General features: G+C 33.8%; 1 protein-coding gene and 2 long non-coding RNA genes across 4 annotated transcripts; 2 read left to right on the top strand and 1 right to left on the bottom strand.

Moving 5' to 3' along the window:
* Positions 1 to 657: 657 nt before the first annotated feature.
* LOC140758027 (peroxidase-like) lies at positions 658 to 105,748 on the top strand. 2 transcript variants are annotated; one of them, XM_073093973.1, is made up of 14 exons: positions 658 to 820; positions 85,305 to 85,517; positions 87,768 to 87,854; positions 89,303 to 89,493; positions 91,412 to 91,588; positions 93,616 to 93,812; positions 95,151 to 95,349; positions 96,564 to 96,761; positions 97,192 to 97,342; positions 98,124 to 98,300; positions 100,512 to 100,662; positions 104,094 to 104,292; positions 104,924 to 105,032; positions 105,654 to 105,748. In XM_073093973.1, the coding sequence occupies exons 2-14, from the start codon at positions 85,309 to 85,311 to the stop codon at positions 105,733 to 105,735; spliced, it is 2,127 nt and encodes a 708-aa protein (XP_072950074.1). In that variant the 5' UTR covers positions 658 to 820; positions 85,305 to 85,308; the 3' UTR covers positions 105,736 to 105,748. The 2 variants fall into 2 exon arrangements, with proteins under 2 accessions (XP_072950074.1, XP_072950075.1); XM_073093974.1 differs by lacking the exon at positions 87,768 to 87,854.
* Positions 46,987 to 48,144, top strand: LOC140758026 (uncharacterized). The gene is made up of 2 exons (XR_012104043.1): positions 46,987 to 47,197; positions 47,464 to 48,144. It is a non-coding gene; the product is annotated as an uncharacterized LOC140758026 (long non-coding RNA).
* On the bottom strand, positions 68,191 to 69,341 carry LOC140757756 (uncharacterized). Its single transcript, XR_012104021.1, has 2 exons — positions 69,133 to 69,341; positions 68,191 to 68,866 (listed from the first exon to the last, which is right to left on the bottom strand). It is a non-coding gene; the product is annotated as an uncharacterized LOC140757756 (long non-coding RNA).
* Positions 105,749 to 121,896: the final 16,148 nt, after the last annotated feature.

Genomic DNA, 121,896 nt, shown 5'->3' with positions numbered 1-121,896 from the left:
TAAATACAGAAGTGACGTTAGAATTAAGATGGTGTTAAATATATGTATTAGTGGAATCTGATGTGAACATTGAATAAATATGTACTACATAGAAGATGTTTCATTACACTATAATCCTTATTTTATAGAAATAGTAATATTAAATTTATTAAACTATAGGGCGTGTGAAAGATTGCGACATAGGTACATAATTAGATATATATGCTGAAAAAAAACTTCGGAGTCTCATAAAATATATGAACTCTTTGAGGTTAATGGCTATGATATACAGACAGATGGATAGGATGAAATTATAGGGACTTCGGCTTTTGTTAATAATTTTGTGTGTTCCATGATTAACAAAATAAGTAGGTATTCGTAATATCAATTCTCATCCGTTCTATTTTCATTCAATTCAATTATGATTTTATTACCTATTTCATTATTGCATGCATAATGTAGTATATAAAATATTACTTCTAAAGTATGTACCTACGTCATACCTACAGTACATACGGTATAAGCGGAAACTTTTATTTTTATTTAATTTAAAGATTAAGTCATTTAGATAATATGGTATATCTTAGCAATGCAATGCCATTATTTATTAGGGAAGGTGAAAAGTAGAGGACGGATCCATCCCCGCTATAGGCTATATAAAATGTTTTCCCGCCACAAGGCTCAGTTTTCGGTCGGTGCGTTTTCGAAGCTGGCAGCGCCTGCGCACAGTTGTATGCGCGGGAATATTGAAAGTATTGAGTGATAGAATTACTTGAGACATAGACTGCCAATTAAAACTGTGTTGTGGCTTGTGTTCTGGAGTTGTGGAGCCGACTCATTTGTAAGTAACACTTTTTAATTTGAAAAAGGAATTTTAATTATCGAACTTTTTTTTTTAAATTTTGTAGAGATGATTTTCACCGGTATTTTTGTTTTATGTGTATTATGACATATTTTAGCCGTTACTTTCGTTTTGTAACATAAGAAGTGTCCAAAAATATTTTAAAGATCGAAATTAGTTGTTAAACCGGATTCGGTTATTACGATATTTTTTATGTTTTTTATTATTAAATAAAATTCTAAGTTATGTTATTGGTATGTAAAGTACCGGTATTAAATTAAAAACAAAAAAAAACTGATGGCTTAGTGACTTGAAACTTGGGCTCTGAATTGGGGCACAGTACTAATATATAGATCTTTATACTGTGATTGGGGTATCCGAGGTTCGAATTTCAGGCACGCACGCACCTCCGATTTTCGGATTTCTGTGCGTATTAGAAATTATCACTTGTTTTTAAAATTAAGAAAATTATTTGAAGTTCTCAAGGGAGTCTTGTTAGTAGTAATTAAAGTCTAATAATTCGCACTTGACCAGTGCGGTGAACTATTGCTTGTCTATGCTTCCTTCATTCTAAGAGGCGACTTGTGCCCAGAAGCGGCGATAAAAAATATAAGGTTGAAAACATTTAATATGACAGAAGATAAACTATTGCTATAAAATATATAATAATAGTTTATCTTCTGCCATATTAATGTATGAAAATAATCTCTGTACTTCATAAATAGGTAAAGAAACTCCTTTTACCTAACTATTTCCCCTTTTTGCGCATAGTCGGTTGCAGATTGCAGGCATTGAGCGTATTAATTGTCGTTTCAGTAACAGGAAACTAAAATTTATAGTACATGGTATATTCTTTATAGAAAGCCTCATTAATTATGAATAACTCATTATCTTTAAAATACTCATATGAATTATTTCGAACAAAATGCTGTCTCTAATGAAAAATATCTAAGTCACGGTTCATTTCGTCGTCTATATGCATATTGGCAGATTTTAAGACCTTTTAAATTATAAACAGAAACCTTAGGCATGTATATTTCTTCACGTTTTCCTTTAGGGTTGAGCAAGTGTTTATTAATCACACATAACTTCGAAAAAATAGAGACCGGTTTATAATCTAAATTATGCTTCATGAGTGATTCTACGTTTAAAGAAATAGATTTATAGTGGTAATATAATTTATATCGTAATTCTTTTATCCGGTTCCCAAAAAGGTGTCCTCCGGTATGAGTTTCTCTAATAACCGACTGCAGTATAATATTCCATATTTATCACGCTGCCTTTGTGATTTATTCACTGAGAGATTTCTAGAGGACAGGACGCGTTATGCTCGAAATGTATCAAATTCTAAGATAAAGGTATATAAGATGTCAAAGGATCTTGTCTGCTGGCAAACAAGATTTTCCTTATACGATGACTTTAATAGGTATCTATTTTAATAAATTGACATCTAATAACCACAAATATAAAATCTGGAAAGTCCAAACGCCATATTATTTTTGCAATAAGTAAGTTTTATCTCGGTTTGAAGAAATCCGTATTTTAATTTAAACATAATATAAATTAGTAAATTAGTAATCTTGTTTAATCACAACAGTCATACTTTTATAATAGCTATTCCACCTTAGTCTTCAGTGGTAGCAACGAATCTGTAGCCCATATCAGGTAGAACTCTGATCCTATCTGGGATTGGTATATATAGATGTCCACAGGCGGCAGCATACCGCAACTTATTATAAGGTGAATTGCATGTTTGTTTTCTACTTCTTCAATATAAAAAAACTCCATATTTTTTTCGGAACACTACAGCATACATATATGTACAAGCTTATGTGCCGTGCGTTTATCGTTTATAGATTTCCATGCATAATTTGCATGCACTCATGGCTATCATAGACTTCAGTAATATGCAAAAAGCATTTTTTAGCAGGTTCAGAGTTTTGAATTTGCAGTTTATAGCATTTCGGTTTACTTATTATAATTATGAAACACTATTTTTCAAGTGTTAGTTCTGATTGTACGGATTGGGAAACCTCGTTATTATACCTCATTGTATAATAACTGATGATAGTGTTGTAGCTTTTTTTATGATTGAAGGAGCAAACGAAGGTGGTAGAACCCTTTGAGGTTCAACCATGGCGGCACCACCGCCACACCTATTTCTACCTAATAATAGCAGTGTTAGGCGCTGCTATATTCCGTTTTAAAGGGTGTGGTAAGGGAAACATATTTTTCCGAGGCGGTCCAGCTTAGTCCTCAGGGGTAGCGGCGCATCTGTGGCCGACCTCAGGTAGGAATATCTAATTCTATCTGGGGGTGATTACAGATGTCCATGGGCGGCAGTAGCCACTTACCATCAGGTAGACTGCATGCTCGTCTACTACTCTTATATTATACAAAAAACGAGCATACTTTGCTCCTGGGGGTAAGTGGTCATTGCCGTCCAAGAACATCTATAACCAATTCTAAATAGAAAGGTGTTCTATCTCAAATCGATCTCTGTTGTCTTGCCGCTCCTGATGACTAATATGCTCGCCTTATACGTAAATCTCTCTTGGTCAGCTGTAGTGTTATATAACAAAGAATATTAAGAAGTAGAATTACAACTTTTCTTGCTTTTCCGTGGGATCGTTCCTTTTAGTGCTATAGCAGAAGTGTGATACTGTCAGGTCCTCGTTTAAAGACAGGCGTAGTATAAGATAGACGGCTCACACACCTGCTGCAGGGGCAACCTAGTGTGTAAAAGTGTTGATGACCATAGGGTCATAATAGTATGACGTATGAATAAGGCTTAATCATGTCTATCATAATTTTATTACCTACTCTTTTTGAGCTCCTATTATTTCAAATTGTTTAATTCTATGAGCAGCATAATATCGTGTAAATTACAAGCCCATTTGCCGCTTCATTTACTTGAGAAATATACTTTAGTTAGTGACTTTGAGATAAATTAATCCATGGAGGTCATCGACTGCACGCTAGTTATCGCTCATTCACTAGAAACATAATAAATATTAGGTAATGTTTTTTTTATAATATAAGAAGTATCAAACGAGAATACAGACCATTTATGGTAAGTGGCTTCAGCCGCCAAGGGATATCTGTAATCAACCCCAGGTAATATTAGATTCCTATCTGAGATTGACCACAGATGCGTTAGTACTTCTGTAGACTAAGTAGGAAAACCTCGTATAAGTAGGTATGTCTCTTATAAGTAGGTATGTTTTTTTTTATAATATGAGAAGTATCAAACGAGCATACAGTCCATTTACGGTTAGTGGCTTCAGCCGCCAAGGAATATCTGTAATCAACCCCAGATAATATTAGATTCCTATCTGAGGTTGACCACAGATGCGTTAGTACTTCTGTAGACTAAGTAGGAAAACCTCGTATAAGTAGGTATGTCTCAATTCCAAATGGAACAGTTTTGCTTAGCACTGCTTAATAGGCAGAAATACGTATGGTGAACCTGCCACCGGAGTCGAACTACAAAGAGTTTTACCATCTACAAAAAGTGATATAATTATTGAACATTTTCTTAAATATCCTAACATATTAATTAAAATATTGCAAGAATGCTATTGATATAGTTACAATTGAAGTAAATTAATTTACAATCGGGTTCGTTTGGCATATTTTAAGTAAACAATTATCAATGTCTTTTACAGTAAAACTGCTGTGTCTATATTTGCAAGTAAACAAAATTTAAGGGTTTATCTGCCAATGTTAACTCTTATATACGTATTTATAACTCTTAAAATAAAATGGTATTATGGTATAACTATGCCGTAATAGTGTCACGAATCAAAGTCACCTTATAGCCCGGTTAAGTTAGACATAAAAATAGTGGTCAAATAGCTAAAATTCCGGGAAAGCCAATTTTTGATATCATGTAAAACGTAATTCTTACAAGCGCAATATCTGATTAATGATTGGTTTTAGAGAAAAAAACTATAAGCACCATTTTATAGAGAATTTTAAGAGCTACAACTTTGGCCTGAGGTATTATTCGATAAAACTTACCGTTTTTGAGAAAAATCCAAAAAACCTAAAATTTTGACGTTTGACCCCGAATAATTGCCGACGCACACGTCGGATCGATGGGGACTTGTGACACTTAACTTGTAATGGTAAACCCAAGGTCTCTACGAAAATTCAGCTTTCCCGGAATTTTAGCTATTTCAATTGTCTAACTTGACCGGACTATTATGTCTCCTATATATACAAATAATTATATAGTCCACTGAAATGTTAAATTTGGGTTGCAATTGTAAGAGAACGCAATTTTATTTATTGCTGCAAGAAGAGGTTAGTGTGTACCTACATCCTCGTTAACTATAACTATTAGTCGTACAAAAAAATGTAAAAACAATTATGGTTTCAAATTGAATTATTTACAACTTTATACTTTATTTGCTTCTTTAACTTTTTGTCATAAAACCAAAAATAACTGACTAAGATAATACATTAATTTAGAGATATTTTTTTCTACTTATTTTATAGAAAAAAATACATCCAAGGATTTTGATAGAGAATGTATGATACATACAGCTTAAGGAAGAATGTTCTTAATGGTTTGAATTTTTTGAATTTTCTGCTTTTTTTTAACCGTCCGCTGACCTCAACCGAGTACAGTGGCAAGTTTGAGAAACTTTACACCTAATTGCCTACAATGAAAATTTAAAAACTACAACAAAGTAAATTTTAAGAATATAATTAACAAATTATCCCTGCTGATTAATTCTTAAATTACCCGGACTCATAAATATACCCTTAATACCTATTCGTATAGGAATCGATATAAACAGATATCAATCAATAAATGATGCATTGCGCGCGTTTCTAGCGCCACCTACATTTAAGACCCGTGGGGGTGACTTTTTAACATTATTACATTTCTCACCAGGCGAATAACATGCCTAGAATCCAGAAGGGTATAAAACCGATCCTTACGTAATCCAAGTGTAACTAAATTTATGTAGCGGTATTGTATAGTATTTTAACACCGATACCGTTCATAATAAGTTGTTTGGTTAAGTAAAAACCACTAATTTCAATAACCCACTGATATAAATCTATATATTTACCACATTGAAATTGCGAGCATGAACATAAAAGGTTTACCTACTTTGTGGTAAAGGTTGTTTACTCTCTTTGCTATTTCCACGGCCATATTATTTTTTAGCCAGACTTCAGCGTTCAATTGTCGCTTTATTTTATGTTATTTATTTTTTTAGATACAGTTGTTGCAACGAAGGTTTTCTAATTATATTTTTTTCGCTAAACCTATTACCTATCACTGTATAGCCTGATGTTTTCTGTAGCTAATTTGGGATTAAATATAATAGGTATAGACACTTTCATATATACAAATACAACGGTTTACAAAATCTCAAGCCTATCGACTCTTTTTCGGGAAAGCCAACATGTACATGTAAAACCAGGAAGATACAATAACATTGTAATGTTTTTCAAAACTAATTCAACAAAACAATTTCGTAAAATCGGAGCATAGGGCAAAGGAAATGGTGCTCTGATTATAAAGTACGGCGGGATGTTGATTACAAGTACAGAGTTGCAGACCTGAATCTTGTTACGTCGACCGCAAGATTATTACTTCGAGTGTATGCGAAGCTTTCTCCCATACAACCTGTACTTAATAACTTATCCACTGTATTAAGTACATATTGTATACGCCCGGTACGGTAATGTAGAGCTTTGTAATCAAAATGTGTGTGGGTTACGTATGTATTTGTGTCTAAGCAATAATTGATTTTCACGTGGGAATTCTATATGTAATCTGTGCTTTCCTTCATGAAACCTGTAGAATAGGCTTAACGCTTCCCCATTGTGAGGCTCTTTACAGTACTGGTCATAGATTTTTACTTATCAGTGGGACATAAAGAGGGTTCCAGCTATTTCTTGTACACTCGAAATTACCATTTCAATATTTCAAAAAAGCTGTTAAAATGATATTTTCAAAATTTATGTTCACTGCTAAATTTGAAAAGCTTGGTACTAGAATACTTGGATCAGTTTCATCTTCAGGAAAAGGTTTTAATTTTGCTTGCAACGTTTTGAAAACCTTAGTGAGGTAATACTTGTTGCTACAAACATTATAGACTCTAAAGACTACACGCTTTTGAGATTAAAGACCAGGTTCTCATCATACTAAAGAAAATTACAAGGAATACTTTATTGAAATATTGAAAAATAGTGCGACTGTATACCTTTAACAAACTTTGATTTTTAAACGAATCAGTACATAATTTTAACTCATATACATAAATAACAAGAATTATATAAAATGAAAACATATTTGTTAATAAAACCATAAATCATTAATAGAAATAAGTCAGAAAAAGGCAGTGCATATATTTTACCTATTTTTATTTTTACCAATTAACTTTTATGGTTTCTATATCGATTAAGTAAGACGTATTACCAATTGCATAAATTAGGTTTTTTAACATCTAGGTATTTTACGGTTTTTCATATCATTTGATATTTAAAACTGGTACCATAATATATTCTACAACAGGTAAACTTTAAGCTAATTCGTGGAAATACCACAAAGCAAAAACTCTTACCTATAAAATTAAAAGCAACCAATTTGTATGTAATAATTACATGCATCGATCGTAACAATTACTTCATTCGGTTCGTTGGCTAGCATGCTTTAGATATAATTTATAATTGCCTTTGAGCCAAAGTCTAATTACGCTTACATAAAAATAGAGAGCAAATACTTACCCATTAGTCAATCGAGCGTGAATGAGTGTTCAATTGCATATTACAACTCTTAACAATAAATAAACATTACATAAAGTATTAACTTTTTGTAGCTTCGTTTTTTAGGGTTCCGTACCCAAAGGGTAAAAACGGAACCCTATTACTAAAACTTCGCTGTCTGTCCGTCTGTCCATCTGTCACTGGGCTCTACCGCTTAAACCGTAATAGATAGACACATGAAATTTTGACAGAGGAGGCATAACGGTGGCAGCTATAACAACAAATACTAAAAATAAAATAAAGTTGAATATTAAAGGGGGTCTCCATACAACAAACCGGATTTTTTCGGCATTTTTCGATCTAACTGTTAAACTGTACTAGGAAGAATGAATTAAAATAATGAACATTTAGTAGTACGGAAGCCTCCATGTGCGAGTTCGACTCGTACTTGCCGAATTATTATTGTAACATCGAGTCTTCAATCCATAATGCGTAAGAAGAATGAAAATTTAAGATATTTACAATCACGACTATTTTTTACATTTTCGTATTTATATGTTTGCTTTTCACTCACGGAATTTATATGAAAACATTTCCATAATAACATTGATCTTTACTACTATTATTATTTGTGTCAAGGATTGCATAGGGTTCATACAGAGCCTACGTTACCAAATGCAATTACGAAAAATGTAGCAATTTTGTAGGCTGTTTTTTGTGGTAACTTTCGACGTTGTGGCGGCGTAAGTGATGAAAGTCTTTTATTTCTTTCCTTATATTTTGTGTGTATTTGTCTATATATGTGCCATGGGCACATACATAGACAAATACACAAACACCCAGACCCAGAAACAGAAAGCTAAATTCATCATTTAGATATCTGTCTGGCCGGGGATCGAACCCGGGACCCTTTGCGCGTCAGACCGGTATGGTGACCGCTCCGCCACTCGGGTCGCCAATTATTGCCTAAAGAAATTTAATTATTGCCTAAAAGAATTTCATTAAATACGGTTTTCTCACATACCAAATATTGTTTGTTCAAGCTAATTTTTCTTTGCGTCGTATTACTACTATTCGTAAATACTTAGCGTGTTTAATGAGTAGGAAGATCAATTATAGATTATTCTCAGCGTTAATCTGAGCTGAGTGGTCTATTACCAAGCACGTGAACAGTTGCGACAACTTGTGTAACTGTTGCTGTGCAATTCGACAACTTTTACTGTGCACAATATGCAACTCGAAACCCCGCGACGGTTCCAAGTTCAGACAGTCGATTTCGTTTATAATTTGTATTACGCGAATGCGTGTTGTGGAGGAATTTCCATGTTATAAACTACGTTATAATCTGTTATATAAGATATTAACATTACTAATAGGAAAACCGAAAAGTAGTCAGAACACGCTGATGAAGAATTATTATATATCAAAAGAATCTAAAATGTTTGTCAACAAAATAATTTACATTATTTTCTTACACTTTTGTCATTATTACAAAATTATGATACTTTACGGTTTTCTAATACACAGTATAATTATACGAATCTCGAAATTTGAATCGCAGAATTTCACAGATAGCGGTGAAAATGAGATGTTACGTCAATTCCGTAAGAGAGTATAGTTTCATAAGTACATACATAGTTGCGTTCCCACTATCTTCCTGCCATCTAATCATGCATTACGCGTGCATCACAGCCTTACATTTGTGTAGGAAAATTAGAGTTATTGTGAGTTATTTTCTTATTTTATTTGTGCCTCATAAGATGACAATAACGAGAGATAGTGAATCGTTGTGGTACACTAAGTTTTACATTACTTCTTCAAGTATTCAGTTTTTTTTTAAAGATTACACTGAATTATATCTAAAAAGAAGGTGAATATATTACTAATGACTAAATAGTTTCTTCAATATCACAATTATGTAATAAAAAGACTGAACACGGCTCCACTGATATTCACTTTCGCTAAATATAAAATTTATAACAACTTCATTATGAAAAGTTACGTTAACTTCATTATGTTTATCAATAGTACAGTATGTATTAAAGGAAGTAAGCGTATACCTAATAATACATGCATATATTGTCTGCAGTCTTAATGTATACATCCGTTGTTATTACTAACATTATATTATGATCTATCAAGATATGCAACTCTTACTTTCACATACTATGAAGTCGCGGGTGAACCAGTTCGGCATTTGTCTATCTCCGGCTCATATGCTTTTCTTTGAAACGAGAAATGTTAGAATTGTTGAATAACAGTGCATTTGGTTCAGTCATTATTATTTTGTCAATTTAAAAACCAAAGCGATTAAAGAAAAACGCTACACTTTACTTAAATCTTCATAATGACGATAACCAATATGCTAAGGAGCCATTTAAAGATAAAAAAAATCAATAACTATACTAAAAGCAAAAACATAGCGTTTCCAGAAAACTGACGATATGAGATATTTTTTTGGAAAAACAAAGACGCTTAATAGCGTCAATGTCTGCGTCACTTCATCATTTGCACCTGACATAATTATGGAAAAATAAATAATTAATTCTGAAAGAATGATAAATCGAATCAGGGGTGAAGCAATGAGCGTCTGAATGATGTCTTATGCTCTCCCGACGCGAAGGAGGAAAACAAACCGACCTCGAATCAATTGACCGCAAAACAAGAAACTAATGACTGTTCTTCCAATTCTAATGAAATTAGAGTGCCGATACGATTAGAATCTATTAAAACGTAGCTTTTCCTGATGTATTTTGTTTATTATGATCATAACAGAATTTCTCTGAGATCCTGACCCTATATGTCTATCATAAATCCAATCAAAATCAAAGATCCTCTTAGATTAAAACTATTTTTACTAAATCCTTCATTATAATGCCTCTAGAAGATTAAAATTAAGACTGTAATACAGTAGTAACATATCTAACTTTAATATTATGCAATATGAATCAATAGTGGTTTTGCGTGCGAGTAATTGAATTAACTCTTAATTTTTTTAACCAATTTTACGGTAGCTTAATGTAGCGAATTTCCTCTTTGTACATCAACGAGCCATTAGCGCGTTCATAATAGGTAAGGTGGATACAGTTTACACATTAAGGAATTCCAAAAAAATATATTCCAATTCCAGTATGTTTCACGATATTGGAGATGGAAAAATGTTTTAAAACAGTGTGTTGTTCCGGAGCAATTGATATTTATGAAAATTAAAAAAAAAATGTCACACCTATTCTAAGATACTTAATAATAATAAATATATTTTTACAATGTTAAGTATGACATAAAGATCACACGAAGACCAGATCTTCAAGCTTTACCTGCTAGTCCACCCTAAAATTCTAATAAAATCAATAAGGGTTGAATATGGGTAACTATTGGATATTGGATTTAAGATCAATCATAACAGCTGTGCTGTAACTGTGATCTATTCAGACAAAATCTCATAATTAATTAGCGCACTCTTTGACAATGCCAAACATCCACCTGAAAGACAATGTCTCATTATTATTTTTCTCGCACGTTTTTCCTTCACACCGTAACCGCTGGTAGGAATGGAACAATTGTTGTGAAAGAAGTTGAACATAGGTTGTAGGCAATGGTAGTTGCTGACGAGAGGATCGAGATGAAAAACGAGAGAGAGAGAAAACACGAGTGAGCTTGGATCGTGTAACATCTACGAGAAGTAGTTTGCGGCCAATCAAAATCACAAAGGTTGAAACTAATTTACCGCATCAGTACTCTAAATTTCATCACACGCATAGTGCGTGGCGTACTCGTAATAAGCAATTAATAGGAGAATTTACAATCTTGAATCACTAAGGCAGTTAATTTCTGCGGTTTCATTGCGTCGGCACCACCGCCACATTTGCTTCCGTACTAGTAATAGTATTGTTTGCACTACATACATGCATCATTAAGATTAGGCACATACGCGACATTCGAATTAGTTTCCGGGGGTAGGAATTTATGAGATCCGATTTTGGTGATTCCGTCGTATTCAAGTTTGATTATAATTGTGCAGGGTCTGTTTGACCATCTGACGTCAGCAGCTTGTCCATTACCAACTTTTGTTACACAAAGGAAGAAAAAACTGACCCAATGAGATGAGATGTTATTGCTCTGACCCTAATGTGAAGTTGATGAATTGACTGCTGACCGTCCAAACTCTATATTTAGCAATTTGTGACTGTTTGCGTATTTCATATCATACCCATGTTATTGGCATTTTAATGTGCAAATACATTAAATCATTGTAAAAATATAATATTGGTTTAGCAATATAAACAGTTCTAGAGAATTTGCTTATACATAACCATGGTTTCATCAAGGTTAAGGCAACTCTAACTGAACCACGAGAGTAGGTTAAGGTTATGGAGATTTAAGGCGTTCATTGTCTTTAATTACGGAGATTTAGATACATATGTAACGCGTATTTACGGCTGTATACACTTGGATTATAATTTATTTCTTACGACATTTAATCAGACCTTTTTAACTTTGTTTTGTTTTAGCGTATAATATAATATTCCACCACAACGTACGCTCGTATTCCTACTTAAATATCATATTGAGATCATTCATTTGGTTGTAATTGGTATTGTATTGACATCATTCGTTGGTTGTTTGGATGGTCGGTTGGTTGTGGTGAAGCTGTATGGTAACCACTGTGGTTTTGATCAACAAACAAATAAACATCTTTACATTATATTGAAACGTAACTTTACGATTAACAAAGTTATTGATACGGCTTTTAATATAGTAAGACGATGAAAACATTTTCTACTTAAGTGTTAGGAAGTGAGAATTGCACAGCCGAAAATTTGTTTTGTAATTGGCTATTTATGAACGGAAGAAGTAGTCATATAAACATATTGCAAACGAAATTTAATTCAGCATCATAAATCTAAAATTATAGTAGATTTTTTTGTGACATTGCCGGTGTAAAATGTTTTGCGTTTGTTCTATAAACTCAACTATCAGTGATTTATGAGTTGTTTATTATCAATTATGCCAATAAATAAACAACAACAATAAATTAGAAATCGTGCCCGTTTACCTACGCAAGGCAGTTTAGTGTATACAGTTATCGTTGTTATAAATATATTTCCTTCCTTCCCTATTATATTTTTGTGATGGTTTTTATATTTATGTGGTGAAATGTGATTGTCGATAAGATACTAAAGATATACTCGTACACAGTAAAATTTGAGGTTTTAAGTACCTAAAGATAAATTAATATCATCCAAAAGGTATCACTGAAAATTAGTTATTCATGATAAATTGTCAGTATTACAAATTGCAATGTCCTTGTAGGGTTCCGTACCTCGAAAGGAAAAAAAAGGAAACCTTACAGGACCATTTTGTTGCGTGGAGCTAAGAAACTGAAATGTATACCAAATAATCAGGTTTACTGTGCCTTCAACATGTGAAAAAATTAAACTTTTTAGCCAAAGCAATCAAAAGATACAGCCGTTTATGCCGCAAATTTCCGCAAAATTTCGATACTCGCAAGGGAATCAAAACCTACAGTAGGACTACCATGAGTTTACAAAAGTATTACTCGCTAGCGACTGCGTAAAATAAATGTATGAAAAATTGTACAGCGCCTCTGGTGGTTACTCGTAGAACTAAAATCCGTAGTGACGTAACTCGATACGTAAAAAACCTATCGAAATCAAATCGCTAGCGAATGTCATTATGATCTATTGCCATACAAATTCGGTCCCATGAGTCATTAATTTGACAGACGTTGTCAAGAAATACCGTAACGATAGTAGTTATGTTATTCACTAGCAAAATGACAATAGTTTTCTATTTACCATTTCTATAGTGGCGTTTCTATGCCAACTCGTGGTAATGCTACAGGTTATTTTCCGTGAACTCAGATTTTGAAATTTGGTACTGGAAAATTGCGGACACCGTAAAATTTTAGTAAGATCGTGTAATATATATTTTTTTAATAATTTTAATCGTGAACGCATAGAGCTATTGAAATTGAAATTTATATATTCATACCTTTAAGCTGTAACAGAATTCTACAGGTTTGTACAGAACCCTCGCTGTGCGAGTCCGACTTATACTTGGCCGGTTTTTTATTTTAATGTTTAGAAATTACATAAGGTTAACCTCGGCACTGCTGAGGACAGCAATTCCATGAGAATTATCCGGGTAACTGAAACATCGAGGGTATTTCCTATTTAGTAGCGTAGAACCGTAGCATTAGTGTCTAACCTAGTGTCTGCTAAGCAAACTATCTAATTCCATAGTATTATCAATTCGAATAATCTTTTGCACTACATTAGCACGCTGTTCCTAGCACACGATATCGAGTTACAATATACTTTATCGTCATTCAGTATTTCTGTTGGCATAGTTCTCCACTCAACAATATATATTTGAGTCTATAGGTTTCATGATTATCGTGATAAAGTTTTAGTTAGACTACAATTGAAACACGAACCGAACATTTAATTTAAATAGTTTATTGGCAATGTTTATTTAGTGTAGTATATTTTTACGTTATTGTGATATTAATGGCTGAAGAATTTTTGGTAGTGGAATGTAGTATGTCCCTAAACAAAGAAGCAAATATCTTATAAGAATCGTAATACCTGCTATGTGAACAAATTACTCGTTCTAAGTATTTCAATAAAAACAGTTGACATTCGAATCAAAAGCTATAACGGAAAAATATTATATAAATTAAGGTCACACAGGCTTGTTTCATTCATAACCTTACATATTACGCGAACACACTACAAAATTACTTTGCGTGATTTGTGGATATAAATTTTATTTCCACTAGCTAATTACATAAAGTCAAGAATGTTTCCAGATTTAAGCGATTGCAACATAGTATATCTTTTCTATCAATCATTCCAATGACCTTAAATGTGTGTGAGTTAACTGACATGTCAAATACCATAGTACGAGAGAAATATCTGAACTTATATGGCAGTGTATTTAATTAGCTATTACTAAGCTTTATGTATCCTAATCATTTTGGTAAGAATTTTGATTAATATAAGTATCATAGGTTTAGATGTATAGTGAAGTTATAAGTATTTTTTGAAGTATTTGGGAAAAAAGATGAAAGTGTATTTTTAACGCAGTAGCTGCGTGTGCCGATGTAACATATAACTAATTTGTCATAGATTGTAATCAGCGCCATCTAGTTTAATAATTAGATGATAACATGCGGCAGTATCTATATGCGATTACTCATTTTAATTTTATTTATTACACTACATAAGGTGTTATATTATTATGACTCGTTACTCCTAAGGAAACATAATTTAATGACATAATTAATTTAATGAATTTAATGATTTATTATTAAATTTTTATTCGCAAAAAATGCAATTTACAGTAGATAATATTTAATGAAAATATGTACAATTTTATCATTGTAAATTACTGTTTTTTATCGATTTAGAATGAATTAGTTTTAGATAAATCTAAGTCTTTAAAGTAGGTACGATATTGATATCGACAACTCGAAAGTTTTATCATTTTCAAAGTAAAGTTCTTTCGAAACGATAACATTGCAAAGATAAAACTTTACAAAAATATAATAGTAACTTTATAGTAATGCAACTTTAATTAACATTGAATTACAGCCTTACAATCATATTGCTATCAACGATAATAGTATTATACATAAGCTATTATTTAACTTTTATGAACAGAAGGTCAGTGTAACGCACTTTGTTATAATAGCCTTTTCTTTTACTGAATGATGTAAACATTGTAGTAGCCGCTTGCAACATAATGAGAGTAAAAAAGTTGATCATAAGTACTGTAATATTGCAATTTGCTTTGTGAAATCAACTGATTTACCTCGTTCGAGGCCAAGGTTCTTTACCGGACAAATGATTAAATAACGAGCTTGCTCTCGACCGCCTGTGTCCGCCTTCGTATACTGTTTTTCGAATTTCACATAGGTAGGATAGCCTCGTGGTTAAGAACCTCGGCCTCTTGATCGAGTAGTCTGAAATCCTAGGCACACCTGACTTTTCAAAGTTATGTGGGTATTACAAACTACTTATCACTTGCTTAAACGATGAAGGTAAACATCGTGAGGAAACCTGCATATATGAAGTCTTAAAATGTTTTCAAAGGTACGTGAAGTCGTACCAATACGCACTTGGCCACCGCGGTGAACTATAACCTAATATATAATAATTCTTTATGCTATGCTAACCTAATCGTTCTCATTCTGAGATCCCAGCGGAGGGACAGTAATGGGGTTGAGGATGATACATAGGAACCCAAAAAAATAGAGTGAAAAGGTAGTTTATAACAGTGGCTGTACTGTATCTTGTCTTTCAGTAAAAGTTGTAAAAAAATGCCGGCAGGTATCCTTATGATAGAAAAGTGATTTTATGCTCAGGTATCATGCATCATTATTTATTAATTATGAGTTTATTTGAAACCAAAATTGTATATTTCGATTTTATTTTTATATTAATTAATACTCAAAATGCAATCTTTTATTAAAGTGACAGATTAAATTTAAATTTGCATGAAAGCAAAACATTTTGAAAGTAACTGTTGATTGATTTGTTTTTCAAAGTAGAGGTCATAAATTAGCAATGAGAAATAATATTAATCAGGAACAAACAAAGTGAAATGTTTTTGCAATTTAAGGTACAATATATCTAATCTAAATTTTAATTTCGGTATTTAAAGCATTTCGGCTGTATCTTGACAGGTAACACGACACTGTAATATGTTTTATTATTTTTTTTACAAAAAATGCTTATTAACAGAAAAAATATTATTGTGATAGAATCATGAACATCTATAACCAATTTTGTAGAGAATATAGGCACGCATGAACATTCTTCACCTTAGATATAGGGGTGGCGGTGGTCACCTCAAGATGGTGGTACCCTTTGTGGTTCGACTCCGGCGGCACCACCGCCACACCTATTTCTGTCTTATAACAGCAGTGTTAAGCGCTGCTGTGTTCTGATTTGATGAGTGTGGTAAGGGAGACATACTTTTCCGAGGCGTTCCACCTTAGACCTTAGGGGTAGCGGCGGGTAATCTGTGGTCGACCTCCGGTACGAATATCTAATCCTATCTGGAGTCGATTACAGATGTTCATGGGCGGCAGTAGCCACTTACCGTCAGGTGGACTGTATGCTCGTCTGTTACTCCATATTATAAAAAAGTTTCACAGGCACAGATTAAATACTTTTACCTAAAAAAAACTATAGGAACTAAATTAAAAGGAGTTTTAGGGATGCGACGGACACTTATGTACCACAGGTCTATAAATTTATTTTTGGTCTATATTTTGTTGGATTTCGAAATAGTACATATTTTTATATGTAAAATATATAAGTGCTATTATTTAACAAATAAATAATTAAATAGTATGATAATGCCGGTCTGACCGCAAACTTATCCTACATAAAACATACTATTACATAAGACTTTGAATGACTATCTCTTACACAGCGAAGGCACGTGATCAATGGAGGTCGGTGTTTCACTAAACCTAAGAAAGTATCACGTGCGTACCAACTCGTTTTACGATCGATAAATTATTGTGTAAGTCGTAGTCATGACTTGACCTTAATGTAGGTAGTTAGTATATGTTTAAATATTAAGTACTATTGAGTATATATAGAGCAGTGATAGCCTAGTGGGTAAGAAACTCGGCCTCTCGATCGAGGGGTCCGAGGTTCGAATCTAGGCATGCACCTCTGATTTTTCAAATTTATGTGCGTATTAGAAATTAATTATCACGTGCCTAAAGGGTGAAGGAAAACATCGTGAGGAAACCTGCATACCTGAGAGATTTATAGGAAAAAAATCTCAAAGGTATGTGAAGTTTACCAATTCGCACTTGGCCAGCGCGGTGGATTATGGCCTAATCCTTCTCATTCTGAGAGGAGACCCGTGCCCAGCAGTGGGACAGTAATGGGTTGATGATGATGATGACTATTGAGTATATAAATAGGATCGATAAATAAACTAAGAGTCTACCCACCCATCACGACTTGCTGTGGTGTTTACTATTTAATATGAAAGTCCTCGATAATTAAGGAGTGAATTGAGCCTACGCTAATTCCTGTAAAGATATTAGATAGGAGCCCATCAAAATTTTTCAACAGTTATGAAGATTAATTCATTGTTTAGTATTGTTAATGTGTGTGACCATATTGAAGCACGGTTTATGCTTCAATACGCATTAGCGAAGAAAGTACCTGCCGGTTAGTGGCCATCACATATCGGATTTTTGAGTGACACATGTACTTAAAACGTTTTTATGTTTTAGTATTATGCAAATGAGCATACCTTTGGTTAGGTATAATTTGAAATCCGTAATTTCAAGTATTTATATACATAGGTCCCGCGAATGTGTCTCTAAATATACTACCACATATCATCATAGTCGTAGAACAAACATACAGTCGGATTTAACAAATAGCAAACTTTACAGGGCAGCCATTTCAAGTTATTCACAAACGTCATTTACTATGAGCGCATTTCAAATCCGTCGTTATAGCGACAGATTATTTTGAAATCTAAAATATATAGATTTTTCTGTAATGCAGTATTAATAATATTTAGACAATATGTTATCAAAATATGAGAAAGAGTTCGCATTTTCATCAAATCCGTCTTTATTCTATGACTATGACGATATAGTGGTGTACTCCACACGGCATTATTGTTATGTCAATATTTTTCGTGCGGGGTGAACTGCCAGGTCATTATGCCATAAAATTGACAATAAAAACATTTCGCGACGACAACGTATAATTAGTGGACACGGGAGTCGTATTATTCAGCTTTATGGCCAACAATAACATTTCCGCAAAGTTCAAGCTAATTCCATTAAAAATCAGCGGGACTCGTAGTAATACTCAAAATACGAGTATTTTTATTACAGATAATATACGAGTACATGACATCCGTATAACTACTCGTATAATGGCAAAAAATATTATATTATGAATACACGGAGATTATTACAGAATTATAGAGACCATAGGGGCTGCTGGAAGAAATTTCAGTTTGGAATAAGTAGTTCTCTGTACTATATTATTTATATATATATAATCCTGTAAGGAATGGCATGCGTTCTCCATGTTGCCGTCTAGGAGCGACTTTGTTGTCTATGGCGGGTTTTCTCCTCTCCCCCCCGAGGCAAAGGGAAAAATTATTTATATATATATAATCCTGTAAGGAATGGCATGCGTTCTCCATGTTGCCGTCTAGGAGCGACTTTGTTGTCTATGGCGGGTTTTCTCCTCTCCCCCCCGAGGCAAAGGGAAAAATATGAGATGCCATAGATTCAAGATGGCGGCCGATTTAAAATTTTTAACTTTTTCATTTATTGACTTTATGCTGATGTTTGTTTCTTTTTCGAATAATATTCGGGTGGGTATTACGATGAAATTGGAAAAAATTGAAAAACCAAGATGGCCGCCGAGATATTTGAGTTTGAAATTTTTCAATTTTCGAGATGTTTTTGGGAGGTCGTATCTCTTGGGATTTTTAATATTTTGTTGCCATTTTTTAAAATTTTCTCGGATATATCCTCAATTTTGCCAAATCGGATTTATTTATTTTTTCAACAAGATGGCGGGTCGTCTGTTAGGCGATTTGTAAAATGTATGAAAAAACGGATTTTTTTGAAGTGAAATATTCGGAGGTTGGCAACGTTTGAGCGATTTGCTTTGTTCGGGGCGGTCATGGGGCTCGGTCCGAGGTGTTGCCAGGTTTGAGTTTTTTTCTCCCCACTCTTACATTTTTTCAAACTTTTCATTCAAAAATGTGAAAAGTAGAAGGAGAAATATTTTTGATGAACTTTTTTCACAGGAATATTTTTTTTGGGTGTCGTAATGACATTTGACCATTTTCGTCGATGTCGACTGGCAACACTGGCCGCAGGAATTTTTTTTCAGTTTTACGAAAAATCGACTTCCTCGACCTGAAGGAGTGGTGGGGGGTGGGTTTGATGTATGAGTGGAATTTTTTATTTGCCTCCGTGTCTATGGGAAAAATCTGAAACTTTCAAAATTCAAGATGGCGGCCGAGCTGGATTGGGCAACTTTTTTTTTTTATTTTGCACCTACCCAAGATCGGTATCGTTTCCGGCTAATTTGAGGTAGAATGTTTTGATGAAATTCGAAAAAATTGAAAAAACAAGATGGCCGCCGAGATATTTGAATTTGAAATTTTTCATTTTTCGAGGTATGTTTGCGGGGTGCCACTGATGTGTTTTTTTAAATATTTTTTTTATTTTTTTCGTTTTTTTTCTCGAATATATGCTCAATTTTGCCAAATCGGATTTATTTATTTTTTTAACCAGATGGCGGATCGTTCGTCAGGCAATTTGTAAAATGTATGAAAAATCGCATTTTTTGAAGTGAAATATTTTGAGGTTGGCAACATTTCAGCGAATCGCCTTGTATGGGGCGGTTGTGGAACGTGACTTCAAGTGTTGCCAGGTTTAGGATTTTTTTCTTCGTTCATACTTTTTTTGGAACTTTCCATTCAAAAATGTAAAAAGTAGAAGGAGAAACATTTTTAATGAAAATATTTTACATGGGTATTTGTCAGGGGGGTCGTAATGACATTTGACCATTTTCATCCAAATTAACTGGCAACACTGGGAGCTAGATTTTTTTTTTCACTTTTTTGACATTTCGAGTAGCCTAGCCTAAAGTATTGGTGGGGGGTAGTAATAATGTATGAAATATTTTTTCGGTATATTATGGTGGTTATAGGAAAAATGGGAAACATACAAAATTCAAGATGGCGGCCCTCCTGCGATTTTCAACTTTTTTTTTATTCTGCGCGCCTACCTGAGATTGGTGTCATTTTCGGCTAATTGTGGGACGACTGTTACGATAAAATTAGAAAAAATTGGAAAAACAAGATGGCCGCCGAGATATTTGAGTTTGAAATCTTTCATTTTTCGAGGTGTGTTTGTGGGGTCGTAGCGCGGTGGTTTTATTAATATTTTTTCGATATTTTTGATTTATTGGCCGGATTGTATCCTCAATTTTATCATATGGCAATATTATTTTTTTTAAATTAGATGGCGCACCTTGTGTCAGCCATTTTATAAAATGTACGAAAAAATGCATTTTTCGAAGTGAAATATTTTGAGGTTGGCAACATTTGAGCGAGTCGCTTTGTATCGGGCGGTCATGGAGCTCGGCTCGAAGTGTTGCCAGGTAAAGTTTTTTTTTTCATCGTTCATACATTTTTTGGAACTTTTCATTCAAAAATGTAAAAAGTAGAAGGAGAAATATTTTTAATGAAATTTCTTCACAGGACAATTTTTTTTGGGCGCCGTAATGACATTTGACCATTTTCATCTTAATTAACTGGCAACACTGGGATACAGAATTTTTTTTCGCGATTTTCACTTTTTGAGTACTTGGGCGGAAACCGTAGACAGAGCATATAAGTAATGTATGGGAGATATTTTTTATTTCAAATGGACCCTATGTAAAAAATCGAACATACAATGTTGCCATATACAAAAAAAATGTTTTCATACAAATGCATTTTCTACAGGATTATCGAAGATTTCAGGCTGTTGCCACCATTTGAGGTCTTTTTTTTGTATGAGGCGCTTAATGGCACTTATAGACTGTACCAATGTGTAACGAAATATTTCAGTGTTGCCATACAAAAAATAATAATTTTCAAACATGTGCATTTTTGTATGTCACATTTCAAGCTGTTGTAAATTTTTGACAACGTTATAATGTATGACGCGTTTGTATGTACTAATAGACTGCACATTTTGGTGAAAAAATATTTTAGTGTTGCCATACAAAAAATATTAATTTTCATACATATGTATTTTTGTATGTAATATTTCAAGCTGTTGTCTTGTATTGGTAACATTAGAATGTATGAGGCGTTTGTACGTACTAATATTGTGCACATTTTGATTAAAAAATATTTTAGTGTTGCCATACAAAAAATAATAATTTTCATACATTTGTATTTTTGTATGTGGTGTTTCGGGCTGTTGTCTCCCTTTAAAGACCACCACCACCATGCCCAGCATCACTAAACGTCAGTTTTCTGTATGAGGCGTTTAATGGTACTTATAGACTGTATAAATTGGTGAGAAAATATTTCAGTGTTGCCATATAAAAAAAAAAAATTCATACATGTTCATTTTTGTATGTCACATTACAAGCTGTTGTTTCCTTTTGATGTCATTCCAATGTATGAGACGTTTGTCGACACTAGCAGTTTTAACATTTGGGTAAAAGAATATTTCAGTGTTCCCATACAAAAAATAATAATTTTCATACATATACATTTTTGTATGTAATATTTCACGCTTTTTTGTATTTTTGACAACCTTATAATGTATGACGCGATTGTAGGTACTAATAGACTTCACATTTAGGTAACAAAATATTTAAGTGTTGCCATACAAAAAATCATAATCTTCATACATATGTATTTTTGTATGTAATATTTGAAGCTGTTGTCTTGTATTGATGCCATTAAAATGTATGAGGCATTGGTAGATACTAATAATTTGCACATTTTGGTAAAAAAATATTTTAGTGTTGCCATACAAAAAATAATAATTTTCATACATATGCACTTTTGTATGTAATATTTGAAGCGGTTGTTTCCTTCTGGTGTCATTCCAATGTATGAGGCGTTTGTAGATACTAACAGTTTTAATATTTGGGTAAAAGAACATTTCAGTGTTCCCATACAAAAAATAATAATTTTCATACATATGCATTTTTGTATGTAATATTTCAAACTGTTGTATATTTTTGACTGGCTTATAATGTATGACGCGATTGTAGGTACTAATAGACTTCACATTTTCTTGAAAAAATATTTTAGTGTTGCCATACAAAAAGTAATAATGTTCATACATATGCATTTTTGTATGTAATATTTCAAGCTGTTGTATATTTTTGACTGCCTTATAATGTATGACGCGATTGTAGGTACTAATAGACATCACATTTTCTTGAAAAAATATTTTAGTGTTGCCATACAAAAAATAATAATTTTCATACATTTGTATTTTTGGATGTAAACTTTGAGGCTGTTGTTTCCCTTTAATGACCGGCACCATTTGATGTATTTTTTTCTGTATGAGGCGTTTAATGGTACATATATACTGTACAAATTTGTGGAAAAATATTTCAATGTGGCAACATTGAAATATTTTTCCACAAATTTACAAAAAATAAAAAAAAATACACGTGCATTTTTGTATGTAATATTTCAAGCTGCTGTCTCCTTCTGGCGTCATTCCAATTAATGAGGTCTTTGTCGATTTTAACAGTATCAATATTATGGTGAAAAATTATATCAGTGTTGTCATACAAAAGTTTATATGCATGTATTTTAGTATGTAATATTTCAAACTTGTATTCTTTTGATATCATTACAAAGTATGAGATGTTTGTAGGTATTAATAGTCTTAACATTTTGTTGAAAAAATATATCAAAATTGTCAAACAAAAAAATATTTTTTCATACATATGCATTTTTGTATGCAATGTTTCAGGCTCTTCTCTCACTTTAATGACCGCCACCACGATGGCCGGCACCATTTTATATTTTTTCTTAGTATTTATTGTAAGGTCACATTTATTATTATACCTTACTGCGTTAGTTCGACATTATAAAAATAAATTAAATTAAAATTAGTTTAAAACCTTTCACTCGAAAAATAATGCTGGCCACATATTTAATTGGCTGTAACGCTGTACTCGTGATTTAAAAAAAAAACAAAAGGGTATTATGGCGGGAAACGGCAGATGTCAAGGACGATGTTTGTAGAGGTCTTGGAATTAAATAAAAAAAACTAAAAAAAAGCTTGATTCAAGCCTTTCATTGGAGACACCCCCAACAATTTAGGCAGTGGGATCGCCTGCGTAAAACTGCGTAAGTTAATTTATCGGATATATTTAAATACAACAAATTAAGAATCGATACAAATGTTGGTTGGTACAGATTGTCTTAAGTTTTCTATCTGAGTTTATTAAATAGGCAAAGGCCTAGCCGGCCGTTTTACAGGAATTTGCATGGGGCAAATAATTATGTTTTCATTTTTCCTTATTTTGATATAAATCATAAGATTACTATATTAGAAGTTCTTACTTACACAGTCGAGATATAAAATGGCAGTACCGTTGTTATGAGCAAATGTTATATTTGTTTAGAAGAGCTTTAATGTTATAATGCAACTTTTGCAGGCTTCAAATTATTAATATTTTGTCATACATTTAACACTTAACGTTTCAGAGTATGTGTTAAATATTTAAACGTATATTACGAATAATTATAACAGTCATATATTAGTACTACGGCTTATTGTGCTGATAATATTCGAAAGTAATTATTGATTTTTAAAGTTATCGATGTTATATTGTTTAACATTATATTATCCGTATAATAATAATAAAGGGATTAGGTTATTGAAATTTTGTTCTATTTGCGTTATTCCTAAGTGTCCATTACGTTACTAACAATTGGAAAAGTATAGTTACAGCTTGTACTTACTTAATTACATTTTTAAATAAAATTAACTGCAAGTTTTATTTTTGTTTTCATGTTTATATTGGATGGTGAATACCTATGAACACCAAACAATGGTGAATACCTGTCGTCTTTGGAATGTAATGATAAATAATGGACCGGGCATTCAACACTAAAGTATTTAAATCACTTGTTACCATTTCGGAGGAGAAGAATTCATAGTCAGAGTTCATAAAAGAGTCATAAGATATGAAAGAAGAAAAGCAAGACAAATTGTTTAAATTATTTGGAGAGAAGTAATGGTTATCAATTACAGTATATTTCGAAATTTATTTATGAGTCGTTTAAAAAGGTACATATATGATCCAATCTTAATTAGCTAACTTATTGGTATGTTAAGAAAGCAATAACTCATCATCAACCCATTACTGTCCCACTGCTGGGCACGGGTCTTCTCTCATAATGAGAAGGATTAGGCCATAGTCCACCGCGCTGGCCAAGTGCGTATTGGTAGACTTCACATACCTTTGAGATGTTTTTTTTTAATTATAAATCTCTCAGGTATGTTGGTTGCCTCACGATGTTTTCCTTCACCGTTTTCATCATCATCATCATCAACCCATTACTGTCCCACTGCTGGGCACGGGTCTCCTCTCAGAATGAGAAGGTTTAAGCAAGTTTTAGCAAGTGATAATTAATTTCTAATACGCACATAATTTCGAAAAATCAGAGGTGCGTGCCTGGGATTTGAACCTCGGACCCCTCGATCGAGAGGCCGAGTTTCTTAACCATTAGGCTATCACTGCCTATAAGGCTAAATAACTGGTTTGAAATTATTTATGACTTGAGTTTTTGAGTATTTTGTTTATTTGAGTTAAATTGTTTGTATGTGTTAAATTGTTTGTGGCTTACGTTACCTATATGAATTTTAGTCGTGATTATTCTTTTTGGAGTGTAGCCCTACCATGCACATAGTGGGAAAGGACGTAAGATGTTAGATTCTCTTCTTACGTAATAATTTATAATTATTTATTAACAGACACAGAGAAACATATTTTGTGGATGTTGTATGTACTCGAGTAAAGGATATAAAATGTAATAATCTTTTACATTTTTGTGAGTTATTAAAGAGGGTTAAAATATAAGATTTACTAAAGAAGGGCCATAATCTATGATGTATATTTGGACATTTTCATGATGCCGTAATGACATTTGACCATTTTCGTATTAATCAACTGGCAACATTGGCACACAGATTTTTTTTCATGATTTTCACTTTTTGAATAGTTGAGGGAGAACCGTTGACAGAGGAGAAACTTTTTACTTAAAATGATCGTTACGTAAAAAATACAATATCCAATGTCGCCATAATCAAAAGAAATGTTTTCATACAAATGCATTTTCAACAGGATTATCGAATGTTTCAGACTGTTTCCACCATTTGACATCAATTTTTTTGTATGAGGCGCTTAATGGTACTTAGGTATATACTGTACCAATGTGTGAAAAAATATTTCAGTGTTGCCATACGAAAAAAATATGCACTATACGTATGTAATCTCTTTTTTGGAAAGCGTATATGCTGTAAACATCATATTTTTAACTCATTGTTACTTTAAAAAGCTATAATCCGATGAGTTTATTTTTTTTACGCGAAAAAAATGCTGTAAGTTGTGGCATAAACAAAATTAATATTAAAATAAAAAGACGTATTTAGGGATCTGGTCTAAAACTAAAACATTTTAAAATCTTACTTTATTTTTTATTGCAGGTAATGAAAATGTAATTCTTTAACGTTTTAAATATAATTGAAATGACTTAAGAAAAAAATCGTACATTATAACGGGATCTTAAAAAACTGAGATCGTAATTTTAAATAATTTTCACTTAAACGTTATAATTAAACTTTTCTGGTTTTTTCAACGCCTCAACTCAGCTCACAAAACCTTTCATCTCATTATTGATTAATTTGTCTGTTTCGTTATCACTCTTCTTTTACATCAACATCTTCCTCGTCCGTTACTTCTAAACAATATTTTTAATTTAGTACAAGGCTTTATCAGTCCTTCTGATGGTAAGTGGCTACTGTCTGGACTGCTTGTTCGTCTGCTACTCCTATATTACATAAAAAGGTACCTATTATGCTTCCCTCAAGATACACCTTTTTTTGTTCACAAGATGAGAAACCTTCAAAAGGTACCCTATGCCGTGGGAAGGACTTCGGGATTTCCAAAGGAACACAACCGTCCTCTTAGCGCATTGCCCCGTCGGGCTCCGCCGAAGTGAGCATGACGCTCACCAGTCTATCTGGTGCATCTACCATCTGCACGATGGTATGCGACCACACATACCTGTCGTTACCCGGGCGGTTCGAGCTCTCACTTTTCCCACCCGCAACCCGAAAGCCCCTTTTAGTCGCCTCTTAAGTCAGGCAGAGGATACCGTAACCCTATTCTGGTCCCGGAACTACAGGGACAGATGGGCGTTATGTACACCCGCGGCGAATCCTCCTCCGAGCTGAGCGCTCCCTAGCTCGCTCGGCCTCATCATCATGCTATATCTTGGAGCTATCAAACAATGGGGCTGGAGACAGGTCCGGTCCCACTTTTAACACGAGGATCCGCCGCTGAGACTCCCACGGTGGGCAGTACTGCAGCGTGTGCTATGCGGAATCCTCGTAGTGCCCGCAATGATGGCACTGGGCCGTCATCTCCCTCTATCCTGTTTAGATACTCACCGAAACGGCCACATCCGGTGAGTATCCGGGTCAACCGGTATATTGCATGACCTTTCGCGAAGAGCCAAGCCCGAAAGTTCAGTACGATAGCATTGACCAACCGTTTGCGTATGTTACGTGGTCCCAATAGCCGATCATGCTAGCAATCTCCAGATACACCTATACAGGATGAATTTTTCAAATAGGCCTTCAGGGCCAAATCCGAAACTATAAGGAATAGCGAAAAATGCTGAAAGGAGTTACGAGGCCGATTTTGATAAAAACTAAAACTGCATCATTAGTTTCTTAAAATATTTTCTTCCTTAGCCGAGAATCGAACGAGTTCATTTTGAAAAATAATACATCCTGTATATTATTTCACTATCTGATAGTGTCTCTTATAAGGATCAAATTCTGAGAAGTAATGTTATGTCACAAATTAAAGGAAAAGGAAAATTTTGAAGAGAATATATATTTTTTTCATATATTGGCATACTGATCCTTAAAGATTATACATCACGTATGACTTATGTTTAATTCTTAGGAGTATACGTAAGTTATAACATTGAAGAATTTGTTGGTTAATCAACTAATTCTTCGATGTTATGACCGTAACATACGGCTTAGTATAACTAACTAATAGGTTGGCAACTAAGTTCCCGCCGTTTTTAGGATTTATATTTTAAATAAAAATAGATAATTTATTAATTAGTATTTTTTTCTTTTTCATTGTTTACTACTTCGGTTTAACGTTACATATGATTTTCTATATCTCTTTGTTAAGTAATCACTAGGATTTTACTTGAAAAAGTCATACTCCCAAATTGTCACTTTTACATTTGCATTAAGCGAAACTCCACGCTGAGCAAGTTGAAAATCTATTATAATGGTCCTAAAGATTAGTTACGGTAACTAAGTCAAACATAAAAATATAAATTCTAGAAGAACAAAACGTCCGCTTCTGAATGATTTGAAATATTAGACCAAAAACATTGTTAATACGCGAGATGTTTAAGTTAATGAATGGCGGGAACTTAACTACCAAATTAATTAGAAAAACTATGTATATTCTTAAAATTTACGCTTTTCCTTTAGTTTGTCATTTATCATTTCTTCCCAGAATTTGGTATTCCAGAATTCTCAGAATTGAATTTGACGTGAAGTTCAAAAACCAGTCTAGATTTTTCAGGTTATAAATATTCGATGGTCCGATATAATAACGAAAGTCGAATAGGTAAAGTAAATCCTTTAGTTCGTATAAGAAAAACAGTGGTTGTGGATATCCAATAACATTAAAACTTTTAATTTTTAAAACAATAATTTTTGAGGTTTTCACCAGACTTATATATTAGCATCTGGAACCAGCAGCTGAACGCAAATTCAAAATAACGAAAACGTTTGAGGAGACAAATAAAATTACGTGGCAGTCACCCATCCATGTACTGACCACAAATTTAACCTACTCACCCCTGTTAATATACAATTATTTTCAACTTAATAAAAGTAAGTTATTTGTGCTTGTGATATTCAATATCAAATTCCTTAATCCTGATGATACAGGGATACGACCTGTCTATTCGGCCATTTAGTGATCACTTTTTTACACTTCACAATATGGAAGTAACGGGCGAGCATGCAGTCCACCTGATGGTAAGTGGCTACTGCCGCCTATGGACGTCTGTAATCAACCTCAGATAGGATTATATATTCCTACCTGGAGTCGGCCACACGTGCGCCGCTACCCCTGAGGACTAAGCTGGAACGTCTCGGAAACGTATGTCTCCCTTGCCTACACCCCTCAAACCAGAACACAGCAGCGCTTAACACTGCTGTAATGAGGCAGAAATAGGTGTGGCGGTGGTGCCGCCGGAGTCTTACCACAAAATGTTCTGTCACTATATTTGAATCATGATAAAAAAATAATCTTTTACTTTTGTAACATTAGTACAGAAAAAAATAGTAGGTATGTAGAATTTGCTAGGTTAGGTTAGGTTAGAACATAAAAAAATATATAAAACAAGTAATTTAATTAAAAAATCAAAAACCCGACTGCACTAAAAAGGCAATTTTATCCTCGTAGTGCTCATTTACGCTATAGGTATAAAGAACCTTTGAGTAAAATTCCAGCACTCTAAAGTTCAGTGGTTTCCTTTGCGTAGAACTCTGGCACAGCAACACTACTCATTTAGTCAGACTGTACTGTCATAATGTACGTGTTATCTCCTTTTGATTTCCTTTATTTTGATACACTACTCGATAGGTTTGGTTAACTTTTTTTAACACGTGTTACTATTTCGCGAAAAAAAAATCACCATTTATAAAATATATAACTTCAGTAATTCAAAGTTCCAGACATTATTTTACCTCTTTATGGGTAGAATTTCATTATTTTTATCCAGCAAGCCAGATACAAAATTTGATAGTGTTCGCTTCAAAATTGACGGTTGTTCAAATGAACTTTCAACCCCTATTTTACCCTCTACGGGGTTGATTTTTAGGGAGGGGATAAATGGGTATGTCCTTGTTCCTATCCAGGAAGTCAAATACTAAATTTTATAGTAGTTGCTTCAAAATTAAAGGATTTCAAAAAAACGGACATCGCCTATTTTACCCTCTTAGGGGTAGAATTTTCAAAAGGCCTTTCTTAGTACTTATTTACGCTACGTAGAGAACCTATATAGGTGGCGATACCTAAGTAGGTGAAGTCCCTGGCGAAGAATACAGTTACCCGGGGTGAGGACATGTTGGCGGTATCACTTGATATGGCCAACATGTTCCCCTCAGAGAAGATTGTCGGGGACTATTTATTTAGGCGTATGGTCGAATACCCTGGCCAAGACCGATGGTGTCGGCGGGAAATATCGTGCGGAGTTCCACAGAGTTTGATGCTGGGTCCTCTCTTGTGGAATATCGGCTGAAACTTAGTGCTACAAAGAGCTCCCCTTCCCTAATGATTGCCTGTAGCGGAAACCTTGGGGATGCTTTCCTGCGCGTCACCGCCAGCATGGTATTCATAGCGGGCCGCATACGGCAGTTGTGTTTAAAAATCTTGAAAAATCTGAGGCTGTGCTTCATGGTGATCATGGCGATGCTTCATGGCCCTCGAAAGGCGCCGCTCCAGGATGCTCCTATCGTCGTCTCCGGAGTTCGTATCGACGTGAGGCAATTGCGGACGTATCTGAGATTCATTCTGAATAGCCGGTGAAATGTTGGACCCCGCTTTGGATGGATCCCTCAGCGCCTAAGATCGGCGGCGACCTTGGGTAGATTTTCATGTGAAGCAGCCTACGTGATGGCGGGAAGTTTGCCCTGGGATTTGGGAGCGAAGACTTTTGCGTCGCTACGTTAGTGGTGCGAGGAAGCACACCGATACTGCCCGCCTGCCCATGCGACAGGAATTGGAGAGACACAGAGCTTAGCTGCGCCAATGGGTTACCGAGACGTGGAACTCAAGGTTGGTGCGTCCTAGCGCCGTCCTGAGGACTATTGAGGCAATTCGTCCGTTATTGAAGTAGTGCTTAGGTAAGCGCGAGGGCGTCCTGTCTTTCCGTCGGACACACATACTCTAGGTATATGGTTGTTTCTGGAATTATCTGTGCCGGATCGGGCGGGTGTCAATGGCCAGGTGCCATCACTGTAACAAGTGTCTGGTTGCCAGGTCGTGAACGTAATGCTAACGTTTTCTCGTGACCCGCCTCTGAACGTCCAGAGGAACGCCGCGGAGATTTAGTTGATAAGAGTCTGACATACCCCTTCTCCCTCTCTTCCCCCGATCCCCCGATCTTCTGATCTGATATAAAATAATCCTCATGGATGCCCTCATGGAAGCCTCCACGTTAAAAAAATGGGTAGAAGCAATAATTTTAAGTATATCTACTTAGCCCTTTTTCCCTTTAATCGCGTATTTTTTTACATTTTTTTTATATTCTAAACAAAGACTGTAATTATAATATTTAATTTATACCTAAAATACTACTACTGTCACAGAGCAGGGACTTAAATTCTCGGAGCGCGACAACGCTGTAACCCGTGCTGTGTTTAAATGTTCTGATAGTGAAATTAGTGTAATAGGCGCAGTACAATAAAACGAACGATCTTTACAGGGTTACTGCATTTTAAGGTCGAAAAAAACATTTCATTGATTTTTTCTACGCTGTAAATGAATTTAAAATGCTCTTAGAGCTACGAGTGTTAGGTCATTCAACACAAAAAAAAAATCTGATTCCAAATATGTATATAACGTATTTCCAGATTTTTTGGCGTAACAGCAATAACGCATTCCTGGGTCGATATGCACTATTTTATGTAATATTTCAAGTTGCTGTATATTTTTGAACGCCTTATAATATATGACGCGTATGTACTAATAGACTACACATTTTGGTAAAAAAATATTTTAGTATTGCCATACAAAAAATAACAAGTTTTATAAATAGGTATTTTTGTATGTAATATTTCAAGTTATTGTCTCCTTATGTTTTTTTAAACGTATGGCTTATAGACAAAAAAATCAGGTCCCAAATTCTTGGTATTTTGCAAATATTAACTCATATCCTTTACAAACGGCCCCAAAAATTAACAAATTTTCAATAAATATATAAAAACAAGAATTGTAAAAAATCTTGCACGCAAAACTAAACAAGACATTTCCCCGCGAGCTGCTTGCAGCTCGCGCACCCACGCGATACCTAGTTTCTTTATAATGCTCTTTCTTATTATGTTTCTGTGTAGGTACACAAATAGATAAATAAAAATATATAAAATAAATGATATTAATAAAATATTAATAAATTAATAGCCCTTCCTCAGTTTTTTATTTAAAACGATCAACCACCAGCATAAAAATTCTATGTCATAAATAAAAATCTATAAAAAATATATATTTCGTCATGATATTAATAAAGAAATAACGCAAGCGTCACTTACTGTCAAGGAATCTTATGAAATACATAAAACATTAAAATGATTAATGACTATGTTCAATAATTATTTCTCACGGAAATGAAATGGCATTAATTGTCTATATACAGTAAAATCGCAAATCATTTTACTATACATAACTATACTAAACGAAGGTAGTACAAAAACAAATATAAAACCATTTAGTAATAGGTATAAACATACTTTGAACATTACATAAGAATATAACAAGACTATTATATAATACTTATAGTAGATATAATACGAGATCACTTAATTTGTCTCTGTTCACTTGTATATGACAGATAATTAAGACGATGACATTCCACGGTTGAGAAGCATTGTACTTATGAAACGAGCACAATGGAAGTGCACAGTACCGTTACAAGTAAAGCATTGTTTAAATATAGTACAAGACAGGATCAATAAAGTATGGCGTAACTCTTGCAAACGAAGTCAATTATGGGAAAAAAGAGCGCGAATTTCCGATTCGATTGTTTCAAACTATTGTTATATCCGGTCATTCAATGATACAATCTTACTTACAACTTATTTCAACACCAGGGCGCATTACAAAATTTATAAAACAGTAATATATAAACAATTTAATTTATATAAAAACATATTTACAATACCTATATTATAACTATAATTATGTACATATATACAAAAAAGGGGAATAAAAACAATAATGGCTATAAATAAAACAAACCATCCAAAATAGCCGTGTGAGGCATGGCGATATATTAGATTTCTGAAAAATATTTAGTATGTAGAGCGTCGCGGGGTTCACCTATTTCTGTTCCTTTGTATCTTATATTTTTCGGGTTTTTCTTTTCTGTTATAGTTGGTGGATTTTTTATCATTAGGTGGTTGCTACGAGCATTAAGTAAAGACGCGATTACATCATATACAGAATGCGATCTCTCGATCGCCTTTCGAACCTTTTCGAGGACATTAGGGAGACAAGGTCACGTTGACTTAATTACAAAATGACATGATTCATTCGAGAGGAAAATACTCGCGATTTTATTTATATTGAAGACGATTTTGCTTTGTCTATTTATGTTGATGAATAGTCGGTATTTCCAAACTAAAACCTCATAACTCTTTTACCTGAATGATAAATTATTTTGACAGTCGCTAAATTGTTAAGGAAAATAATTAAAAAATATCAGATTGAGTGTATTGGTAAAAATAATGTTTTATTGAGAAAATATGTTGCATGATGAACTCACATAACATATCGTCACTATTAAAAAAGTGTTGCAAGCTCTGTGGGAAAAATGTAATAAAAATCGCATGCGCAGGTCACATTTTAGTACTATGGGGTTGTGAGAAACTGCTACTTTCAAACTATTATATTATTAACATAGATTAGTAAAGATTACTCACTCCTAACTAGAAAATGTACCCAGTTTTGAGAATTGAAATAGTTGCGTAAAAAAGTTTTGCCACGTCTCCGTGGTAAAATATACCTAAAATATTTGAAATTAAAATAAATTGAATTATTTATTTATTATGTAAATTCATGTAAATTACGCAGTATTAGTTATTTATTCGTAAATTTTCTCTAAAAATGTTTTTATTTGTCAAGAATTCAAAAAAAGAACTTACGATAGTAAGCCATTTGTGGCATCATTCAATTTCAAGGCGGCGAAGTATCTTTATTAATCTATGATTATTAATGAAATTTTATTATGGTTTATAAATCTTGTAGTTGTGTAAAAGGTGTTTGAACTATTCCAGAAATGTAAAGTTGTAGGCACGTCACTTTTTAAATGTTAATCTTTGCAAATTATTATTTTTATCTGACATCAACTATTTAGAGGTCATTGAACCCAATAATTATAAAAAAAATCAGTCTAACGACTGCAATTAGTTTCACTTAAGACGGTAAATTAAAACAAGAAATAATTTGACCTCTTTATAATAGGTACTATCATTCAATAAAAAGTCTATTGTCTTTCCTATTACTACTACAATACTACAATCACTAATACATAATATAAAAAAATCAGTCTAACGAATGCAATTAGTTACATTTAAGTCGGTAAATTAACACGAGAAATAATTTGACCCCTATATAATAGAAACTACCATTCAATAGAATCATTCATATTGGAGGTGGTAGAACCCTTTGTGTGTCGACTCCGGCGGGACCACCGCCACACCTATTTCTACGTAATAACAGCAGTGTTGCGCGCTGCTGTGTTTCGATTGAAGGGTGTGGTAAGGGAGACATACTTTTCCGAGGCGTTTCAGCTTAGTCCTCAGGGGTAGCGGCGCATCTGTGGCCGACCTCAGGTAGGAAATTCTAATCCTATCTGGAGTTGATTACAGATGTCCATGGGCGGCAGTAGCCACTTACCATCAGGACTGCATGCTCGTCTGCTATTCCTATATTATAAAAAAGGTCCCGTATTACCGTAGTAGTATATCGTAGTAGTATTAATAGTACTACTACGATCACTAATACGTAATAGTATTTCACGTGCGTGGTTGCTTTGGTTATTATCAAACTTCTGATTTAACTTAGTCACGCACGATTGATTATTTATTGACTTGTTGATATGTATGTAGCTACTGCTTCACTTACTATCTCATTAATTGGATCGAGATTCTGCAACGGAGCAAGACAGTTCTCGTAACTATACTGTTGTTGCCGGAAGAATATGTTCTGAGGTGCAACTGGGTGTATCAAATTTCCACAGTTTTTTTATAAATCTTTCAATAATTCCATTCACGGGTACTAAGGCAAATATAGTGCTATTACTTATCTGCAGCGGGTAATCTTTTTCAAGTGTAGTCTCATTCTTTGGCATGCTGTTGTTTAAAATGTGAGAATGACATAGGCTAAATTAATTTCCTTTTCCGATAATGATTTTAAGCAGTAGTTATTTTTTCACCAGGTGTTCAATTTTATCTTTCAGCTCACGGGATTCCACACTAAGATTTTCTGTATCGTGATTGCCATTTTAAATAAAGATAAGTGCACAAGTACTCATAATACAACTTAAATTTATCATTGACATGTCCACTTAGCTGATCGCACCCAATGATTGTACCCATAACAGCTCCCTGCTTACAAAAGTATTATGGTAATCGCTTTCTCAGATAGTTTCATAGTTTAGTTAACATTACAGTTTTAACTAGTTTTAATCCAAATACTATTTCACATTTGAATCAATAACTAAAAGATTACTCCGGGCAACTAAAAGTTCGAAAGTACTGACAACGCCATGACATTTGAATTCAGGTTATAAATGACCATGCTTTGATGAGTTTTGTTTAAGCTGAAACCAATTCACCGACCTTGCATCAATCATTCAACCGTCATAACAATACAGTTTACAATTCAGTGATTAACAAGTCATCGCGTGCATTGTAATGTTTTTCTTGAAAGGCTGAATAAGCCATAAGGTTTAATTCAATCAGCGGAACACATTTTTCCTGCGTAAAAATTATTATTTAAAACCACTCTAACAAAGTCAAGGTAACGTTTTAATAGGCTTTTTATACATAGTCGTAATGATTTATCATTGTTTGGCATTTTTTGTATGAGTTCATATTATTATTGCCTATTTGTATTTATTGTCGTATAAGTAGTTTGTTTTTATTTAAAAGAATTAAGTGGCAACTGCAGCACATTTAAAATCAGTATCTAACTTATTAGGTAGGTACTACCTTATTAGTAGGTAGATCGATTCTATAGCATAAGCATTTAAACCCAAAATGGATCTATCACTTTTTAAACTTCAACATAATACTACGTCTGTATCTGTTATCAATTTCAAATTGAACTGTTATTTCTTCTACCTCAGTCATATCCCATACTTACATATATACCCCTCAGGACTAAAGGGAATTTCATATTTAAGTCTACTTCATCATATAAAAATATTGTGTGACAACGTTATAAAACAAAAATGGGTATAAGTATCCAGTCCTGCGCCACACCGGTTATCTATAGTGCATTAATTATAACATTTACAACCTAGTTTTTTAGGATTTAGAGCCTTGAACTCAGCGTATACTCAGCGTATATATTATAACTGCATGAATAGTTTATTTTCAGCGCTCTAAATTGTAATTAACTTGCAATGACATAGATTAGAGAATGTTGTCGCTGAAATGCAATGTTAAGAATATAAATAGTAGGTACATATTTTTGTCTTTATCATTTCAATGTTGGTCTAATTTGTATGCTCAAGGCGAGTAAAAAATTATAATTTATCCTGAGGATATACTTTTACTTCAAAATATTTATACGTTGAAAAAACAGAATGCAAATCAGTTAGTATGTAATTATGTATTTCAATCGCAATATCTTACTCGTTTAATAGATTGTATTGATTAATGATTGTATAAGTGCTTTAAAAAAGAAAAGTAAATATTATTTTGGTAGAACTACTTTCATTATTATTACACTAGAACCACGTAACCTTATGAAAGTTGTTCTTAATACAATATAAGCTAGTAATATCTCAATTAAAATGTGTTTTATATAGATTGCAATGTGCGCACCATAATATTAATTCATAACTTAGGGTGCTAATACATGAGCGACAGTTTATGTCGAAGACTGTTGTTAGCGACTGGCGACCGACTACGGTCGATGGCGTTCGTATGTTACCTCCCTAAGTTTAAATAAATGCTAATATAAAATATAAATAAATGATAATATTAGCTAAAATATAATACCTAAAGAACATTATATGATTAAAGCGTGGAAAGTGTTTGGAGATAAATGATCGCTCAGTCCGTGATTTTTTTTTAATTCTGCACATTTTCTAATGAAATCATTAACTTACATATACAGACTTACGGAAGTTTTTTATTTGAACTTAAATATATTTTTAAAAAGCTTTAAGTAATTAGAACTGAAGCATTAACCAATTAAATGTTTATTACAGCTTAAAGAATACTGTTTACGAACTTTCAGGATCGTAGGGGGCCAGTTTATTACACGTTCAGTGATTGCATTGAAGAATGATCTTGCTTGGTCATAAAACATGGGTGGTAATAAAATCAGCCGTGTGGGATTTTCAGATTAACACTCGTTGCAATATTTACGAAGGCTTCTTACAATGTTTTATATGTATTAAGTAAGAAAGAGTAAACGGTCTTGCTAGTTAATTTGATGTAACATGAGATAGAAATAATTATGCAGATTACACTGAGTGAAAATTGTGGCATATAAAAGAAAATTATGAGTACCAAAAAATTGGGAGGGTAACGGACGACACAAATTTTCGGAATACAAATATGTATAAAATATGTCCGCACTATTGATAAAAAGTAAATTTATTCGGGATAAGCGATGTTTATGTAATTGGCACATTACATGATTTTTTTTTATAATATAGGAGTAGCAGACGAGCATGCAGTCCCAGGTGGACTGCATGGTAAGTGGCTACTGCCACCCATGGACATCTGTAATCAAACACAGATAGGATTAGACCCACCTTAGGTCGGCCACAGATGCGCCGCTACCCCTGAGGACTAAGCTGGAACGCCTCGAAAAAGTCTGTCTCCCTTACCACACCCTTCAAACCGGAACAGTGCAGTGCCTAACACTGCTGTTATTAGGTAGAAATAGGTGTGTTATTGATTGTGTCTTAACAGAAAGTAAATGTTGTTAGGTGTGATATTACGCAAATTTAGTGACAGTTGCAAGGATCCATTTTAATTTCTAGTGGTAAAAATAAAACAGCAAACCGGTCATAATACAGGTATGAATGCATGTTGCATCGAGCGACGAAATTATTCCCTCGTTCGGTAATGAAAGGCTTTGCGAATAATGATCCCACTGTAAACAGAATGCCGCCATAAGCCACGCTGAAATGAAAAGCTCTCCGAATTCAAAGCTCTGAATTATATTGAATCATGGTCAACTATTGGAAAATAGGTATTTGGCTAATAGCTTAATGTACAAATTAGTACTCAATGTTATTATCCGTTCAATGAAATACACATATTAAATAAAATCTGTATTTATCGGTATCGGCTAACCAATTTTAAAGGATTATTATGAATGATCAGAAATTCGAAGATTTTGATTATAAATTGCATTGCAAATGTATTATTACTGCAAAAGGCAGATTGCTTAAAAGTATGCCAAAACATATAAAAAGAGTCAGGCTATTTAAAATATACGAAAACATATATGTATATAAATTTTACATAAACTGTTATTGTAAGATAGTCTTAAGTGATTCGGAAACTGAGCGAGTGCGATAGTTATGTTGGCTCACCAACAATTCTGTTTCGCTGACAGCAAGAAGTGTAAATAGATGTTTGTAAATATATTTAATAATGGTTCCGTATGAGTTTAATAGCAAAATTTCTACCACGCATAACTCATCTATCAACTCGTCAGTTGGCGGTATTTGACTGCCAATGACTTCAGTTACAGACCAAATGCAGTTTGCATTTCACATACTGTCGTCCACTAAGACAATTTGGTTAACGAATTCGGCTAAAGGAATATGGCCAACGCATTTGGCGATTCACCTAATGTAAACGGACCTAAGCCTTTACATCTTTTATACTAGTTACTTGATACATAAAAATCTTTTGCAATTCTAGTCACGAAACAGAAATCAAACGACAAATTCTATGAGGAATGAAGCGGAGCGATGGGGAGAGATATAAATCTTAATTTAAATAATTTGGACGTTGTGTATAAAAGTTCAGTTTTATCTCCGTTTTTTCAATTCGTTGATTTGGACCTTTTTATGTAAAACGTGTCATTTACATAATAGCAATCCGGAGATAAGTCTTGTCTAATATAAGGAAACATTTCCATCTTCGACAGTATTAGAGTATTTGTCGTGTCGGTTGGGTCATTAATCTTTAGTTTAATGTTGATGTAGATGAAGTCGTCAACCTGGTAATGTCCTTTTATTGGGCACGGGTTTTCTCTTAGGGTGAGTTAGGTAAAGGTCGTAGTTCAAGACGCTGATCACGTGCGTAATGGTAGGTTTCGTACACTTTTAAGATTTTTAAAAATTCTCAGGCGTCTATGATATTTTGCTTTACCTTTAAAGTCGGTAATATAATAATTATTTTCTTACACTCGCATAACTTAGATAAAGTTTGCCTTGGGTTCGTATCTCGGACGTCTAGATTAAGAAACTGAACTTCAGACCACTTCTTTGTGCCTGTTAGTTGATATTTATCTTAGTTAAAATATAAACTGTTAGTACTGTATACAATTGATGCAGTTGAACGTTCAAGAGACTGTCTGCAGACAATTACGTTTGCAGACAAATGACGTTGTCTGGCTTACAGCGGTAAATTTTGGCTCGTACTGTACACGATGGCTGTTATTTTTACAGCTTCAATAAGTACATTACAAATTACAATACATTACAAATTACAATACATAACTTTTGGTTAACCCATCGCCTATTAAGATTGGCAGACGAATTTTTTTTGTAATATAGGAGTAGCAGACGAACACGAAGTTCACCGAATGATAAGTGACTACTACCGTCCATGGATATCTGTAATCAGCTACAGATAGATTCTTACCTAAGGTCGGCCACCAATACGCCGCTACTCCCGAGGACTAAGCTGGAATGCCTCAAAAAAGTATGTCTCTCTTAGCACACCCTTCAAACCTGAACCTAGCAGTTTCTTTGGTTTATTTTTTATATTTAACATTTATGTAAAACTTATTCCTCAGACGTCGAGGACGTCTTAAAGACTAGACAGGGATCTTCGTATAATATTAAGAATTATTAACATATCGTCATAGTCATAGAACAAAGGCGGATGTGACAAAGATGCGAAATTCACTTTTATCAGATAAAAATCTATGTATTTTAGTTAATTAATCAGTCAGTATAACGACGAACTTGAAATGCGCGCATAGTAAAATGACGTTTGTGAATAACTTGAAATGGCTATCCTGTAAAGTATTTGTTAAATCCGACTATGTTATGTTTATGTTATTATTCTACAACTATGACGATATATCATTTATATATTCATAGGTTTTAACCACAGGACGTTCGTTAGATTTCACACTTGTTAATTTGCTACATCTATTACATAAAAATAAATGGGATAACAACTTTCCAAGGTTGGTGTGACCGTGGCAGAGACCATCAATTTTTATGTTTATGCATTCAAACAAGTTGCTTCGCATTTGCATACGATGAGACTCCGTCAAGACAAGTTTGCAATCTCGTTTAATTAACCTAAATGGTTTTGCACTGCTTGCTTACACATAATTATGGTTCGTTTATTGTTTCACGTTGATAATTATATGTAATATAATTAAGAGGTTAACTTAGGTAAGCGTTGAATAATAAACGTTGATTACGCATTACAATTTATCAAATAATTATATTTATATGCATGAACTTGCTTCGTAAAATACTAATAATAATGAAGAGAGAACAAGATTAATGTCGACGTTGCATCAGTGGCTTAGCTGGGGATGTAAATTATAGGCGACATTTCTTACTTATTATTAGGATACTACCCTTTAATAACCCTTTTTCATAAAGGATAGATCAGTGCCAATTAATTGTAACATATATCGTTTAATTTATTTCTGCCAGTTTAAATCGAACTGGGAGAAATTCTAGTCTTATTAGAGCCTAATTAAAACGGGAGAACCATAGTCGCGTGCTATAATAGTTTAACCAGTGAAGCCGGGAATCACCGCTGTTTATCATAAACTAAACAAGTTTTAAGATCGAATGGGCTGTGATATATAATATCTATTTATGAATCATAACGATCTCTATAATCATATTATGAGACTTCCTTAAGACAAGTTCATGCCAGTTGCATTTAATTAATTTAAACGGTGACGACTATCTTACTTGTTTAATAGGTACAGGTTATTATTTATACCCTGTTATGTTATTGTACAAATACATTGTTGACACCTATCTTTTTCTTTTACTAGATTTCACAATATTGTTTGCTTAAGATATTTTGAGCTGTTAAAGGTAGTATTTTTTATAATTTTTATAGAGTAATTTAGTATAACGTTAGGCAAATTTAATTTAATAATTTAAAAATAAACAAATCTCTGTTAAATATTCTTAAGTTTTGAAAAGCGGACTTGTGGAATCGTCACCACACTTGAAAGTGCGTTTTGGTGACAGCAGTAGATTATACTTAATAAAAAAAGTTTTAAGACTGGCAATTCAAACCTTATCAGTGGAATATTTCATCCTGATCAACCCATTACTGTCCCACTGCTGGGCACGGGTTTCCCCTCAGAATGAGAAGGATTAGGCCGTAGTCCACCGCGCAGGCCAAGTGCGTATTGGTAGACTTCACATACCTTTGAGATTTTTTTTTTTATAAATCTCTCAGATATGCAGGTTTCCTCACGATGTTTTCCTTCACCGTTTAAGCAAGTGATAATTTATTTCTAATACGCACATAAATTTGAAAATCAGAGGTGCGTGCCTGGGATTTGAACCTCGGACCCCTCGATCGAGAGGCCGCGTTTCTTAACCACTAGGCTATCACTGCTTTCATTTGCACTGCTTGCATCACTGCTATCAATATTTTCATAATTCATATTAATTACTCCTTATTTCAACGTCGTGGAACATTTCACTTTTAAGATGAAACAATTGAAATGCCCATTTTATTTTATCCCAATCCCTTATTAATAAATTTAACAGAGATTTCAGACACTTCGGATTGAAGTAAACGGAAAACAGCTTTGTGCTCAACAATTAACGTACGTTATTTAACCCGCAAAATTAATTTCTCACATCGAAACCACAAACATATTCCATATGTTTTTATAGTCCAGGATTCGATTGCATAAGAGCTCGGATCACCTGTTTTTTTATCAAATTAATTAAATTTGATACATAATTTAAATATTAATAGATGAATTGGTTTATACTGAGAGCCTTTTCAAAATATCGTAAGTATCAACATTTTTAGTTTATTTTAAACAATTTTGAAGAGAAATTAAATAATCTTTGGTGCTTACTTGTCGATATATTTTGGTAGGTAGACAATTCTACTTATTTACCTTTATCTTTATGGCTTAATTATATTTCTCTAATATTCTTATATCTTTTTGTTTGCATTTTTTTTTCTAGAAAAACAAATTAAAAGAAAAGAAGCTTTCCACAATACTACGAGAACTCTACTTTGGGTAGACACAAAGACTAATACACAAATTCAGACTAAAAATAGAAATCTAAATCTTTTATGTGTATTTCGACTGATTTAACTTGGAACTATCTAATCGTAGAATCTGTCTAAAAGGTATAAAAGACTTAAAAATAACGTTGTCGGATCTTGTACTATTATAAAATGTTTCATGACAACTTTTCTCTTTTCCTCGAAGTTACCAACACATTAGAGTAAATGTATGAAAACATCAACTTCCAGGAAAATTGTAATTATACTTTCTGTGGTTTCAAAATTCAAATGTTGTAACGTTTACAATTTCTCTTTGTTATTATATTCCATATCTTAATATATTGTGTTTATTTGACAAAGTATACTCTATACAACGTTTATTTAAGTAAGTGTACTGTAAACAATAAGTTTCTTTACAATCTAAGATATACGGAGATAATATTCTGTGCATTCTGTATTTTTCATTTCCTAAAAATCGCTTAGGCGTATTTGAATATTCACCACTTATTTCAGTAATAAAAATGACTCAATTACGATTTTTTTGACAGAAATGGACCTCTCAGGGACCCTTCATTATCATTAGAGACCCTCGTTTATTAGATGCAAATTATTCATTACATTTCTCTGTCAGTAGGGTGTCATTAAATTGGATTTTATGCGAAATAAATTAAATGTGATTTCAATAAATACATTTAGGGCGTTTATCATGTTGCACGAGTTTATACGCGCATTATATTATGGGAACCTACACACATTAATAACACGGTCCAATCTCTTGAACGATAGGATGTAAAGATGTTGATGGTGGTGGAACTCCTGGTTCGACTACTGCGGTACCGCCGCCACACCTATTTCTGCCTAACAATAGCAGCGTTAAGCGCTGTGTTCAAGTTTGAAGGGGGTTGTAAGGGAGATATACTTTGCCAAGGCCCTTTGGAGTACAAAAGTACGGAGTGAAACTCCTGTATTACCAAAATCTTAGATGTGCTTAATTACGCATATAAAATGTATTTCTCACATCCACAACAATAAAATAAATAAGGAGCTTGTAAAACACATATATGCAAGGATTTTTTATACGCGTCACTCAAAAGTCTTACACATAATCAGGCTATAAATAAAGTTTTGTATTCCATTATACGAATAATTTGCATCCAGATCAATTTAATGTTGCGCCTCGTATTACCGAATACCGTATGTAATCAGTCCGGACATAACGCGCTGATGCGTGTAAGTAATCATTATTGCTTAAATCACGCCATTCTTATAACTAGACATGCTTTGACGGAACCGGAAGCAACGTAATGGGCGCAGTCTATCGTAAGATTGTTTATTAACTCCATTCTTAACAACGTTACATAGTTGACACAGATTTGGTAACAATGTGGTATCAATTAAATTGAGTTTTGATCATATTGTCGTGTCAATTAAATTGAGATTTGATAATAATGTTATATCAACTGAACTGCGATTTAAAATTTGGAATTGATTAGGTCTTTGTCAGAAATAATTGATAGAATTGACGAATCGCTTGGAAAAGCGGTTTTTGTGCCGGACTGTAGCGTTGGTTCCGGGTTCGGTTCCCGGATAGGCTGAAACCTAGCGGTGGATGTATTTACAATGCTAACAACACTGAGTTTCCTAATATGGGGCTTTGAATAATATAGGAACTGTTGTAGTGGAATACAATTATTGAATGACTTTTAGAATTATAATATGTGCGGAAATTTTATATTATTCCAATTCGTTATTATGATTCATTTCCTATTTTAATTAACTGTTACTTTAAGTCACTTTACTTTTTTACTGTTGTTTTTAAGTCACTTTTATATAACTATACCGAACAACATAAATAAATTATTACGCATATACTACGATTTGAAATATACATTATGTATATCACAGTCAACATTAGCGAACCAATATAGCTGTAATTAACCCCAGATAGGATTAGATATTTCTACCTGAGGTCGACCACAGATGCGCCGCTATCCCTGAGGACTAAGCTGGAACGCCTAGGAATAGTATATCTCCCATACCACACCCTTCAAAATAGAACACAGCAACGCCTAACACTGCTGTTAGGCCGAAATAGGTGTGGCGGTGGTGCCGCCGGAGTCGAACCACAAAGGCTTCTACCACCTTCCAAAAGCTGAATACCATTCAGGAAGTTACGCTGTAATTGAACAGATAATTAAGCTAGGTGGTTGCAAAATAGATACTGGTCCTTAGGAGTGCCAATAAAGTAACTAATGATTTTATTTTATAACAAATTTAAATTTTAACTTCTTAATTAATAAGTATAATTTGTACTACAAGGTATGTAAGTTTTTAAACCACCGATCCCTATTAGTTCTCGCATCTAATTATATATAAAAACTTTATGCGTAAACTTAATACTCGTACGTCAAAGATAAATAGTGGCTTTTCCATTAAGAGATCAAATTTGCAAATAATTTAAACGGTTCGGACTTTTTGAGTACTACTTTTTTGAATACCTGTTATCAGTTTCATAATACAATTGCCAACAGCTCATAAAATATAGTATTATTTATTATGTTATCATTTAGGTATGTATTATAGCATGTGCATAGCAGGTTATTAACCTTAGTGATATGAATTTTAGTCTGCACGGTTCGGAATTAAAATCATACTCATGCATTTACTTTTGAAGTTGTGTTATTACTTAATAACACTCTTAAATTGTATCTGTTGTCTGTATGTTTTCATACCACGCTTGAGGGGTCGCCATAATGAGTAAGGTACGGCGAAGTTAAGGTTATGAGATTCTTCGACTCACATTGGATCAGGATTACGAACTTTGCTCAAATTATAGCCAAAAACAGATAGCTATAATATTTTTTTAAATACATGCACTCTACCTAAGTAAGTGATTTTTGCCGCTCATGGATATTTGTTATGATACCTGCATAGGTTGGAGAGGAATTTACACTTGGTTGAAGGCAAATACTTCGGCAACCCTGAGGACTAAGTTGGTATGCCCTTGTGAAATTGTCTCTCCCTCAACACACTCTTCAAACCAGAATACATGGTTGAAGATTTGGCGGTAGTTCCTCGGAATTGAATCGTGAAGGGCTCTAATACTTTGAAATCGATAAATCGTTATTTTTATGTAATGGTTTATGTTATTTTTATGTTTTATGTAATACTGCAATTAAAGTGTAAATACTTAGTTTATCTACGTCTTGTTAATCAAAGCGTGACATAATGACAAACTACAATTACTGCAGTAACAACTCTAGTTTGCGACTAATATCTTAGATTGCACATATTTATATAAGAACTTAGGTAACGTCGATATAGGTTCGTCTCTTAAGAAATTGCGTGTAATTAATGTTGATGAAGCTTGAAGCCGCGTGCATTAACGATTATGTTTTACATTCTAATTATCTTTTAATAGCGACTTTTGTTTAGCATTAATTAGTTATTATGCTTGATTATTTATAGACTTATAGATAAGCAGTGATAGCCTAGTGGTTAAGAAACGCGGCCTCTCGATCGAGGGGTCCGATGTTCAAATCCCAGGCACGCACTTCTGATTTTCAAATTTATGTGCGTATTAGAAATTAATTATCACTTACTTAAACGGTGAAGGAAAACATCGTGAGGAAACCTGCATATCTGAGAGATTTATAAAAAAAAATCTTAAAGGTATGTGAAGTCTACCAATACGCACTTGGCCAGCGCGGTGGACTATGGCCTAATCCTTCTCATTCTGAGAGGAGACCCGTGCCCAGCAGTGGGACAGTAATGGGTTGATGATAACAATAATAATATAATAATTTATAGACTCGGATTCAGCTGTGTGGTTTCTGTGTAACACGTATTTTGTAGTCAAAATATGTTTTTTAGACATTTATTGATGAGGAATACGATTATGACGAGTTTCTTATGATGGTATTCGTATATAATTTAGTTCCATAACGATTTTGAAGATACATTAAAACATTTTTTTTAATAATTTGTGTTTAAATTCTATTTCATAAATTGTAGTGAACGAAATTGATCAATTAATTATAATATTCCAAAGGTATTTCGATGATTAATTAAAATATAATCCAATAAAATAATCTAAAAAACAAATTGTTTACCTTGTATAAAAAACAATCAGACAGAGAAATCATGCCGTATCTCGTACTTTACTGGTAGCTTATTTCTATTATGGGTAAATAAGTACAATGGTGATATGTTAATGTATGAAATTTATTCAATATTGTCGCGGGAATGTGCCACACACATGCTACATTTTAGATCATTTAAATTATATGACTTAATTCGTCACTCGACACATCACTTTAGTAAACAAAATATATTTTTTGACTTTGTCTATAATTATAGTTAATGTATTTTTATTTTATCTTGCGTCGACTTTTGGTGGTTTAGGCTTTTGAAATTAGTTAGTTCTGATTATGGTTCAACTTATACTTATACCCAGTTTTTTCTCCATCTGTACTATTTTTGTTTTGACGTAGATTCGTTATACTTGACTTACTTGCAATCGACATCTCGCAACCTATAATTAATGTTTAAACATATCTAACTATTTTTTATTTTTAACTCGTTACCGATTAATAAAGTAATATTACGACATTACGAATGTAGTTAACATTAACCTTAATTAAATATATTTTTCAATATTAAGAAACTTTATTTGGTTTGAATCACCGAGCGGAATTATAAAGCAATTATGTAATTAAGATCGGCTTCACTCCAATAACTCTTGTTGTGGCTGCTACCGTGACATTGAAAACCTCTAGAGATAGTCAAAACATTTCAAATAATGTTATAATTATACCGGGAATTTTAATTGTGTTTAAATTTAATATCAGACGAGAATAACCCACAACACTTTAAAAAGATAATATATACTTATTCCGAAATAATAGTAGTAGTATTAATTAAAACTTAATCAAACTAAATTATTTGAAAGGTAAACCAGTATAGTACCGTGTAAATCCAATACACTGTATCTTAAGATACAGTGTTTTTGGTTAACAAAGCCCATTCGATTTCCTTTAGCCTGTTTTATCGTACCACATTCATATATTTTTTACTTTGTATGGAATGTTCTGAGATACGACTACGCTAAACACACTGTATTTATTTCAAAATACAGTTATAATATCCCTTTACACCCGAGATGATATGAGCGTGAGTTTCACTTTAAAAAAAATCCCACGTGATAGCTTCTTATTTTTCGAAACGCAACCGATGCCGATCGATCGTGAGGAGAGTATCGCACGTGCTACCGGCTAAGTGAGCGGGGTCCAGGCGGTCAGTTGTGCTAGGGACTCGTCCAAAGATGGCAGATTTTTTCGACCCGCGCACTGTCACAGGTATATAATTATTTTTGGTATTAAATGTTTAGTATCTATTATTAATTATAGCTAATTTGAAAGCTAAAAGAACACTAAATACGTGGAATTTAGTAGTTTATTCGATTAACTTGCAATTTAGATACAATTAGGTTGCAAATTTCAACTGTTACGATCGTGTGCCTACGGTTGTTGGTGCAGAATAACGTTTGATGAAAATGCTTTTATTGCTATTACCAGTTATGTGTAAGTTTCGTCAATATCAATTTTGTTTGTTTCAATTTTAGGGGTACATTTAAATGACGATCAGATCTTGCCAGTGCGGGGTGAGGAGAAATGTATCGGACATTGAAGATCTTCATGAAAGTGAAGAGCTTCAACCAAATAGATTAGAAGAGTTTCAATTTGAATAATTGTTCCCTGAAACAGATCCAGAAGCACATGCAGACCCTCAAATAGAAACTGACCTAGAATTGGATCTGGAACTTGAGCCTGAACCTCAACCATCTACTTTAAAATCATCCCTAGAAATTTCTCGTCGCCGAGCATCTTCACGTCCAACACATTGAAAAATAGCTTGGAAAAGAATACGTTTTCTGTCTTGAAAAGGTCTACACATCCCTACCAACATCTCCAGTAAAGTTTCCAAAGAAATATTTTTCTTAATATTTTAATTATGAGGCTCTTGATATGTAACCAGATGCACAAATTTATATTATCTAAGAAGAACCGGTCGAAAACTTAATTTAATTGCAATAGATATGGCTAAAGTTTTCTCCATCTGCATTATCATTGGATGTATTCCCTAGCCAAGAATACCTACGCCTTGGAGACCTGGATTTAAGACGGAGGCAATAACGGAAGAAAGAAGAATGTTGATTTTCATAGAATTACGTAGTTTAGGTTTAATTGCCAAGACAGATTTTTTATAAAGACTAATGAAAATAAAGACAGTGATGTTAAATATCTCCAAATTGTTTTAATCTTCTAATAATTTTTGATAAAAAACTAATTTTTTTTGCAATTTTCACGATCGTGAGTGTGACAGTTCCCACCGGAGACTCACGATCGTGCGGGTCGATTTCTGGATTACGTATAAACTCTGGATTTTTTTTAGTATTTTTTGTGGATCCCTTAAGCTATATAAAAAGCCGTAATAAACGTTTTGATTCGGAAATTGCGAAAAAAAATCTTCGGGTGTAAAGGGATATAACAAAACACGGCAACTTAAAATACGGTGTACTGCCAAAATAATTTTCGCGCGTTGCAAGTTACAGTGTTTTGTCAAAGCAGAGAACGCTTGCTCGCGCGTTGCGGGTGCGCCAATCAGGAGCGAGAACCGGCGCGATCTTAATGGTTATTGGATGATTAGGCAGAGAACGAACGGGCGACGGCCGGGAACGAGGATCAGCTGTTAATATCATTGTTTCGACGCCGTGTCGTGATTGAAACTTTTCATTTGTTTACGTAGTAATTGGTGAATTAATGTGTGCTATAAGTTATAATAATGAGTGGTTACCGTAATAAACTGCTGATAAAGTTATCCCAAAACAATTTGCAACATTATAACAATACTAATTGTGCTACAATGGCGTCTCAGCTAATGGATACAAGTATGGACTGTCATGTTATCAGTCCTTTGATACCATTAAGTCAGTCTGAATACAATTTGTGTGAAGAAATAGGTGAAGGGAACTACACACTTTTAGATGTCGTTACGTCTTCAATGCCGCAGGATGATTGCTTGCAAGCCTCAACGTCGGATCCCAATAAATTGAATTCAGCCAGCCATTCAGTACTGCAAGTAAGTTTTGATGATGTTCCTGTCACAAACATAGACCATAGGCAAGATACACCACCACCTAGAGAACCAATTACATTTTTAATAAATAAAATTGACATTCATGACGAATTAGACCTTATACACCCAAAAAAGAAGGTAAAAAGATTGAGAAACCCTACAGACATTCTAGCATTTCAGAAAAATAAGCACCCAATAAAACCACCTTGCAGTAACTGTGTTAAGTTATGTACTAAACACATAGATGAGTTAAAAAGAGAAGCAATACATGAACAGTTTTGGAATATGGACAGACAACGACGTCGCGATTTCTTGTCTAGACAGGTGGAAAAGTTACCAACTGCTCTCAAAACTGCTGGTCCTAACTCGAGAAGACGTAACACTTTAGTCTGGAGGCTTGATGAAAAAATTGTGTGTAAAAAGTTTTTCCTCAGCACATTGGGTTATACAAATGACGAAGCAGTTCAAGCGGTTTTGAAAGCAAACACCACATCTCAAAATTTAGATCCAAAAATAGGAGCTGCGCCAGATCCTCGAGGGCGTCACCCATCTTCAACAGCATTTTCCGCGTCGTATCAAGAAAAAATGAAGAACTTTATCTTGAAATACAAGCCTATTTATTCTCACTACAATATCCAACATGCACCTAATCGTCGTTATCTGCCAATAGGGGTTACATTTTCCTCTATTTTCCAAGATTTTAAAAATTATTGTGAAGAAGAATCTATGGACCAGTGTAGTTGGTCTCATTTCCATAAAATGATTAAAGAAATGAACATTTCTACTGCAGAGCCAGTGCATGACTTATGTACAAAATGTAAAAATTACGAATTGGCGCATAAGTTGATGCCACTTCCTTGTAATTGTGATGACTGTATTGATTGGGCTCAGCACTTAGAGAACAAAAGGAAATCGAGAAGAGACTTACATTTGGTCGAAGAACGGTGCGAAAAGAGCGGAAAGAAGGAGTCAGTTTACACAGTAGATATGCAAAAAGCCATACAGATGCCATTGCTAACAACTAAAGAGTTTTATTTTTCACGCAAACTCGTGCTTTTTAACGAAACTTTTGTCCCCCCAGGAAAAAACAAAACTGCAGTTTGTATTCTTTGGCACGAAGGTGAAAGTGGCATACAATGTGGCTACAACCTATGTTTTTTTTCTGAGAAATTACTGTCGTGATCAAAAACATGTTTATTTTTTTCTTGACAACTGCAACGCACAGAATAAAAACAAAGTTCTTATCTCGGCGTTAGTACGATTAATCAATGATAATATGACAGAAATTGATACAGTGACGTTAGAGTATTTTGAGAGTGGTCACACCTTCATGGCTGCAGACACTGTACATGCAGCTATCACAAAAAAATTTAAAAAGACTGCAGAAATTTACGACTTCGACGATTTTGTACACAACATAAAGACGTCGCGAAAAAACATGGAAGTGGCTGTACTTACTCATAAAGATATGATAGTCTTTTCAAATGATTCGAAGCCAGCATTCCCCAAAGGTTTTAATATCCAAAACCTGAAAGTTATTCAATTTAGAAGGGGGCATGTTTCTATGTTTGCTAAGAATGATTATGATGGAGAATTTAAAGAAATACATTTCTTGAAAAGAAAGGATGCACAAAACCTTTCATTAGAAATTGCAAATTGCAAAACCGATCTATTCCATTCATTACCAAGAGAAAGTGAACCCAGGGGCATAAGTGAAATAAAGAAAAGAGAATTATTACAACTGTGCAAGTCTATGCCTCCAACAAGATCAGTATTTTATGAAAATCTGGTGATATCATCAGAGCCGGACCTTGACGAACTCAACAATTAACCAAACTATTAATATTTACTAAAATAATAAATTGATTATTACTTCTATAATTTTCCAATGTTTTCCTGTCGCTATATTAATTTTGTTTTTTAATTACGTACCTTCATAGTGCTAAACTGTCTTATTATTTAATTTTAGCTATTTTAGAGTTCTTACATAAACAATTATTTTGTTGCTATAACAGTCAAAAGAGTTTATTTTATTTATTTTGTTTATTTAGAAGGATTAAGTGTTAAGTTTTCTACGTATTTTCAAGTTCCTATACGAAACTGTGAGACTGATTCAGTTTGTTGCCTTAACAATTAAAATGTTTTTTTTTATAGTTGTTTTATTGAATAATGTAGGGTACATTTTGTAAGTTAGTAATATGTTTAACTTTTTTGAAAAATATACAACTGTGTACCTACTAATAAACTCGATATTTTATTTTTCAATACATATGATGTGCTCCTTTTAATAAAAATCCGACTGTAACTTCCTATGATATATTTCTAGGCCCCGTTTTATAAATTCAATATACTGTAATTCGTAAATACAGTGTATTGTCGTAACAATTTATTCATTCGCTTCTGACGAGTATTATGGCAATACAAGTTATTGTCAATTATTTGCTGTGTATATTATATTTGTGTATGACACTTACTGGGCTGGATAACTTATAAAATTACCTTTAGTTTGATACCTAACAATAAATACTTTTCAAAGTACATTTTGGAGTAATCTGTAAAAAACAGATAAAAACATTTTTGCGCTAGTTTCTTAAAATTAGTGTCATGTAGTTACAGTGTATTGGATTCACACGGTACTATAGTTCAAACATATATTGAAGGGGATACAACCCTCTGTAGTTCGACGTCGGCGGCACCATCGCCACACCAATTTCTGCCTAATAACAGCAATGTTAAGCGCTGCTTGGTTTGAAGGGCGTGGTAAGGGAGACTTACTTTTCCGAGGCATTCCAGCTTAGTCCTTATGGGTAGCGGCGCGTCTGTGGCCGAGCTCAGGTAGGAAACTAATCTTATCTGAGGTTGATTACAGATGTCTATGGGCGGTAGTAACCACTAACCATTAGGTGGACTGCATGCTCGTCGGATTATTTGTACCGTGTTTTTGCCTTTAAGTGTGTGGGTTATACATATTCATAGACGGCTATTCGGCCATCAAGTGGACTACGTGCTCGTTGGCCTCTTTTGTAAACAGACAAGATAAAAATACATAAACATTGAATAAATGTGGTTTTAAAATAAAACGAACAAAACAAGAAATAGGTATTCAATGTTTGTGAAGATAATTTACTTCATGTCACAATGTTGTGTTTCGAAGTCTTATCTCTGTATCGACTGAAGCGACTGAATCATTACAATACCATTTTCACGGTTCACTGGAAAAGATTTTTATCAACGGTGATGTCTTTATAATTTATTTGTTTCTACGCGACGACATTTTTCATTCAATACAACATTGCAAAGAAAATAATAGAAGCATCTAAAATTAATCGAATATGTTCTTTCAATTCTCAATTTTTATTGCTGAAAGGAAATCAAGAAATTATTGTACTTTTGTAGCAAAAACTGTTCGCAATAAAATACTTAATTTAAAGTACACTATTTGTAATGTATCTTTTTGTAGTTATGCTTTTTACTATTTTTACCCAAAACTAAGGTTAATGTTTTCAGGATAATGTATGATATTCTGATTCTTTGGCACCTATTAGGTCTCTTTGAATTTGTCTAAATTGTGAGAGTTATCTAGGCTACACAAGTTTCCTTTTCAGTTGTTTATTTTTAAGCAGCTGGGTTCCTTATTTTTACTAGTTGAGTAACAAAGAACAATTTGTAAACTTAAAATATTCTTGAAGGGCCTCACGCCAGCGAATACGGTAAAGAGTCCTTATCTTTCAGTTGTATTATAAAAACGATGTCTAGTCTGACAGACAACAGAAACTCTCCAAGCGTAAAATAGGCACAGAAAAAGAAACCACTATTATCCTAATCAAACAGAAGCTTAACAAATAGAATATTAAGGCGACTTGTCCGTGACATGAAAGAAAAAAGGACCGTGAAATAGGCTCATTCTTATTCGGGACTATATCGAAACCCGACTATTTAAGTTCGGCCACTTGGAAATAATATTCTCTTCCGTTTTTAGAGGAAATAATACTTACGTTAAAACAAAGCAACCACTTTACGGACATTTGCATTATTAAAAAAGAAATTTCGCGTAAGCCCGGTAGAAGGACCGACGGTCGCGGACGCCGCGCCGCGAGGACACTCGTGTTATTTCTGCGTGTGCCAGGCTTTGATTAGTGCCAAATCAGATATAAGTTTTAAGAGGCAATTAAGTTTATTTTTTACTATTAATGTTATTCCTGTAAGTAAACTGGTAAGGAATGGTTATTGCACTGGCTTTTCACACATTTTACAGTAGGGTAGTGTCTTTGTGGACAGAGATAAAATGAAAAAGAACCATAGGTACAAAAATGAAACATCGTGAAAACAAAAAAAATCTGTAACGAAAATATGATATGTTATACTTCCACATTTTCTTAATACGAGATTAATATCGAAATTGTTGTAGGCGTTTTGTTTCATATACAATTCTATTATTATCATAAAGTTATGCAAATTTAAATACTAGAGGTAGCCGCGTAGCACAGCGAATAAAGTTATTTCGTGTAATCACTTCAATTTACTTTTGTATCTTGTAATAGCAAGTGCCCGAAATGAGTTTTCTTTTCATATATAACATGTTTTGAACTATTTGCTTTACCCTAGCGTCGGTTCATATCATACATGTTTTTAATTATTCATAACATTTACAGAATTCTATATACGCGTTTTATGATACTCGAGTTTTATGGTATCCATTGTTTAATTTGTGTCAGAGTAGAGTAAGATTTAAAATTATATAAACGGATAAAGACAAAATAATTCAATATATTTTCCTTTTGTCAATCGATCGTTTTATAGATTTTGAGTAACAAAGTATTTGGTACCTATTTACAAACTTTATGTAGTATCAACTTGTATTTTATCCTGTACAAGGGCCCAGTTAGAAAGTAGAAATAGTACAAAAATCTTTAAATCATTTTCATGTTTCAGATGGTCAAATTTCCACTGACACTAGTTCTAATAAATAATTCTAGGTATCATTAAGTCAGGGAACGACAAAGAAAAAACACGCCGAAAATCGGGTTTGTCCCTCTTACCCTCAAATAGGGAAACCCTTTTTACTTATTTTTTACTTCTAGGGACACTTCTGCGTCTAACATGACACGTTTGAGAGATAAAATTTACGATCTTTTTTTCTTCAACAGTTGCCGCAATTTTATTGGCTTATTGTTATTCTAGACGCTTTATAGAACATATTATATTCTCACAACAAAAGGCTCCGTTTTGTTTTCTATAAGAATATGTTATGTGTTTTAAGTTTAATACATTTTTACCTTTTTTTAACAAGGAGAGGCATCTTACCCGCGTGGCGAAGCGATTACCATACCGGTCTGACGTGCAAATGGTTCCAGGTTCGATCCGCGGCAGGACATGCATCTGAAAGATGAATTTGCATATCTGTCCTGAGTCTGGGTAATTGTGTATTCACCTTTGTGTTTCCGTGGCACCCACGATACAGGAAATACTAGAAAACGAGTTGAGTACTTTATCATCAATGAAAAGTCTGCTAGTCTATTTTCTACAGACAGCGGAGGGTAATTCGAAGATTTTCGAGCGCATATATAGTTCGCGCCAAACTGCTAGTCTGCTCTGAAGTTGTTGCGAGCAGGTAGTCATACAATTTGCTATGGCGACGCGATTTATTTCTATATTCAGAGCGGACTAGCAGTTTTACTCGGACTTTACTTTTGTAAATATTTATAAGTACGAACCTACAGCCTAAATGGCTTAACGGATTTTAACATATGAGGTCGTTGGATTATCCTAGATTTAGGGATTGACGTGGAATTTATTTTAACAATCGGGTTTAACTTGCTTAATTTTTACTACAGCTTTATTTTTACATTGTGGGCCTTTTTAATTTACCATGGAGTAAAATATCATAACGAACATATATAGTACTTTCGACCCATATAACGGTTCACGTGTTATATGAAGCATATGGAAGACGAAGCATATCTCTTGCGGAAGGAGATAAATGTACTGTATCAAATCTTTACGCTTTAATTCTTCACATGTTCTTTGATCACTCACGTAACCTCATTTACAAACGATTTCCCAGAAATTTATATACATTTTATACATTTGTGCTTTACAGTGTTAAGCACTGCTGTGTTCTAGTTTGAAGTTTGAGATAATTGAGTAATCTTTACCAGGCGTACCAAAGGGCGTTTAGGTAGCATGTATGTCCGATCTCAGGTAGGACCCCAATCGTATCTGGAGTTGATTATAGAATTCCATGTGTGACACCCAGTTATGTAATATCATGCTTGTTTGATAATTCTGTATTATAAAACAGATTAAAAAAAACATTTATGGGGCACACATGAGTGCAAATCTTTCACTATAATCTACGTACAACATATCATCAACGTTAATAATCTTACCGATCGTAACCTATGTAATTTAGACATGTTTATAAAGATCATCTAACCCGACCTAACGTATTGCCTAAGGCACAAAAACTGTTAGTGCGTTCACTTAGGTCGTGTCATAAATTACACATAACTAGCATTTTCCTCGACTATGACGTAAGTGTGTAAGTTCCACCGAAGTATTCCACAACGAACGAATAAGGTGGGAACTAATAATTTCATGACTAAAGATGATCGGTTTCTCAAGGCAGTATCACAAGATTATGAGCGTATGGCGAATATATTAATTAAAATTAACTTACTAGGTATTAAATTGAGACAGGAGATAAAAACATTTTAACCTTCAGGTCCTTATACGAGTACGAGTAAACTTAATCGATGTGAATCAAACTGGATTGGTATTATCTGTATGTTTTGCAATTTCTATAAATTCATAAAACACAATTTATTATTTTTGTACTAAAATATTTAGATGTAGCTAAAAGAAGTTGATCGAAAAACAGGATTTGGAAGAAAATTACATGACAAATAGAGGTCACGCTTAGCATTGAGGAAAACGACGCAAGCAGGAATAAAAAGTAAATTGAATATCAATCAATCAATCCCCTGGCTTAGGTATTCTCCGTTTGGGGTGAGCTCTCGTGATACCTTTTCTTATTTTTGATGATCCTGGTATAGCGGTCGCATAAATGCGGTGCGGTACGATACGTTACGAATGTTGAATGGATGGAATGCTGTGTGGATTCAGCATTCGTCAAGCAAGTGCTGCAAACTGCAAATATTTACAAACGCACCAACGTGTGGAAGCGTCGCAAGCGCTTGCGGCTGATTCCTTTCGAGTTATTCAAAACTAAAACTCCATTAGGATTGTTAATCTTCAACAACCCAGTCAAATGATCTATTCTAGATTTTAGTTTTTTTGGTGGAATTTCTTTTTATTTTTTCAAGAGAACACAAAGTATGGAAGTAGTTCTTTTTAATATTCACATTATAATTTATTTTTCTGGATACAGATATAACCTACCCTACAATTTTAAGCCAAGAGAAATACTCCACCATTCTACTTTAATGTGGGTTGCGGAAGAAGATTTTAATAGCAAAGTTACTAGATCTTAATACCTAGAACTTCCTACGGTTATAATGCATATATTTTGTTTATGCTATGTTCTTTTAAATAATATAAGTGCCCCAATTAGAAGTCAAGTCAGTGTGAGTATAGCATAACAAAGGCCTCAGCGTGGGTCGTGTCGTGGGTTCCGTGAAAGGCGACCTTTGTGTCCCCACGATCGCGACCGTTTAAACTTAGGGTTGCCACTCTATTTTATTGTATTCTTTGTCCCATTTTTAAGTAATATTTCTAATGAACAATTTACTTTTGAACAGTATTTTGAATGGTGTAATTCTAATACAAATTAAAACATGTCGTTTGTACTTTTTAAAAAAATAATACAGTTAATTAAAGTATAGTGAATTTAATAAAATATTATTTGAAAATAAAACAATGAGAAATTTATAAAAAGTAATTAGATTGTTTGATATTTCTAATTCTTCTTCTGTAATGAGGACAATCTCAACTAGAGTCTATAGAGTTGTAGGCAGTGATCAGTGCCATTGGGACATAAAAATCATTGTAAATAATCAAAACCTTGTACTAGTTACCTCCCAGGAAACTAATTAGAATTTCCTACTGACTACCATTTAGCATATAAAAGTTCAGGAAGATCCTTTTAAAAAATACCCTTATTCATTTTTCACTTTTGATACCGACCCTAATTAAAAGGCTTTTGTTGGCACTATTGTGCTGACAACAATGTAGTGAATGCTTGCTCCGATAAAGTAATCTACAGTTTTTTACACATTTTGAGTCCAGCGATTGCATTGTGCAATTAATTTAAATGCTTTTATTGTGCAATTGATATTAAATGTACAATTACACTTTTTGCATTTGTTTAATTAAAATCAAGTACACGCTTTTTGCATTTAAAAAAATATTTACAAAAAATGCTTTTAAAAATACTATGCGCGAATTATCATATTTCGAAATAAAATAAAAATATGTTGTGCATTGTATTATGTTTCATACTAAAGACCTTCATCGTGGGAAATAATTAAATTGAATATGTTCCGGTTTAAAAGGCATATTAAAGTATGCTTAAGCATATAGGAGGTTTCAATTTAATACTTTACGGTGTTATAGTAATACTCTGTGATCAACATCCCATAGGGCTTATATAATACAGTTTTGCGCTTTATTAAGTATAATGCCATAGTAAACAAGTTTTTACAGTATTTTTATAACAGGCTCTGGATTAGAACCTGGGAACTCATACACCTTGCGCAATGGTAACCGATACGTCAGTCGGAACCTTTAGGTCTCATTAATGTCTTAGTATGATGATATCGCTTTGTCATTGTTAACAAAAACCTTAATGATATACCAGCTTTCCAAGTGATAAGGTTTAATAAAACCCTTATAGACAATACGCCGATTGTTTCCAAGCAAACAATGACCTCTGAAACCTTGACTTACATGTTTACGCTAAGGCGGAACACCGATATTGTGTACTTAATGTGAGAACTGTGTATAGCCTTAAGAACCATATGTATAGTTAATCAGTATTATTGTTCGGTTTACCAAGTGATATGAATTGATCGTCTTTTTTGGAGATTAGAGATTTCAGGCCTGTACATTCGTAAGTTATGTGTATATTAGGAATGGCATTTTAGAAATATACCTTAAATGTTAAGGACAATATTGTGAAGAAATGTAAAGATATGTGAGTTTACAAATCCGCAATTGATCAGCGAGGTGTAGTTACTATAGTAACCCTTGTCATTCTAAGATCCGTGCCCAACTATGGGATTATACGGTCGATGATGATGATCATAAAATGATTTTATAACGCAGAAATAAAATAGGTATCTAGTCAAGTTGATATCAAAATGGCACTGCCACCTGAACATCTATAAATAAATAAACAACCTCAAATAGAACGCGAGTGCCACTTAGAATTGACTACTGATGCATTAATAACACTAAGTTTTAAGCTGGATAATCTTTATAAGTATATTTGCCTCAGATTACTAAGGGTGAAAAATACGATATTTTACGTTGTAAGTAGGTAATTATTATTTTACAAAAATATATTTCTTAATCCTAGGTACTGAGGTCGAAGTTGAGTGCTAACTTTTGCTTTTAAATGCATTTTAAGTGCAATTTTGAGGTTGCAAAATTTAATCAACTTTCTCTTTAAATTATTTTGTAATGCGCCAGACAAATGACATTGAAAATAGTTATTAGAATTAGTCGAAGTACAGTCTAAGTAACACTTAAACACCTTATTGGTACCAATAAGCATTGGCTAAAGCCGCCTTTAAAGGTATTGTTATGAAGTATGCAAACTAGAGCAGTATCGACAATCGTTTCCTAAGACATTGAGACATTTTTATTGCGCAAATAATACAAGCTCACATATTTATTGCAATTGAATACCGCGAGTATAATAGGTTCTAAAGATTAATTACCGCCGTACTATGGCATCGGGAAATTGATAATATAATTTTACGATATGAATGTGCTGAATAGCTACCGTTCAGCGTTTTGTCGTTCAAGCATTTTGAATACATTAGAGCTAAAATAAAGTCTATACTACCTGTAAAACTTCTAGATTTATGTAAACATCTCGTCAAAATACGTCAATTATTTCCAAGATACGTCCATACAAAAAGCATTGAAAATTTTTTTTATGCTTTTTTGGCACTTCATTTTAAAATTGCATACCAAATTATACTAAACTGGATTAAATCTATGTCTCAAATATCCAGTTACCCCGAATCAGGTTAACGTAAAATATTGAAATAAAGGCTTAATAATTAACAGGTATATACTAAAAGTATTTCATATCACGTAATGAGGAATCATGTTACGTAAATGAATTGACGTCATGCACGGCACATTGTATATTCAGCCGTGGAATTATATTTAACGCTCTTATATTGGTATATGAATTGTCTATTAAGAAAGTCGAGTTACTTTTATCGTTCTTGTTGGGTTTGTTGCTTGGATAATGACATTGTTCCTATTTTTCCCGAGTAGTTCTTAGTTTTGTGCTTGTATTTATTGCCGTATTTAGCAAAACAAGAAAACGTTGAAATAATCCTAAAATATATCGCTTGGAGACACTGTAGATATTTTTATTTTTGTTTTGTTATAATGTTCTTCGCAATTAGTAATACATATCATTAGCCATTAAGGCCAAGCCTTTTAATATTTTTTCTGTAATGTTCGCAAATAGTGGTTCGCAAGTAGTTTTTCTGTAATTTCTGTGATGGCAAATATGAGCATATTTTCATTTATTTTTTTATTTTTAGTATTTGTTACGATCATTATCGATATCGATACATTTCAATAGAAAAAGCAAAAAATAGGGCTTTCTTGTATGGCGACCTCTATTAATTCTCAAGCTATTTTCAGTATTTGTTGTTTTAGCAGCACACCGTTACATGTATTCTGTAAAAACATCAAGTGGCTATCTATTACGTGTCTGGAGGTGTGACAGACAGACGGAAAGACGGACAGAAACCGGAGGCTTAGTACCCTTTAGGTACGGAACCCTAAAAATTGTAATCTAACGTTGAACGCTAGAATTATTACTAGGTATGTCTACTACTTTTGCTTGCTTTTATAATAGCCATGGTGCGTCGAGAAGTTAGTCCCTATGATTTATGGTGCTCTTAAAGTTGAAAACTCAGTTAATTAGAATTTCACAGAGTGACTTTTCTACTTAAGGCAGAATTACGTTTTATGAAGTATAATTACTGTCGGTTTTATAGCTATCTAGGGAACCCATTCATCGTCATTTTACGGAACAAAAAAAAACAGATTCAATGAAGTATCATTTATGTATAAGTCAGTTAAAAGTTCATAGAGCCCTTTATGTGACAACATCGCCAAATTTATTTCTACCTAATACTAGCAGCATTAAGTGTTGTCGTGTTTCAATTCGAAAGGTGTGGTAATGGTGACATACATGTTTGAAGCGTTCCAATTTAGTCTTTAGGGGCGCATATGTGAGGTCTCTAATCTTGTCTGTTGTTGATGTCTGTGGGACACATTAGCCATTTACTTTTGCTTGTTTTCTATTTAATAAAAAATACTAGTCTCTATTAAACTATTTCAAAAAGCTTTAAGATGCCAGGACTCTAAGAACTGTCAAGGACACGCCTATATTTTCAATAAAGACGCAGTATAACGCTGTTTTGTCCTGGAGTGAGGACTGCGATTAGGAAAACCTAAATAAGGCGTTCCAACTTTATAAATGAATCAAAGACTCTTTCCGTCTTTCCATTGTTATCTCAGGTTGACATTATATGATCTTTATCTTAGTGAAGTAACATTTGGCATAAACGGAAATATACAGATTGAGGTTTATTGTAGCGAATATGTCGCGTGTTGGTATTTTGTGCAATGGCACCACGTAGGCGTTACGCAAGAATGCACACACGGTTCAATTTGCGTAAGGAGATGTTATGCAAAAGTTTATCTTCGCACTCATATGTGGAGCGGATGTGAAGCACATGAGGTCATCTGAAATGAGAACGCCATGTAGTTGAATGTGTTTCAACCTGAATGAGTTTTTTGTTAGTGATACTTCATCATCAACCCACTGCTGGTTACAGATCTCTTTTCATAGTGAGAAGGATAAGGCCATAGTCCACCGCGCTGGCCAAATGCGTATTGATATGCTACACATACATTTGAGATTTTTTTTATTAATCTCTCAGATATGCAGGTTTCCTCACGATATTTTCCTTCACCGTTTAGCAAGTGATACTTAATTACTTTACAGACTTCTATACGCACATAACTTTGAAAATATCATGTCCCTGTAGTTCCGGGACTAGAATAGGGCTACGGTATCCCCTGCCTGTCGTAGGAGGCGACTAAAAGGGGGCTTCCGGGGTTGCGGACGGCAAGAGTGGGAGCTCGAACCGTCCAGCAAGCGACCCCGGGAAGGACGGCGGTATGTGTGGTCGCATACCGTCGTAAACATACATGGTGTGGGAGGAGCGAAGACTGCTCCCCAGGGTAGAGCCCGTTGGGCATCGCGCTTGGAGGGCTCCGGTTGTGTTCCGTTGGAGATCCCGGAGTTCTCCAACAAGCGTTGAGGACGGCCACCGGGGGGGTTTTAGTGCGGTAAAAATCCCACATAACCCGGCGTCGCTCCCACGTCGTCGGGTACCTTTTGAAGGTTTCCCCCTCGAGAAAAAAAAAAAAAAAGGTACATGCCTGAAATTTGATTCTCGGACCCCTAGTTCGAAAGGGCTAAGTTTATTTAACCACTAGGCTATCACTGCCTAGTGATACTTGTCGAAATAACATTACTGAAGTTCTTTAATTTTATGAAACCTTCCATTTCATTTAAAATCAAGGCTTCACACGGCGTGGTTGAAACGCTTTGTACAGTTTAGCCATGACAAAAGCATTTCTCATATTTCAAAGCTTTGAAACCTAATATTTAATTTCAATACAAAAGCTTTACTTAAATATTTTTAATGCCTCAAACACGTATTGTAAATTTTTGAAATGTATAATTCTTTGGAATGGAATAAAATTAAGTGTAATTTTTTCGGACATTCAGTAACTAAATATTTTTGATTTGACAGTTTTAATTACATTGCATTTAACAGCTCTATTCGTGTAAAAAACAATATCTTTATAATCCATGCCTTTCGTCAGTCGTAGCATTATTCTTGAACTTACATATTTTTATAAATAGTCGTAATATTACTTTATTAATTGCAATCAATTTATTATCTACTATTGGGTACGGCAAGTTTACCAATTGATTGCCTAAGAGGCCAAAGACATTACAGGTAAAACGTACTACAGGTAACCCAGTAACATAACACATATGTTTTGGTACTTTATAATTTAAGCAAAATAACATAACCTTCAAAAGTGAGTTGTTACAATAATAAACAATGTTATAACAGAAGTTACAACGTAATAATATACATAGAGTTTTTAGGGTTAACCCAATCTAACCCAATTACCGAAAAGCCTTCAAAGAATGGAATTTCTTATATTTTTTCCACTTACTTTCATTCAATAGAAGCTGTAAGAAAAAATAGTTCAATGTTATCCAGTAAATTGCTTTTCTATCTGAGATTCTCTATTAATTTAGCACCTCCGTAGAACTTATTTTATTTTCATGAGATCGGATATGTTGCAGTTAAATTCCATTTTCGATGATTTCATGAAATGATATTTATCTATATTGAAAACAGTTGCTAATTGCAAGTTATATTGTAGACCAACTTTCGATGCTTTGGATATATTAAATTACATACAAAATCTGAAAATAATGCATTTAGATACTAATTATCACGATATCTTTGCTCAGCGCAGAATCGAACCCCGGACTCCTGCACGACACGGTTTTCTTATTGCTCCGTAAGAAGAAGTCTTTATAGCTTAGTGGTGTTGTATATCAAAACGATTTATGATTTAGTAAACAGAACACAGCCGGTCATTGGACTGCTAGTGATTATAAATTTATTTTGAGCCTTTCCGCATTTCAGAAGTCACGCTTAGTTGTAACACTCTTTTGTTATCATGTAATAGCAGCCGTTAAGCCGGTAAGTTGAGTTTGGGTACAATACAGGTATGTGCGTTAAGCCAGGACTTTCCTAAGCCGATTTTAAAAACAATGTGAAATAGGCTACTTTCCAGACTTCTATAAAAACACGTCGGTCAGTTAAATTTATTGGTTTGATCAGTATTACAGTAATTTTTAGAGATCAAGGCAAAATACTCTTATGAAATAACAAAATAAGATAAATTAAACATATGTGTTATTGATCGTTATAGTTAAAGGTGTATGTACTGGTTCGGTTAGTATAAAGGACATGTTATTATTAGATTTATTATTATATTATTATTTTTTTGATTTATGTTATTATTAGATGTTTTTGTTTTGTTATATTTTAAGGGGACATGTTATTATTTTATTGATTAAGTAGATACAATTTCATTATTTTCATTAACAATACATACTTACATTAGAAATAATCAATATTACTTAGATATAACTTGCCATAACAATTTGCATGCCATGACATGGCTGATTGTGAGATTCCTACCAACTATTGTGAGCATCTTATTGTACCACTATTACCGCAAATAAATATTTCATTTCATTTCATTTCATAAATATAATACAAATCGGTCCACTACCTGTCCTACCCAGCACGGCGTCCACACTAAGAGTGACGTGCCAGATCAACTGACAGCTAACTAGATGTCGCCAGCTGCGCACCACTACCGCACGCCACAGCAGTACTCGTGTCTATGTTTAGTATCTAATTATGAGCGAACCCACATATGTAATACACTATCTACAGTGTATTTTACATATTATATTGCTATTTTTTATACGAGTAAACATTAACTTGACTTTATTGACAAATGAAGCAATGTTACTAAAAACGTAATTTTTATGTGTAGCCCCATAAAAATAGCAACTTTGCGAATTGTCGAATATACGATCTCTTTTAACTAACTGCCACATGGATCTGCGTGTACATACGTTTTCAAAGTAAATATTGTTGTTGATACCTTAGGGATATAGAAAAACGAAAGTAATGTTTTTCAGACTTACGGTAAGCATTTACGCCAAAACGAATCGTAATTATATTGTTTGCTGCGGATATTTTGAACAAATAAATGGAAGTCAGTATTAACAGTTACGAATTTATTGAATGGTAGACATTTTTCTTTCAATTAGTGCTTCTGTGCTAATTTGAATCTAACTAGAATTTAAGCAGGTAGTCCAATGGAATTAAATTTATATTTTTAATCCTCTTACAAACTTAATTATGATATGATATGTCCTTATTAATTAATTAAGAATTATGTCAAATAAGGTACCCTGTTTCTATGTATTTGCTTAACACAAAGGCTGATAGAAGAAGAAATAGTCTGATACATAATGACAATAATTTTAATGAAGAAAGATAAAGGATTTCTAATTATAACAATTTAAGCACAGCCTGATTCTACGAGTTTCTCCAAAACGTTTTTATTTAATAGTAGCAAATAACCTTGCAGTCTACTTAATATTAATTAGTGAATGCCCACGAACATTTAAAAGTCCCTCAAAACTAAGGATTACATTGAATGTCTCATATTTATAAATCAGAACCAGAGAGCTGCAGCTATTGTACTTTTCATTCCTATTATAGCCAAAAATGTTGTAGTAGTGGTGCCAACGCATACCAAAGCTTTATTTACAAAAAACACACACACACTTTTATACACTCACAGCTCCACACTAGGATTCTCAGTATCGCGGATGCTTTGGACACAGAGACAAACACCCAGACCCAGAAACAGAAACGCAAATTCATCACTTAAACTTCCGTTTGGCCGGGGATCAGACCGGGGACCCTATGCGCGTCAGACCGGTATGGTGACCGCTCCGCCACGCGGGTCGTTAAAGGGTCTTCGCGGGTCGTCTCGGGTCGTCGTTTTAAGGCTTTCATTCTAATAATGTAAACCAACTGCATTAATAAGCACGTCTTGCGAAAAATATGAAAAGTCAAACGCCCACACACTGTTTTATGATAAAAGAAACACCTGATCTCACCGCCTTACTCCTAATACAGCTTCATTTATCTTGGAGTAGTCCATTACTTTGATGCATTTTATATGCTCATCAGTATCTTTTTGTAATCTATTTGTTATGTCTGAGCGTCGTTGATATCATTAATAATGGCTGAGAACACTTCGCGCTATTCAAGTAGGCTGTCGAATTATTCTATTGTTTTGTAAGGGTTTTTTATAGACGTGTCATGAGTCATATTTTCAGTCATAAATCAGTCATATTTTGCTGCTATTATTGACTTAAAAAAAATACAAGATGAAACATAATGTGATAAGGTGGTTACACTTTTTGGTTTGACTTCAAAGGCATTGTGCAATAACTACAAAAATATCCTAAAGGCGTAAGGGTAAGACATTTATTGAGGTGTTCCATCCTAATCCTTAGGGGTAGCAAAGCACCTGTGGCCGATCTCAGATCGTACTGAAATCCTATCTGGTGTTGACCGCTGTTGCCACGTATCATCAGGTAGAGTGCATACATCTTTGCTACTTGTAAGATATTCTAATAATTCTTCTAATTAAATTATTTCACATTGACAGGGAGCAATATTACCTACGGAATGATACATTTATGGAAGTCTCGGTAGCGTGAGAATTTGCAAATGTAAAGCAACTGAATCGAATACCTGTTGCATTTTCAGACAAACAGGCGTAAAGCGAGCTTGGAGAACTCAGAAAGGAATTGGGTTAATTAACCAAATCGGCTAGAGACCTGAGATAGCTGCCCTACATTGTTGTAATTGGAAACAATAGAATGTGGTAAATGTTCTCGCCATATGTAGGAGGATAATTGTCACAGTTTGTTGTCATAAAATTTTATTGAACCAACGTTCAGGTTATAAAACGGAAATCGGAATGTCATTGAAAAACTTTTTTACAATATACAGGGTGAATTTTTCAAACGGGCCTTCAAGGCCAAATCCGAAATTATAAAGAATAGCGAAAAATGCTGAAAGGATTTAGAGGCCGATTTTGATAAGTAAACTGCATAATTCGATTTTTTTTACATTTTTCCCTAGCCGGAAGTCCAACGAGTTCATTTAAAAAAATACAACCTGTATTATTCCAACACCTGATAGTGTCGTTCATAAGGATCAAATTCTGAGAAGCAATGATGAATGACAAATTATAATAATCGTCGAATGAACATTACATTCGAAAATTATTTTACTTTAAATATTCTCAGTTGTTGTAAAACTTGTTTGTTTGACTACTGTTACAAATATGAAATTACTATCACCGCTATCAAAATTAACGAGGTAACAATAACGTGAGGAAACAAACATGTCTTTGTTATGGTATTGGATAACATAAATGTTTTAGTACAATATTTTACGGGCCCTTCGCGACAGTATTAAACTCGGATATAAGAGATCACTTTATTACTTCCTGTATTTGTAAAATATGAGACGTGTTTCCTTATGCTCCAAATTCTTCTTATCAGTATCTTATAAGTAGGTCAGTTGGATCAAAATCGGTATCAAATAGGTTAGTATTAAATAGGCATGATTTTGAAATCATTCGATCACTTAAATCTTATTATATGTAATAAATGTTCAAGATAACTAGATTTTGTTTACTACGTCAAATAAACAGATAGGGTGGTTGCACCGAAAGTTTAAAGTTTGCGTTAAAGTTAACTTTAACAATAACACTAACGATAGCAATAGAATGTATCAGTTGTGTGTTGTACCTAGTTATTTGTCATTAAAGTAATTTGTGTAAACTGTACCCTTACCAGGAGTTTTTACGTTTCGACAAATATGACTGTTTTGGTATTTGTTTCCGTATTGGCCCATAGGATTTTCTAGTTCGGACACAATCCGCTAGGGGCGCTGATTGGAATTTGTATGGGCGAATACGTAAACAAATACCAAAACAGTAATATTTTTCGAAACGTAAAATCTCCTGGTAAGGGTACTGTAACCACAATTATACGGAATTATGATATGATACAATAACGTTAAACAATTGAAATCAGCTGATTAACGTTATGTGTTATTTGTCAACATTAACCCAGAATATGTAACTTATTAGTAAAATCAATTGATAGATTGTAACCGAAAATTAGTAATTATGTTACATGGTGTACGAATAAGCTTTGTTCAACCGTGAAATTGATTGAGTTAGTAATTAGCTATTCAATTAAGTCGGTTTCCCTCAGAGTTAAGCTTTTATTGCCCTCATTTTCCGGGTTATATCACTGATGGATTGAATACAGACTATAAACTTCCTATCTTACTTAAATTATTGTCGTAAAAGTTTATGGGAATTGATAAATGTTTGTTATCCTATTACGCAAAAACAGCTGAACATTTATGACTGAAAATTGGCACATAGATTATTTATAACCTAAATTAACATACAGTTAGTAATTAGGCAACACGTGGTAATATTTACTCGTAAGCGAAGGCCTAGTTAGTAAATAATTGGAACTAAAATAAAGTTATGAGGCATCGTTGAAAACAACTTGTACTAATTCTCATTTAGTAAATGAAGATGATACATTGACCTTCGTGATAAAAAAGTAATTTGGAACTTATGTATGTAATGAGGATGGTAAGTAGGTCTTTATATAGATGATTAAGGTAAAATTCTAATTCCAATTAACTATAATAAAGGTGTAAAAACAATGCTAGTAGGTCATCCTGACAGGAAGGTAGCAGTGTGATACTAATAAATAGAGATGCGCCGAATATTCGTTTGGTATTCGGTATTCGGCGTATTCGGCATCTTTTTTGCTATTTGTATTCGGCCGAATTATTCGGTTTTGGTGCCGAATATATTCGGTTCGAGTATTTCTATTTTCTTGTGTACACGACATGGTACATGGCTAAAACACAAAACTTCTTATGTAAGATTTATGTTATATTACAATTAAACTCAAATCCTATGACGAATGTGTTGAATAAAGCTAATAAAATAACCCTTTACACCCGAAGATTTTTTTTTGCAATTTCCGATTCAAAACGTTTATTACGGCTTTTTACATAGCTTAAGGGATCCACAAAAAATAGGAAAAAAAATCCAGAGTTTATACTTAATCCAGAAATCGACCCGCACGATCGTGAGTCTCCGGTGGAAACTGTCACACTCACGATCGTGAAAATTGCAAAAAAAAATAGTATTTTATCAAAAAATATTACAAAATTAAAACAATTTGGAGATATTTAACATCACTGTCTTTATTTTCATTAGTCTTTATAAAAAATCTGTCTTGGCAATGAAACCTAAACTACGTAATTCTATGAAGATCAACATTCTTCTTTCTTCCGTTATTGCCTCCGTCTTCAATCCAGGTCTCCAAGGCGTAGGTATTCTTGGCTAGGGAATACATCCAATGATAATGCAGATAGAGAAAACTTTAGCCATATCTATTGCAATTAAATTAAGTTTTCGACCGGTTCTTCTTAGATAATATAAATTTGTGCATCTGGTTACATATCAAGAGCCTCAAAATTAAAATATTAATAAAAATATTTCTTTGTAAACTTTACTGGAGATGTTGGTAGGGATGTATAGACCTTTTCAAGACAGAAAACGTATTCTTTTCCAAGCTATTTTTCGATGTGTTGGACGTGAAGATGCTCGGCGGCGAGAAATTTCTAGGGATGATTTTGAAGTAGATGGTTGAGGTTCAGGCTCAAGTTCCAGATCCAATTCTAGGTCAGTTTCTATTTGAGGGTCTGCATGTGCTTCTGGATCTGTTTCAGGGCACAATTCTTGAAATTGAAACTCTTCTAATCTATTTGGTTGAAGCTCTTCACTTTCATGAAGATCTTCAATGTCCGATATATTTCTCCTCACCTGCACTGGCAAAATCTGATCGTCATTTAAATGTACCCCTAAAATTGAAACAAACAAAATTGTTATTGACGAAACTTACACATAACTGGTAATAGCAATAAAAGCATTTTCATCAAACGTTATTCTGCACCAACAACCGTAGGCACACGATCGTAACAGTTGAGATTTGCAACCTAATTGTATCTAAATTGCAAGTTAATCGAATAAACTACTAAAATCCACGTATTTAGTGTTCTTTTAGCTTTTAAATTAGCAATAATTAATAATATATACTTAACATTTAATACCAAAAATAATTATATACCTGTGACAGTGCGCGGGTCGAAAAAATCTGCCATCTTTGGACGAGTCCCTAGCACAACTGACCGTCTGCACCCCGCTCACTTAGCCGGTAGCACGTGCGATACTCTCCTCACGATCGATCGGCATCGGTTGCGTTTCGAAAAATAAGAAGGTATCACGTGGGAATTTTTTTAAAGTGAAACTCATGCTCATATCATCTCGGGTGTAAAGGGATAAAGCGATTAAACTTCAAATCAATATTTATCTTGATACCTTAAGTCAACCCATATATTACTTAATCTATAGTTAGTAAAGTGAACGTGTATTTTAAACCTTAAATCAGTATTTATTTTTAAAACTCAAATCAACATTTTAAAGTGTTAATGAACACACATAATTGACAAACTGACATTAAAGAAATGGTTAACCGCGTTGAGTAGCAAGCGGGCCTGATGGTGGATAGGACTATCGTCCCATGTGAGATTGCCTACGTTGCCAACCTGACTACCTTGAAACTCCTCGGTAAAGTGCCTCTTACAACACCCTTCAAACCAGGAAACATCAGCACTTGACGCAGTTATGATGACGTGCTGGTGGTGCCTCCGGAGGTCAAACACAAAGGGTTCTATCACCTTTAAGTAAATTTGTTGTACTGTTGGTTTGTCGTTTGACGTTTGTCGGTTAGATATGCTATTCTCACGAAATAAGAAATAGTTTTTCTTGTTCCGAAGCTATTATATTATCAAATATCAAGTCATAAACCCTATCAATTGAATAGGTTTACCAAAATAATTATTTTTATGAATATCATTTTCAAGTTTTCGTATAAACGTGAATTTTATTTTCATATATTTATCGGGTAAGTGATACGTAAATAACCTGAATGTTTCTTGATACGTTATTATCTATCGTTTTCGTTATAATGTGAGAAATTGGCAATGATGTGGGTCGACAACATTGTAGGGCATTAAAGGGAGTGATAAAGGCAAGAAAGATGGGACTGTCATAATAAACGTGCCTTTATATTATCGTAAATTTTGAGTACATTTTTAATATAAGCTGAGAAAGACTCGAGCTACGTACAATCCGTCTCAATTTCTTTAAAGGTAACTGAAATATATGTTTGTAAAAGGATCTCTATATAATAATGTGTATAAGGTATAGTATACTTTTTATAATGTAGGAATATCTAATCCTATCTGGGGTTGATAACAGATGTCCATGGGCGGCAGTAGCCACTTACGATCAGGTGCACCGCATGCTCGTCTGCTACTTTTATATTATTAAAAAAAACACATTACGACAAAGCTGTTGATTTAAAAAGGTAAAAATAAGAACACCTGATAATAATTCGAAAGTGTCGCCGTCGTTGTCGGGATATTTGCAATTCTATAGCTCGTAGTGCCGGCTTTGAGTGCATTTCTGCTTATTATTTGTGAACGCGCAGAATAAGGGGTATTATACTTTAAGAATAGGAGTAGCTAGTTATACCATTATCTAGTTTTAAAGAATGACTTATTCATAGGACCTGTTCTAACATCGTGTGTCTTATAATTTAGAAGTAGCTAACGAGCTTGCTATTCATCTGATGGTAAATGCTACGTACAAACAATTATAGATAACTCTAAGTTTCTAGTTCACTTTAAGGTCGGTTGGAGATGCTTTGCCCAGCACAAATTTAATAGATTTTTGCTTACCACATGCTTCAAACTAAATATATAACCGCTATATAACTACCGCTAATACTGATGTTATCAGGCAGAAAAAGATGAGGCAGCGTTCTGAGGTTAAACAACAAAAGGTTCTTCCAAATTCATTCTTCGATGGTGACAATACTGTTAGGTAAGACTATTAGGAATAAGTTATTTTGTATTGACGGGTTACTTTTTAATCATAAGTGTTTCGTTTCTGTTTTCTCCTTTAATCACGTAAAGATATTACATAAATTTATAGATACAAGCTTCTTAGATAAGTGGTGTCGATGCCTGGCCAACTGACCTAAAGTTTCACTCAACAAGCTGTTGCAAGCGAACGTTGACAAATTAATGGGATCTATAATAAATGGAATGTCGACGTTGCATTCCCCCGAGCTAGTTGTGAGGAAAGCTTCAAAGTTACTTATTCATTATCTGTTACAGCGTTATTTGCTTGTTATAACTCTTTTAAAAGCATCCAATAGGAGATCTGTGCGTTGTGGAAAAGAGCACTAACTAAAAAAGTGGGTAAAACGTTAGTGGATATCCCACTAACTAACTTTTTGGGTCCTGGAAGACCCTGGAAGGAAGACCCAAATTGAGTCTTGGCCTCCGACAATAAGAGCCTCCATTTCGGTCTGTCCTGCGCCATCTCCCGCCAATCATACAAGCGGAGCTCGCACAGGTCCTTCTCCACTTCATCTTTCCAGCAATACTTGATATTTTTTTTGATGTAATAAAATCGTATAGGTGCGTAGGTATTTTATATGCATATTCAGTAGGTCTCAGTATCGGCTACTGTCTATTTTTCACACCCCTAAGTGATAAGGGTTGTTTACCCTTAACATTTTTTTATTTATATGGCAACACAACGATTGCCGGGTCAGCTAGTAAATATATAAATGTTTTTACCGATGACATTGCGGCATCTATTTCAACTGTGAAATAAGTTTGGCGTTTCGATTCAAGGGTGTAGATACCGGCTGATTTTCATATGAGATGACCATCTTATTCCTCAGGAGTGGCAAATTTCTGATTAGCTTCAGGTAGCCTCTATTGTTTATGAATTTGGTTACAGGCGTCCTTAGGCGGCAATGATTATTTAACATCAAATGGACCGCATGGTCATTTCCTACTTTAATCTTATAAAAAATGCAACCCATCTGATGTTACGATGTCAAGCTCATTGCTATTTATAGACATCTGAATCTAAATAGGACATACAATGTAATATGTGGTCGGTAACAACTACGACCTTCGGAACCCGAGGATAAAATAGAAACGCCTCATATTACCTTAGCCTATTAGGTATACCACATAATAGTATTGTTATGAAAACTTGTCTATATATTCCGTATGATAACTAAGGTAATCATTTTCCTTTATATATGGCACTAGCTGACCCGGCAAACTTTATACCGCCTAAAAATCTATTTATCAAATATATTTCATATAAAATATAGCCTATGTTACTCGTGGATAATGTAGCTTTCGAATGGTGAAAGAATTTTTAAAAAAGGTCCAGTAGTTTTTCAGCCTATTCATTACAACCAAACAAACAAACAAAGTTTTCCTCTTTATAACATTAGTGTAGATATAAAACTTGATTTGATAAGAAACCGCCTTAACTTTTACTGTTCGTTTCAGCAAACCAATTTTCTAGCAGCGTACGATGGAATATGTTCTGGAAATGTCACATTATCGACTATCTAAATTCAAGTTTGCATCGGTACTCCGGGTTCAGGCTGGCCTAATGTTCGGAGGCTACAAAAAGACGGAAGCGTTTATGGGTTCTTAAAGCAAATCGACTGAAAAATAAAGTGTCGCTTTTGCTTTCAACCAATGTTCAGGGTCGTATTGACGTTATTCCGATTAGATTTTCTAAATATGTAGTAGATCTGAGCATGCAGTCCTTATGGTAAGTAACTACTGCCGCCTATGAAGATCTGTAATTAATCCCAGATAAGATAAGATTCCTACCAGAGGTCAGCCACAGATGCACCGCTACCCGGAAATATGTCTCCATTACCACACCCTACAAATCAGAACACAGCAGCGCTTACCACTGTTATTATAAGGCGCAAATAAGTGTGACGGCGGTGTCGCTAGAATCGAACCACAAGGGTTCTACCTTCAAATTAGAATAAATTTCAAATATTTTGAACTATTGTGCCATTAGTTCACTTTCACTATCACAAGGCAATTCTTGTCTAATCGCTTAAGTACCTAGAAATGTAAACGACCTCTTAATTCAAAATGGTGTCTTAATAAAGTAATCGACATATCGTTCCAAGGTTAAAAGCTTGCGACACCTTTTATATTATTTAGTTGTTTTACCGTGACCAACTTGACATGTTTTGTTGACAAGCTGATTTTTTATAAATAGGTGGGTAAATTGTAATTAATTAACTGTTTAATGTTAGGAACTTAAGAATAAATTTTGTTACAAAATTAGTTATTTATTTACAAATAGTTATTAATTTTTTAAACAATGTTGAGTTCGAATGATGTAAGTATTGTGTTTGATCGAACCCGTGCTCAGCAGAGGGATAGTAATGGGTTGATGATGATGCTGTTTGAGCGTCACGAAATATTCTTTAAGGCTTTAAGCTACTGAACTTTAATATAATTTAAGTATTCACAAAGGACCATTAACTTTAAAATTCAATGCTTTTAGTAATTTATGTTTACGAGCCAATATACGAGTATAAATCAATTATAGCTTCAAATTAAATCAGTTTCATTTTAAAATATCAGTTTCATTAATATTCAACTTTATTAGCTATTTATTCATAATTATTATTTATTCATCGAACAATGATGATACAAAATTTAAAGAAATTAAGCGAGAAATTGAGAAATTAGCTTCTTAATTTTCTTTTATATTAAAGTAGCAAATAACTATTCAGTCCACTTGATTGCAAATAATACGTTATTTTGTGTTTTTGTGGCATTTGGTGTTGAAACTTTTGTTCTATGGCGTTCATATACCTGGCAGTTTTTGAATAACTGTCCGGAAAGCTAGGAAGAATTTCGCTCAAAGAATGGGATTATCTATTCAAAAAAGAAATGCGGCAAGTATTGGGAATCTTGTCCAAAGATAACGATGCAGATAATTTTATGGCAGTGCTCTTGTTCTTCATTTTTGAATGTGTACGATTGTACGTGGAGGTATTTACCTTTAATGTACCTATATATAAGCTAAGTACCTCCTATGTATGTATGTTGTTAAATCCTAAACCATTTACCTTAAAATTATAGAGTAGTATTTTCTACAACTTATAGCCCGTAAAGTAAAATCCTTCTTTACGTCCCTTTCAACGATATTTTATTTCAGAAACTTTAACCAATCTCTTAGTAAAAGTTTATTGCTATAAAAATTCCCGGCACAATTTACAATTTTCTGTTCCGGATATGTGCCATGTTTATTTGTTTGAAGACTTTGGTTTAACGATATCCCTATTTACGTTCCTCGTAAATTGAAAAGAAGTTTTACTACTTTGGTCTTGTTTTGAAAAAATATGGGTTCGAAAGGTATCGGGTTTGCGTAAAATGTTTCTATTTCCAATAAATCTGCAATCATTGTAATTGTGTGTGTAATTTAACAAAAACTTAATAAAATCATTTTTAAATAAAACAATGTCAACTGTACTATACACCGTGCTCATATTTTTATCCATCGTCTTCTAGAAGTCTATTGGCAGACAGGAAACCATCCTTAGAAAGTTTTGGCCGTATAGAGCGAACAGAAGCGGTCGTCCTATGCCGCGGCGTGACTTCGCCGCTTGGCGCAGGGTCAGCAGGCCTCGAGGGATCCCTCCTTACCCGGGCAATCTCCTCAGTGGGTATCACTGCCCACCGGTGTTGTGAGCTGCCGTGAGGCAGCGGTGTATACAGCGCTTAACTGTGTATGTCAATGACCGCAATAAACGAATAAATATGAAGAAAGATACCTTTGCCTTTTGGATTTAAATACTTCACTCATTTTCTTCTATATACACAAAAAGGAAGTACTACGCTAGGAACAAACAGTAATATGTAATAAGTGGCTCTAATCCTTGTAGATTATTTAAGTTTTTGCTTTAGATAACTCTTTGTCGTCAGAAACTTTTACATCATTCGTATGTGAAGTTTTCTTATCGTTATAGTGCATGACTGTGTGATACAATGAAAATACATAGTTGGACTATAACAGCTACTGTGTTGATTTTATCCTACACGTGTCAGATGTAGAATAAAATTTCTTCTGAGATATTCTACAAGGAATACCCCCCAAGTAGGGAGGAGTAATAATATGAAATACGGCTCTTCAAAGGCTAAAAGGCTAAAAGAATGAAAGATGAAAGGTTATATCAGATATAACCGATGTAAGATTTAAGTGTAGGTTTGATAGAACGTATAAAATTGAATTGTTATAACGCTGTCGCGACGATTACACATTGTAGATTAGTTACGAGTACATTGAAGTTAGGTAGGATTTTTAGGTTATACACGTCATTAAACCAATGATTTTTATTATTCAATTATTCGTTTTGTCACACGAAGTCAATGTATCACTTTACATACATTAGGTACTGAGTATGCGTTAAACTTGTGACTGTATTAAAAACTTTCAGTATCCTTAGTATGAGATTTTACGTTTTTACAAAAATGACAATTATAAATATTTGCCCATACATTTCAAATCACTTCTAATACAGTCCGATGGGGCGCTGATTGGAAAGGTATGGGAAATACGTAAACAAATACATACTCAGCCATTTTTGTAAAGACTTAAAAACGCACACTAAGGGACACTAAGGGTACAGTTATTTTGCGTTTCCGTTAGAACTTTTCCGCTTTCGTTTGACTACGTTTTTGGCAAGTCGTACCTATATTTGGTATAATACTTTTCACAAAACATTGTGAAAGACGGACGTTAGAAAAAAACAACCTTGTGAGTAAATTGACTTTGATAATGATAAATAAGATACAATAATAACAATATATTAGGTCGTAGATAGTGAAGGTTGTTACGGGTTTATTACTTCTGAACCTTTATTATGTGTTTGTATCTCTAATATTCAATGTTGTGAATTTGATTTTAGTATTTACTTTGAAAAAAATATTGTATTTGAATTGATTTTTAATGGAAAATATACGCATTAGATCTTCTTGTCTTCTGCTTCAACTCATAAGGCTGGCATTAAGACAAAAATCAGAATTTGTACTCGAAATAAGAAAAATATCATAATCATCGAATAATATATTACGGCTATTTCTAATTGTAATAATGTAAATACGAGTAATAAATCAATATTGAAATACGCAAATCGGTCCAGTACTTCATAATTGCGCGTAACAGTAATAAATATTCTCCCTATATTGAGAGATTAATATGCATGAATTGGTATGGTAATACAATACCATGCTGGTTGTATATAAACGCTTTCTACACTCACAACCCCACACTAGGATTCCCTGTGTCGTGGGTGCCATGGACACACACTTAGACAAATACATAAACACCCAGACCCAGAAACAGAAATCTAAATTCATCATTTAGATATCTGTCTGGCCGGGGATCGAACCCGGGACCCTTTGTGCGTCAGACCGGTATGGTGGCCGCTCCGCCACGCAGGTCGTCAACGTTATTACGTAATTATTTATTATTGAAAGGTACTCGCCGAATTTCACGTTCGAAATTTAGGTATATTTCGGGTCATTTGACGGTAAGGTCTTGTTTATTAGGAGGAAGTCTCATAAATAGCAATCCCCGATAATGGAGGGTGATAGCAATGGATATTGAATGGGATATTGAAACGATACGTGCGATTGATTTATTAACGGTCGAAACATCTAATTAAAAAAGTACATCAATTTAAGTTACTATATGCATAAATGTGACCACATTATGTATTCAAATCGTCATCGGAGAAACTTTAATTCTTATAATTAATAATTTTCGAAATTTGGAAGACTTTTTCTCCATCTCCAATTAAATCTTTCAATCGCTCCCTAAGCTTATATTAACACTTCATGCATACTGGAGGTAGAGTGAATGTGGACTTATCAGTATTTTTAAGTATCCGTTAAAACATATCGTCAAAACAAAGGTTACATATTTTTTTTTTTAATAAACCCAAATGGTCGGGAAAGGATCGTGGGCGCAAAAAAACATTTACGATTATACTTAGGGCCACGTTTGTTGTTATTCGTCAGATTTCCTCATTCAGGCAGTATTAGGGTGGGTACAGACTGCTGTAACGTAACAAGCAACGTATGAAAGGAGCTTTTCATAAGTGTGGACGCAGCGCGCGCGCGATTTGAGCATGTACCCATTCGCATCTATTTCTGGCATGCTCGCGGCGAACATAGCTCAAGGGGGTTACTACCATTTCTTAAAACAATATTAAATAAATCATACTTTTACTTTTTTTGCAGGAAATTGAATTTTTTAGGCAAAATATGACAATTTCAGTTGGTTTTATAAAATGGATAAGCGAAAAATTAATAAGGGTTTAAGTTTGTTTAACTGTGTATGACGGAATATTTTACTGTTTGAAGGAAAAAGTAAAACTTTCCTAAACTATGATGGTTTTTAAAAGATGGTGGTATGCCCCCTGTACCGTTCCGCAGTACAGCACAAGTTCCGCAGGACAGACACAAGCCGTCCACACTAGCGCTCTGCGCAAACTGCGTGCCCTTTTGTGATTAGCGAAAAAACCGACAAATGACGAATCGCGGCGCGCACGCGTTGAAATGCTCTGTACCCTTACCAGGAGTTTACGTTTAGACAAATATGACTGTTTTGGTATTTGTTTACGTATTTGCCCATACAAATTCCAATCAGCGCCCCTAGCGGATTGTGTCAGAACTTGGAAATAGTATGGGCCAATACGTAAACAAATACCAAAACAGAAAGTGCGCAAAAGGCGTCTACACTACGGGAATGCTTTTACATTGCGTGTTATGTTACAGCAGTGTGTACCCACCTTTATACCGAAACGTCCATAAGTTGTGTACAGATGTTGTCATATCAAAGGACATGTTACAAACAAATCATTATGAATCGGAGACGATTTAATAGATACTGTACTGTTTGTATGCTCCTGGTATTATCGAAGTATCGGCTCACTGCTGTATACACCGCACGCGCGCGTCCGTCCTGTCTGGCAGCTCCGAGCAGAATGAATAAATGTGTGAGGGAGAGGGGGTATGCCCCGCTCCCTCTCTATGGTACAGTGTGCGGCGTATAAGCATGAGACGACAGACCATTCACATACACTACATCTCTTCCTTATTTTAATGAAAATTATTAATTTTAAATTTAAATAATCTTTCATTGTGTAAACAATTCTACTGTAAGGTCAACGATCAATTACTTCATCGTGTCTTCCCAATTTCAAATATCATCTGTTCTTTCCAACCTACGATTATTAACTTCCAAGTCAACAAATTGATCTATTACTAAACTCACAGCATTAACTAATATTAATAACTTCATAAATCGTCGAAATCATCCAATGATCGATTTAACACCAAGAACCGATTTTAACAAACGCCTAATAAATATTTTTTAGCTTCGCTTCCTTCACTTCCTACTTTCCTAAATTTTATTTTAAATGTCGTCAATATCATCAAGCTTCCATTAATTATTTTTACATTACTTGTTTATACCGTTCACCTTTCTTCCTGTACTGGCTTCAGCTCGCCCTTTCTTTTAGCTTCCTTCACTTATTCCAAGATTACTACTTTATTACCTTCACCTTCATTCCTTTACTAGTTTTATTTAGTTTCATTTTTATTTATATTAAGTGTATTCTTCTTTTGTTTCTACCTTGATTTCATTTACTTTCCTTTACTCGTCTTCCTCTCTTATCATTTCTTCCCACTTTTCTTCATCTACAGCCTTCCACTCTCCCTTCCCCTTTTTCAAGTGTATAATATTTCGTCTCAATCATTCTCCTATTTCGCTTTCTACTTCCACAACCCCACGTATTCACGATTTTGCCTCGGATTCAGTAGGTTCAAAATTTGTACTCAGTTTATTCTACTACTCATTCCTACGAATTCCTTATTGTAAACTTTTTGATCCTGTGATATTCTTTTAGTATCTGCATATTTTCTTCCTTTTTCTTTCTGTTTCCTATCTTTATCTCGAATATTCATGTCATCAATTCTGTCCTATACGTCCTCGATCATATGTAAATATTCCTCTTAAAAACAATTCTGCTGGTGTTTTACCTGTACCTGTATGAGGAGTGTTATTGTACATTGTTAAATAGTCAATCAGAGCTTCCTTCCAATGTATTTTCTTTTCAGCTTGACAGATTCGAAGTCTTTAAGTATACTTCGTTCACTCCATACCTTCGTTCTGTTGAGACCAGTATGGAATATAATGATGAAATCTTATGTTATTTTCGTGACAAAATGACTTAAAGACTTAGCTAAGCAAATGCTTCTCGTTATCTGTCATTAATGACACAGGATAACCTAATCTACTAAAAATGTCTGTTAATACTTTTATCATCTCCTTAATGGATACTTCTCAACAAACTTTTAATCCCTGATATATCGAATAACAATCAATAACTACCCAAAAGATAGTCGTTAGTTGGTAAGGGATCCAACAGATCGATTGCAATGTCCACCCTCGGTAATTCTCGATGTGACGGTAATTCTCTTCTTTTTAAGGGTTGGGGTGGGTTAGATGCTGTTATAAGTATACATCCTTTACACGATTTTACAATGCTTTCTGCATCTCGATCATATTTGGGCCACCAAACCTTCGTCCTGAGTCGCGCCTTCATGGCCACGATACCGGAATGACCCTCATGTGCCGCTGATAATATTCCATTTAGCAATGCTTTGGGTAATTAACAATTTTAGTACCTCTTAAAAGGATTCCCTCATGAAAGCAAAGTTCCTTTTCAATCAGCTTTTGATGAACTTGCGTTCGTTAATCCCTTCCTTGACTTTTTGTATATCCAGGTCTTTGTTTGAGTAACACTCTATATCCGTCAATGATACCGCTGTTGGCCTCGAATACTCAATTATGTTTTGATTCTGAACATAGTCCACTTTTGCAATACTAGTCTCTGGAATAAGTATACATAATCTAGATAGAGGTTCTGCAATATTGTTCTTTCCAGGGCGGTAAATAACTTTACATTGGTAAAACTGTAATCGAAGCATCCATCTTTCCCCCCTCGCACACGGCTACGACTTGAGGCTAAATATTACCTCTAATGGCTTATGATCCGTTACTAAATCGAATTGTTTCCCAAGAACATTTACGAAAGTGCTCTACTGCCTCTACAAGAGCTAACGACTCTTTGTCAGTCTGGCAGTAGCGGCGTTCACAATTTGTGAGAGTTTTGTTACCAAGCTATCACTCGTGGTCCCGAATTATTTTCTTGCAGTAAAACAGCACCCAACGCTACAGGGCTTGCATCGGCAAATACTATCGTTCTGTCATTTACGCAATTAGATATTTCACCAAGATCAACTTTTAAAGAATTAAAAGCTGCTTGCTGACTCTTCCCGCACACTCTCATATATCTGCGTTTCTAAGTTAAGTGCGTCGCAGCTAAGTTAAAGATCTATTTCCCCATGTATTTAATCAATCTCATAAAGCTTTGCAACTCAGAATTTCGAATGGTGCTCAAATATTTCTCTGAAGGTCTTATATCTATATTAGAAGCTTGTGGCTTATGTAATCTGCCTCAATCGTATTAAAGATACATTTTCTTCCTATAGTGCGATATTATTTTCTTTCAACACTTCTAGAACCTTTTTACGTCGAGCATCATGTTCTGTTCGGTCCTTCCTGAATACCAGGATATCGTCGATAAAATTTATCACTCCATCACAAATATTAAACTTACTGAAAACTACTGCATTTCTAATCCTGGGTAACAATTACAGGTAGAAGGTGGTTTTCGCATATAGCTGAATTGGCCCGCCACATGTCTATGCCAAGCCGAATATCTCCATTCTCTTTTAAGATGGGGACTATTGTTGAGATCCAATCCGAAGGTCCGTCTACCTTCTCAATAACATATTTTTGTAGGACTTTGTTTACTTTAGCATTGACTTTCTCATCTTAAGGTATTGGTATACGTCTGTAAGGCTATGCAAGAAGTTTAATTTTATCATCCATCGGAATCCGGAATCCAGTATTAAAATATTTTTCAACTTCGGGAAGACTTCAGTATCCATTTAATATACTTGTACTGCATTTTTTTTTAAAGCTCCAAGACCTATAGCCGTTGCCTTTCCCAATAAGTTACGAGTTCAATTCTCAACCACATAGAAAACTGCATTTTATGTCCTCCCTGCGAGTTATATTGTAAATGTTAAAACACCTAACAATGTTAAGGGCGGATCATTTTCATAAGCGTAGAATGTTTTACTATAGTTCTGTATTTGTTCCGTAATCTTTATCTTCTTATTTATATCAATTAAATTATATTCGCAACCAGAGTCCGTCACCATATTAATCTCCTCCTCATCTATTTGACATCTTACAGTACATCTTACTTATACTTCTGCAATGTATCTTCTTGTAGTTTCTTCTTCATAAGGTTCGTCCTACATTTTCATCAGATGCTAAGTGATTCCAACTGCCGCGTCTAAAGCATCTTTTTTCCATCTCGAAATTCTAGTTTTTCATTCCTTTTTCTTCTATTTTATTTATGTCTTGATTATGTTTTTTATTTTAAGTAAAATCTTCTTATTGTCTACTTACTACTTCCAATGCATTTAGCTGCTTGTTATGGTAATCGCATAATACATTTTTCAGATTTCTCATTTTCTTCTTATTTCATTTGCTAATTATATGTCTTTCCAATCTTTTACTTTGTTTTGGTACAAAGTATTCATCTTATTTCTTGATTCCCGTTTTAAATACATCTTCTGCTTCCGCTTCTGAATGGTTTGTTGGGTCCAGATCGAGAATGTTATAAAATACCTCTTGAAGTTCTGAACCACCCCAATGTAAAAGATTCGCTCGCTACGATGGTGTATAAACATTGGCGGCTTCTAAATAAATATCTAAGCTACTTTTCCACCGTTCTCATCTCACGCATAGTGATGCCACATCTCTTTCACATTCAAAGTTCTCAAGAGTGAGGTTTGCCATGTTTACCTAATACAAGGTGCGTCTACTCAAGTAATGGGCATCATCCGTTCTATGACTTGCTTTCAACATTAACCATCAGAAATATATTTATCACGAAATGGTCGTCAACCATTCCTTGAATTACTTCCATCATCAATCATCATAAATATATTTATCACGAAAAGGTCGTCAACCATTCCTTGACTTACTTCCATCATCAATCATCAGAAATATATTTATCACGAAATGGTCGTCAACCATTCCTTGACTTACTTCCATCATCAATCATCAGAAATATATTTATCACGAAATGGTCGTCAACCATTCCTTGACTTACTTCCATCATCAATCAACAGAAATATATTTATCACGAAATAGTCGTCAACCATTCCATGACTTACTTACATCATCAATAATCAGAAATACACTTGATCACGAAAAGATCATCATCCGTTCCATAATATTCTTCCACCGTCCATTTTTATATTTATTAACTTTTGTATGCCTAATATATATTACATAGATTCATATATATATGTCGGCTGATAGCCACACACAGCAAAGAAGATCTTTGCTTGCTTCAGATAATAAGATCGTACATAGGACGATGTAAGAGATCAGCGATTCAAATGACAATCATCACTAAATATTCAACATTACACTTTTATTATACAAGCACAAATTTGAATCACTCAATGACCTGCGCCGACATATACAATATATTACTACTTATTCGTTTATCTGCTTAGTATAATACGTCACTCCAAAATACTCCTAACATTTACTTCGTGTTTGCATTCTATTTGCATACGTTACTATTATATAATAAATTTAATGGTATAAGCAAACATTTAAATTTTTTAATAATTGTAGTTAATATCGTATATTCCAACATGTTACTCCATTTCATTTACATCGCTATCACATGTTAATGTTAAGAATATTATGTCTCTTGTTATACATTCAATTAAATTATAGGCAATAAAACTTCAAAAATTGAACAACACTAATCATTATTTATGTATATAAGTGGTCAGCGGTACAACTAAGGTGTCAGTATAAGAATTATTAATATTTTAATCTCATAATTTCATAGTCGAAGTACAAAGGAAAGATAAACTTAAATGGATCTTTAACTATTTTCATAAGGTATACCTTTGCTTAAGTCGAAAACAAATGTTATATTCGTATTCGTTCTTAAACGAATCAAAGATTTAAGTTTTAGAATAAGATGAAACGTCCATTATGTAATTCAATACATACATAATACGAAATACAAGGTGAGTACACACTGACATAAATAGTTAATCTTTTAAGGACTATGGCTATGAATATGATATTATCGATGAAAAGTATCTGACGTGATAACAATTACAACATTTCCTTACACTACCCACATTAACATAACATGCATACTCGACACTGGCTTAAATTATGTAAAGTGTTGTTTATTTCATATGTTCTTTCCTACAAATTATGCATTATATTCACTTATTTATTTGTCTATCTATTATTTCCTTTTCTTTTTTTTTTTTTTTTTTTTATGTATTGTTGATTATTATTTTTTATTTATTTATTTATTTATTTTTTTTTTATAAATTGTAAACAGTACTCACAGACTCGTCGCCAAATGTACTGTTTGTATGCTCCTGGTATTATCGAAGTATCGGCTCACTGCTGTATACACCGCACGCGCGCGTCCGTCCTGTCTGGCAGCTCCGAGCAGAATGAATAAATGTGTGAGGGAGAGGGGGTATGCCCCGCTCCCTCTCTATGGTACAGTGTGCGGCGTATAAGCATGAGACGACAGACCATTCACATACACTACAGATACTTTGGCTTTTGTATGTAATGTTTTACTGGTAAATGTGGTTCGAAAATATTGCTTGTAAAAACGGGTTTATTAACAATCTTAGAAATAGTACAGAGCTTCTGTATTTATTCAGGATTAATCACAATATAAAGTTTTAAACATGATATAATTATGTATGTTTGGGCAACGTTAAACTTTTTGAATTAGAAAATAGGCCTTGGTAGTTCAAAGTTACGTTTCATGAAAATCTATGTATGCGATATATTTTATTAGTTGTGATACTTTTATAGTCTATTTAAATGTAATCATGGGAAAACTACATAACATATTTTTACAAATGCCTAGTAAGTATTATCGTACAAATATAACTCCCAAAGATCATTTCTTACTTAGTAACACACAGTTTAGGAAAACTAAATAATATTTTATTACAAATGCCTGGTATTATCGTACAAATATAACTCCCAAAGATCATTTCTTACTTAGTAACACACAGTTTAGGAAAACTAAATAATATATTATTACAAATCCCTAGTATTATCGTACAAATATAAGCTACCAAGGATCATTACTTACTCGTAGTAATGCTTTACTTTTCATATTCTTAGAAAATATATTCTCATATTAGTATATAAGCCGCAATGTTTGTTTTAACTCGTGTTCTTGAAATAAATTTAATGTTTTTGTGTGAGTGGGAGTTCTAGTAATGTACGCATCAACTTAAGACATAGAATATTAGGTACACATTCAACGCTCATAAGCTTGTATTAATAGGCCATAATGTTTTCCTTCACAGCTTAAGTAAATGATGATAAATTATTCAAAAGTTTACCTTAGTTTTGAACAATCAACAACTTCCAAAAATTCTGACTTGAAATATGTACCACTAAAAATAATAAAACTTGCTTACAAGCCAATCACAGAAGCTTTGCAACTTTAGAGGTCTAGCATAGTCCCCTCGATGTTATAGTTAGGGAGTTATAAGACAGATATGAAGGTGGTAGAACCTTTTGTGGTTCGACACCGGCGGCACCACCGCCACACCTATTTCTACCTAATAACAGCAGTGTTAGGCGCTGCTGTGTTCCGGTTTGAAGGGTGTGGTAAGGGAGACATATTTTTCCGAGGCGTTCCAACTTAGTCCTCAGGGGTAGCGGCGCATCTGTGGCCGACCTCAGGTAGGAATATCTAATCCTATCTGGGGTTGATTACAGATGTCCATGGGCGGCAGTAGCCACTTACCATCAGGTGGACTGCATGCTCGTCTGCTACTCTTATATTATAAAAAAAAAGACAGGTACAACTTTCCATCAAAACGGAACAACTGTTTCGATAGGTGTTAATGTGGTATAGTCCGCGTATAACTGCTAGGCCGCTCTGAATATAGAAATGAATCGCGTCGCCATAGCAAATTGTATGACTACACCTCCTCATAACAACTTCAGAGTGGACGAGCAGTTTAGCGCGGCCTATATCTCCTTAATCGAACTTTAATGACACTCTTATTTCCTTTCATGTTTATTTTCACAACAATAAGTCCTGAAATAACAGATTATTAAATATTTTGTGTTTCTTTGTTACAGAAACATGGCGAAGAAGATTCTCTGCCTCGCATTAGTGATTTGTGGTGCGGTCCAAGGAGTTCATCTCAATGTCCTGGGTTCTTCTTCACCCTTCTTCGGTGGTGTTCAGAACTTCGGTTCCCAGTTATTTTCGGAAAGGAACCCGTTCAGAATCCTCTCCCAAGGAGCCAGTGCTCTCTTCCCCCCACAAAGGCTACCTGTAGGTGGATTAGGGTAAGTTTATCTAGATATATTTATGATTGTATACCTTATAATAAATTAGGTAAATAAAATTAATGTCATAAAAATTACAAATATATAAAGACATATAAAAGTTACACGAAGACAAAATTATCAACGTCGTTAAAAAAGTAATGGTACTATTATTAAGAGAACATCGAAAATATTACGATGTAAATACTACTCGTACATCTACGTGCAGGTAATAGTTTCGAGTCTGATGGTGTGCTCCTACGTGGATGGATTACTACGTGCAACTGATTTTGAATCAAAATTATCTGTTATGACTAATTGTACGTACAGTAATACAAAATTTTATTAAATAAATATTCTTAATCTAGTAAAAAGATAAATTACGGTTTATTAAAAAAATACATGTCAACATATTTTTTTACCCAACTCTGCATATCCTTTTGAAATTTAAGAGAAATGATATACAAAAAAGCCTTGATTAAAAAGCTATGAGACGTATAAATCCCACGGTCGGATCTTATATTACAGGTAAGTGAGGTACAGTCTATGTGATAAATTGGGTACTTAAGATTTAAGAGACCTATTTATCAATATGTCTTTTACCTGTACAGATATCATCTGCACTCTAGCATTCTAATGCGCATCCACAAGGTTGATGGAATAAAAGATTACAGCACCGTATTATAGAGCACTGTAGATTGTACTGCATAGACTAAGATGCACTATGCAATATTGCAATGGTATATGTAGTTAGTTGCTTTAAGGTTTTAATGACACCGCAATTGTATTATCTAGATTTAAGTGCTTATCACTTTAGTTTAACTCTGTGTTACTAGTTGAGTACACGATGCGAACGCAACTTACTTTGAAACCAAAATTCACGCCTGGAAAATTTAACTCCATTATCATTATGGTTTTGACATCTCTCCTCCTATGCAAAATTAAAATTTGGTCCAATATTTTGTTTCATTATTATTCTATTTGGGTTACATAAATCAACATAAATGTAAATTTAATTACAGCAGTGATAAATATAGCAGTGGTTGAAGCTGGGACTCTTAATCGGGGGGATTCAAATCCCAAGCAATGATTTATCAAAGTGCGTGTAATAGATTAATTACGACTTCAATGGTGAAAGAAAATATCGTGAGAAAACCTGCATAATATCTGTATTAAACCTTCAATCCTCCGATCGAGAAACCGAGTTGAAAACCACTATCCCTATTACTATCTCTACCATAACTGCTAGTATAATGATATATGTACCAGTCAAGGATTAAAGTTATATAAATGTTTATATATGAATACAGTCACGTATGGATGAACAGTACCCTTATTTTAATAATTGAAACATGTAAAATATTTCCGTACAACAGTATCTGCTTAGAATAAATCTGTCGTAGTGAAAAGGAGAGAGGTCGGTTTGCATAAAGAAGACCATTTTGGGCCGAAAATGCAAATGAGCTCTGCGTTGAGTCTACCAATGTAAGGTTTAAAAGTACCTACTATACTTTATTTTCATTTTTCACCGTTGAAAAAAGTGTTTAAAATATCTTTTAAAACCACGTTCTTGAAAAATAATACGTAACTCACTCCATAAAATTGGATGAAAAGTATACATGGACACAACGTTTTCTTCGAACATATTTTCGTAAGTTTAGTACTAGACCCAGGTCCATTTGTTCCTAAGTTAATAACGCAGACGCACATTTTTTAGTATTTTCGCTGTTTCACAAAATTACTTTCATTACAAGTTGAAGCGATCAGTATTAATTTAAAAAAAATATTCACCGTAGTGGGACGCTCGGCAAATGTGAAACATCGAAATTGATGAAGAAAGTTAAAATTTAAAAAGCTAATAAATAAATTTGGAGTAATAGAACTAAAACGTAGAGTTTCTTTACTAAGACGCTAGCACATAATCCCACAACAATAAATAAAGTAACGACGTACATAGTGCGTGCCATGAGATAAGTTATACATACAAGTAATATGAGAACAATGATTTAATGAAAGTATATAAGCCGATTCCAATAAAAATTATCTCCATGTGCGACCAATCAAATCAAAGAAGAATGCCATTGTTTCGACGAACATATTGTTTATTGATGTCATAGAACTTTTTGATTGGCAGTATAATATAATTGTTTCTAAGTTATGTTCGTATATCATAGCACGGTTTATGTAAGTTATATTAAAATATAGTGTTTCATTTCCTAATAGTAGTAATTGTTGCATGCAACTAACTATAGTAACCAATTCTGTCAACAGCTATGGAAAAACGACTCCTTCAGAATCATATTCATCGTCTTCCTCGGAAGAGGAAAGCAGCGAAGAAGATTTCACCTCAACGACAAGGTTATTTTAGATGTTACCAACTTTCTCTTTGTTTTCTTTATTCATTATTTCTTTGTCTTTTCCCTCTTCTGTCTTATCTTTTATATATCTTGTGTATTTGTTTTCTACTTCTTCTGTTTTCTGTTCGTATCTTTTTTATCTGCTTATACTCTGTTTTTCTCCGTTTTTTTTACAAAAAAACGGCCCTGGCTTGATTTGTCTTCAGCAGTTCACCTGACGCAAGTGTTACAGCTCTTGATAATCTGCAATCAACTCCAAAATACTTGTACTTACCATATTCTTCAAATCTGATTACGACCTAGAATATAAGAGTATGGTACACGTTTAGTATATTTCTATACTTCTACACGTTATGTATATTTATCTATGGCAAAGACTTCTTTTCCGTATAGCAGAAATAGATGTATCGGTGGTGATTGAATATTGCAAACATTACTTATAAAAAAAAACTTTTAAAGTAGATTTCATACACTTTGGTGATAAAACTGCTGAGCTTAGTATTTTTTCATGTGAATGTGTTGTAAAACTAACAAATCATATAATATAAATAGTAAATAGTGTAAATAGTAATATTGGCGTATACCTCGGAGGAATTCATGTATTTACATTATAGAATAATGGTAATAAAACACAAATCCTGAAAATACTGCTCCTAAACAACATTCTCCATTTGATGATGTGAATTTATTTAAACCACCTACCTGACGTAGAAAATGAGTTTTCATAAAGTTATACTTTAGGATTATTAGGTTGGATTGAAAGTTATATTAATATCCTACATAGACCCTTACCTGATAGCCTATTACTGTTAATCCTTACCCCTTAACATAAATCCTTATGTCAGGCTACGGTCGAAAGCTGGGTCCTCTTTGACAAATCTAAATTATCGGATATTACACGGACGGTCTGCCTGAATATAATAAAACTAGTATACATGAAGGTCCAGCCCTTATATAGTATGTTTATATAACCCTGTAATATCCTTTGTAGAAGATACATTTTATTTATGCGATGAAGAGTCAATATTAACTTATGAACCGAGTCCTAAGTATTTGTTTTCTGCTAAGTATTTTAATTAAAAATTGATGTATTTAGTATAAGTAGCTGACTGACCAAAATCCGCTTTTGATGTTTACGGTGGCGAAAGAAAGTAGTATAGATGAAAGGTGTCGATAAGTACTTTATAGTTGAGTTATTATTGTTGAATAAAAGGGTTTGTGAACTAAAACTAACGTACCTATAATATAAATGCACATAGTGTAAGAATGTAGTTAGATTTTTTATGGTATTACTAATGGTACCCGCATTTTGTAGAGCAGCTTTTTAAAATGGTTTGATACAGAAGCGACGTTTTTGGGTAATTAATCAAAAAAACCGGTGTTTCGTACACATTTGCCAAGATTTATCTAAGAGCGTGCCGTGGAATATTTAACGGTTTTATTATGCAGTTTCAGTAACCCACCGCCCCCGGTTGGCTCGGGGCAAGACCCTGCGACGCAGACCTGTGGTCTGGCTCCCCCGTTCTGTGCCAGGTCTCGATACCGTTCTATTGATGGTTCGTGCAACAACCTGGTGAAACCAACGCTTGGTAACCCACAGACGCCCTACGGACGTTTAGTGCCATACAATTATGGCGATGGTAAGTATTTTGCATCTGAATTTCAAATACGTTTCAACTGCACTAAAAGTAATTTTAACCAGCTGGTAGTTAATAAATTAGGTACCTACTCTATTTGTATAAAAGATAAATACTTTGTGTACGATCAGTGTCACTATTTATAATGATTAAAATGTTGATACATTAAAAATATGCAAATGAAGTCAAACATAAAGGAGTCTTTACAAACGCTTTAAAGTAGAGTCGCATAATTCTTTCGGGCTTAAATGCATGTACTGGTCGAGTTAGAGCAAATTGCTGGCAATAAATCATGCTGCTCTGTGAATAATACTCCCGTTATTCCTGTGGCAGAATTATCCGGTTCTAACCGTGGCTCGTTTGTCTAAAATGAGGCACGGTTTGTATGAACATTACATACCATTCGTGTGTAGTATTGATTCTAATCAATCACTTTCACATTTCCGCAAGCGTTTATTAGAATCTGCTGATGCAAAGAGATATTTTGCAACCAATCTCTGATTTTCAGTGATCATATAATAATTTTACCCGACTGTGGAGGATACCGTTTTTCGAGCGTATTTACATATTTATATCTTATTTTTTTGGAACGTCCTCCATCTCAAAAAGCTTCCTCTAAATTAAGGAAGTAACATACCGGACTAAAATTGCGTTAACAAAATCCTTACTCTTTCCCATTCTCGACTATGCCGATGTTTGCTATCTTGATTTAACGGAAGAGCAACTTAATAAACTTGAGCGTCTTCAAAACTTGTGCATTCGTTTCATATTTGGGATCCGCAAAAATGAACACATATCCGATTATCGAACTAAACTCAAGTGGCTTCCAATCAGACTTCGCCGGAATATGCATATTCTTTCTGCACTTTACTGCGTGTTGTTCAGTCCAAATACTCCTACCTATTTAAAAGATCGTTTTCAGTACCAGTATTCGTCTGTGCTTGTTTCTGTTTTTTTTCTTTCTTGTTGTTTGATTTATCATTGTGTACTATATTAACTATGTTACCTTTCATATTCCTTCTCCAACTTCATACACACTTCCCACTTTCGTCACTATCTTCCTCACTATAGGTTGTCTGGAAGAGATCGCTGCTTAGCGATAAGGCCGCCTATTGCATACGATCAACTATATAATTGTATATCATTGATATGTTCTGTTGAAGTGTGCAATAAGGAATATCTATCTATCTATCTATCTATACCTGGAACTTTAGGCAGTCGGGTTTTATTTTTCTAGTATATCAACGTAAAGTACGTATAAAATACGATAACATTTTATTGTTCAGATATATTAAGCTTTCAAAACATCTACATTAATTTTCCACCGAATAAAATTACCATGACATCTTTCATACGATGTACTTTACGGCGTAAAATATGAGAATGTATTTTCTGAGTCTTAGACTGCAATATTACAACGCTTAAGGAAGTTTCTAACCTTTAATTAAAAGTGTCACAAGAAAAGTTTTACCGTCTTGTTTTTTTAGGTTCTGTGCCGTAGACGCTACTTTATTAATTTAATGTAAATTTGCATGTAATTTTGTGTAACCTCAACAATAATTATAAATTACACTCTTTAAATTGTTTCATTAAATATCTCGCAAATGTGTTCTAATTTAACTTTTACCTGTGGATATTACAATATATCATAAATCCATTATTCCCACTGCTAGGCACAGTTCACCTGTCATAGTGAGAGGGACAGTTGAAGGGGATTGGTAGAACTCACACATCATTTAAAACTTAAAAAAAGCTTTGAATGTTGTGTATTGAAGCGAGTGATAATAAATGTTTATACGCACATTTTGATCTGAATCTTATCAAATAATCATAGGTGCATACCTGATCAAGAGATCAAATTTAATGTGTACACTATGCACATGATGTATAAGAACAGAACTTTTATATAAATAATTTTCAGGTATAAGTTCGTTTCCAACGTCGAGATCTGGGCGCCCTCTGCCGAACCCTCGCACATGTAGTATGATCTTCTTCCCTGACAAGAACCTGATTGATTCCGTCTGGACTTTGATCACTCAACAATGGGGCCAAATTATAACCCACGATATGTCACTCACCGCTGGAATTGCACAGTCTCGTAAGTATATTTATGATATTAATACTATTGATATCTTTATGAGATAAGGCTTAGAACTCACGGCGCGTTTTTATTCTGCATGCGCGGACGCATAATAGCTGTCTTTTGTTTTGTATGACAACTATCTTTTATATTCTTCTAAGGCGCATTTTTCAAATACTTCAGCATCCGCAGCAGTGGAAAGGCGGAATAAAAACGCTCCGTGAGTGCTCACTCTTAGAAAGAAAAGGTGACGTAGTTTTAATTTACGTTCGCTACGTCATTCGAAAATGGCGGGTCAAAAATGAACCGTTCTCGGCAATCCTTCGGGGTATCAGGATGATTGGACGTCAATGATATCAATATTTTTCAGCGAATATAATTTCCATGAACTTTTATTTATAAATGTGTATTTTATTTAATGGTTACATATGTTTTCATAATTATTTTAATACATGAGGGAGTGTTTTAAAAATAACTTTGAGTTTGACTATTTACTAATGGTCAAACTTAAGTATTCATCGTATATAGGCAATAATATAATAATTATTAAAATAATAATTGTGTTGCTTATCACTGTATAGATTTATCACGAATTACATGTATGATGTATGTCAAATAGCTACTTGATTCACATGAGAATTCAGTATAAGCGATCAGATGATGAAAGGTTCCATCGATCTATTCGACCAATTATTCGATCGAGCAAGTGTCAATTACGAATCATACTAACATATTAGTTTCATCTGTACTGTTTCATCGTATTCGTACGATCAAAGTTCAAATGAACCGCGCAAGTACATTTTTGCATTATGCATATTTAGCGATTGAATCTCAAATCTCGTGTAATGGTAATAAAACAAGCCGTATTAATACCCAAAAGAGTAGTAAGTAGATTTGCTAACATTATGTAATTTTTGTACCGATTTACATAATAATGAATATTTTTCCCTTAAAGGCAAATCATATGCATGTGCGTATGATGGTAAAGTATGTTGTGATGGTGAGTTAATGAATGTCTGGGTCTAAGCGTTTGAGTTCTTTTGCTAATATGTATCTAATAAGCGTTTTTATTGTGCAGGGTTCCAATTTTAAATTAATGGTATTTTTAGTAATATTGCCAGTGTGAGTGTTTCATGGCTTTGTGACATTTATTGTGATTTTGTTTGTCAGTGTTATTTGTGTCTTTATATTTGTTTTAGTTTTTAAGTGCTGCTTTTAATAACAATTGATAGTTTGACATTAAACTGATTAAGTTTAAATATATGTAATATACTTTCATTTAGCTTCTTACTTACTTACATATATTACAACTTGGTTTCGATTTACTTTCAACCAATTTCTATTTGTCGTCTAACACACATTTTCAATATCCTAAGAATAAAATTTTCCAAAAAGTTTATCAGAAATGGTCTGGTAACTTTGAAGTTAACATTGTTCATTACAATTATTTACCACTCTAATATTTTTAAAAATAAACAGACGTTTGCCAGATCATCATCATCATCACCATCAACCCATTACTGTCCCACTGCTGGGGACGGGTCCCTACTCATAATGAGAAGGATTAGGCCATAGTCCACCGCGCTTGCTAGATGCTTATTTCGAATTGTTCTAACCTAAATGTAACGTTGAATGATGAAGACGTTTCATTGTGTATTGTGGTTTTTATAAATTGTTGTTTTCTTTTTGCTAATTGCAATACTATTAAAATTTACTACTACGAAAGATAAAATTACAATGTTGAAGCTTAAGCATTTTTATGTGTTTCGTGTATCAGGCTTTCTAATCGCCATATTTTAACATCAACATTTAATTTCAGCGGTATATTAGCGTTCGTCATTGTGGTTGTATGTGTCTTTTTCACCCCTTATTAATATTTATCTGCCCAATGTTGTCCACAAAAATCGAAATTGAAAAATGTCTACTTAATATGACTAAATTTCTATTCATAGCAGGCAAAGCATAGATCGATTATAATTATTAATAATGGGTATTAGCCAGCTTTATTTTGTTTGTCAATTGCTAATATCATGTTATTGTAACAGATAAGGACACAGTAGTATGTTGTGATGACAACGGTCAACTGTCATTCGACGCGTCCAACAACCCGCAGTGTGCGCCGATCCTAATCCCACCAAATGACCCTGTGCACGCACCTCAGGGCACTCAGTGTATGAACTTCGTGAGGACTGGCACCACGAGGGACAGAGGTTGCACTCCTCCCTTCGCTCCTGCTGAACCGGTGAGTTAAGGTTTTAGGGCTAACAAACACTCGAACTGATGTTAAAAGGTTAAATCAGTGGGATGGGTACAAAAAAAAATTTTTAACACCCAAATTTTGTAAAACAAATTGTCGCCCCCGATACATGCGGCCAAGGGCGGAAAATTAAGTTTCAAGCTCTTCCTATACAAAATACAGGTAATAACACGAAAAATCTGATATTGCTGTCCCTACATGAAAATTTATGAAGGGTCGTGGGGCAATCCCTTTATTGAAGTGCCATGCACACGGTACCAAGTTCAATCTTCTGTTAGATTTTAGAAAAAAAAAACAGAATATATCTATTTGTGTATTTGTTTTAAATTTATGACATTATTGCCTATAATTTTGTTGGCTTTACAAACTTAGAATAATATTGAAAGGTTTATTTGGAATTTAGCTGGTGTTACTGACAAAAGTTTCTTTTTCATTCAATTGAAGATTCGTAACCAAAAACTCCAGTGAAAAGGTTAAAACGATCAAATCATTTATTAAAGAAGTACTACAAAATGCGAATTTATGTTTAAACTATTATACAAAACTTTATAATAGTTTAAACATAAATTCACTTTAGACGTGTGAAATTAGAGCTGAAACTAAATTCATTACGTTTTCCTAGTTTGCTCAGGTGCACGAAACAAACTTAGGGAACGACCGACGGTATGTTTTACAAAGGTAGACCGCGGTCGCCTTTCTAAATACAAACAATCCCTTGCTGCGGTTTTTTTTTGGAATTACTGTAAAAATTTAGTTTACTTTTTTGTAAAAACCTCTCAGTATAAAAATAGGTGTTAGAGCTCTGTTATTTCTGCTTAACCATTCAGTATCAAATTATCTATGTCTGAAAATAAGTAATAACTAGTACACGTTAAGGTATTGAAGTAACTGACGTTTTTTCAAATGAATACTGTAGGTAAGCCACTAATAAGAGCATAAATATTTAATTTGAAAGAAAAAGACATGTGGGGTTCGTGAGTCGTAAAAAACTAAGAAACTAGGCGTAGTCGAGTGGTTTACTACATATACGAACTAACAAATAAAGTTAAATAAAAGTTTGTAAAAAGATACGACCGTATTTTATGACCACGTATTAATATATATATATATATATATATTTTTAATTTATTTATCATTTCACAAACGTTACAAAAATTACAATAAAATAGCACGAGAAAACCACAAAGGTTTATATTACAATGCTATTGCCGAGTTTACATCAACTATTAAAGAATTATGTAAGGTGTAACCAATCATTTCACAGTAATAAATATGTAGGTAGATTAATAATATTCTTTAAAAAATATATAAAATGTCTTACAGCTATCAACAGTAACAGCATTCATGGATTTGTCGTTGGTGTACGGCAGTAGCGCAGCGCAAGCAGCCGCTATCCGCGCGTACCAGGGTGGTCGGTTGACCACGTTAGTCCGGGGAGGACAGGAGTGGCCGCCACAGGACCCCAACGTTACGCTCACTTGTGAATCGGCCCAATCGCGGAACGAACCTTGTTATTTGACAGGTGAGTTTCCTAATTGACGTCATTAAGGGATAAAACACAAAATTCGCAGTTACCCTGTAGAATTCTGCGAGACGTATTGCAAGAACTTCCGAATTGATTCGCATCGCTCACTCATGCGATATAGCAGTAGATGAGTCTGTGAAGCCCTTGGGCTGTGGAGACCTTACCATCCAACATTGTATTATAGACATTGTAATGTTCGTCTCACTTACTGCGTTGTAAATTTGCACTATGAAAAATTGCAATTTGTGTATTATTTTAACACTGGGCACTTTTAATAGGGTAATAATAAACAGTTGCCAGCATTATACACGTGGGTACATCATAAATTTCAAGAACGTGGTGCCACATGTCGGTAATTTGAACACATAAAAATACTTTTACTAATTAATTATTCACTTAAGTTAATTAATTATTCAATTTCAAATTAGTTTAATTATTCACATTCTTTCACATAACATAATTCAAACCAGATTGTGGTCATCGTGGTGTCATATAGGAACATAAATTCATACGAATTCAAATCAAAGATTTATCTAAATAAGGCTAAATCATTTTCCCAAAATTTATGGAAGTTTTAATAATTTTCTGAAGTAATGCATAGTTCCCTAAACCTGGCTATTCATCATCCTTGTGAGCTTATCGAAGTAATATTTTTGCGTGAACTAATGCGAATCGCTAGAAAATTGTGACATAATTGATTTATATAGCGCTGAAGGATTTTCCTACATTTACCAAACACCTTAAATGCAAGATAATTTAAAGTATATTTTGTACGAGAAAAGATATCTTTTCCTTTTTACATTATAACACTAAATGTTTTTGGTGAGATACTTAATTAATACAAGATAATACAATTTTAATAACGATGTATGTCATTAATAAAATTATTCGAGCGTTTCGATATTTTAAAAAGTCTCTTGAAAATAAAGAGAGACTTCATAAAATTTCTGTACATCGCCTCATTACTCCATATATAAATCAAATGACCCATTTTAAAATACAACCGAACAACAATACAACAAATGTTTGTATAATTCCTACTACTATTATATGAAAAAATAGTTTTAGATTAATGGTTTTAAGCCAAATATACTAAACACAGACATTAAAGTATACTTTTACGTCGAAACAGACACTCAATCTATATTATAATTAGAAGACTCGTTCAATGAGTCCTTCACCAAATTTCGTGACATATATTTTGTTTTCAGGAGACATCCGAACGAACCAAAACCCTCAACTAGCCGTTCTCCAAATTCTGCTCCTCCGTGAACACAACAGGTTAGCCAACAACCTGGCAGCCATGAACCCTCATTGGGACGATGAGACAATATTCCAGGAAGCAAGACGTATCAACATCGCTCAGTATCAGAAGATCAATTACTATGAATATCTACCTATTCTACTAGGTAAATATTTGATTTTCAAATTATACCTATAGTTTCAACATGTATCTAATAGAAATTGTGATCTATATGATGCAATGACGACTCAAATACAACCTATAGTAGGTGGACTAGTTATGTATTAGCCAGTCCGGAAAAGACATCAAAACAGTTGTCTTTTCTTGACGTCTACCTGAGCTTATCTTGTACATATAATATGTGCCTTCGGTATCCTTTATCATCATCATCAGTATTCATTTACTGTCCCACTCCTCTCCGAATGAGAAGGATTAGGTCATAGTCTACCGCGCTGGCCAAGCGCGAATTGAAAGACTTGAGTTTTATCCTTTGTTGTTCAATTTTAATATATAACTTTCAAAAATGATATTATTATTATTAGGATAGAAAGCTAAGCTGAGTTCGTGTAATATCGATGTAATCATATTGCTTTCAGGTTACGAAAATATGGTGAAGAATAAACTTATCTACCCAGGAGCCAAGGGACCAATAAAAGACTACAACCCTCAAGTAGACCCGAGTGTCTTGGACGAACACGCCACCGCTGCGTTTAGGACATTCCATACACTTATTCGCGGACATCTCGAGTACGTAAACTGAGCTGTAGCACTACCATGAGTTGGCATAGAAACGCCACTATAGAAATTGTAAATAGAAAACTATTGTCATTTTGCTAGTGAATAACATAACTACTATCGTGACGGTATTTCTTGACAACGTCTGTCAAATTAATGACTCATGGGACCGAATTTGTATAGCAATAGATCATAATGATATTCGCTAGCGATTTGATTTCGATAGGTTTTTTACGTTACGAGTGGCTCACACTACGGAATTTAGTTCTACGAGTAACCACCAGAGGCGCTGTACAATTTTTCATACATTTATTTTACGCAGTCGCTAGCGAGTAATACTTTTGTAAACTCATGGTAGTGCTACTGTAGTAAATTGTCTTTTTGGAAGTAATTAATCATTATTTTCATTGATAAAGCTCGCTGATGTGATAGTTGTAAAATAAGTGGAAGATGCCGTCCATCTATTTTTAACGGACATTGAAATGATTATGGAGATATTATTTACTGAATCGTACAATTCTGGTTGGGAACAAAAGATACTGGAATATTTTACCATTCAAAGTCAGTTTTAATGCCGTAGAGGACATCTTCTATTTATAAAATTTGCATGTCATTTCTATTAAGCCGGAATAGATTTCACTTCTTTGAATATCGCAAAAAATTTAATAGAATAGACCGTTAGATTCAAGTAATAAGTTGCTGTGCTTTCAGTAAGCAAATTCAGCTGATATCTACGTAACGTCATTAAGTAAGAGTTCATTAACTCAGATGAAAATTGTTTTACTTTTTGCAGACTTATAACAGAACACAGGAACAACGTTGGTGCGATTCGCCTGAGTGACTGGTTCAACAGGCCCTTGGTGCTCGAGCTCGACGACGCTTTCAACAAACTCGCCAGAGGACTGACCGTACAGCCGCAAGACTACAGCGACCAGTTCTGGACCGTCGAAATTACGGAATTCTTATTCAAGTAAGATTATTAATTTGTTATATAATTTCAAGGAACTTATTCTACTTCTGAAAATTAATGGACAATATAAAATTTCGTTAAAAACAAACTGTTTATTAATTATAATTATTTATTTAAAAAGCAGAAAGAAAAAGCTCTCGGTGGAGTGCAAAAAAGAGAACAATGATTTTTTACGATGAATACTTTCTACATTATTTTTCTCCATTTTAGCAGTGCTAGCTTATGTTTTACTATTATTATGAACAGTGACGTATCAGTCACCCTATTCTATATGCTTACGCTTATGTGACGCAAAAAGGTTCACCTTAATATTTTATTCAAATATTTTTATTTAGTCCCACGCGTAGAAGCGAGACATACTTCCGAGGCGTTCCTGCTTAGTCCTCAGGGGTAGCCGCGCATCTGTGCCGACCTCAAGTAGGAATATCTATCCTATTTGGGGTTGGTTACAGAAGTCCATGGACGGTAGTAGCCACTTACCATCAGACTACATGCTGGACTACATGCCATGGACATGGACTACATGCTCGTCTGCTACTCCTGTAGTATAAAAGAACTGTCAATATTTTCGTGTAAAAACACTTCTTACCCTGAGCGGTCTATAGCTACAGTGTATTTGAATGTTTTTGGTTAAAACCAAACAAAATTAATTCTCAAATAGCCTGGTGAATGCAAAATTAAATTCATGTATTGACCTACGAAATCTATTCGCTCGCAATGCTTTACCATTTGGTATATTTAAGCCAATTTACATTTAAAGCTGAATGCTTATTGTGATTACTAATTGTAGAACCAAATAGTAACTGAAATAATACTGCTTGTAATTCACATTAAGTCAAGTCTTTTATAGAATTCTTTGATGTTTTTATTTTTTCGTTGTAATATCCACTTATTTTTTTTAACAAATGATATTCTTTTTTCTATGTTTGACAAATAAAAATTCGCATCGATTATAACTACAGACAAACAATTATAAGTAATAATAAAGTGAGACACACTTAAATCCGAGTTTCTGTGCAAATTCTGGACGCCCTTACTTACTTACCTTGACGTATCCGCGAAAAACCGAACGGTTGGCAGCCCTACAAAACTTTACGTACGCCGTTTTATTTGCAGTTACATACTCCTATGTATCTTAAAATATAATAAATATGTAGTACATGTTGATATCATCGCCATACGGTCTTATTTCATTCTCATTGTGTTAAGTAATAAATTGTGACGTGACAAAGTTTAAGTGAATGGGAGCTAACTTTTTGTATGAAAACAGTTTCCTTGTTTCTCGATGATGTTCGTAATATCTTTTTGTCTTTGATTTATTGGTGTATTTTATCATTCGTTACATTCACTTTTTCTTCATTACTAGCTCCAGCTGTAGTCATCACTCTCTTTTTTGTATAATATGATTAATATCATCAATCTTATTTGTTTAAAGAATGTGATATAATTATATCACTTTATTTTAATGTTAGTTGTGGTTTTATACCGGCTAATAGGTACGTTAGAATGATAAATGCAAAATGAAAGTATAAATAAGTCTTAAAAATATAACTCTCTAGGCAAGAAACATAAACTATATAGAAGCCTATACTTTCAGATGAATAATAGCTATTAAACATATAAAATGCCATTATAATAAGTACTTGTAATAAAATATACAATTTAATACATAATATGGATATGGCTCCCTTATATATGATGATCTAAAAAGTAACGAAGACGTATCTGATGTTAAAAAAATATTAATATGTATAAAATAATGTTGAAGCCAACATCATTACTAAATAACCAACGAAGTAATTTAAAAGCATCTGTGTTACCAATATTTTAGTCAGGTGTAATAAATTTCCGGTCAATACTTCACAAGTAATTAAAAGTTTTTTGAATTATGTTACGGGTATAGCTTTGATTTTGATTTTTTGTTGTAAAAGTGTTTTTTTCGGAACATAAATGTTAATATACAATTTTTTTTATTCGGTTTACACGCCTTTAGACTTGCTTAATTTTAAACTGAAACACATCAGCGCTAGATAGTGCTGTTATTAGCCAGAAAAAGGTGCGGCGGTGGTGCCTCTGAAATCGAACTACAAAGGGTTCCACCACTTTCAAAAGTCGCATTATCGCAAAGAACACCAATGCAAACAATGTGTGCATGTGGTGTGTGTGTGTGTGTGTATGGAGTTAGTATTAAATATTACTTTTAATTTTTAGACGCAACAACACAGTCGGAGGTGATCTTCGAGCCACTGACATCCAGCGAGGTCGCGACCACGGCCTGGGTACATACGTGGCCACGCGCGCCGCTTGTGGTCTTCCAGTACCCAAGAGTTTCCAAGACATGCATGACTTTATTTCCAAAGAGGTATTATTTATGCTTTCGGCTTATCCTTTTGTCTTCGTGAAAAGTTTCAAATTGTTAAACTATTTTTTAAAGAGAAACTAAGAAGAGATTATTATTATTATAAGAAGAGGGGTATTAAATATTAGTTACAGTAAGGTCACAAATTGAAAAAAATGTGTATGTGCCTAAAAAATAAAACAGGAATTGACTTATATCTATCGTTATCGTTATCGAATCTATCGTTAATGTGCGTTTAATTCGATAACTTTATTGTAATAATTTAAATAAGCGTGTACATTTGTACAAGTATAAATAAGAAAGTTATATGGATAACTATAATTAAAGATACTACTCGTAATGTAATTAATTAATTACATTACGAGTAGTATCTATTCTTACAATAACATGCAATTATATAATCAAATTAGTATGACAAATGTTACACTTATTGTTGTACAAAAACTTATAGTAAACAACACGCAATAAAGTAGAGAAATCTTGAATCGTATGTGAATGTCAGCTTTGGCCTAAAATGACAAGTCAGTAATAAATAATCAGTAGCACTACCATGAGTTTACAAAAGTATTACTCGCTTGCGACTACGTAAAATAAATGTATGAAATATTGTACAGCGCCTCTGGTGGTTACTCGTAGAAGTAAAATCCGTAGTGGCGTAACTCGATACGTAAAAAACCTATCGAAATCAAATCGCTAGCGAATGTCATTATGATCTATTGCCATACAAATTCGGTCCCATGAGTCATTAATTTGACAGACGTTGTCAAGAAATACCGTAACGATAGTAGTTATGATATTCACTAGCAAAATGACAATAGTTTTCTATTTACGATTTCTATAGTGGCGTTTCTATGCCAACTCATGGTAGTGCTACAGGTGACGGCGACACAGAGTTGGGTTTCCTTGGAATGGCAGTAAGTTGTTTATCTAGTTCACATACTATTTTATCTCACTAAATTATCCACAAATGTAGCATCTGTTTGCGTAACCGGAAAACTCTTGCAGAGTCCACGCTTTGTCTCGTTTAGAGTGTTTTTCTATCCGGATAACAAATACCGACATAAAATAAGATTTGTTTTCGTTCAAAGTACATTATGTGCCCTAAATATAAAAGCTGATATATGCTGTTGCGGACTTTATTAAACGCACTTTTACGCTCTACATTTTTTAAATAGAAGTCATCTATATAGGTACCTCTTACAAAACAGCATTAGTAAGAACCCCTTTCGTTAGAACCCTTTTCGTCGACTTACTTTGCAATTTCTATTACTATTATCATTTTATTTCCATGATTATATATTAGCCTATGACCATTCACGACATACTGGTGAAGATTTTTATTAAATCGGATGAGTAGTTTCAAAGTTTACCCCCTACATTGAAACTTGCAAATTTACAAACTCCTTATAGTACTTGCCGAATATATTGTAGCATCTATTTGCGTAACCGGAAACCTCTTACCGAATCCTCGCTTTGTCTCGTTTAGAGTATTTTTCTATCCGGGCAATAAATGCCGACATAAAATAAGATTAATCTTCGTTCACTGATGCGCCTGTGGTGTACAAACGAGTTAGAGTCCGTATAAATCACAGTTACCGCAAAATCGGCAAAATGATAATGGGTAATGATAAATGCTAAAAGGGGCCAAATTTCTTTTTAACTGCTTCTTTAGAAATAGTGTGGATTCTTTTTGGTAATTGGGAATGTAGCATTTTCTATACGATAACTATTATTATTAACAGTTCGTATTCTTTCTATCAATTCTGTCTGTACAATCTGTAAAAAAATGAGAATAACGAGTCTAATTTAACTTTTACTTGTAAAATGTATAAACAATGATAATGTCTCAATTGAAATTTTTACTATTATACTTATTTAAGATCCTTAATCTTTCCATTAACTCTTTGTAGCTCCAAATTTAAAAAAAGATGCTCTTAGATACAGTATTTTTATACGAGTAGAGATTTTATTGTTATTATAACGTAAATGCTAAGATTTAGAAGTAAAAATGTTAAAAGGATCGCTACACATTTCTTAAACTAGTTCTTTAGTTTAGTCACGTTGTCAAAAACACATTGAATATATTTTTTTTTGTATTTTATGCATTAACTAATCTTATGAAAATATTAAAGGACCCAATGTAAGGGCAGGCTCCATAAATTTACTTGACTCAAGTTTTGCACGTTACGTTTATAGCAACCGTTAAGTTTCCACGAAGTTAAATAATTCACGAAGGCCAACCTACTTCAGGTAATCTAGCATTTATCTCTCACGTTAGTGCGTTACCTAAATGGTTGAAAATAATTTTATTACTTTCTAGAAAATAAAAAAGGAGAAGGTATTCTACTACGGTGAGATTTATACAAAGTTTTCAACTATCTTAGCTAATAAAATTTATAGGAGCACAAGAATTAAGTTAGGCCGAGCGACCTTTGTAACTCCCAAAATGTGTTCTTTTATGGTCGACACCTAGACAAATTGTCTGGCGAACGCGTCACTTTATCCGACTTTCTTTTCCCGAGTGGGATTGTAGATCGTTTGGGTACGCAGCCCAAAGATAACAGTACCCTACTATTTCTGTTTTATTCAGAATCTGCTGATTTTGCACTTACCTTTTACTCGGTCGTTTCGGAGTCAACGAACTTATCCATCAAAGTTCCTATCGACAACTTATTATAAGTCAAAGGTGAAGTCAAAAACGTGCTAGATATCCATATTATAACAAAGTGGTATCATAAAATCAATAATGATAGTTTCAGAAGTTTATTCTACTTAATAATAATATAGTCTATAATTTCCGACGCCACATTTGCTATAACATTGATAACAATACTTCAAGTATTTACTGAAGTTTTGCTGTAGCAATTATGCTCAGTGGAGCTTGGATGTTGAACAAACGCAGATAGTATAACTCTCAAGTGTGAGTAAATAATCGTTAAATTAGCATAAAACTTATGATGTTATAACATCATAAATTCAATGATTCAGGGTATAGCCAAATAAATTATAGCAAGCATAAATTATAGCCATTGAGTTTATCAAAAACCTTTATTATTGTAGCGTGGTGAAATGTAGTAATGGCTTTACCGTAGGGAGTAAAGGGAGTAAAAGTTTCACTAGGATCACCTATTCAGGAATCGTCTGCGATCGGTGTTGCACATTCAGATTTTTTTAACATAAATATGCTAGCGCGTCAGTGTTTATCGTATAAATAGTTCAATTCAGTGTAACAGTGGGAAGATGATGATTAAATAAACTTGATATCATAATCTAGCCCTTGCAGTCCTGTTAATAGACATGATTTCCTCTTAGGATCTTATCATGTTTATATTATCATGCCTTCGTATGACCCTAGAGTTCAAAATAGAAATTTATACAGCAATTGCAGATTTGGATTTTTTTTAACCTCACAATTATATTGTTTGGCTTACCAGAACGTAGAAAAATTGCAATTGGTGTACGAGGACTATAATGACGTGGATCTGGTGTTGGGCGGCTCGTTGGAGAACAACGTGGTAGGCGCACAAACTGGACCGACCTTCCTCTGTATCCTCACGGAACAGTTCTTCAGGACTAGGGTCGGAGACAGGTACTTCTTCGAGAATGGAGAGGAAGAATCGGCCTTTTCACCAAGTAAGATAATCTTTTATACCATACATACATTCATCCTCATGTAATGCGGAAGCAATTTATTTGTATATTTTTTCTTCTTTCATAACTTAATATTGCTTGTTCTTTGCGGCATTTTTGTAAATCACAAGAAATGACAGAAATGAAATTGTTAACAGATCCCACAAAAGTCAACAAAGTTACAAATATATTTAGAATCATTATTATTTAATTTTTGTTTTAAATTTCTATACACTAATTATCACAGCTGAGCGAATTTTAATAAATCTGCAAGCCACAATCCGCAATTATAATATTGAAATATTTCGCTCGAAACATATCACTCTGGATTTAATTTATAGATATTAATTTAATAAAATTTACCACACCAATGGAACATATTTGAGGTTTTTATTTATGTAGAAGAGGCACACAATATAAAGTGAATAGTGTTACATTACAGTCCCTAAATGCAGTGAAAATGCTTCTTTAGATGCATCTAAATGCACATGAAAATAGAGATGTTTCAAATGTACTCTTTAATAGTGAAAGAAAGTGAATGAAAGAAAGATAGAATGATATAACCGATACATAAAATATAAACATCTCGACATCATTCAGTTATGCTTACAAATTGTTATTTTCTCTTCAACAGGTCAACTAGAATCAATTAGAAATGGTGCATTAATGTCGCGTATAATTTGCGACAATGCTGATGGTGTTCACCACATGCAACCACATGCGTTCCAGCAACTAACTCATGGGTAAGTTAAAAATATGATAACATCTCCTAAAGGAAGATATGAATTACAGGAATATTATAAAAACAAAAACCCGACTATAATATAGCCTGTGTCAATCCCGTAATTAAGACGAATCCAACGATCTTAAAATCCATCAAGCCTTTCGAGCGTGGGCATGAAAAAAAATAAGACATATATACATATTACACTCGAAAAGCATCACTTTCCTCAGACAGGGTACCTGCTGGATTGGTATAACAATACTAATTATTGTTTTGTTAACATCATACTATTATAAAACAGTATAATATTCCGGGCGTTTCCGAGGGTGCCCCCTCGAGACCCACTTGCCTCCAACGTATTGACAATGCCTGATATGAGAATCGAACGAAACCAGTTACCTACTTACAAGGGTTCCGTAGTTCAAACGTAAAAAGCGATTTATTCTGAAACTTTTTTTTAAACAACTGGCTTATGTAGTATTTTTGAGTGGATATATTATTTGTGTGTGTATTTATTTCTGTACGTACCATGTGTGCAACTGTAAACGCGTATATGTGCAATTTTTTGTTCTTTTTATTCCTGATTTATTTTTATACATTTGGGTTTTTAGATTTTTAATAGTGTCTTATTTAATTTCAGAAACAAACTGGTACCATGTGAGCACCTGCCATTTATAGATCTGTCGTTATGGCAAGACGCTGGCATCAAGTACGGGAAGTGAGAATTTTCACGAATTCAAAACGAAAATCATAGTTACCATAGATATTAGTCGTAAATGAGTGTTTATGCTTGTGTTAAATATTAATTAAATTGATATTTAGTAACAATGTGTTACAAAAGTTGAAAAAACTAAGGTTTAATTTAAAATTTTAAGATGTTTTCGTGAAAAGCTTTCTAAACTCCTGATGAATAATTAATAGAGTGCTCATACAATATGTTTAATCGAAACATGCACAGGTTAAATATACGATCAATATGTTCTCAGTGCAATCAATACGTTTTTTTATAATATAGAAGTAGCAGACGAGCATGCAGTCCACCTGATGGTAAGTGGCTACTGCCGCCCCTACATTTGTAATCAACCCCAGATAGGATTAGATATTCCTACCTGAGGTCGGCCACAGATGCGCCTCTACCCCTGAGGACTAAGCGGGAACGCCTCTGAAAAGTATGTCCCTTACCACACCCTTCAACACGGAACACAGCAGCGCCTAACACTGCTGTTATTAGGCAGAAATAAGTGTGGCGGTGGCGCCACCGGAGTTGAACCACAAAAGGTTCTACCACCTTCAAAAATAAATAATAATAATAAATAATAATATGGATAAATTTTGATCAATATTGCAAGTGCTTCCGTATGAGCGCTCATTGCTTTCTAGATGACGAAGGTACAAGTTTTGACATAATCGTTCATATGTTTGATAAGATATTTAAGAACGCAGCCATTTATTTTTAATTTATTGGTTATTATTTGGATTGTATGGATTTGTATGATTTGTAAAACTCATATATTGGGTTGAAGATATGATGTTTTTATTAAATATTTAATGTTAACGTGTTATTAAACTTATTGAGTTGATCGCATATTTTGTACATTTAACAAATTATATTATTGTTAAAATCAGTAAGAATAAATAGTTAATCGTTAGTTCCGTAAATTAAATTGTAACTAAATACTTACTTAATGTAATTTTAATTACTTTTATTTTAAGTGTTTCGTGTACAATTTAGTTGTCCACTGTCCATAACCATGTAAATATTTTATTGTTAGTAGAGACCCCTAGTATATTTTATTTAAAAAAAATATGTTTATAACATTGTAAACATTTTTTGTGTTATTGTAAATAAAATATCGAAATATATAAACGATCTTTTTAATTATTCCTACGAAATAGGAGAATAAATTGGTATTTAGTGGTCTTCGCACTTGGCCAGCGAGGTTGACTATGGCCTAATCCTTCTCATTCCGAGAGGAGACCTGTGTCCAGCAGTAAGACAATAATTGGCTGATGATGGTGATGACGCTACCTTTAATATGTTACTATTATCGAAAGACAAGCATTGAAGGCATATTATACCTATGTTATGTTTTGTTATTCAGTCTCCAATATTTCCTAGATCATTATGCCATTAATATGCAAGGTCTCGTGTACGAAGCTCTGCACAAACATACTCTAGTCGCTAGAATATCGGAGATTTATCACTACGTGTAGGAAGCGCCTTAGTATCCAATATCATAATTAAGCAACTACTGCCCTTCCGCAGGTCATAGGTTTCAGAAGGACAAGGGTTAGGGCATACTTAATGTTGGCCTTAATGACGATGATTTGACGCTATATTAAACTTGGAGATAAATGTAAAGAAGTCTCAATCCATTCAATTCGATATCTTTTATCTTTACTGAGCAAATATCGATGGATCGATTATTAAGCGATACGCAAGCGGTTAGGTACGTTTTCGAATGAACTATAGATATTTTTTTAAATAAATAAAACATTTCAATGTTTCCTTTCAAAACAATTTAAAATATTGAATATAATATTTCGAACGGAAATTGGATTGTAGATAGTCATCAAATTTGTAGTAGGACGGTGATTTGCTATAACAAGGCCCAACAATCGAAATTAGTCCCTGTGGATGTGGTCCGTGAAATTGTCTCTCTGCCTATTATATAGCTAAGGCTTATTAATAGCAACTATGAAATTATAGATTTCTATAATAAACGTAAATCTAAAACTAGAATAATTTTTTTTTAAATTCAGATGTGATAAAATGATGACTATTTTTTTATAATATTGGAGTATTAAACGAGTATATATGGTCCATCTGATGGTTACTGACGCGCATGCTACGCTTAGCTGTCTCATCTCATCGATCAGTCTCATATACGCATAAATTCCTACTAGAGATTGGTAACATATGCATTGTTACACCTAAGGACTAAGCTGGAAAGCCTCGGATATGCATATTTCCTTTAGCGGATCTTTCAACAAGAATTCTGCAGCGTTATACTGCTGTTAGACATAAATAGGTGTGGTGGTGGTGCCACCGGAGTCGAGCCTCAAAGGGTTCTACCTTCAAACGTTGAACTTATAATGTTTTAGGTACAATGTGTGTATATTTTATTCAACATTACAAGATAAGCCTGAAAGGCTGAGATGTTGTTGAATCTATACAAAATTGTATTAGGGTATACTTGGAAACATCGTAACTCTGCTATCACTAAAATACTATTTTTCGAATCTACGAAAGCATGCTTTACTTAAGATTTTTCAGCAATTCTTACCTTATATTTCAGCGATATAAAGGGAACAAAACGTTTATATACCTAATCACAATATTAAAAAGGTCTCAGTATCTTTATTCCCTGCGTAATTGTAATTGGGTCTTTTTCAGAATTTAAATATAATTAAGCCAAGGCTTGTAGCGTAGGTCTTTCTGGAACAATAAAAACGTTTGATCACTTCATTAATGTCTATTAGCAGAGGATATTGCGCAAACAAAACAGCGTAAGCCAATATTTGAGGAACCGTTCACAAGATAGGTACATAAATTACAAATTTTGGGTATAGGTAAAAGAAAAACATCGTTATGTTTCAACATCAACCCTTAATTTGTTGATTCTGTAAAGTTATTCTAAATAATCCGATGGTATGACCTTCCGCATCCCACTCGGCAAACTCCTACACAAATCCATTGACGTAACTTTATGAAATTTTAAATTTATGTATGCATTATTTATTATTTGTATTGCGATTAAAATATCGTAAGGAAAACTAAATATCTGAAATGTTTTCACAATTATGTTGAACGTCGAAGTCTACCAATATATATGTACGTAGACGTGGATTGTGCGATGAATCTTCTGTGACCAAATTTACTTTTGTTAAAAGGTTTTTCCACTTAGGAATAATTAGAACTTCATTAGTAGATACTTAAAATAACTGTCTATTTTTATAGATATCTAGAACTTTCCTAATTGTAGAAGAATTGTAGAAAGATTCATTTGCAGTGTTTGAGTTCAAAGGATAAAGCCGATGTTGCTGAATTCCAAGATATCTTAATTTAGTTTTCACAATTGGAAACTATTTGTCCGACCTTGATTGTCTACTTATCTAAAATCGGAATCTACCAGAACAGAGATTGCTAACATAATTAAAAATCTGTTTGACAATAGTCTAGCAATCCCATAATATATAGGTACTAAAACCCTTGTAGGTTGGTATTTAAGAGAGGAACAATTGAAATAATGAAGAACACAGGTTTTAGGAGAAATGTCGCTACCAGAATATAATTTAACAAACATTATTATGACATTTTTATTGTAATACCTCTAATTTTAATGAAGGTACATCACTCTTACGTAATAAAGCCGCCCGAAATAATAGCGGTCATGTAAAAATACGCAAATAGGTATCATTTGTATCTCTTCAGCCTCATTAATTCCTTAAAAGTTGTGTCTGGTATAATTGTAGTACAATAACATTCCATTCTACATAATAATGATGACATTTACATTACCAACCCACATGTTTTATGTACATACTTAAGTAGGTATAGAATTACATGATATATTTAAAATACATTTACATCTTTCTACTTTTTGTGGAAATTAATTTAATAAAACATTGAGGCCAAAAAATAGATTAAAGCACGATAGGTACATGATTTTTAATAACCACCTATTTGTAATAGGTAAACGGTTGGTCATGGTCTCATCTGGTAGTAAATAAATAAATAATATTGTGGCCTGAAATGATGTTTATATATTAAGTAACTCTTATTTAAAAAAATGATATTATATCGCCCGGGAAATACCAGCTCTGGCAAGTCATTCCACACCTTAGTTGTATGATAGATAAGGAAAACGCGAATCGTATTACAAACACACAAGCCAAGGTAATTTCTACGATATAGGATAGCTTGCAAATGCGTGCTCGATGAAAGAATGGCAATCAGTTTATGTAATAACATACTTAGAAATTAATTATCACTTGCTTAAACTTGGTGAAGGAAAACATCGTGAGGAAACCTGCATACCCGAGAGATTTATAAAAAAAATAATCGTAAAGGTTTGTGAAGTCTACCAATACGCACTTGGCCAGCGCGGTTGACTATGGCCTTATCCTTCTCATTTTGAGAGGAGACCCGTGCCCAGCAGTAGGACAGTAATGGGTGATGATGATGATGATACTTACGAGAGCACACTCCAAAATGCTTCTATGCTTCTAGGTGTCGTATGACCGCTGTACATATTTACTACCTTCAGGTATTATCAAAGATAAATAGCGTGAAATTGCAAATCACTGAATCAAATGATAAACATGTTACACGTCATTACATCTTAATTATATGAACACAAATACACAGAACTTCAATTAACCAAAAGTAACCTAGCATAATGAAATGCTAGTCTAGCTGGAATAATGGGACATCGAGATATGAGAGTACGATCCAAACAACCGTCTTCGTCTTTTTTTTAATATAGGAGTACCAGACGAACATGTAGTCCACCAGTTGGTAAGTAGCTTCTGCCGCCTATGGACATCTGTAATCAACCCTAGATAGGATGAGATATTCCTAACTGAGGTCGGCCACAGATGCGCCGCTACCCCTCAGGACTAAGCTGGAACGCCCCGGGAAAGTCTTTCTCCCTTACCACGCCCTTCAAACCGGAACACAGCAGCGCCTAAAATAGTGATCTGTAATCAACCCCAGATAGGATTACATAATCCTATCTCCCATACATGCGCCGGCACCCTTGATGACTAAGCTGGAAGGCTTCGGAAAACTATGTATTACTCTAATACACATCACTAGTTAAACTCTCTGTAGATCCATATGTAGTTATAAATTGAAGATAGTGCTTGGTAGGTTTTAGCTTATAAAACTTAAAACTGAGCTGAGAGCTCTCAAAGGGAATTCTCATATCGCACAAAGTTAAACAGTAGGTAAGTATTCAAGTAGAAGTCCCTCTTCACGAAATTTTCTCAATATTGGCCGAAAGATATTGTGATACTTTTTATAGGTCGAAGGTATATAAACTACTTTTACCATATCTTTAACGACACATAAAGGAGTCAACACAATCTAAAACTTTAACATTATAACAAATTATATGCCATCCAAATCCTCTTTAATTAAGAATTGTTAATATTAGAATTCAAATTATATTAGATGTACAAACTACAATTCGGGTTAATACAAAATATACAAGTTAAAAAAAAATGAAGGCAAAGTATTTTGAAATTCAAAAAAGTCTAATGAGTCCTAACCACTGCCGCTTAATACCACTTGTTACCACTGATTGAATTACTAGTAATTAAAGTTTATGCAACAACAATTTACTCTTTGAATATTAAATTTACATAATTACGATACCGTTGCATAATTTTCCCTTAAAGGTACCACTTCCGTAATAATAACCATAAAGTTTATTTAGGACTAAGCTTTCACCCCTGATTTTGGCACCCAAAGGGCGAACTCACTTGGTTCATCGGTAAGTTTGATAAAACTTTGCAGGAGCATCTCCCACGTATATTTCATCCCTAAAGTACCTATGACGTCGGAAAAAACACGAAAATATGCGAAGGGACTATGCTTTTTCTGAAAAGGCCGACATTTCACAAGATGGGAAATATTTCTGTTTGTTATACCCGCATGTGAAGGAAAAATCGTGAGGAAACTTGCACACAAGAGAATTCTTTAAAAATAAAACAAGTTTTCTAAGGTATGTTAACCACCAATGGACAGCGTCGCCTCACGTAGCACTGCTCAGGGCACTCGAAATCCAACGCAGAAACCAAGTGTTCTTCTTCTCAATCGCGAAGTAATCGAGTAATCGAATCTAATACAGTAGTATTAAAACTATTAGGTATATTTAATGAGGGTATCGCGCTTGGAGGACTCCGGTTGTTTATAGTCGCATAGTTCTCCACCAAGCGCTGAGGACGGCTATCGGGGTGGTTTTAGTGCGGTAAAAATCCCACATAACTCGGCATCGGGTACCTTCTAAAGGTTTCCTCCTCGTGAACAAAAATAAAGGTAGAGTTAATAAATCGTTTATAATAAAAGGTTCATCTTTGTTTTAACCCGGCGGTCAATGTGCTATATAAATTAGAAACTTGTTTTTATATTTAATTTTTATGACATCTTGAAAAAATATATAATGAGCTGAGAAATTTATTTAACATTAATTAAAAGAAAATATACGTTATTACATTTTACGATCCTAATTTTATAGTAAAGTTACCGTTGTTATAACTTCCATCAAAAACAGTAAGTTAATATTAACTTATTTGTTTTCGTACGAAATAGCTGATAAAAATTTTTATATCTACTTATATTACGCGCTGAAACAAACTCAAAATAAGAGAAAATATGTTATAATTACATAGTGCCGATAAGTACGTAAATAATAATGATGTTTAAATTTAAGATTTATCGTTGCCTAAAAAAGTAAAACATAAGTTATAATGAACAAACAAAAAAAACAAAGACTCACATTCACTTTTGATTCACTCAAACATAAAGCTTTGTAAACTAAAATCCTTAGAAAAGCCGATTGAAAAAGTTACCAAAGTTCTAAGTTCTTTGTTTTGGCGCAATGCTAAGGTAAAGTAATGTAGCAATCACATTACGTACTGCTGGTTGATTTGCTATGACTCGAGATTCCACGACAACGCGTTAAGAAATAACTTGTTAAAAACCCCTTTGCTAAAATTTCAATGTCACACAACAGTTCGTCACAAACATGTTTGTTATACTCACAGTTCGTCATAAACATGATTGTCAAACCAGCAGTTCGTCATGATAATATTTGTCACCGATGTTATTCGTCATAATCATAATTTGTCATGCACGCAGTAGGTCTGTAGGTAGTTTCTTAAACATGCAGTTCGTGGCAAACATATGTAGTTTGTCACACATGCACAAATATATAATATTTTGTACGGTTGTTATTCATTTAATGAAAGGTCGTACGTGCTTTTATTTCGTGCAGCGTTTAAATTTTATTTCGAGCAAGTTATGATTAAATGCGTTATTGACATGGAATCTTGAGTGTTATAGCGAATCAAACCCCTGAGCTTAGTTATTTGTAGATTGTTATGTGTTTAGATGTTTTTTAACCAAAAAAATCTATTCGACTTTTACAGAACTTGGTAATTGATATGAAAACTTTAGCTTGCACTAAACTTTAGTACCAACAACAGTCAAGAATAAATCTGCAATGTGTACATACAGTATTGTGATGTTACGATTATTTTTAGCGCCTCTCGTTCCACAGTGAGAGATCGCCATCCGATGTCGACTGGTCCCCTAGGACGAAGTTTTAAAAAAAAAAAGTTACTATTATATTTCGTGTACCGCAATAGAGAGGACATTTTTTCACACGAAACATGTATGTGACCCTACTACGTGACGGCATAAGAAGAAATAACTGTTTGGGTATAAATTGTGTACCATTTGGCTTTCCTTAAATTCGCTTTATAAAGGCTAAAGTTCAATAAATTTTACGTCGCTATAATCATCAACCCCTTGCCGTTTCACATCTGGATAACGGTCTCCTCCAAGAAGAAGGTATTTTGGCATTAACTAAAGAATACTCTCATGATTATTTTAATGTAAGTAATTAGTTTACTTTGATAGTCTATTTAGAAAGTTAAAGATAGTTAAAATCTTTGTGATCCTACAATATATGCGATTTGACGGTGCAGTCTACCTGATGGTAACTGGCAACTGCCGCCCATGGACATCTGTAATCAACCCCAGATAGGATTAGGTACTCCTACCTGAGGTCGGCCACAGATGCGCCGCTTTACTTCTATGTTAAAAAAATGCGATAATAGTCTGTTATAAGTTTGAACTTGAAGCTTTTAAAATAGTATGTCAAGGAAATAATGCCGACGAACTAGAAGATTCGTTGAATAAATAAAAATATTTAACAAAACTCTTTATCAACATGTTATTTTATTATTTAGCAGTTTAAGTTAGCGTATAGTTACTAATTAGTCTTAAATTGGGCTAGATTGTAATTAATATAAAGTACCTTATTACTCACTTGGTACTATACCTACATATATATACAAAAAATGTTCTTTCACGATACCAAACAAATTATGCGAAATAGTAAGGAGATTACAATCTCGCATCTCTACGTAAATGTTCAAATGACGCATTAAAAATACGAGTACATCGTCTCTGTTGAATTATTAGTGTTGAATTATGAGTTACATTACGTAACATACGAGTACGCACTAAAGCGCTTACAAATTTCTTTCTCAGATGAATATTTAGTAGTTTTTCATTTATATTTACGACGCACTTTATATTAATACATTTTTAACTATGAAATATTCAGAGCCAAAGATAGGTATCTAATCTTTTGTCCCTGTAGTCTCGGTACTAGAATAGGGGTACGGTATCCCCTGCCTGTCGTATGAGGCTTAAAAGGGGGCTTCTGGGGTTGCGGGCGGCAAGAGTGGGAGCTTGAACCGTCCAGCAAGTAACCCCGGGAAGGAAGACGGTGTGTGTCCGCATACCGTTGAAAACATTAGGTGTGTGGGAGGGGCGTAAACTGCTCCCCTAGGGAAGAGCCCGATTGGAGCATTGCGCTCGGAGGACTCCGGTTGTGTTCCATCGGAGATCAAGGAGTTCTCCACCAAGCGCCGAGGACGGCCACCAGGGGTTTTAGTGCGGTAAAAATCCCACATAACCCGGCGTCGCTCCCACGTCGTCGGGTACCTTTTGAAGGTTTTCTCCTCGAAAACAAAAAAAAGAAAGAAAAGGTATCTAATCTTTGGTATAAAATTGGTTAAGCATTACAAATAAAAATACTCAGACTTAGGTGTCTTAACAATAAAATTTATATTGGGGGTGTAGAAGTCTTTATAGAGTAAGAAAGAGTTTAATCGTTTAATTTCAAAATAGCGCCTTGAATTTTCTATTTTGTTTCTAGCACCTAATTCACGTTTTGAAAATATTTTACTTGATTTTTTTTACAATTGATCATAATATTTAGTTTAAATAGATGTTAGAAAAAATGTGCCTGCACAGGTAGATTGTACTTACTCACAAAATATTTTCCCCCCGAAAGATTGATGACCATTAAGTATTTCCTTACAGGAAAACCTTATAAAAGAAGAATATTTTGAGGAAAGCTTTTATGCATTTTGAGGTAGCGCGAAAAAAGACAAGATAAACCGCCCACGTAAAAAGAAATTTCTATAACAAACCTTAATATAGCAATCCTATCCGTTATTTAAAAGCACCGCTGCTATAGGTATCTAATTCTGTAAAGAGCTCTCCTCCAAAACCGATGATGCATTGGGGACTCTTTTCCATCAGATACTTTCCAGCTTGTGAAACAAGCGTGGAGTGCTCCACTTATCAATTTTCGAAAATCACCCCACACTTTTTCCACAATTATACAATTTACTGTTCCTTAATTGATTCCTAGATTGAAAATTATTTTCTACTTTTTAGTTGATTTTATCATAAAAGCGTGTTTTTTAGTTTTTTTAACTATATATATTTTATTATTTTTTAGTATTTGTTGTTATAGCGACCATCATTATGCATCGTCTGTAAAAAAATCAAGTGTCTATCTATTACGGTTTAAGAGATAAAGCCCTGTGACTCACGAACAGACAGCGGAGGGTTTATTTTTATCCTTTGAGTAAGGAATCCTAAAAATCCTTCTGCAAGATGGCATTATAGATATGTTTCAGTACATTTGAGTTATAGGGAAATAACATTATTATTTTTCAAAACTAAAAATCAATCTAGTAACTTTGCCTGAACCTTACCTAAAGCGCTTTCTCTCGCCTCAAAAATCGTTAATCCTGAGGATGTTGATAAGGAAAATGGTACAAAATTATTAAAATCGTGTTGGATCAATTTTCAAAATTTTGAATTAAACTAACGTTCAAAGTGGATAGAAATCGGGTTCAAAGATTCCGTTATTGTTACGTACAACCCAAGCTAATAATAGCGTGTTAAAAACTAAATCCCTACTATGGAATCGTCGAAGAAAAATGAAAAATTCGGTATATTTATTGGAACAAACAACTGAGCAACTTTTTCTTGGGGCGGTTTTAAAGTCATACATTACTGAAAGGAGGTTTAACGTGAGATCCTCAAGAAAGCTTTACTAATTTAGGTACACAGTAACGAAAAATTAATCTGTTAAAAAGTCCTTTTAGTAAATAATGTAATATTCTTTTTTTATTGTTATAATTCTTTAAGGTAAAAATTTTCAGTTATGTCATGTCACCGTTTTTTAAACGCGGACGAAGCCGTGGGTACTGCTAGAACCTACACATTATAATTTAGCTATCAAGTTGTAATATTGTTGATTTCTCATAAAGTTAGTTTATAAAATACCTCTATTAAATAACGGTTTGCACGTACATAGGCCAGCTGGTATGAAGTCTGTATTAGCCTACACGTTTATAATCAGCTTAAAGTTAGACTTGTTAGATTGTTGTGTTTAGGGTTGTTACAGACTACAGTTCTAGGGGATGACGAAAAGTCAACATTAAGTAAACTTTACTCTTGTAGGTATATACTAAATATACCGTCTATTATGTTACGTATTCTATAACCAACCTACCCAATATAGGTATAAACTTTATATCTTTTTTTATAATATAGGAGTAGCAGACGAGCATGCAGTCCACTTGATGGTAAGTGGCTACTGCCAGCCATAAACATCTGTAATCAAGCCCAGATAGGATTAGATATCCTACCTGATGTCGGTCACAGATGCGCCGCTACCCCTGAGGACTAAGCTGGAACGCCTCATAAAAGTATGTCTCCCTTAACACACCCTTTAAACCAGAACACAGCAGCGCTTAACACTGCTGTTATGAGGCAGAAATAGGTATGGCGGTATACGCTGGGGTCAATTGCGTTGCATGCTATTGTGACGACATCGTAGATTTATTGCTGTGGGAACGTCAATTTCGAATTCTAAAATTACGGATCGGAATAACAGAGTTGCATTTTATTGCGTGGTTTTTCACAAAACTATGTTTCCAGTCCAATTTATTTGGTCGTTATTTCCAACTTCCGATGCATAATAGTAGTTAAAGTGACTCTTGTCTGTGACATCGAAAACTTCATTGATAAAATAAAATGCCAAGTGAAATTATTGTTTACTTCCACGAATATTTCCTTCGAGAGTTATTTTAAAATTTATGTTTACTGCGGAAAACTTCGAATATCTATATATTTCTGTCATAAGTTCTATTGGACTATTATTAATGATTCTAATAATTACTTTTTCTTTGTGTTTCTTCAGTTTCGTTGAAGCGATACTAATGTTGGAACGGATAACGTCATGAAAGAAATAAACCTAAAATAGAATTTGACTGAGAACGTTGATAAACGTTTTGATCCTCCTGGGATTAACTTTTCTGTACCTTCTTTTCATTCTTCGTGCCCAAATTACATTTTCAATTCAGGTCGCCGCACCTCTGCTATACGGCCAAATCAAAGTTATGGTAATACCTTCGCACACAACCACTGTAGAAAATTTTAAAGGAAATTTGAGAAATACACATTAAGAATATTCTATTGGTTTAGTACTTTGGACCGGCCGAAATACTACTGTATAAATTTAAAATTTTGAAGTTTCTTTCATTACCCACTCACACTCATGCAACCAGTCATAAATCAGATTTCGTTATGACAGGTTTACTTGAAAATAAACATGTACCACTGGTCGTAACGAGAACTTCCAAATCCTTCGACCGCGATTGATGCATCAAGACTTACCGGTCGTCAAGTAATCATAGAAATCTCGGTGGTATTTATATGTTTAATGTATATACTAACAACTATATCTATTATCACTTGTACACAAGCAATAAAAATAACATTTCCATTAAGAAATTCATACAATATTCTTTCTTAAAGTTTATTACAAAAAATCTCGATTTATTCGGAACAAAAAGCTTTCAGTAACCCATACAGTCCAACGAGATTACTGGAACTACAAAGAAGGTGCTTGCGTCAAAGATGAATACGTGACAGGCATACCGCGTTACACTTTGAAAGTGTAACGTATGGGATACCACGATATTGTAATCTATAGAACTGTCCGAGTACCGAGACAATTGTAATTGTCTGTTATTAATAAAATTTATCTATCCAATGTTTTGCCTACCGAATATGGAAAGACTACTTTTGCTTATTAGACATTAATAAATTACTATATTATTTTGTAGTGGTATATATGTATGTTATATTGATAGATTCATTATTAACAATGGGTTTTAGAAAACAAATGAACTCTTCATCTAAATTTGAATTTTCTAACAACAAAGTTATGATTGTTGATTGAATCAAATTGAAATTGAATTTCGTTAAACAATTTTCCAATTGTTGATCAAATATGTCAAATTGTGTTTAAATATTAAATAAGGCCAAGAATTTAATTCAAGGCCGCTCTGGTGATTTGAAGTAATTATAATTAGAACTAAGAAAAAGAAAAAAGTTCTATCTTACTAATTAGAGAAAATCTGTTTTCATAATCAACTTTATACGTTAAAAAGAATATTTTTTACTTCACATCTTTTTTCCTTTTTAGCTCTACTTTCATCTTAAATACGAGTACTTTAGGAACTACGAGTTACTAAATCATAATTATTTTGCAAAACATTATTTATCTGAATCCTCCGCCTGACCCCGAGGTAATTCTTTATTTTTTAACCTCTTTCAAGTGTATGTACTATGTAATACAAAATAAATACTGTCCGGATTTAGTTCTGTGTAGTGGTTAGCGTTATCTTAGTAGCCCAGTCACCAAGTGTATATCGCTGATAAGGGGCGTGCTCAGTGAAGTACCGCTGAATCAGCATTAAATGTTTCCTCAATTACAGCTATCTAGAAAACCGGAAAAAGTGTTATAATGGGGACGTTGCACTGTGATACTAAGGGATATTTGTTATAAGTGAGATCTAAAGTTGCTTTTAAGATATGGCAGGTGTTGTAATATAATTGGACTACTTATAGAATTATATATGTAGTAGGTAATCTTACGACATATCGATTTAGGAAGAAGGTTAACGGATTATCAACTATATACCATGTGAAATAAATACAATAACATGTACTTAAATAAACTATTAGCACATGTGATAAATCTAGAATATTACCTACAGACTACTTAATTTGACAGGTACCTAATAAATATAAACGCAAAATAATGCAAGGTTTACGTAATGATATGTTTGTTATATATTATGAAAAAATCGAGTAAATAAAGGTACCATTTAACGCATAGGTATTGTGTTCAAAATTGCTTAAATATTAAGTAACTTAAACTTGGATAACAGGAATAATGATGCGGTGAACATCCAATATAATTGATTAATTATGGCATATTACATCTAATTATGGGGATATCTTAGGCAAGTAAAGTTTTGAGGATACTTATGCCCAACCACCATCACTCCCATATATTTTGAATGCATATTTATAAGAATTAAAAAAATATTCACAATGAACGCTGTCGTCATCTTGTAATGAAAACTTAACAGCCGTAAAGTAATTAAATTTTCAATACGTGAATTCAATTAATCAAACCTAAGCAATAACTGTGTTTTGATGCGACCTGCTGTTTCAAATATAATGAAATATTTGCAAGATTAATAGAAATAACAAATAACAGCCAATGACAATGAGTTTGAATTATTTAATTAGTAAGTATTTCGATTTTAATTGAAGACGCCAAAGGTAACTTGATATTTACTTTACAAACAAACTACTACAAAATATCATAAGGACTTTCCTTTGGTAAATTAAAGAACATACGGTCGAATTGAGAAACCTTCTCCTTTTTTGGAGTCGGTTAAAAAAACATTTATATAATCATAATAACTTATTATCTATGCATAGATCTTTACCATCGATTTCTACAGAGATAGTACAATACAGATAATACAAAAGTAATTATGGTTTGCTGAATTATCAAAATAAAATAAATCATTGTAAGCTTTGAAACCGTTTATAAATTATAGAATAAAATAATTACTAGGTAGGAATAATTAGGCAAGCAACCCCCGGGTTTTATTGATGCATAATAGTTATTAGAGTGTAGAAGAAAAAAGCTACTATGTGGAAAATAAAACATTGAAATGAAATAAAAATAGTGTTGGAGACAAAATGTGATTATAAATAAGGGGCTTTGTAAATATAAAATGGGTTTAACACCCCAGACGGGCTGGTAATGTAAATTCAAAATTGTGTTTGTGCTTGGGCTCCATAAACAAATTGAAATATAATATGATAGGCTCCGAAAGATTATATTTATTCAAAGTATAAGACAGCGGTCAAGTTCTTGTTTCTTGTTCTAGCTGTTCTAGCCGCTTGACTAAGTCGCTTTAACAAACTACCAGCTCGATACAGTCTATTCTGAACATCTGAACAATGAAAAATAATTGCGTATATAAAAATAGTAGAAAAATGAAACAGGCAGATTATTTATCAGGTAATTGTGGACACAATTATGAGAAAAACGTTGTTAAGGAAAAAAGACACCCACGGAAATTTTCGCCGGATCTACTTAGTTGAGGTCGTATTCCGACCCGGTAGTACTATTCTGAAATTATGTATATTCTGACAATTTGTTAGTGCCTGTAAGTCTACAAAAATAAATATATCTAATTTTATGCTCATTTAATTTTGTTTATAATGAATTTCATTGATCTGGATAATAATGATAACGTCATGAGAAAATTCGCAAGTTCGTGGTTAAAAAACGATGATAAAATCAAACCGAACTAGTGATGAGTACGCCTTCTTTCTTAGAGAGTATCAAACAAATATGCAATTCATTGGGTATTGAGTAGGAATGATTAAATCCTTATATAATTCTAGTTGAACATAGATGCAATCCAGAATATGACTGCAAACTATACAACTATAATGTAAAAATAGGAGTGGTGGTACCTTTGACGACTCTATTTTAAAATGGTGATTAGAGCGCTCACTATTCTACAAACAAAGCACACATAATTGACACCTTCCGTAAGGGTACAATTCCATTAGAAACCCATTACACAAGTAAATTAAACTATACTATAACTGGTAGTCTTTAAAGGGTTACGTTACAGAATATAACAGATTGAGGCAAATATTCAGGTAAACGTTAGATTCAAGTGTAACACGTCAATTTAGAGCTCTGACTTCGCAAGGCTAAATCAGTTATCCCTCCGGCAATAGCCGTTTGTAAGGAATAAATATAAATTCTCTATTCGTATATGGTAAATCTCTGCTACTTGATAAAGTCTAAGAATTTTGGTTGTGGATATTCCATCACATAGTAGGTACGCCTTTAAATAAGTCTGTAGTATCCTTAGACATCATTAACTCTACGTAAGAAGCAAGAAACTATTTCGTTTATTTATTTTGCTTTCACAACTTATCTAATTAACTAGTTGTCTAGAATACGATTTATCAAAACTTCAATTATGATCTCGGAAAACTGTACAAATCTCAAAGGAATACTACAAATACAATTTATAGTTGCCCAATGTGAGTAGAGCAAGTCAAGGTTGTTTAGTATATAAACTAAAAACTTTTCATACAAACTGCTCACATAAGCAATCTTCCCTTAATATCATTGAAAGCAATTCAGTGGTGCAAGAAATTACTCCGAATACTCTTTAGTATGTCAGTAGACCTTAGGTTTAGTATTCACGTGTTCTATTCATCCATTTAATTTGGTCTAAAATTTTCATGTAAGTAATGTAACATTCATATACGAGTACAAACTATAGAAATAAGCATCTAATATAACACAAAATTTCGAAGGTATGTGAAGTCTACCAATTCGCACATGCCCAGCGCGGTGGACTAATCCTTGCCGTTCTGA

The sequence above is a fragment of the Epargyreus clarus genome, unplaced genomic scaffold (assembly GCF_041222505.1).
Source record: "Epargyreus clarus isolate Ecla_fem2 unplaced genomic scaffold, WU_Ecla_fem_2.2 ptg000005l, whole genome shotgun sequence".
In the NCBI taxonomy this organism is placed as follows: domain Eukaryota; kingdom Metazoa; phylum Arthropoda; class Insecta; order Lepidoptera; family Hesperiidae; genus Epargyreus; species Epargyreus clarus.
The sequence above is the reverse complement of the archived record's forward strand: the minus strand, read 5'-3'. Positions and strand labels throughout refer to the sequence as shown.

Excerpts from the sequence above, each read along its gene's own strand:
- LOC140758027 (XM_073093973.1), top strand. The coding sequence starts at position 85,309 with ATGGCGAAGAAGATTCTCTGCCTCGCATTAGTGATTTGTGGTGCGGTC. Across the intron at positions 100,663-104,093 it reads ATGACTTTATTTCCAAAGAG|AACGTAGAAAAATTGCAATT; the intron begins GTATTATTTATG and ends TTGGCTTACCAG. Across the intron at positions 105,033-105,653 it reads TTCCAGCAACTAACTCATGG|AAACAAACTGGTACCATGTG; the intron begins GTAAGTTAAAAA and ends ATTTAATTTCAG.